Genomic DNA, 138,666 nt, shown 5'->3' on the forward strand with positions numbered 1-138,666 from the left:
TAAAACTCCTGTGGATTTCCAAGATTGCCACTCTTTACAAGAGGAGAAAACCTTGTCTTTCTCCAGAGGAGTGGCTGACTACAAGTTTCCAACTTCTGACCTTGCAGTTAGCCGGCAACAGGTAACCACTACACCAAGAGGGCTGTACGGGGCCACTAGGAGAGGGAATTTCTATTTTGAAGGAAGTGCAGACCTATGCTCTTCCTAATCAAGGAAGGTATGACTTTTGCCTCGAGTACTTTAGACACATCATCCAAAAGGCCAGTCTCTGGCACACCAAGGTGAATTGGCATGAGAGCCCACAAAGATTGATCTAGATCCTACTTTGGGGAGGAGCAACTAGGGTGGTAAAAGCTCGTGAGCAGACATCTCAGGTTCTAGTAGGGGGCCCTCCTTGTCTGAGGACAGAAGAGTGATGGAAAGGGAAGACAGCTGAAAACAAGTGGCCCAGCAGACAGACTCACGGCCCATGCCAACATCAACCTCCAAGACCTACAGACGAGAAGAACTAGGTGGTGTTGGGTTATCACTAGCAACCGCTCTGCGGTAAAGTTAGAGAAAACAGGGAACAAAATTCAAAATGGAAAAAGAGACCAGGTCTATCTAGATAAAATATGCGGGATAAACAATCTGGAGGAGAAAACACCAGACCCATGGTTCCAGGGGTACATGGGAGAGTGGAAGGTGGGGAAAAGGAAGTGGTATTGACCAACCCAGGGACAAGGGAACAACAAGTGATTCAAAATCAGTGAAGAGGGTGTAAGAGGCCTGGTAAGGCTTGATCAAGGGCAATGTAACCAAGAGGAATTACTGAAACCCAAATGAAGGCTGAGCTTGATAGTGGGACAAGAGGAAATTGAGGAAAGAACTAGGAGGCAAAGGGCATTTATAGAGGTCTAAATACAGGCATGTACATATGTAAATATATTTATGATGATGGGGAAATAGATTTATGTGCATATATTTATAGGTTAGTATTAAGGTAGCAGATTGACATTGGGCCTCCACTCAAGTACTCCCTAAATGCAAGAACCCTTTGTCCTTTTAAGCTGGCATTCCATGATGCGCACCTTCCCAACACAATCGCTAAAGACAAAGCAGGTACATAAGCAAATGTGGTGAAGAAAACTAATGGTGCCCGGCTATCAAAAGATATAGCTTCTGGGGTCTTAAAGGCTTGAAGGTAAACAAACGATCATCTAGCTGAGAAGCAACAAAGCCCACTTGAAAGAAGCACACCAGCCTGTGTGATCACAGGTGTCAATGGGATCCATTATCAGGCATCAAAGAACAAAAAATCATATCATTGTGAATGAGGAAGAGTGCAGAGTGGGGACCCAAAGTTGGGACCCATCTGTAGGCAACTGGACATCCCCTTACAGAAGGGTCACAGGAAGGAGATGAGCCAGTCAGTGTGCAGTGTAGCAATGATGAAACATACAACTCTCCTCTAGTTCTTTAATGCTTCCTCCCCCCATCATGATCTGATTTCTACCTAACAAACCCGATTAGATAAGAGGAGGCACACTGGTACAGATAGGAACTGGGAATCCAGGACAGATGAACCCTTCAAGACTGGTGGTGAGAGTAGTCATACTGGGAGGGTGTAGGGAAGGTGGGTAGAAAGGGGGAACCAATTACAAGGGCCTATGTATAAGCCCCTCCCTGGGGGATGGACAACAGAAAAGTGGGTAAAGGGAGACATTGGACAGTGTAAGACATGACAAAATAATAATAATTTATAAATTATCAAGGGTTCGTAAGGAAGAGGGGCGGGGAGGGAGGGAGGAAATGAGCTGATACCAAGGGCTCAAGTAAAATTAAAATATTTTGAGAATGATTATGGCAACAAATGTACAAATGTGCTTGACACAATGGATGGATATATGTATTGTGATGAGTTGTACTAGCCTTCAGTAAAATGCTTTAAAAAGAAAAGAGAGACCAGGTGTGTTCGTCTGGGTAGACTAGAGAAACAAATCCAGAGAGACACTCGTATGTTTATGAGAAAGAGCTTTATATAAAGAGTAATTGTACATTAAGAAATCATCCCAGCCCAGTCCACATCAAGTCCGTAAGTCTGATATCAGCCCATATGTCCGACACCAGTCTATAGAGTCCTCTCTAGACTCACGAAACACATGCAATGGCACCAAATGCAGGAAGATCACAGGCCAGTGGGTGGGAAGTTGTGGATCCAGTGGTGGTGGAAGCATCTCAGCGCTGGCAGGGGTCTCCACGTGGCTCCTTCAGCTCAGGGCACTAGTGTAGCTCCATGTGACTTGACAGCTGCAATGTTTCCCAGAGAGTGAACCTTATCAGTAGAGAGTCTCCAAGAAAGTGAGTTGAACTGAGCCCTCTGAACAGCTGTTTGGACTAATTAGCTGTTACATTCCTTCGTGCTGTGTATATCTATCCTCATATATATGTGTATATATACATACACACAACTATACATATGTCTATAAAATCATACATGATGTTTCCTGGTTTTGTTTCTCTAGAGAACCCTTGTCTAACACAATTGGTACCGGGAGTGGCTCTAGAGCAGTGGTTCTCAACCTTCCTAATGCCGCGACCCTTTAATACAGTTCCTCATGTTGTGGTGACACCCCCCACAATAAATTTTTTTTGCTACTTTATTACTGTCATTTTGCTACTGTTATGAATCGGGGGACTCCTGTGAGTCATTCAACCCCCAAAGGGGTGGCAACCCACAGGTTGAGAATGCTGTTCTAGAGAAACAAGATCAACAAGATCATCAATCTGGGCTTCTCAAATTGTCTCTCCAGTCTGATTAGGCTTCACAGCACTGAAAATGCTCTCTCTCCCCCTAAAGGCATGGATGAGTCTGACCCTCTTACTAGAGAGAGGGTGTCGATCCATGGTGTGAAGTTGCCAAGTTAGAATCCACAGAACCACCATCAATAGATGAAGTGCTGGTGAGAGCAGAGGCTCCGGGTGATGGTGTGTTTGCTATTTGCCAGCAGTTTTGTCAGGATGAGAAGTTCAGGGAAGCTGGTTGGCTGGTACTCCTCACAATAGAAAATGTGATCAAGGAAAGGGGTCATCTCAGAACCTCAGGAGCACGTCTCAAGTGCCGAATAACAGACCTAAAAGCTTCTGCAGGTGCTACAACGGGGACTCGTGTCACTTCTACTAATAGAACTGACATTGCCGAAAACCAAATCCAGAGTCTCATCATCCGAGTAGCTGAATTACAGCGTCAGCTGAATTGTAGGTCTAGAACAGTGTCTGATATTAAAGTAAAGGCATTAATTGGAAAGAATTGGGACTCTGAAACATGGGATGAGAACATATGGGCTGATGATACAGAAGAGGAGGATACTGACCCCCTAGAGTCCATTGAGCCACCCCAGTCAATAGACGCACCCCTCCCACCTGAGGGAATTAATCTGCTAACAGTAAAACAACTCACACCTGATCAGATTAACCAAACTGCTCAAGCTGAAATGCCAGGTGGGGCTGCATCTGTAGCATTGCCTTGGGCAGATGCCTTACAAGATATTGCTGAGGGCCCTCAGGAAACACCCCACTCCTGGTACCATAATGTTAGTCTGGGTAGTCTAGAGAAACAAATCCAGAGAGACACTCGTATGTTTACGAGAAAGAGCTTTATATAAAGAGTAATTGTACATTAAGAAAACATCCCAGCCCAGTCCAGACCAAGCCTGTAAGTCTGATATTAGCCCATATGTCCGATACCAGTCTATAGAGTCCTCTTTCGCTCTCTGGGGATGGGACCAGCATGCGGCTGCTTTAGCTGGTTCTCTGTCTCAACTTGTGAGCTACACTACTGGTGAGACAGCCAACCCGTGGATTGTGTTGCTAGAGCTTGAGGTTCCTTCGAGACCTGCTTCACTGCACTGCTGGTGCGAACATTGCTTGAGCTTGAAGCTGTCAGATCCTGTAGTCTTGCATTGCTTGAGTTCAGCATCCCATTGGGGTCTGCTTCAATAAGCTCCTGAGCTGCTGACTGTTGGTGACCCACCTGTTATTTACTGCCTGTGGGCAGACTGCCTGCATTGCTCTAGGGAGGACTCTGCTGTCTACTTCCTTGACCTGGACCTAGCAGCCCTTGTGAGTTGAAGGACTTCCAGTATATTAACTGTTCCATGGAAGTGAGTTGAACTGAACCCTCTGTATTGCTGTGTGGATGGATGAGTTGGGAAAAACAATATGTATGAATTGTCGATCTTGCATAGGGGCCATTGAGTCAGTAGCAACCCTACGTACAGTGGAATGAAACACTGCCGGGTCCAGCTCCATCTTCACAACTCTTGTTCTGATTGACCCACGGTGGCAGCAACTATGTCCATCCATCTTGTCAGAGGTCTTCTCTCTCTTTTACCGCCCCCCTCCCCCCACTTGACCAAGCATGATGTCCTTCTCCGGGGACTGGTCTCTCCTGACAACCTATCCAAAGTGTGTGAGATGAAATCTAACCGTCCTTGTCTCTAAGGAGCATTCTGGCTGATTCTTTTTTTTTTTTTTTCACACCAACAGCCTTACATCATTTATTGTTAAACTTGATTAGGAAGCAAAAAACCAAGGAATAAACCAGATTATTTGCCAATAGAAGTTCAAGTCATCAGATGGGGACAAAATTTGAGCCTGGGAAAATGCAGCCATGCGTGCCACCCTTCAGAGGGCTCCTTACAGCCCCAGCTTGGTTCTTCTCCAATGTCTTCTCTTGGAGTTGTACCTGATTTTATTACCGATTTTCATTCGAATCCATTGGGGAATGGGCCGGTTCTGCTTCTGTTTCTTGGCCAGGAATCTCTTGATCCTGAAAGTCTTATGAGACGACATGGTGAAGTCGGAGCACCACCGCACTCGGGGTAGCAGAGAAACGGAGAGAGGGAGGAGAGAGCCTGGCTGATTCTTTTGACGGCCCATGGCATTTTCAAGTCCTTGCCAGCACCGTCATTCAAATGAATAGATTCTCCTTTGGTCTTCCTTATTCAGTGTCCAACTTTCACATACAGATGAGAGCACTTTGGTCAGGCACACCTTACCCCTTAAAATAACATCCTTGTTTTTCAGCAATTTTAATGGAAATATTCAATGCAGTGCATTGTTTGATCTTGCCTGCTGCTTCCACGAGCACTGCTGGTGGATTCAACCAAGATGAAATCCTTGACAACTTCAATATTTTCTCCATGTATCATGCTGTTGCTTACCTATTTGCCCAGTTGGGAATATTTTGGTTTTGTGAATGTTTCGGTTTTAACCCACACTGAAGACTGCAATCCCTGATCTTCATCAGTAAATGTCTCAAGTCCTGCTCACTTTCACCAAGCAAAGTGTGTCCTCTGCAGATCGCAGATTGTTGATCAGGCTTCCTATGACCCTGATGCCGAATTCTTCTTCATCCAATCTACCTTCTCTGATGATTTGCTCACATACAGATCAAATAAGTATGGCGAGAGGATGCATACCTGACGCACACCTGTTCTGGTTGTAAACCATGTGGTGTTTCCTTGTTCTGTCCACACAACTGCCTCTTGATCTGTGTACGGGTTCTGCCAGAGCACAATGAAGTATTCTGGAATTGCCATTCTTCTCAAGGCTGTCCATAGTGTGTTATGATCCACACAGTTGGATGCTTTTGCATCATCAATAAAACACAAGTAAACATCTTTCTGGCATTCTCTACTTTCAGCCAAGTCCCCTCTGACATCAGCCATGATATTCTTTGATTAACATCTTCTGAATCTGGCCTGCACCTCTGGCAGCTTCCTGCCAATGTCCGGCTGCAGCTTTTTGTTGGATGATCTTGGGCGACACCCGACTTGCATGTGATGTCTGTGACACTGGTCTAAACGTTGAGCATTCTGTCGGGTCATCTTTCTTTGGGATGGGTACAATGTGGTCTCTCCTAGTCTCTCGGCCAAGTAGCTGTCTCCACAATGTCCTGGCACAGTCGAGTGGGGCTTCCAGTGCTTCATAGGCTGGGCGAACATTTCAATTGGCATTCGTTCAATTCCTAGAACCCCGGTTTTGGCTAAAGCTTGGACTTCTTCCTCCAGTACCATTAGCTCTTGCTCCTAGGCTACCTCTTGAAATGGTTTAGTGTTGACTAATTCTTTTTGGTTCTGTGACTGTGTATTCTTTGCGCCTTCTTTTGATGCCTCTTGCATCTGTCGGTGTTTTGCCAGAGGATCTTTCAATATTGCAACTCGATGCTTGCATTTATCTTCAGCTCTTTAGTTTCCGATATGGCAAGTGTGTCTAGCTTTAGGTCTTTTCACATGTCATTATCAGATTTTACTTTGTTTTCTCAAGCTGCCCTTTGAAATGTCTGTTCAGCTCTTTGACGTCATAATTTATACCCTTTGCTGTAGCTCGTCTGTGATTGAGGGCGAGTGTCCGAGTCTTTCCTGACATCCACTTTGATCTTGTCTTTCTTTCCTGTCTTTTTCCTGAACTCTGCTTTCTGCTTGATGCTCGTGATGTCTTCCCACCGCTCGCCAGGCTTCTGTCACGAGTGTCAGTGCATCAGTTCTGTTCTTGGAGTTCAGGTAGGATGAACTCGAGTCTCTTTTTGGCTCTTGTAGACATGCTTTCATTTTCTTCAGCTTCAACCCAAACTTACGTAATAGCGGTCCCACTACAGGAGTAGAAAGCCTTACCTTTCTCCCTCAGAGCGGCGAGGGCTTTGGAACTGCTGACCATGGACTCAGCAGTCCAGTATGTAACCTACTACGCCCCCAGTGTGCCAAAGGACACCTTTCACCTGTCTTTTGAACATAGTCTAAGGATCTCTGGTGGCATGGAGGTTAAGCACTGGGCTTCTAATGAAAGGGTTGGCTGTTCAAACCCACTGGCTGCACTGCAGAAGAAAGTCGAGGCTGTCTGTTCCCGTAGAGTTTTACGGTCACGGAACCTATGGAGCAGTTCTGCTTGGTCTTCCTGGGCGGCGATGAGTTGGGATGAGTCAGTGTGGCTGCAGGGAGGTGGGGAGAGGTTTGGGCACACCGTCTACACTAGCCCTTCTAGCCACAGTTGTGGTTTGGGTATGAGTCTCAGGTCTGGAGACTGGGAGGAGGGCAAAAATCCCCTCTGTACTCTGAGGCCTCCTTGGGGCCCTGAGGCTCCACCCCACCAAAAAAAAAAAGCCCACTCCAAGTGGAGGGGTGCTGTCAGGCACTTCCCCGTCTCTTCCAGGAGCCAGTTTGGGCCTCAGGGGGCATATGCCTCATGGAAGGATGTGTTGCTGAGCAGGGCCGGTTTCACCAGAACCCCACAGACAAGAACCACACCCCAACATGTGGCCCAGGACCAGAGTGGGTCAGCCTAGGCTGCTGTGGTGAACAGGGGCCTAGCTGGGCACCCATGGCACTGACAGACTGGGCGGAGTGAGGGACTGGGGCCACTCTGAATTGCCATTCCAACAGCCCCTCTGAGGAGTCTGGTAGAGACCTGCCTGACCCAGCCTTGCTGGGCCACCCACAGCGCCGAGTGTCCAGAGTAACCGGGACAAGGCTGCTGCCTGGCAGAGCCTCCCTGCTGGAAGGATGTCCCCAGGGAGAGCTGCGGGGTCTCACTTCTAGCCATGTGTGGCCTACGGGTTTTCTGCTGCAAACACCTGGAAACCTGACAGCAAGAACTAGGGGGAGCTCACAAGGATGAAGCCCCACGACCTACTTTGAGTTGGGTCTTCAGACCAACCCAAGAGGCGCACAGAAGGCTCTCCAGCGAGCAAGGGAGGAGCGTGGGGTGGACCTTAAATCACGATGGAGGCCAGGCTTCAGTCTCCCTTCGGGTTTGGGACTGAACTCACTTGGACACAGTTTTCAGCCCCAAACAGACAGGCCTGGTTGGGAGCACACCACCAAGGAATCTCGAAGGCCTGAGACTCATCACCCGCGGGCGGTCCAGGCAGTGCTGCTCCCAGGACACCATGCAGAGGGCTGGGGAGGCAGGAGGACCCGGAGACAAGACGTGCTGTACTGGTGCACAGAGGGGCCTCCAAGGACCCAGGCCTAGAGGAAACCAGATGTGCACACGTGCTTGCGTGTGAAACGGATGCATCTCTCCATCAACCTTCACCCAAGGATCATGGCATCCAGCGTGCACAGGGCTGAGGGACCTGGGCTGAATAACAAGCCCTGTCTGGCCCAGAGAGGCCTGGCAAGTCCCTGAGGTCCTGATCCCTCTCTAGGGCTGGAGGCCCAGGACTCTGCTGGCTGACAGCCTGAGGCCAGGCCATCCACCCACTTGGCATGGGGCTCCCACTTCTAGCTCATTTTCAACCCATTAGCTGGCCTGAGTAGAACGGGGGGATGGAGGCGCCAGGGAGAGTTTGCGTGTGTTTGTCCTACCTATGTATGTGTACATGTGTACAGTATATGAGTGTGTCCACATGTTTACATGCATGCCTACATCTGCATGTGTATGGTATGCTGTGTGTGATTATGTAAGTAGGTATCTACATGGGCATGCATGTATGGACCTAGAGGTACGTGCATGCAAGTTTATGGGCAAACATATATGCATCTGTGTGAGTTTGCATGTGGGTAATGCTGCTGGCTCAGGACTGGCCAGGCCCTCTGCCCTCTAGTCTCCAGCTGAACTGCCCCCAAGTGCTCACAGCCTCAGCTCCTGAACTCACTCCGGGGACATTGAGGATCCAGACCAGGTCATCCTGGTGTTCTAAGTGCGGGCTGGGTTGGGGACACGGCACACCTCAAAGACTGTGGCTGTCCCTTGGGAATATGGTGGTGGCAGCAGGAACAGAGTCTGAAGCGAGTGGGTTGAGGCGGGAAGGCCGGCACTGGTGGGGTTGAGGAGTGACCAGGATGTCCAGCCTGCCCTCCTGAGGGAGGCCGGCCGGTTTACACTTCAGTTCCGCAGTTAGAGCCCAGAAGAAGTGGCTGCTGGGCAGGGTGGGGCCTTTGGGCGTGAGTCAGCTGCAGGAAGTGAGGAGGCGTCTTGCACTCCCAGGGCCGGCTGCCACCACTATTACTCAGCTCGAGCAGAGGAGGGGAGGCGGTGGCCTGCTGGGAAGGCTTCCACCCCTGCCAAGTGGAGACCAGGGGCTGGAGAGCTTCTCAATTGGCTGGGCTTCACCATGGGAGAGGAACCGGCCTTCCCAGCACAGTCCCCAACGCTCTCACTGCGGTCCCAGGGGAAGAGAGAGATCCTGAGGGGCCCCAGAGGAGAGCAGGGAGGGCGCCATGAGGGGGAGAACGCCACTCAAGGAGCAACCCGGATGCAGAGGCGAGGCGGGGCCAGGGGCGAACAGCTTGGTGGACAGTGTGTGCGCCTTCAAAAGGCGGTCTCAGCACACAGCGGCCACCTGCCCTCTTCTTCGCGCCTCCCCCCTCCATCCAGATGAGTCAGTGGGGACCTGGCACCGGGTCGGGGTCCCCAGGGAGGAAGCCCTGGAGCTTGTCCGCACTATGGCAGGTCAGGCCCTTGACCCTCTAGGGTCACCTTCCCCCCACCCCCACCTGCCTTGCACCTTGACTTGCCTTCCCAGGCCTTGTCAGACTGCTGGATGCACTCCCCCTGCTCCACGACATCATCCCCCCCTCTTAGCTCTACCCAGGGCCCACACTGCTCCCTCTCGCCCCCCACTGGCCAACATCCTGAGTGCCTTCTGAGAGACTCCGCTTTTGAGCAATCCCTTCAGAAGCCGTGAAGTGCACCCAGGGACGCTAAACTTCTGAGCATTGGGGAGCTCAGCATTTACAGCGTTTGTAGTGTGTCAGGCCTGTAAAGGTGAAACTGAGGTACAGGGAAGAAGATGGACATAACTGACATGGTAGAGCAGAAACAGAAACAGCGTTATTAGGTGGGGGGAGTTTCCCAGACAAGGTTCCGCGACCTAGGCCAGCTCAGCAGCTGGGGGCGAGGGTTTTTAAAGGGGTGGTGAGGAATGTAGGTCAATTAGCTTATGGGGTCTGGAAACTGGGAGAGTTGCTTGTCCATTTCTTTGAACCCAGAACATCTGGTTTCACTGGTTATCTTATGTGGAGGTTATCTCATGTGGTGCAGGGAAGCATGTGCAGGTCCCAGACATGCTTCAGGTTCATCCAAACGGGGGTTGCCTAGTTCAGACCCGGCCCAAACATTCCAAACTTCTTAATATTAGTAATGGGGTGACGGTTTCTGTCTTAACTACTTCCTGCTGATAGAACGAAGAAGGGGATTAAGAGTTGGAAGGTTCGGGCCGGGCGGTCTGCAGTGGACTGTAAGGGTGAAGAAGCTGATTGAAGGTCAGGTTGGAGATATCTTTCATCTGTTACTGCAAGAATCTAAACACACAGAGAGCCAAAATCAGAAGCACACAGAGTATTATCAGAGGCCCGATGAGGGGCAGAACCCAGGCCACGGCAGGACTTTGAATCCATGAGAAGCTGGTGGTGCTCCATTGACGTTTCCTGATTTTATCGGCCATGGTGCGGAGTGCCTCAACATTTTGTTTAACTGTGCCCAATTCATTAATACAATAGCAACAGTCTTTATTTAGAAGCATGCATGTTCCTCTTTTATCTGCTGTTAATAAGGCAAGAGCTTGCCGATATTATAGGGTGACTCGTGCTAAGGATGCTGACTGCCTTTGGAGGGAGACGAGAGAGTTATCAGTTTGATGTTCTCTACAATGGATGATGGCTACTTCTGCTGGCGGCTGAAGAGTGTAAGGTTAACTTACCATTTACTATGGGGGACCCTTTGGTAGTCAGAAAATCCCCACTCCTTCAAGGTAGTGGCATGTCAGTGAGCTATAAGGAACGCATAATTAGAATCAGAATATATGTTAGCCGTTTTTTCCTTTAGCTAGGTGGAGAACTCAAGTGAGAGCAACAAATTTCGCTTGTTGAGAAGTAGTTTTTATTGGGAGGCATGCAGCTTTCCAGTCTTGGTTAAGGGAGAGGACAGCATATGCAGCCTGCCGTTGCCCCTGGGCATCTATGACAGAACTGTCATCAACAAACAAAGTTAGATCTGGGTTAGGATACAGTTGATCAGTCTGGGTGGGGCAGTGTTAAAGCCTCAACTGCCTGGGGGCAGGAGTGACCACTAAGTTCCAGGGAATCTAGGAGCTGAGGCAAGAGGGTTGCTGGGTTTAAAGAGGGAGCCTGGCGCAGAGTTATGTTAGGGTTTACCATAAACAGCGATGGATTTTCTGCAAGCGGCTTGGAGACAGCAAAGACAGGACTCAGTGTGAGAGGAGTTCCCGCAGCCTGTGGGGATAGGCTTTCCCCAGGTTAACTTTAGGGCTCGGAGGCAGGGTTGCCCGCCTGTCATATCTAGTTGCCTAGACAGACAAGCTATAGGGGATAGAGCGGGCCTCAGGGGCTGAGCCAGGACTCTGACTGCTGTACCTTGTTTTTTGCCTGTGGAGAGTAAAAAGGTTGGCAGGGTTTGGTAGACTTGGGGGTGGGGGTGAAGGCGGGCGTGTCGTGTCAGAGTTTGTTAAAGGCAGCTTTGACTTAGAGTTAAACTCTGAGTGGTGGGGATGGGGCACGGACTTAGATAGCAGCAGAATGAGATAGGTGTGTCTTGGAGGCAGAGAGAAGTTAAGGAAGTTGGGCTGTGTCTACTTTAGATCTGTTTTAGGAGGGGCTGCAGGTAAAGGCAAAGCAATGTTGACAAGCTGGTAAAGGGGGATGGTGAAAAGGGATAGTGGAAGGGGGAATGTGGGATAAAAGCGTATAGGGGTTGGGAGCTACCGGGTGTATGGGGATCACAGCTTCGTTAACGAGGCGCAGGTCCTGGACCAAGCGATCAGTACCACTTGGTTTTGTTAGGTCTCTCTCTCCGGCCTAAATCTCGGCCTCAGTCCTTAGCTCCACAAGAGAAAGATTTCATGCCGAAGCCGGGCTCATGATCCAAGTGAATTTAATGAAAGTTCAAAGAAGCATCAGGTTTTACGCGGCATCCATAGGATTCCTCTGACCATGCGGCCTGGCAGAGACTGCTCCGGGACACGCAAGGTACTCTCTCCTCACACGAAGACCACCAGACCACCCAAGCAAGACAAGACCAAGAGCCCCCCTCCCTTCCGGTCCCTGCCTTTTCAAGGATTTCCCGGGGGAGGTGTGGTGAACGACCCCAGGTCGATCCCATTGGCTGAATTGCAATCACCCGGCCCTGGTGGGCTGCTCCAGGTGTAACGCCCATCTGAGCCCACCAGCGGGAAAATCCAGCTTTTGTCCCTTGCTGGCTCTCCTGGGCATGCGTAAATGGACTTCCCAATTCCCTAGGCTAAGCTACCTAACAGTTTCTTCCTGGTAAGATTGGAGTGTTGCAGGGAGAGTGGGTGGGAGTAATGAGGTAGTTAGAAAGGAAGCATTGTATGAAGCAACGGGGTCTGTACAGCCATTTCTTCCAGGTCGGTGAAAAAAGGGGAAGGCGCAGAGATGCTGTGAGACCCAAAGTAAGGTGTAAGGAGGTTACTAACTAATTTAAAATGTCTCTTCCCAACAGAGGGACTGGGCACAAAGGGATTCTAAGGAGGAATGATTAAAGGGCCAGCACACCTGGGGCAGGTAGGTTTGTCTTCAATATCCATGACCGAGATTGAGGAAGGACTGCCTCGCCCTGAAAATGAGGGCAGGTCAGGAAAGAGAGCGTCTGTGTACGAAGGAAATTTACTCACCCGATACCTTGAGCAATACCCCAGGCTTGGCAGCGTGGCGGGGGTCCAGTCAGGGTCTCCTCAGACCTCGGCCAATCCCAGTAGGGCCAATGGCGGGTCAGGAATTGGAAGGACAGTACCCCTCATGTGGAGACACAAAGTTCCAAGGACAGTGGGACTTCCAGTGTCTGCTTTGACCGCACGCAGGGCAGGGTTTGGTTGGACCTTTAGGCCTGGGGCACTTCTGTGACCAGTGCCCTTCTCTACACTTGCAGCAGGCACCAGGTGGTGGTCCTTGTTCCCATACACCCTTGCCCCACGCTGCCCTTCTGGGGCCTCGGGGGGATCGCCAGACACAGGGCTGCTACTAAGGCTTGGGTTGAAAATTTACCTTCGGCCGGAACCAGGCATCACGGGCTGACTGCCTGCTCCCCATGGCTGTTAAAACCTTAAATGCCATATTCGTTCAATCTCGGACCAGGGTTTGAGGGCCTATGTTCCCGTATGAGTTTGCTGGTCCTCAGTGTCCAGAGCGACAAACAAGACAAGTGAGACAGAACGAACATACACAGAGAGATACTGACCAGAAGTCGCTCGTTCAGACAGGCTCCGGAGGCTCGAGAAGAGAGATAGGATGGGCTGCGTCCCAGCCGAAGCAGGGCCGGGACAGCACGGAGCCCATGTCCCTAACTCTCCTGGGTTTCCACGCACCAAATGTAAAGGTGAAACTGAGGTACAGGGAGGAAGATGGACATAACTGACAGGATGAAGGAGAGCAGAAACAGAAATAGCTTTATTCAGTGTGGGAGCTCCAGGACCAGGTTCCGTGACCTAGGCCAACAGGTCAGGGAAGTCTTACTCAGCAGCTGGGGGCAAGGGTTTTTAAAGGGGTGGTGAGGAATGTAGGTCAATTAGCATATGGGATCTTTCACTGAGCCTGGAACATCTGGTTTCACTGGTTATCTGGCGGCTATCTTATCTGGTGGCTGCTGCTGACCTTTGGGATGTGCAGGGAAGCAGGGGCAGGGCCCGGACCTGCTTCAGCTTAGTCCAAACGGGGGCTGCCTAGTTCAGACCCGGCCCAAACAAGGCTTTGCTGGAGTTTTGGGGGAAAGGAGAAACCAGTTGCTGTGGAGTGGACCCCACTCAGACAGACACCCCCCGCCCTCTCCTTTCAACCAGTCCCATGGGTGCTAAAGAGGGGTTGAGATGTGAGTGTTGGTGTTGTGGAGAATGTGCCAGGCACACAATCCTCTCCGCAGATGATGGGCATTGATGACAGGCTGAAGTTACACAGCCACCTCATGCCTCCTCATCTGGGTTCCTGGGCTGGACAGTAGGCACTCGGGGTACTGCCCAAATTGGTTTGAGCAAGTCCACGTGGCCAGCTTTTAGTTCTCAGGACAGTGTCACAGACTCAGGCGGCAAATCCACAAATCTAGCCCCTCAGTAAGGGGCTGTGTTTGCCAACCGCCCCCCGCCCCCCGCCGTCCCGCCATCCTTGTTCAGTAGCCCCAGGGAAAGAATGAGGAGCACAGAAGACAAGCTTCAGCCCTGGACCCAAATGTCAGCCAGGTTTTGCTGTGTAACATGTTGCCCCAAAAGACAGACACTGAATTCGATGCCAGGCGAAACAGGTAGCTCCCTCCCTCCTTCCAGGGAATGGATTCTCTGTGTTGACCTTGATTCCTGGGAGGTCTCAGGTAAATTTACTGGCAGACAGGTGTGAGAGCCTGTCCCCTGGATTTCGCCTGGCCACCCTGGGGATGGTGCTTCCGGAAAAGTCTGCTCTCAGCCTCATGCCTCACGGGAAGGGTCAAGCAGCATGTACCTGTGAGATGGTAGGCCCAGCTCACACCTGTTTGTACTTTAGCTCTGCAGTTAAAGGAAAGGAAATAAACCTGAACACCATTTGTCATCCTAAGCCCAAAACAAACCCAAAATCAAAGCATTTATTGCCAGGAGCAAACACACACACACAAAGTCACTTAAAACAGCATCCATAGATTTGCTGCTGATCAAGTGGGCTGGGATCTGCTGAGACATCTCATCTGGGCCCTGTGTGGTATTGTCTGGCCCCACTGACCTGTCTGGCAGCTGGCTGGCCAGAGGGATGCTCGGTGGATGGAAGCAGGTATGCGCTGCTTCTCTCCCAGCGGCTAGCCCCAGCGCATCCCAGGATGGTGGGTGAAGGCAAGCAGGCCTCAGCCAAGGTCCAACCAAGAGCATTCCAAGGCTCCTGGCTGCTCATGGCTGACTGGCCAAATCAAACTAGCCTATTTGCATTCCTCTCCCATGAACCACTGTCCCAGGCAGAAGCTTCTTTTCTCAAAAACGCAAGGTCTCTGCTGCTGCTGCTGTGGCATTGCCTGCACCGCCATGGAGTCATTTCTACTTTTAGACTGTTGTTAAGTGGGACTCTGGCTCCTGATGCTCATCCCTCCATCAAAGCCAGAACTGGGAGGGACTGTGGCTTCCACGTTCACTCTCTTCATACTGCCTTATGGTGCACAGGCTCTTTTAACGTTTTCGATGATTATTTTTTTTAACTAGTGCTTTTTTTGAGTGTCCTGTGTAAGAAATCTCTGCCAGAGGGAACCGATTACAAGGATCTACATGTGACCTCCTCCCTGGGGGGACGGACAACAGAAAAGGGGGTGAAGGGAGACGCCGGACAAGGCAAGATATGACAAAATAATAATTTATAAATTATCAAGGGCTCATGAGGGAGGGAGGAGTGGGGAGGGAGGGGAAAAAAAGAGGACTTGATGCAAAGGGCTTAAGTGGAGAGCAAATGCTTTGAAAATGATGAGGGCAAAGAATATACAGATGTGCTTTATACAATTGATGTATGTATGGATTGCGATAAGAGTTGTATGAGTCCCTAATAAAATGTTTAAAAAAATAAAAATAAAAAATGCCAAAAAACAAACAAAAAAAGAAATCTTTGCCTACTCAAATGTTGTGAAGCTATTTAATTTCTTTTAGGGGTTTTATGATGTGCAGCTTTTATGTTTAGGTCTTTGATCTATCATGGCACTCCATTTCATTTTGGGGGTTTCTTTGGAGGTAGAGATTGACAGTCCCTTTTCCTTGCCAAACGATGCTTAGTTACTTGCTCCAGAACCCCTTATTGAATAGACCAAGATTTCATCATTGCATCAGCGCAAATAATTCCTTTTTATTGTAATTCTCAACATCTTGACTTTTTGAGATGTTAAAAGATACAACAGAAATGTGTGGCCTATGGGAAGGAGGCAGGGGTACCTGGGAATGGATGGGGTGGATTACTTAATGCATTTAGAAAAACTCACCTTGCTAAGTGTCTTTATGGACTTCTCACTCGAATGCTCAGAAGCAAACGGGCTGGCCTGTATGTCTCCTGGAAGGACAGGAGAACACTGAGGGCTTATCTAATGTCTGACTGCTGATGAGCAAAAAGCCCGAATCCCTGTTATCTGGTGAGTTAAAAGGCTTTCTGAGACTTAGGTTTAGAAGAACCTTACTGCTGTTTGCCCAGGGTTAATAATTGTTACCCACAATTAGCTGAAATCTGAGTTAAAACAAAACATCATTTACACGACTCCCCAAAGTGTAAATCCCAAAGCAAAAGGTGTTAGTCTTCCAAGCACTCTGACTCAAACAGGACGCTGTTAAGACACCCTGTGTGCTGCTGGCTAATAAAGCTTCTTTCTTCCTTTATAACTTGTAGTGAATCAGCTTAGCAGCTCTGCCTTCTTTCTTCCTTTATAACTTGGAGCAGGGGCCCTCAAACATTTTAAACAGGGGCCCAGTTCACTGTCCCTCAGACCCGTTGGAGGGCCGGACTATAGCTTCAAACTATGAACAAATTCCTATGCACACTGCACATATCTTATTTTGAAGTAAAAAAAGCAAATGGGGCAAAAACACCTGGCGGGCTGGATAAATGGCCATAGTTTGAGGAGGCCTGACTTGGAGTTAGTGAATCAGCTCAGCTGCTCCAGGGCCAAGACCCTTGTTAGCTGTAAACAGTGGATAAGGCAAAACAGCAGTAACAGATGATAACAAGGCTACCTTCTAGGGAAAGACCACTAAAGAGCTAAAAACCAAACTCACTACCACCAAGTCGATTCTGACTCATAGTGGCTCTCAGGACAGGGTAGAACTGGCCCTGCGTTTGCAAGATGTAACTCTTTACGGTAGTAGCAAGCTTCATCTGCCTCCTGAGGATTGGCTAGCAGTTTCAAAGTGCTGACCATTACGCACCAGGGCTCCTGGGCATACCTTCATAAACAGCCCCGAGAGGTCATTTAGGGACTATTACTCCCTTTACAGGCAAGGATCTTGAAGCTCAGAGATCACGAACGTCTCTGAGATCTCGCAGTACGGCTGGGGCTTGAAACCAGGCGATTGGCCTTCCTCTCACTCTGGGACCCGGACTCAGTTCTAAGTCCTCTCCCTTGGAAGCCCCTCTCCCATCCAGTGTCCGCGTGGAGACGGTACGTAGCGGGGTGCAGTGGTCTAGCGAGCTCGGGCCTCCGACCCTCGTCCACGACCTCCAGAGGAACGTGAGCGGGGAAGGGCCGGTGGCCCCCGCGCGCCTCTCGACCGGGACCGGCGGTGGTCGACCTAGCCCGCTCACCAGCCCCCACCAGCGGACTCAAGACCAGCGGTCAGCCCTCTGGCGTTCCGCGGTGGCGACGTCTTCGCCTCTTGGCGCTCTGCGCGTGCGTGGCCCCGCCCCGGCGACCTCGGGGGCGTGGTCAGGGCGTTGCCAGGGAGACGCTCGCGGTCGAGGCGCAGTACGCAGTCTCCGCTCTCCCGGTCGGCTCACGGGCTTCCGGCTTCGTCCTCCCCGCCCCCCCGTGGGCCCCGCCCCGTCCGGAGGCAAACGGTCGCGGGGCGATGACGTTGCGGGGTCCTGGCTGGGCGTCGTGGTCTCCTGAGATGGAGGAAAAGGAGCAATTACGGCGACAGATCCGTCTCTTGCAGGGTAGGTGGGCCGCAGACCCGGGTCGCGCTTCTCGCCTCGGCCGCCCCGCGCGGCGAGCCTCTGCCCTCCCGGAAGGGCGTCGTCGCTCGGTCAGTCCTTGCTGAGGGAGCGCTGTCCGTGCTGAAGGCTGGGCTGGGCCGCCCAGGGGGACCCAGAGCCGCCTCGGGCCGGCCCGTCAGTCCCCGCCTGGTCGGGCCTGGTCCGCAGCCTAGTCCCTCAGGGGCTGCGGCAGCCGACCGTGGGCGAGTCGCTTAGTTACGGGGCGGCCGCCCCGCCACAGCGGGTGTGCCCCACTGCCCCCTCCCCACGCGCGCCAGGTCCAGCCTGCCCAGGCCTCGGCCGCCACCCTGTCCCAGTTTAGACCCGCGCTAGACTTCCCAAACCATTTTCTAAAAACCCCGTTGTAAACTTCTTGCCGCAAGGAGTAGGCGAACTCACTGCTACTGCGTGGACTCTGAGTCTTCGGGGCCTGTGGGCTTCCCCGGCCGTACACGCTGATGGAAGCAGAAAGCCTCATCTTTCCCTTAGGGTCGGCAGCCCAGCCCACAACCCCCTGGGCCACCAGCGCCCATGAAGAGAAGACCTGGAATTTGGGAAGTGTGTATGAGAGCCGGGGGCCCCCACCCTCTTGTGTCATCACTGTCCTCAGGTGGCACCAGGTTGGGACCAGGCTCTCAGCGTGGGGGATACTGGTACCTCCAGGCCCGATACCAGCTTGTTCCTTGAGTTGATGCCCTGGTTGTTCAAGGAAGGACCTCTTGGGGGATGGAGAGAGTGGAACACGTTTTGGGCTGCTAACCGCAAGGTCAGCAGTTCTAAACCACTAGTCACTTCACCGGAGACAGGTGAAGCCTTCCATTCCTGAACAGAGTGGCGGTCTAGGACACCCGCAGAGGCCGTTCTAGCCTGCCCTGTAGGGTCGCAGGGAGTCAGAATCCACTGAGTGGCATCGGGTTTTGTTTCTGGTTAGGCCTTTCTCAGGCAGGACAGTGTGGCACAGGGGAATGGTTGGCCGCTTGCTCAGGACAGTGTGACAGGGAAAACAAACAGCATGCGGCACATGAATTGTTGCCAGCTGGAGTTGGGGCGGGGTGTCCTGTGGCATTCATTGTACGTGGGTGGGCTGGGTAGAGGGGGTGATGAAAGTGCAGTCCTGCCCTCACGGGGCTCCATTTTGCCTCTGGCAGACCCCACCCTACTTGTGGAGCCTCAACTGCGGAGCTGCTTAGGCTTTTCATGTTGAGAGGAACGTCACCTGAAAGACCTGTGGGAAACGTCACACCACAGGGTGGGTGGCCTTGGGTTGGATCCCCCTCGGTGGTACCTTGTCTCACTGGCAGCCCCATTGGGCAGCCGGGCGGGGCAGACATAGCAAACAGACAGGACTCTCCTCTGAGGGAGGGTGGCGAGACTGACTCACGCCATCAGGAGACCAGACAAGCTGGGCCAGCACCTGCCTGCAGGGCCCGCAGGCTCTGAAGACGAGGCCACAGAATGGGCAGACGGTGGCTCACGGGGTTGCCATCGGGTTTCTTTCTGTTATACACACAGTCGCCAGAGGCCAAGTTAGCTTGATGGTCACTAACAAGATACAGGAAGCCCAAGCCAAACCCCGTTACAGGCGTACAGGGACCTGGAAGGGCTCCCCGGCTCTTGAGCTTTAATAGGAGCTTCCCCCCTCTGAACTGCCCAAGGCGAGCTGTGGGTCTGGGGGCGGGTGGATGAGGACTGGCCTTCCATTGGCTCCCCTCAATGACAACACTGTGACCCTGTTTTCTCAGGTCTGATCGATGACTATAAAAACCTTCACGGCAGTGCCCTGGCCCGGGGCCCCCCCATGCCCACAACCCGCTGGCAGCCGCCTGTGTACCACTGTGGCCGATCTTTCAGTGTCCGCTACCCTCGCCCCAGCCGCAGGGGCTTTGCGCCACCCCAGGGCCCTGAGTGGCGGAAGAAGTACTCCTTAGTGAACCGGCCTCCGGGCTCCATGGACCTGCCTGGTGACGGCACTGCACAACCTGCCCTCAGGGCTGGACCCAGCGTGGTGTCCAGCCCACAGCCCTGTGTCCTCCAGAGGCAGGTTCGGCTCAGCCCAGGCCAGAACATGGTCATCAGAGTCACACCTCCAGCAAGGCCCGGCCTGGCCATCGTCGTGGGAGCCCAGCAGGGTCTTTTGGAAGAACGTGAGGGCACTCCTTGGAGTGACCAGGGACCCCAAGAGGGCGAGGGCGAGCCCACTGGCACCAAGTTGCAGCCCTCAAGGGCAGGCAGAGTCAAGGACCGTGGCAGCGGTGGTGGGATTGCGAAGGAGTCCCTGCTGGTGTGCCAGAAGGAACCAGGCAAGCCCCGGGCTGTGAGGTCTGTCAGCAGGGTGAGCAGGAGCCCACCGGGCCCCCGGCGGACGGTCAGTGAGGGCGCCATCGCTGTCAAGGCTCGAGCCCCGCCTGCTCAGTCTCCACGCAGCGCGGGGGTCCCCGGCCGGAAGATGGGCTTGCACCCTGTAGCCAGCTGTGCCGCCCAGCTCCTTGTGGACAGCAGGGCAGATGCCGGCCACCCGGATCAACCTTCCCCTTTAGTGGCTGGCCCGGCTGGAGCAACCCCAGGGCCGCGGCAGGCCCCAGAAGCTTCACAGTTTCCATCCTGTCGGACCAGCAGGTTCCGGAAGAACAACTACAAATGGGTGGCCACCGCTGCCAAGAATCCCCGGGCCGTGCGGCGCACCCTGAACCCCAGAGTGGCTGCAGATAACTCAACCCGGGCCCCTGTGGGCGGGGTGGTGAGGCTGGTGAAGCCGCAGCTGAAAGCTGAGCCGGACGCCAAGACCAGGAAGGCCACTCCGTCTCCCATGGCTGGCAGCAAGTACAAGTGGAAAGCCGCAGCCAGCCCCTCGGCTGCTGTCCCCTTCCACTGGCAGCCAGAGGCCGGCTCCCGAGACCGCCCTGCCCCTCTCTCCCCAGTTCTTTCCCCATCATTTCCTGAGGACAGTGCGGCGGCTGCGGCGGCAGCAGGAGCGGGTCCCAGTGGCTCGGAGCCACTTTTCGGGGAGCCCTCGCTCTCAGGGTACAAAGTGCAGAGCCGCACCAAGATCATCCGGCGACGGAGTGGGGCCAGGTATGTGCCTGTGGCTAGTGGCCGGCCAGGGCAGTGAGCAGGTAGCCTCACCTGGGAGGGCAGTGGTAATTCTCGAAGGGCGCATCTGCCGTTACGGGGCTCCTGTGCTATGCTGGCCTCTGTGGGAAGCTTTCACATGCATGTGTGCGTGTGTGTTACAGCACTCATCAGGCGGGGACAGCAGTGGAGGTAGTGCATGGTCTTGGGTGGGGGAGACCCAGGCAGCCCTGGACAGCTCAGGCAGGGAGTCTGCTCAGGCAGGCTGTGGGGAGCAGTCATCTGTCTCCCACGGCTGCTCCTGGGCTGCCAGAACGATGAGCAGTGGGTGCAGCCTCCATGGGCTTCTGAATCAGCCTTCATAATCTGCACCCCCTGGGAACCAGGAGGCCTGGGAGGGGACAGCAGAGGGTCCCATGGGCTGGGTTGCCTTGGTGGCAGTCCTTCGGGAGGGGCCGGCTGGGCTTTGGGCAGAGCCCTTGGTCATCAGAATCTCAGTCCATGCTTGCTGCAGTGGGGAGCCATGTGGGGTGGGCGCACAGGGCAGGGAGAGCCCTTGAACCAATTAGGAGCTCCCTGCTGGTCTCCACAGCCTGCCCGGGGACAAGAAGAGCAGCCCCCCTGCCACTTCCGCTGCAACAAAGAGCCGCTTCAGCCTCCGGCGCAGACCACCCCCCCGGGGGAAGAGCAGCCCGGCTGCTCTGAAGAGGATGCCCAACAGGGGCCTGCTGCAGGTGTCCAGGCACCGGCTGTGCCGCCTGCCTGCCGCCCGGACCCCTGCCCCCACAAAGGAAGGTAGGAAGTGGGAGTAGGGCTGGGGTGGCAGGCACTGTAGGCCAGCAAGGGCGCTGGCCTAAGGTAAGGGTGGCGGTCCAGCGTGGTGACCTGCTGGCCCAGCCACTCCTCTTGGAGCTGACTCCAGGTGGGGATCTTCCTCCACAGTGTGTGGGCACTACCCCCTGGCAAAGCTCCTGGTCTCACCTGTCCCCACCACCACCTTAGGACACTGGGCCTGCCTCCCCTCTCCTGGTTCTCCCTGATTCAGGGGTACCTGGGTTCCTCTGTGCTTTAGCAGTGGGGCCCAGACCTATGTCCAACCAGGCCAGCTTTGAAGCTGCTCACGCTCATGGAGTCTGGACTGGGGCAGTGGGCCTAAAACCTGCCCTTTGACCTAGCCTTGAGGCCCTGCCCAAGCCTACAGGCTGGAAGGCTTCTTCAAGTGTGGGAGCTAGGGAGGTGCTTAGGCCCAGGGTCAGGCCAGTTTTAGATCGCATAGGCTGTTAGGCAGTGCCCAGTGGACCAAGGGGTGGCTGCCTGCAGTTGGTGGTCCAGCCAGCCTGTCTTCCTGTTCCTACCTCACTCACTAATCATTCCATCCATCCATTCTCCCCTTTACTCATTTTCTCCTCCCCTCCCTCCCTCTCTCCCTCCCTCAACCATCCATCCATTCTCCCCTTCACTCATTCCCTCTCTTAATATCCTCAGGAAGCACAGGGGCCTGGTCACCGCTCCAGATGCAGCTACTTGGGGCAGGCAGGTGACTGTGGGGGTGACAGGGCCTGGGTCAGAAGTTCTGCCCACAGATGGCAGGGGCCTGATAGGGTGGTTGGGATGCTGGATGGAGGCCTCCCTGGATTCTCATCAGCCTGCTCTGGGTTTAGGTCTGGAGTAATGTCAGCAAAGGCTCCACAGCACAGCTCCTGAGACCTTTTGTGCCAGGGGGCTCCCCCTGAACCCTGAGGGGAGCAAATGGGGGTCATAGATACGGGTGTGGGCTTGGGCTACCTAGCCTTTCTCCATTGGCCGAGGGGCAAACCCTGCTACGACTGGTCTCCACTTGGCACCATGCTGTGCCACATGCTGTTGTGTCCTGTGCGTGCCCACGTTCAGGAACCTCGGGCGGGGCAGACACACAGCCTTTCCCTGAGCTCGCTCACTCCAGTTTGGAGGGAGCAGACACCCAGCTCTTGACCATGTGGTGGGAGTGGGCCTTCACACTGCCTCATCCACCCGTCACCATCTCCCAACTACCCCTCCATCCCCTGCCCACCCAGCCACCCCTCCTTCCACTTAATTACCCATCGTCCATTTACTCCCCCACCCCCCTATCTCCTAGCTACCCCTCCTCCACCTGCTCACTCACTGTCATGTAGCTGTTGGCTATACATCCGCCCTCTCACCATCCACCAGGCACCCCCCATCCAGTTATCCAGCCACCATCTCCCCACAATCCACCCATCCTTCCCATACCCACCAACCTACAAGCTACCCAGCCACCTGTCATCCAGTTACCTGCCTATCTGCCATGTACCCACCTAATCCACCCAGCTCTGCCCTACCTCACTAGCCAGCATCAGCTCACTCATTCTATCCACCCATCCATTCACCCACCTGTTCATCATCTACTAACCACCCATCACCTACCCATCCAACCATCCACCTGTTCCCACCTGTTATCTATCCGCCTACTCACTCACCCATTGCGTGTTGGTCCCCTTTGTGATGGGAACATGGTGGGCCAGGGACACTGGTGAAAAGCTGGAGGTGCAGACAAAGTGCCTATCACAGGGTTAGCAGGGCTCAGGGAGGGGACACTCCTCATGTGAGTTGACAGCAACAGGATGGGGAGGTGGGTGGGCGTGGCTCTGCGTGACATGCTGGGGGCAGGAAGAGAAAGAGTGAAGTGTGGAGGGGACCAGAGAGGACTGGGGGGGGCCCAGGTCTGAGAAGGATCCAGAGTAGGCTGGTGGGCGATGTGCAGGCTTAGCATCCTTCAGAGTGGGCAGGACTGCAAAAAGGTGCTCAGGTGTGGGGTGCTGGGCTCCTGTCCTTGTGTGGTTACCAGGCAGCACAGCACGGGGACCATCATCAGGAGACCTCTTCTGAGATGGCTTTGCGAGGTGGTGGGATTCCCCAAGTCAGTGTGTGGGTACCAGGCACTTGTCTCTAGGAATCCCAGAGTGGGTGGGGACGTGTCCTTTAACCTGCCAGCCAGTGTGCCCTTGAGCCTGAGCAAGGAGATGCAACTGGCCAGTGTGCTCACAGAGGGGAAGAGCTCCCGTGGGACATGCTGGCCTGGTCACAGCACGACAGGGGCTGCGTCACAAAGGCAGGTTTCCTGCCTTGTCAGGTGTTCTGGGAAGGCTCTGTCCCTTCCCTCCAGCCCTGTGGGTTTGCTAGGCGGCCAGCAGAGGGCGCGCCTGCCCCTCCCATGCCCACAGTCCACCTTTTTCTGGTAATTGATTGCCTAATTTCCTCTTTATGTGAAAGAAAGCAGATATCAAGTAATTTGCAGCAATAACCTGCTAATGCTGGGCCAGTATCGAAACTCCCCTGTTCATTTTCAAGTGGCAGATAAAACACTAATACATAATTATCCTTGCAAATTGGATTGTTTTAAATAACCAAAAGGCTGCGGCTCTCCTGGCCGAGCCCATTCCCTTGAGTTACTATTGCAGCGTAATTGCTGCGTTCAATCAATTTCCCTGGCATTAGAAATTCCATCACAATCAACATTAAGCTTTATTCATCGTGATCGCTAAGAGCCGGGCCATTTCTCCTCTTTTTCTTAACTGGCAAAATTAATCAGGGAAAAGATTTTAAACATTTACCCGTGCGAAAGAGGTCAGCTCTGCCACTATATTGCTCAGCAGATAAGGGGGCTAATAAAAAGAAAATTGAATTACTAATGATCACCAGGAACCGAGTATATAAAACCTGACAATCGCCCGGTTCAGGAAAAGGGAGAATCAATTTCCCTCGGACAAGGTGCGCCCATTTTTTATTTTGGCGCATATTATCAGCAGTTTAATCTGTGGGCGCATAAACAGGAGGAAACAGTTAGGGAATAATGAGCCCGGAGGTGTGAGTGCCCGGGGAGAGACGCTCTACACAATTTATTTGGCACAACAGATAATCGCTTTAATTGAATTCAAAACTGCAGTGTTCAGCAGCTGTGTGGCCTCGCTGCCCGCCGCCCGTCTGCCTGCGGGGACGCAGCAGCTGGAGACTCTGGCCCCACTCTGTCCGCTGCCCCCCCCCACCTTCCTACTGTCCCCCCACCCTCCTGGTCATCTCCTGGACCTTGGCCTGAGGGGTAGCTAGCTAGAGCTGGCCCAAGCTGGACAGGGTGGGCACGTGTTACTGAGGACAGGCAGTCCTGGGTCTCCTGGATGGGCTGGGGCAGCTGGGGTGGGCAGGAAGGGCCTTGTGGCTGAAGGCCTGGGCCCCAGGGAGCAGGGGGAGGCTGTGTGTGGCTGCCAGAGGAATAGCTGGCCCCAGCTGTGGCTGCGGACTCTGGCAAGGCAATTAACTGGGCAGAAGAGGTGAAGCCTTTAGAGATCTCCAGCACGGCCCCCGACTTCCCACCATGTCTTGAGGGCAGTTAGTTGTCCAGCCTCAGTGTTCTGGGACTCGGGGCGGCCTCCCCCACTGTCTCCATGCTTCCAGTCAGCTTGAGGTGCCAGGCTTCTGTGAGGGCGCTAGCTCTCCTGCTGTGTGTGGGGATGTGGGGGTGTGTGTCACCTCAGCTACCTGGTCAGCCCTGCCCTCAGCCCTCAGCCTCCTGCCCCCACCCAAGCTGTTCAGGTCAGGGTGAGTGGTGGCAGGTGAGGAAAGGGGTCTTCACCACATGCCCCTGGCGCCAAGGGCAGCTGAGGCGCTCCTCTTGCCTGTGTCACCACCAGGCTATGTCCAGCTGTCACCCTGCCTGAGAGGGGCTGCCCACAACCCTTGCAGGAGGTGCTGGGAACTGGGATCAGCATGGGATCCCATGAGCTCACTTCTGAGTGTTAGCCTGGGCCCCTCCGAGCCCCTGGTACCCTGCCCTGGAGTGGGGCCCTCCCCGTACAGCCTGGGTGCTCTCAATGCCACCTACCTGCCTCTAAGTCCTACCTTACCCTCCCCCACCCCCCCAGCTGCCGACCAGGCTCCACCGGAGACAACTCCAGTCGCTAAATGGCCAGTGCCTGCCTAAATGGCCAGTGCCTGCCTTTGTTGCTGGCCTTGGCTCCAGGTGCCTTTGGACCCTGCACCCACTCTGGTTTCCTTTCATTCAGATGGGCCACGTCCCTTAGCAACCCCTGGCTCTTATAAGTTCTGCCCTGTGCTGGCCTTTTAGACTCTCTGGCAGCCCCTTCTTCCGCAAGTCCCGCCCCTCTGATCACCACCTGACCCCTGGGCGCTGCCCCTCAGGAGCAGAGCTGTGCACTCCATGCCTAAGCTGCCCAGAAGCCTGGGGGAAGGCCTGTCAGCAGCCTTTCCCCAGAGCGCCCCTGCCTGCTGAAAGCCCCAGCCTGCTGCGTGGTGGCTGCCAGGGGGGCATTTTGTGGAATGGACTGCCTGGCAGTGGCCAATCACTAAGAAAGGGGGTGTGGTTGCGGCCGTAGGGATGTGCTTCCTTAGGAGAAGAGCATGCTGGGAGAGCCTAGCATGCCTCATGGGCCAGAGCCTGCCCCCCTCTGTGCTCACTGCTCTACCAGCCTGTGCCTACACACCGTACTGCTGCCTCTCAACCCCAGGGGCGGCCTGGGCACCGATGGAGCCCCTGCAACCCGCCTGTCAGTGGCTGATGCTAGCAGGCCTGCATGCTGCCTGTCCCAGTCGAGCACACAGGAAAGGTCCCTGCACTGTGGCAGGCCACCCCTCCCCGGTCTGCACTGCACTGTCCTCTGGAGGGTCTCCTGGGGGCAGAGCTGGCTGCGGTGCTGCCACCCCAAGTCCAGGGTCGTGGGGCAGCACTGCCCATTCCCAGGGCGACGCCAAGGGACCTGAGGAGCTGGCTGTGGTCCTTGTGAGTGCTGGGTAGGTGGAGTTTGGAGCCCTGCCCAAGTTTGCCCCCACCCCCTTCTTGGTGGTTGTTGACCACAGCAGTGGACCCATTGGCACTTCAGAGGGAGACTGTGGCCCCTTCCTGTCCCTCAGCCCCACGGCCCTGTGCCCATTCTGGGTGTCCTGCATGAAGCCAGGCCAGCTTGCCCGCTGAGGGGGCAGGGTTGCTGGAGGCTAGACGGTGCCTGCTGGGTTTCTGGCAGGGCAAGGAGGTAGCTGGAGGGTAGCTGGCCCCTGAGGAGGCTTGCACTTGGGCTGGTAGCCCTGGCACTGCTGTGCTTTGCAAGTGCCCTCTGCCGGGTCAGCCTAGGCCAGCAGTTCTCAACCTGTGGGTCGCAACCCCTTTCAAAGGGTCATATGACCCTTTTCAAACAGCAGCAAAATGACTGCAACGAAAATAATTTTATGATTAGGGTGTCGCCACAACATGAGGAACTGTATTAAAGAGTTGTGGCATTAGGAAAGTTGAGAACCACTGTCCTTGGCTCTCCTCAGTGTGATGGGCAGCCGGGTGGGGGTACAGCTAGTGGGCAGGAACCTGAGCACTTGGGGAAGAGGGGCAGTGGCCCACCCTCCACAGGCTGATGCAGGCCCTAAGATTGGTGTCTTAGCGGATGGAGTGTGCACCCTCTCAGCCCTGGTCTCTGAGTTTTTAGCAGGGGGGCATGCCTAGGCCCTACTCAGGCTGCTCCCGCCTTCCCAGCCTGGCGGTGGTACTCACTGTGGCCTGGGCTATGGGCCACCATGGTCAGTGCCCTTTGAAGTGAGTATGTTCTTGGCATTGGGTCTAAGATGGTGTCAGTTGGGGGTGGGGGAGTGAGGCTGGGAGCGGGCTCCCCATTAGACAGGGCTACTGTGCCTGTGTTGGAGAAGGCATTGGGACCGTGGCCCCCCACCGTGGCAGGCCTTTAGGTACTCTTGGAGCTGTGCTCTGGGACTCTGGGCTGCTGTTGCTGCTGGCTGCTTTTGAGAGTCCCAAAGCCATGGCCAACTCTCTTGCTGTTGGGTCACCAGGCCAGGTGCCTGAGTGGGCTGTGGGCAGAGGATGTGGCTTGGTGCCCCAGGGGTCTGTGTCCAGGGCCAAGGGGGCTTGCTTGGCTGCACCGCTGGCCTGGGACCCTGGCTAGCGAGTACGGTGTCCCCACCTGTGAAAGGGGCAGAAGAGAGGACAAGAGCCAACTTCCTGGGGACCTAAAGAGGGGGTAGTGGCAGTGAGCAGAGGCCCAGGGCAGAGGGCTGAGAGGAGCCTGGTGGAGGAGGTGAGGGGAGCTGAGAAACACCCCAGTGAGATTGGGGCTCAGTGCCTAGAGTTGATGGGGGGCTCCGTGGGGGAACAAACGTGAGGATCTGCCTGTGAGTGCCCCCTGTCTGGCTGAAGGCTCATCTGGTGGGGGGCTTCTCTGAGTTTCCATCTCCCTCTGTGTCTCAGTCACCATGAAGTACTCTACTCCCCCTGCACCCCATCTGAGATGTCCCTCTGCTGAATTCCTGTCCACCACCATCCTGACCTGAGCCTCTGGGCTTGGGTTCCGCATCCTGGAACTGCTCTGGTAGCTCTTCTCCCTATTGCCCTCCTTGCTCTCCAGTTGGGTGCCTGTGTCTGGGGGCGGCCCATGTCAGCCTGACCTCCTGCAGCTAGTTTACTGAGACCTCATGGTATCTCCAAGTTCCCCGCCAAGAAGATGGGGGACAAACCAGGGACACTTGAGTGGTTGTAGGCTTTTGAGGGCCAGTGGATACAGCCCCCATTGTCTGTCACCTAGTCTCCTTCATGGCCGTGTGTGTGTGTGTGTGTGTGTGTGTGTGTGTGTGTGTGTGTGTACTGCTCTTCTCAGCTGAAGCCCCACTCACGAGGAGGGTCCTGACCCCAGAGCCCCGCTGCACTCAGTGCCTGGAGTCCTTTGTGGGTGTGGGTGTGGGCAGCAGGGCTTTGTAGGGGAGTGAGTACAGCTGCAGGATGGTGCTGTCCGCTGCCCCGCCCCACCCCATGTGGCTCCTCGGGTCAGGTACAGAGGCTGTCCAAGCGTTCTCTCTGCTCGCCTTCGTTGCCATCTGAGCCAGCTGCAGCGACCCATGCACAGGTGTTTGCTGTGTTCAGTGATTGGGTGCTGATGGAGAAGTTGGGGGCTAGAGGAAAGAGGGGGTGCCTGTGGGGTCCCCGGCAGAAACTGGGTCTTGCTGCAGCCTTGGGATTTATCTGCCTCCCTCTCTCCCCAGTCATGGGACATCCTGCCTCCTGAACTTGAAGTCCCGATTTCAGCGCCAGCATGTGTGTGGGGTGAGGTGGGGTTCAGCTCCAGGGCCAGCACCCTGCTCTGGCTCGAGGCCACAGCCGCTGAGACTGTGGGCCGAGCTCGCCCTTCTGCTGGGAGGACCCTGCGGGGCTGCCCTCAAGAGCCCAGTGGCGTGCAGGGTGGTTTAACAGGGTGGGAAGGCCTGCCTCGCGCCCCCTAAGCAGCTGTCAGAGAGCAGAGCCATGTCAGTGCGGATCGATGGCTGGTGCGCAGTAATTACAGGGCCTCACTGCGTGCCGCTCGAGCGAATCTGCTGAGAGGAGGGTCTCAATCTCCCCTCTAATAGGGCTCTGACAGGCCGCCATGACACGCGCCTCCGCTGACGGTGCTGTCATTAAGCACCAGGTAGTGGGACACGGGGACATGGGCCCCTCACAGGGGCGGCACTGACAGCGAGATTTGTCACAGCTGTGCCTGGACCCTCGTATTGAGCATGCACGCTGCTCCCTACTTGCCGGCTGGCCTGTGACTGAGAGGCCAGCAGCCTGGAAGTCCCAGCCACATGGAGGTGGGTATGCACACGTGACTGTGCCCTGTAGCCACCCCTTGAACACACACTCCATGTTGTCCGCTCAGCCACATGTGGTGCCACAGCCCCTGCCTGTGTGGCTGCCCTTGCTGCCGCAGAACGGGGCCTCCGCTGCTGCTTTGCCCCCAGGGCCTCTGAGGGGCTGCTGCGGGCACTGACCTCTGGTGGGAGGACTGGTGTGCCCCTGGGGTTCCACTGCCAATCCGAGACCCCCCCACCCCCCGCCCGTGCCTGTAAAGTGTGGGAGCTGGGAGCCGTCAGGGAGAGGAAAGTGCTGTGATTTATTAGTCTCATAAAAATGCAGCCGGGAATGCCAGTCATCCGATGCTGAAGCTTGTTAGAGCCCGTACCCTGGCAACTCCCACCATCACCCAACCCCCCCCCATCCCTCCTTGGCAGGGGGAGGGGTGGGGAGTGAGCAATGCACAGGTCCCCCTCCCGTTGCTGACAGACACCCAGACTATGTCCTCGGCCACCATCCCAGACCCCTGCTGCTCAGCTGTGTTGGCGCTCACTGTCTCCATTCCCTGGACGCATGCTCCTTAGGACCCACCTGCAGTGGGCAGGTGTTCCGACCCGGGGCCCATTTCTCAGTTTGGGGCCTTCTGCTCCTCAGAGCAGCCCGTCTGTTCATGCATGGCTGCCCCTCGGGCCAGCGGGCCAGCTTGGCTCATCGGCTCCAGTCGCACTCCTTGGCACCCATCAGCTGTGCTGTTATCGACCGACTGCCCAAGGGGTTGGGGGGCTGCAGGCTGGGCTGACGAGGGCTTCTCTGGACCCGACCAGGAGGGACTAGGAGAGGGGCTCCAGCAGTCCACCTCCCTACAGGTGGGCAGGAGGCCCAGATGAGACTGGAGAGACTTTGCAGGGTTTCGGTGGAGCATCGGGCTCCCCTTCTCGTCCTGGCAGCTCCTCGGATGGCGGTGGGGTATGAAAGCTGAGTGGCTAGTGTGAGTGATGGTGCTTGGGGGGTCGGGTGGGGTTAGGGGGCAGGCCCGTGGCCTGGGATAAGGTAGGAGAGGGCATTGCAGTGGATGTGCTGTGGCTGCCCCAGCAGCGTGCTTGAGTACAGGCTGGGGGTGGGGTGAGGGTGGGGAGAGAGACCTGAGCTGCCAGCCAGCCACCCTGGTTCTAGAGGTTTCCTGACAGCCCTTGGACCCCTCCTCTGGGCCTCAGTCCTTGTCTTTTCACTTCCCCAAGTCTGCCGGGTCAGTGACTGGCCTTGAGTCAGTATGGCCTGGCCAAGCACACCTCTGTCTGCCAGGGATGGCCAGCCGGCTTGGTACCTGCTGGCACTCAGGATACCACAGCGGGGAGCTGCCTGCTGACCAAGGCCCAGCCACCTTGGCCTTAGAGACAAACACACTGCACACTCCGTGTCTGGCCTCCAGCACAGTTCCGCAGGCCTACATGGCCCTGCAAGCCTCTCACAGCTCCTGGAGGCCAGCATGGCTGGACCCTGGGTTATGCCGCCCACCCCACAACTCTGAGCAGACTGTCCCCACTGGCTCCCCAGCACGATCTCCTCAGAATTGCACCTGATGCCCAGAGTCAGCCTCGGGTGGATTTACAGAGCTTTCACAGCCTGGCCTAGGTGCCCCCGGGCCGCCACCTCTGGCTCTTGTCTAGGGATTCTGCAGAGGCTGGGACATCAGGGGCTTCTCAGGCCTTGCCTTTGCTGGCCTTCACAGGCCTGAGGTGTGGTGGGCCTCTGTCCAGGCCCCCCAGGCTGCAGCCAGACTGTGGAGTGAACTTGTCGAGTTTCTGGAGCGGCCTCTGAGCTGGGGGGCTGCTTTGCACAAAGTAGTGATTCTGGTTTCATCGTATTCATTAGCCAATTGTGAAATCAGCAACTCATTCTCTTCTCCATTATTTCCCTTCCAAGGGCCATAAACAGCGAAATTCTCCTCCACTGCCCTGACCTCTGCCTGACTCAGCCGCTGAGCCCCAGCTGGCCCATCGGACTGCATCTCCAAGTTTCGGGGGCCCCTTGGGAGTCCATGCTAGCAGGGAAGCTGTTGGGGTGCATGGCTGTGGTCCAGGCCCGTCCCTGGCCCCTGCTCCTGCTGAGTGTGCTGGCCTGGTACAGGGCATCAGGCAGCGCAGGGTGGGGGCCGCGCCCGCGCCGCACCGCCTGACCGATGGGCTCATATCCCGTTCACGTGTGATGCCAGCAGTTTTTCTGCAGTTTGTCTTCCAGGGCGGTAGTAAAGTTTTTAATTAGGAGAGCTAATGAGATCGATTAGTCATTAGCTGTGACCTCGCATGGCAGGGCGAGGCTGCGTGTGCAGGCCTGATAACGCTCACTCCTTGGGGCTTCGCAGGCCGTAAAGGCACAGCCGGCCTGTGGGTGAGCCCTGCTGAGGGGAGCGCTGTGTGGGGGCCAAGCCGGAGCCTGCCTGTCTCTTCCTCTTGGCGGGGCCTGGCTGCCACCACTGCTGGCTGCCCAGTGGCCCTGGTGCAGGCCGCATGGCCCTGCGAACAGACGGTACCCTTGACCTCAGAGCCAGTCGGCTTCAACGCTGTCACACGCAGGAAGTTGGTGAGGAAAATGTGGCTGAGCAGGGCTTGCGTGGCATCAGCTGCCTGGGGACGTGTGCAGAGAAGGCCAGGCCCTGGCCAGTGGAGGCCACAGGCTGCCTGTGGGTGTTATGGTGTGGTGACCCAGATAGGGGATGCCGGGCCATGCAACCTATGCCTGTACCCTGAACCCATTTGTGTTGCCCACTGGGCACGCTGGAATCCAAAGAGACTCATGGTCGGGTTCGCAGCCCCAGCCTTGTGCAGGACCAGGCACTGGGCAGGGCCAGCCAATGGTGCGTGGCCCAAAGGCCACTGAGCCTCCCCTGGGGTACATCGGAGCTGGCAGGAGAGCCTGGGGATAGGCTGAGGCCATGGGGCCATAGTGAGCTGGTAACCTTCAGTGGGGGAAGCAGCTGCCTTAAGTTCTAGGCTCAACTCAGCAGACACTTGTCACGGCCTGCTGCCCACTGCCTGAGTGTGTGGGGCACAGCAGGGGTCCTGGTGGGTACAAGGGGTTCAGCAGGGTCCTGGGACAGTGCCCAGAATGGCTACACCTCAGCTCAGCCTAGCTCTTGTATCCTGGACACAGGCCACTGCTCTTAAGTCTGCGAGGCTGGAGACTTCCCTGGAGCCTGGGTGGCCTGCCCCTGATTCTGGTGACAGTGTAGAGCTATTGTCTGCCCAGCTGTAGCCAGCATTCCTGTGGTGCTGTGACCCTGCCCTGGCCTGAGAGGGTCCTGGATGCTGGGCAGGGTGGAGGGCTTGGGAGGTGGGGTGCAGGCCTGCATACCCCTGCTAGCTGTGCATGACCCCAGGCCTGCCTGTGCAGCCGTCCCGCCTATCTGAATGGAGCCCCTGACCCTGGTGGGCTTCTGCACAGCAGGGGACCTTGCTGTGTTCTGGGCCCCTTGGCAGGATCTTAGCTTTGTGTCAGGCAGCTCTGGGCTTCTGGGTTGAGTTGTGGGCCCCCTGCCGGCCATCCAGGGCAGCTGCCTGAGATTATTGCTAGCTGGAGCGGCTTCCAGGTGTGCTGAGTTGGTGGGTGCTGGAGGGCGAGGGCAGTGGGCCACAGCAGCCCCTCACCCCAGGCCCTCTCCAGCCTCTCATGCAGGGGGCCAGCCAAGGACACCTCAGCCTGTGTCCTCCCTCCCCGGGGTCCACCCGCCTGTCTGCCTAGTAGGTGGGCTACTGACCTTGCAGACAGGTTAATTATGGGGGCAGTTAGCGCCACATGCTGGGAAGCCCAGCAGTTAGATGGAGCTTCAGCATGCATGCTGAAGTATGTGGCTCTCAGTGCAGAGTCTGGGCAGGAGGGAGCCTGCTAATTGTGGGAGCGTTCAGCAAGCGTGCCCCGCTGGGCGTCTCAGTGCACTGATGAGATCCATCAGTCTGCAGGCAGAGCTGGGGTGCCGGGAAGGGGTCAGGCCAGGCATCCAAAGCCCTTTGCAGACCAGGTTCCCTGCTCCCTTGCTGGACCTTGTGCCTTGGAGGGACGGCCCAGCTGGTGAAGGCCCAGGTGGCTGTGTCTGTCAGATTGGCCCCTGAGACCCTGGGCTGGAGCCAAAGTCTAGGTCCTTGGGTGCTTGTAGGGGTTGGGGACTGGTGGGACCAAGCTTCAATGGCAGTTCCCTGGGCTCAGTGGCGGCCCCACCCTCTGGTTAAGCCCACGCTCTGGGTGCCCCTACTTACCTTGGCTCCATCTTTCTACAGCCTGCCTGCACCCCTTACGCACACCCCCCACCAGCAAAGTGATCAAGACGCGGTACCGCATCATCAAGAAGAGCCTGGCCTCCCTGCCCAGCCCCCAGCCTTTCTCCCAGGCACTGCCTGCCTGGCGTGCCCGGCGCCTCTCGCCCAGGTAAGGGGATAGGGACAGCTCCTCTATCAGGGAGGTGGACTCAAGGGTCAGGCTGCTGTGCATCATAGGGACTCTGCCTGAGCCCCTGGGCGTCAGCTGGGAAATTGCTTCATGTTTCTGTTTGTTGAGCATTTTCCATCCCAGAGACTGTCAGCCTGTGCCAGCCAGCTCCAGGGCCACGCAAGTGTGCACACACATGCCCACGTGCTGAGTGCAATCGCTCCCTGTCACTCATGGGTACTCACACCTGCAGACTCCCTCCTACACATGGGCGCACACAGCTACACACGGTAGGGCATGTGCACACACACACTCACACCCACACGAGTGCACACGCATGCATGCTCCCACCCAGGATGTGTGCACATACAACTCACTCACTTTTCGAGCCCACATGCAGCGTACCTTGCAGGTTATGTGCGGCTCCACAGCTGGCCTGACCTCTGTGCTGCCTGGCCAGCCCAGCCTCACTGAGCTTGGGGGAGGGGAAGGAGTGCCAGCATGCAGATGACAGGGTAGGTTGGGCCCAAGCCCTGGGGTTCCTCTCAGAAGTTTTGTGCTAAGGGGGCAGTCATGGGCAATGGCAGACCTGCTCCTATGCCCGTTGGGGCAGGTGACCCCGATATCCTGTGTAAAGACAATGTTGGTGGCCGGTCGGGCCTGTGGCAGAGGTGATGGGCAGTGCTGGGCATCACCACCGACTGCTCGGAGGCCAGAGCGGAGTCTCCCTTACATGAGCCTTACTGCACTTTTATATTATTTTTATTTTAAATAGATGTATAAGCATCTCGGGGACCATTTCTATAAATTTATGAAGATAATTTTGCGCTCTCGATCAGGTTAAATTTACACCTGCTCTTTCCATATTAATTCTTGCCACTAAGTGGGCCGTGTTCTTGCCCATCCGCTCTGTTAGCAGGCCTCTCCGAGTGCAATTTCCCCTCACTAAATCACCCAGATCGGGAGTCGTGATCGAGCTAAATTAACTTAAATTAATTTACTTAATAAGAGCCCCAGATCATGGCAACAAGGGCGGATTTATTGATCCTCTTGCGGCCTGCCCTCACTGTCGGCAGTTGGGTTGGGCTGGCGAAGGCTCCCTGAGGACTGCCTGTGGGGCTGGTGGGCAGCAGAAATGGGATGCCAGACCCAAAGCTTGAGGGCTATCAGTGACTCTTTCAGACATGGTGGGTGAGGGGCGGTGTTCTGGACCCGTCTTCTGCTCCTGACACCCCCTCTGTCCTGCCTATGTGTCATGCATGGAGGACATGTCCTGGGCTCAGAGGCTCTGTTCTTGACCCTTGGAGACTATCCCTGGGCATAAAGAGAAGGCATGGGTGTCCTGAGCACCCTTTAGTGGGTGAGGGTCTGAGGCCCTGGAAAGAGAGGTCTTGCCAAGGTCCCTGGGGGGCCTGGTGCTGCCTTCTCAGCAGAGTGGTCACCTGCCTACCTGGCCTTGCTGTTGACTTGCACCTGTCTTAGGGCTGAGGCAGCAGAAAGGGTGCCCCCCCCCACCTGCCATGGGTTCAGGGTGGGCTGGTTCCTGCTCCCCATAGCCCCATTGGCATCCGTCTGAACAGTCAGCAGATCCTAACTACAGTGGTATGGTGGGCAAAGGATGCAGGGCTGCCCAGCCAGGCTGGGCATAGGGAGTTCATGGGAGTGTGTGGAAGCATGTGTGAGTGTGAAGAGCTGTGGGTTTGCATAATTGTGTGAGTTGTGAGTATGAAGGTGGGTGGCTATGAGCATGAAAGGGTGCATTTGAGCAGGTGAGTGCACAAGTGGAAGCGTGAATGAGGGTGAGTAGGTGTGAATGGGTGAATGAGTGGGTGTGAGCAGGTGTGAGTGTACATCAATGTGAGTGTGAGCAGGTGTGTGAGGGGCATGAGTGTGGGAGCCGGTGTGGGTGTCCACTTTGGCACGTCTGACCCCAAGGGGCCTTCAGCTTCCCCCCAAACATGCGCGGCATCCCCCTCACAGCAGGCTGGTGTACGGGTACCTGTAGAGAAGCTGGGCCATCATGCTTCCAGAGACCCACACCCTTTTGGGGACTTGGCAGGGGGAGGGACATGCTGGTTTCTGTTGGGGACATGGACACTGGAGACTTCCTCAGGGGCAGGGGCACCCGTTGGAGTGAGTCCTTGAGCTGCTGCCCTCGGCACTGTCATCACGTCCTGGCCAGTCACATGGACAGCTGGGAGCTCTGATTGTGGGTTTGTGTGTGTGTTGGAATGACCCTGTGACGCACCTGTGCCTCTCTTCCTCAGCTGGTAGCCAGGCTGAGGGACACCAGGTTCAGCTCTGTGCTGAGACTGAGCTGGTGCCCATTGGCTGAGGGTGCCTGCCCAGGCTGCAGGAATGAGGCCACAGGTGCCTGCCCAGATCCCTCCTCAAGGCCTCCCCTCGCTGAATTCCTGCATGACCTTGCCCCTCATGCTGGGAAGGGCAACAGGGGTCCCCTTTTTGTGGTCCTGAGGTGGATGGGTTGGCTGTCCCTCTCCTGACTTCCAGCAGGCTCCTTTATCCGGAGAGAGGCAGAGACGTGACTTATGTCTCTACCTGCCTGCCTCGTTTCTGCTCTCTGGATTCATCGGATGCAAAAGTGCGGAATAAACAGAAGCACTGGGCTGAGCAGATAAATGGGCTCCCCACCCCGGCCCTGACGATAAATGGCCCTTCATGGAGCAGACACCCCTCCCCACTGTATTCCTGCATCTGCACGGTGATCTTCAGGCTTCTCTGCCTTGGTGCCAAGGTCTGAGGATGCCCTGTCACAAACAGAGGAGCCAGGCTGCTGATGGGCAGGGCACCCACTCCTCCAGCCCTGCCCCTAGTGGTGTACACCAAGGGTGTCCACAGACGCAGGTGTGGAGGGCCACCTCAGCAGGTCTGGCCAAAGATGGGGAGGAGTCCCCTCTCCCGGCCCTGTAGACCCAACAGTGGGTAAGAGGCAGGGCAGGCTCAGCCTGAGGCTCCCCAGAAACTGCTGGTAGGTGGGCTGGGATGGCCTGGGCTGAGGGTAGGTGTGCCTGAGTCGTGAGTGGCTAGGTGCAGGGACATATGTGCAGCCTAACTGGCTGCCAGCCTCCAGGCCATGCTGATGCAGCAGCTTGTCTGCTGGCTAGCTGGCCCTACACTGAGGCCACTGACCAGTCTTCTGTCAGCACACGGGGCAGGGCTCCAGCCTGCCCTGCAGGCTCTGCTCACCCCCCTGAACTCTACTCTTAGTTTCAGTGGAGGTGAGCGTGGGGTGGGGTGGGACAACTCGTGGAGCTCCTGGGTCATCATTGCCATTTACTTTGATCCTCAAATGGCCTAGACACCCCCCCTCCCCCGCAAGGCCTGGATGCAGAAGCCCCCCAGGCTGGCTGACTGCTCATCAGTTTGACTGTCACTGCCACAGAGGGCTCTGGCCCCTTTATTGCAGGAGCTGTGGCTGCTCTCAGCGCCACACAGGATGGACCCCCAAACAGGCTGCTCCAGGGGAGCCTGACTCTGCATGCTCCTGTGCATTCACACAGACATACATGTACATCATTGATGCACACAGATACACAACATGCTCACAGAGAGAAACACAACATGCTCATACATATAGACCCTTCCCCCTGCCCCAAGAGAGGGCTTCAAAAAGTCTGTGGAAAGATAACAAGAGGTAAGGGGGGTTTCCAGACTCAGAAGAAGCCCCTTGTAGTGCACAGGCAGACATGTGCACACACCTTGTACCCTATTGTCTTCCTGGCGGCAGCGGGCCCCTGCCCTGCTGGGAGCTCCTCAGGTTGCTGGCCCAGCCCAGTGCTGCAAACACTCTCCTGATAGTGTGTGTTCACCCAGCTTATGGCTTGGAGTCTCGACGCAGTATGTCCCCAGGTGACACTGTCTGCACTGCTCTTTCTGGGACTCAGAAAGGTTAGGTGCAGGAGGCAGCCTGCTCCGTGTGGCCTCATGAATGTCACCATAGAAGCCCTCATTTCCACTCAGGCTCACACCTGTGGGCCAGCAGCCAGGACCTCCATATGGATTCTGGGGATACCCGCGGCCAGCCAGCCCCAGGCTGTGTGTGCCCATCCTCGCCCCAAGCACAGCCCTCCCTCTCAGTTCAAGAAGTGCTCCTGCCATCCACCCACGGAGACCCACGAGGATCACCCCAGCCCCAAGAGGGAGTTCTCCTTCACAAGCAACCCGAGGACTGTGACCCTGTGCGCTGGGGCCTGGGCAGGCTCTGGGTGTGGGTACCCCCATCTCACTGGAGCTCAAGTGAGAGTTCGGCCCCTGACACTGCCCGGCGGGTGCTGAACCAGGTCTCTGTGGCAGGTTTTTTAGAGTTTTATTTTATGAGAACAGTCGGCTGCGGCTCCCCGAGTGCTCTGAAAGTTAATGTGATGGCCCCTCTGCGCCCGTGCTCATTTTTATAATTTTTTATTTTATGAAACAGGACAGGGAGCTTAGTGACTTATTACTATTCATTTCGTCTCAACGCAGTAAATATTGATTCAGTTGGGGGTTTTCAATTTAAACCACTCGGCGATTATATAAAATATTACTGGCCTCTGAAATTATGCTTACCGATCCCTTCGGCTGCTCATTAAGGAACAGTGCAATTTTAGATCCCTCTGCCTTCATCACTCTAACAGACGGCGTCCGGGTGGGCGCTCTCGGAGGTGCCCGGCAGCGGCTGGCGGGCTGACAGCGCCAGGCGGCTCTTCATTTGGAAGTCGGTTCAAAGCACGAGTGTTTATTTATTTCTCCGTCTGTCTGAGGCAGACCTCTCTGCACTAGGCTCCGCGCTGCGCTGGTGACAGTGGGCTGCTTGGGGCAAGTCCCCTGCCGGGCCCTGGGAGGCTGGGGATCCTGCTCATGATAGTTTAGGGGCAAGGATAGAACCCCTTTGCCAGGCCACCAGCTGGTCTAATGGGCACAGAGATGTGACTGGGTCTGGGCCCTCCCTTATCTTTCTGTGGAGCCTTGCCCAGTAGGGGCCAGGCTTTGGCAGGAGCCTGTGGGTCCAGCCCCTCTGTGACCTGGGCTGGAGACCGGCAGGGTCAGCAGTGGCCTCGTGGTCAAGGGAAAGAGCAGGTTGGCAGAACATGGTCAGGAGGTGGACCCTGCTCTCTCCCTCCTTGCTGTTCCATGCGTGAGCGCGGTGTGTGCTGTGTGAACATCTGTGGGTCTGTGTGTGGGCTGTTGTGGCTGTGTGAGGTGCTCCGGTGGTGGAGTGGTTACGTGGTAGACTGCTAACTGCAGAGCTAGCAGTTTGAAGGCCCAGCCACTTGGTGGGAGGAAGACAAGGCTTTCTACTCCTGGAAACAGTTCTGGCTTAGAAACCCACAGGGCACTTCTACCCTGCCCTGTGGGGTGGCTACGAGCTGGCATCTGCTCAGTGGCAGTGAGTTTGAGTTGTACTTGGGGTGTGTGCTATGTGTGAGGCCCGTGTGTGAGCATGTGTGTACACTGCCAATGTCCAAGCAGTGCCGGGGCGGGGGGTGGGGGGTGGGGGAGGCTGGAGCCACACAGAACCCTGAGCCAGCGCTGCCCAGCACGTGGTCTCCCTCCACAGCAGGTCAGTGCCCTGGGCCCTGGGGCAACCCTGCTGGGTGGCAAGGACATAGTGACCTGAGTGGCATGAGGGTTTGGCCCTGGTGGTCAGCCCCAGAGCTGGCAGGACCAGGATAGCTGCCCTCTGCATCCACCTGATGCCCCATCCTTGCTCACCAAGGCCCATGGTCTAGTGAGGGGTGCAGATGGGTGTGATCACCCAGTTGCCCTCCTTGGTGTCCTGAGGCAGAGTGGCCCACCTGTCCTCTGCATCTGCCACTGTGGGTAGGTGTGTGCCACACAGGTAATGGAGCCTGGCAGTGCCTAGGCGAGCCCTGGGCTGAGGGCCATGTAAGGGTGCAGATGAGGGACACTTCAGGAAGCAGGTTACAGTGACAGGAGCAGGATACCAAGTGCTGGGCAGTGTGCTTGTCTCTAGCTACTGACCTCAGGGGCTCGTGTCTGTGTACACGCCCGCTGTGCTGTGACTCTCCTCTCCTCCCCCCAAGCCTGCTCATCTTCCCGGTGGGTGCAGGACGATGTCAGGACACTGCTGGCCATGTGTCCGGGGCTGCCGTGTAGGTGGTTCCCCTGGAATGAGGTTCACTTGGGCTGTGTGCAGTTGTAACCAAAACTAAACCCCGCCATCTGTCAGCTGACTCTAAGCCACCCACCTGGAGTCTCGGAGGCTGTGGATTTTCACAGGCGTGGGCAACCTCACATGGCCTTCTCCAGCCAAGTGACATGGTGTGTTTGAACCGCCGACTCGGTGGTTCCCGGCGCAACTTGGCAGTAGTAAACCACGGAGTTTAGTCTCCTGGTTTAATCCTCCGTGTTAGACACCCCTGGGGCGCCTGAGCTTGTTTTGTTTCATTGGGCCCTGGGGGAGGGGGGGCGCAGCTCCGAGGGCTGGCTTGTGACCTCTGCCCTCCCTGCTAGCTGGGGGCGAGCCTGTGTGCTTTCCTGTTCCTCGAAGTCAGCAAGGTCTGGGCGGCGCCCCCGGGGCAGCGCGGTGTGATTTGCGGGAGATTGCCTCCACTCCCCAAGTCAGCACTTAATTGGCAAGGCGCTTGATTTAACAGCGTGGGAGCTTGCACCGGAAAAATGGCTGGGATAAATCACCGCCGACGCCGGAAAATAGATATAATCTCAACATTAACTACATTAATAGTAGCAGGAGCCGAATTAAGAAAGCCATCAAGTATCGGCAGGGGAGTCTGAATTACAGCGGCCCCCTCGGCTAGCACAGACCGGCCAGGGGCGGGGTCGGGGCCGTGCCGGCCACGCCTTCATCCCCACCCTCCCTGTCGGCCCCGCCTCCGCCCCGCCCCACCCCGCCCCACCCTACACTGTCCTGGGTGTTGGAGTCATGCTACCAGATCCCTCTATTGGGGTGGGGGGGGGGGGCGTACCCTCGGCCCTGCCTAGACCGGCCCACCCAGAGGTGCGGAGTGACGTCCAACCCCGACGAAGAGCCTGCATGGGCCGGGCTGCTTCTCGGAGGAGGGGGCCTCTGTTGTTCCAGCCTGGATTTAGAAAGCGCCCCTCCATCCGGGCCACTTTCCCTCCCTGCAGCTCTGGTCTTAGTGTGCTGCTGCTCTGGAGCTGTCAGCTTACCTGTTGTTGTTGACCTCGTGACCTCTGCGCTGGGTTCACAGCCCATGCCTGAGAGCCCAGGGTGTGGTTGTTGCCATCAGTGTCTGCCAGCGCCAGGTTTGCGGGTCTTTGCTTTGGGCTGGCTGCCCTGGTGAGAAAGCAGTGGGACACCGTTGTGGGGCTCTTTGTCATGTGCAGAACCCTGTTGGTATTTGAGCCTTGGTGATGTGGGCAGCCAGGTTGGCATGTCCAACCCACCAGCTGCCCTGCCAGAGAAAGATGAGGCTGGCTTGAAACCCCAGGGCTGTTGTGAGTCGGGGTACACTCGGGTGTGGGCCTGACCCACAGGGTGCCCCATGTCAGTGCCAGGTTGTGAGCCTGCACTGCTTGTTCAGGCAGGCTGGGGCCTGTACTGAGGGGTAGCTGGTGAGACATCCTGCCTGTGGGTTTGTCTGTCTAGCCCCTCTTCCCCAGCCACTATCCCCCATGATTTCTTATGCCCCTACCTACTCCCTCAGCCACCTCCACCCCGGGCCCCATTCTGACCTTTGCACAGCTTTCCCGAGGATCACATGGATGGGACCACCTCAGCTTGCTCTGGTGTGGTGGTGGCACCTCCCTCTCTGGTACCTGTGACGGTCCCTTAGGGGCAGGTGCAGGACTCCAGTTGGCACTGTCTCTAGCCATACCCCTGGGCATTTCCACGTGCAGTTCAGTGATACCAAATGTGTCCCTCCTTCTGTGGCCATCTAGTGCCCGAGGTCATCCTTTACCCCCCCCCCATGACTTCTAATGCTGTGGTTACCCCCCCCCCCACATATGCCTAGTTCCACTCCTTCACGGCCATGGAGCCACTGTGCAGCACTGGCCAGCAGGCCAGCAGCATCTACCATGTGACTGGGCGCCCAGCCACCTACCTTCGGCCCATGGTCCAAGTGCCTCTGGCCCCTGCTTGAGCCCTGAAGGAAAATTCCCGGTGCACGCTGGGAGCGGACTCATTTGTTAAGGACTGCTCAGCTGTGTGAGGTGACGCAGACCTGTGGACCTCGTGCTGTGGCCTGGCACCCTCTGGTCTTCATGGCTGGGGCTTGTGGTGCCGTTTCAGAGAGCCTGTGTTGCCTGATTTCTCTACTACCTGAGTCTGAACACCTGCTCTTGTTCACCCCCCCCCCCCCCCCCCCCGCAACCCTCCAGCAGGGCTGTGCCCACATTGGTGCCTTTTTTCTGTGGGGAAGTACAACCACCAATAGCTTCGGCTAAAATGGATTTTTAAAAGTGTCATTTTATGGAGAATTTTACATTCCATCTTGTTGTTTATTAGGCTTTTAAAGGGAAAGCTTGTAATACGTTCATTGATCGAAATACCGATCAGATGGATGTTCCCACATAAAACGCCAGCCCGAGGGGGGCAGCGGCAGGATACTGTACATTGCTGGACCAGTGTACCCTGGATACAGCCTCTCCCTCAGCCTCCCCAGTTTCTTGCCAGGACTTACCCCGTCACATGACTCGGCCCACCCCAGCTGGTACAGCTACTGATAGATAGGCAGGTGGCCCTATTGCATGTGCTCACTGACTGGTCCCTTGGCTTCTGGGCTCCTGCCCAGATGGGCGAGGAGCCTCAGACCCTGGACAGTTGTGGCCAGGGTGGCCCACAAGAGCAGGTACTCTCTGGTTGTGGAAGGGAGTGTGTGTGCCAGAGGCCCCCACAGTAGTAGGGTAGGGACACATACTCTTGGGGTATCATGGGCAGACTTGGGGGAGACCCCTCTTTGTGGTGCAGGCTCTGGGCTCAGGCAGGTGAGAAGGGACTCTGTGGAGTCACAGGGCCTCAATGTCCCCTGAGAGGGTCTTGTGCCCAAGGAGGACACACACATTGCTCCCAGAGGTGCTCCTATTTTCCCTTGGGTGGGGCCCTGGGCGGCAAGGGCATGCCTAACAGCCACCCACCAGGCCAGATGCCTCTGTTCTGGGGGCTGGGGCCAGCCCCGCAAGGGCATGCGTGCTCACTCGTACGTACGTGTTCTGCTGTGTAGCTTGATTGCATGTGAAGAGCAGCGGAAGACTGCTAAGAGTGGGCTGTGTGCACAAATGCATTAACTCAGCCTGCACACATGCCGCACGGTCCCACCCCCACGTCTGCACACCCGACACCGTGCACACACATGACCCTGCACACAGGCCGGCCTCACACAGCCCCGCCCCCAGCCCAGCCGCCCGGGGCCCCGTCAGCGTTTCCGGTGGAAAGGCCCACTTAAGCAGTTTGGGCGGCTGTCACGGTGAAGCGGCTCAGCGCCTGACCTACTTGGGGATTCGCAGCGCCTCCTCCCTCGGGCTGAGCCTCTTCTGCTGACGCCGCATCCCTGCCCTGCTCCGCTCGCAGCTTCACAAAATCTGCTCCATTTCCTGAAAAATGCCTCCCCGCCTGTTTTGCCTGCTCCTGCCTGCCGACTTGCTCCTGCCTGAGTAACTGTGGGCAGCCTGTCCTGTGCCAGGAGCCCCCCGCTCCCCTCGCCCTGCCCCCCACACCTGACGGCTAGCCTAGTGGTCCACCCTGCAGCTGCCCTGGGCTGCCACTAGACCTGCTCCTCACACCCACTCACCTCCCGCCCACCCTTGCCTGGGGGATGCTCCAGCCATTCCCACCCTGTCCCTGCTGCTACCCCTCTAGCCCTCTCCCACCTTAACTCCCTCCCACTCCCTTGGCCCCTCCCACCCCAGCTCAGTATTAAATGTTCAGCTCAGACCTAGGGATACGCAGCCCCAGCCTGGCCTGGGAACCCCCTCCTGCCCCTGCCACTGCTCCTGGCCCTCCCTACCAGCCTGGCCCTCTGCTGTGTGTCTGCACACCCAGCTCATGTGCTGCTCCTGGATGGTGGTTCTGAATGGGCAGCAGAATAAACCAGGCCTGCTCCCATCTCTGGATTCCCCTGCTGGCCCTCAGGGCACCGGTCACCAGTCACCAGTCAGCGCTCCAGCCCCGGACCATTGCTGTTCCAGGAGGGGGTTCCCAGCATCCCATGCCCACTGGTCCTGGGGGCTCCTTGAGGGTATGGCTGGGAGGAGCCTGTGCAAAGCCTGTAGGTAGAGGAACTAGTGGTCAGTGTGAGTCTCCAGGGAACCACTGGGGTGGCGGTACAGAGGGGGGTGAGTCTCCAGGTTACTGGGGTGGCGGAACCACTGGGGTGGCGGTACTGGGTGGCGGTGCCGGGGAGACATCTAAAATGACTTTTACACAAAGCCAATGGCATTGCTGTATTGGGGGCTGGGTAGGAAGTCCAAGCGGAACTTGGGTGAGGTGCAGAGAGCAGGTTCTCTGGGGACCCCACAGGATACTTGGGTGGGGCCTAGTGCGTAGTGTCCGATCTGCCCTTGCTCTAAAGAGTCTGTGCCAGGACCCCCAGGGTAGGAGTGGAACATTGAGGGGCCTGCATAAGACCCCAGGGGGTGGGGTGGAGGAAGCTCTGAGCCCTATGAGATACGACCTAACCTGTGCAGGAGTGTGAGGGGACATGAGTGTTCCATTTGTGCCTTGTCTGATGGATGAGACCTTACTGATACAATGCTGAGACTGTACACACACCTCACCTCACATGCACCGTGTGTGCACATGCAAATGGCATGTGGGATTTATGAGGTGCATGTGTGCACATGAACGGTGCATGTGGGATGATGTGTGAATATAAGTGATGTATGTATAGGGCTTACGTGTGCATATATGCGTGTTACATGTAGATACACACATGTGAATGAGGTACACTTGTATACATGTGGGATATGTCCATACATGAACTGTGTGTATGACTTATGGGTATGTACGAATGACGTGCATCTAGCATGTTTGCATATACCTGTATATGTACAGTATGTGCCATGTGCATACACGTTAGTATGGAGTGTGTGCATACACGTGAGGTACATGTGAAGCATATGTACATACCTGTGAGGTGAGGGTGGGGCACATATGTATACAGGTGATATGTGTGGGATATGTCTATGCACACAGGTGCATGTGGACTGTATGTGCATACACATGAGGTGCATGAGTGTGTGTGGCATGCATGTGCGTACAAGCAAGTTGCACTTGGGTGTGTGCCTGTGTGCTTGTGAGGGAGGTGGGGGTGGGTGCATACACATACATGGGATGCACATGTGTGCATGCATACGTTGGGCATTTGGGGCACATGTATGCATACACGGGTGCATATGTTGTGTGTGTATTAATACACTGGGCGCATGGTGTGTGTGCATATGTGGTATGTGTGGGGCATGAGTGTGTGCACACACGAGATGGATGTGTGTATATGTATATGTGTCCACTATGCGTGTGTGCGTTGTTTGCATGCATGTATGCTCAGGCAAGATGCAGGTATATGTATGCACATGTGTGAGCATATTCACACATGCATATAGCATGTGTAGAATAGTGCATGCAGTGTAGAAGTATATGTTAACCTGCATTGGCATGTTGTATGATGTGCACATGTTTGCATATGCTCACACATATCCAGGAAGGAGTTGTGAGTGAGGTTTTGAGCCCCCTGGAGGCTGAATGTGGGGTCCAGGGCCACCTCTCCCTCTTACCTCTAGGCCATGCCCTGGGGCACCCTCTGGTTAGAAGTCCCAATGTCCTGGGGATGCCCCTCTTTTCTGGGGATGCCCCTCTGTCTTGAGGCCCTGTGGGGTCCCTGCTGGCCAGGTTATGTGGACAGTTGAGCGTGCCTACGCGCTGGCCTTTCAGCCAACAGAGTGTCGTCGGTCCATGCGTCGGCGGCTCCCCACCCGTCCTTGGTGCCCCCACTGGGCTGAGGGGAGGACCAGCCCTCACCCCATGTAGTCAAGGTTATGGTGATAAATCCTGGTTCATTGTCACTTCTATTCGGAGTAAATTGGCTGGCCGCTTTCGGGCTGAGGGAGAGATAATTTGCTGTAGTATTTCAAATGGATTAGGAATGGATTTGAAGAGAGAGTTCACGGCACCCATTACAAAGGCGAGAAAGAAGACCATCTCAGAGTGCCAGTCCCTCCCTGCCCTTCATTATCCACGCTTAATACCTTTCCTATTTCCCCGCGCTAATGAAATTTCCTGGCGGCGCGGCCTGCGGACGGATGGGAGAAGTCTAGATCTGAGGCCCGTTGTAGAGAAGGAATTACAGCCTGCGCTGAGAGGGCAGGCGGGCGCATGGGTCCTTGGCCCAGCGATTATCTCATTAATTTCATCCTCTCTTCTCAATGCAGTTCGTTTCCAAAGGCCGTCCTTTCCATTAGGTGACAATTTACTGCAGTGCTGTGACACCGGGGCCGTGGAGAGCTACAAGGCGGCTGAGGGGGCAGTGCCCACCCGCCCCATGCGCCCCATGCTTGGCGCCTGTGTAGCTAAAGGTGCTGTTATTGGAGTAAGATAAGCACTAGGGACAGGTCAGTGGGGGTGGCGGGAGCGGGGGGCAGAGGATCCCCCTAATGCCACCGTAACCCCCCAGGTCCTCATGTGCCCGGCTCCTGGGCATGCTGGGTGTGGGTGGCTGGCACTGAGAGGGGAAGGCTGTGTCACCTGCTTACCCCACTCATCTCACTGTCTCAAGTTCAGGGGCTGTTGGGAGGGGCTGAGTGTCAGCCCCGAGGCCAGGTGTCTGGCACCAGGGTATGGGTAGGGCCAGCTCCTGCTCTCCCAGTCCCCACCCCCAAGTGTTGTTGGCACCTGGGGCTAGTGTCTGCCCCATTCCATTCTCTTGCCTGCATTGTCCCATGGCTGTCTCCCCACGGCAGGGCCCAAGCCATGTCTTTGTGTGAAGATACCAGTTGTTGGCCTCGGGCTCCATAATGATCTATCCAAAGTGATGGCAGGTGCTCGGGCTCAGGACTTCACCATGTGTTTTGAGGACACAGCCCAACCCACAGCAGAGAAGGGGGGTGGACACAATCACCACAGTAAGCAGAGAAACCTGAACCACACCCACTGCCTTCCAGTCCGTTCCGGTTGACAGCAGCCCTGTCGGGCCTCTGACGCTGAGTGTGTGCCCGAGCAGACAGCCTCATCCTGCTCTTGCGGAACAGCTGGTGGGTTGAACCGTCAGCCACGAGGTTAGCAGCCCAATGCCTAGCCCAGAGCAACCCAGGGCTCCTTCATTGGTTGTGCATTGGAAATTAATGGAGAGGCATGTCTGTAGGCTCAGGAGTGGAGTGTGGGGCTGCTAACTGCAAGCTCAGTGGTGGGAAACCACCTGCTGCTCCGTGCGCTCCATTCTCCTAGAGAGGTACAGTCTCAGAAACCCACAGGGTCACCTCAACTATTCAAGGGCAAGGGAGTTGAGTATTTTTTTGGGGGTGGGGTTTGGTTCTTGAGACATGCCTCCTAGCTGAGAGTGGACTAGTGGGGGTGGGTAGGGTGAGAGCAGAGCCACTGCGCCTGGAGTGGCAGCTGTGGCCTTGGTGGTGGCTCAGGCTGGTGACCGAGTACCTGCAGGCAGTGAAGTCAGGCCTCTATAGCTTCTCGTAGTTCTCTCATGTGGCTTTAGAAAACAGAGAAGGCTGGAGTCCAGCCCAGGAGATTGGTCCTTGTCTCCACTTCACACCTGTGGGCCTAGGGACCTTGGAGACTGGCATGTGCCATGGCATCAGCTGTCCCCTGGGTCTAGGAGGTTCTCAGTTCAGGGAGGCCTTGGTCTCTGATGGCGTGTGCAGGCCATGCACAGCACGGCGGCCAACATTTGATCAGGCGGTGCCTCGAGTGAGGGGGGCCAGGAGGAGCACCATGTCAGCTCACATCACCATGCCCACGGAACTTTCCAGCTGCTGAGAATGACTGTGCAGCCACATGGACACATGTGATGGGGACGCAATTCAGTCTGTGACACTACAGAGTGGGGCTGGGTCACTGCCACTGCCTCAGGGCCGGGCGAGCAGGAGCAGGACTCCCTTAGGCACCCCCCTGCCTGGCCCTCCCTCTGTGAGTCCTCAAGGGCCTGCAGAGGTTGCCCAGCTGACCCACAGATGGATCACACCTCTTGCTCTGTTTCTGGTGCTCACTGCAGGAGGGTCCCTACAGCCCAACACTGTCCTCCTGAGCTACATACATCCCTCCACGCCCAGCTGTGCTGACCAGCAGGTGGCATTGGGGATCCATGTGCCTCTGGAGGGGGACCTCAGCACAGTACCTGAACCAGAGTACTGTGGCCTGTGAGACCCCAGAGAAATGGCAACTGTAGCACTGATGTGGACACCCTCCCACATACCCCTTGACCCTCCCGGGGCAGGAAGGGACTCTGCCAGCACAAAGCCCGATTGCCCCGCCTCTGCCCAGGGACCCCTTGCCCAGCAGCAGCCCCTCAGGTGGTCAGAATGGGGCTTCCCACCAGCCCCGAGCTGACATCCACCCAAGGGTGTCCTCAGCCTGGTGGGTGGGCGTAGTAATACCTCCTGGGGCTGCAGCACCTGGCATGAGTTGCTGGCAGGGGTGGGCCGAGTTTATCCCCAGCTGACCACTGTCTCGTTCTGGCCTTTCCTGTTTTCCTGTCCTCTCAGGTCCCTGGTGCTGAATCGCCTGCGCCCAGCAAGCGCCGGGGCTGGGAAAGCCCCGCCCAGCACACCCCAGTGGCGGAACAGGTGCATCGGAGGGGTCCTCTACCGGGTGTCGGCTAACAAGCTCTCCAGGACCTCGGGCCTCCGTGCAGGTGAGGGCTGAGTAGTGGGGGTGGGGTGCTGCCCTGGCAGAGCAGCCATGTCAGGTCAGGGCTGGGTCTTGGGAAGGAGTGCCACCGGACATGTCTGTCTCCCCATCCCCCCGGGGTCCCTTACGCCTGCTGGCCAGGCTTGCCTGGTGCCCAAGGAGCCTTGTGGTCTCTCCAGAGGAGGCACAGCCCAGCCAGCCTGAAAGTCCTTCTGATCGCATGTGGCCCTGGGACTAACCCATTGGGTGGGCTTCTGGGTCCCCACGACCCAGCGGGTTCAGGAGGCCTTTGGGGCTGGGGGCACAGATGACCTGGGTCATCCCTCTCCCCATGCGAGGCCCTCGCTGTCTGCCGTGCCAAGGTCAGTAACAGCCCACCCTGTGCACCTGGCCCTGCACTGCCCTAATTGCCCACGTTGCCCCTGGCTGCCTATGCTGCTGCAGCTCAGGAGACAGGGCAGGGGAGGGGTGTTGCTGCGGTGACTGTACAAACTACTGGAAGAGGACGTATGGTTCTGTCCAGGCCCACCTTCCTTCATTGAGAGGCCTGCGGCTTTCCCAGACTGGTTGGGCTCCCAAGGAAGGTGGTGTCCTGGCCTTCTCTGCACAGATGCCATGTGAGCCCCCAGCGGCAGCACTGGCCAGTATCAGCTGGTGCCCACATGCCAGCACAGGGGAACCTGTGACCATTGTCCTCTGAGCCTTAGGCTGGGCAGTCCTGGAGGAGGAGCAGGGGCAGACTCACTCAAACCCTCTCAGCTGGTGCGTGTGGCAGCCCAGCTCCCCATGTCCTTCGTCAGCACTGTGGCTTGGCCACCCGAGCGGCCTCCCTGGGGAGCCTGGGGGAGGGGTGGGTAGGTCTATGACCGGGTAGGCCCTGTTGGGGAGGGGGAGAATGTCGGGCTGCTAGGGAGGGTAATGGGAGCATGTCCTGGGAGCAGGGGGGATGGCCCTGGCAGGGTGGGCATGAGGGTAGAGAAATGGACAGGGGCTGGGGAGGGGGTGAGCCCCAGGAGGAAAGGTGGATGTGGGGGGTGTCCTGGGAGGAGGGCCATAGGACCTGCTCTTGGTGTCTGTGATGGTGATTGAAGTCTGTGGGCGTGCAGGCTGGGAGTTGGATGCTGACCGAGCCTCCCTGTAACGGCCTCTGTTGTTCCAGGGCTCCCAGCCTGCTCCAGGTACGTGGGTTCCACTCCCTGCACACCAAGCTCCTCAGAGACCTGAGTGACATACTCACAGGACGTGATGCTTGGCAGGGGTGTGACATCGCCTTGGCTGTCATGTCCCCGTGTCCCCCACTGTCCGGCCTTCTCCATCTTGGCTAGGCAGTGGGTGAGACTGTGGTGGGGACACCTGCTGGCAGGATGTCTGAGGTCACCAAGGACCCTGAAAGCTGCCTTCTTTCTAGGCCAACTGTCCACATGGCTCTGGGGAGGGAGCCCTGGGCCCTGGATGCTGGTTCCCTCGAGCCCTTCCTGCAGGGCCCTCCCTTCCCGGGGCTCTAAGCTCATTGGTGGCCCCTGGAGACTCTTAGCCTCTCCAGTGGAGCAGAGCACCCAGGCCCCCTCTGAGCCCCCAGAGGCCCAGCCCTACATGTTCTGGGTGAGGTCTCCCCACCCAGCAACTGATTGCAGGGTCAATATGAGGGCCACACAAGATAGACCTCTGTCACCACCTTACCCTGCTCCTCAGGACAAGGACCTGCTGTCCCCCAAGGACAGGAGCCCTGTGGGCAGTGGTGGTGTTCAGGGCCTAGAAGGGTACTGTCCCAGCAGGCTCTGATCTGAGGGATAGCTCTTCCTTCAACCAACCAGCCCTGAGCTGGAGCTCTCGGCCCCAGTTGGGCTGAGCCAGTCTGTCTCTTCTGGCTCCCGTCATCGCCACCTCTTCTCAGCCATTCCACGTGCACATTGCCGCCTTCCAGCACTGCCCGGCGCCTGTCAACCCCCACTGCCACCTTCCTGTGTCCCATGCCTGTCAACCCGCTGCTCCTGCAATGCAGAGCAGAGAGGGAAGGACCACCCTCCCCCTGTGGGTTCTCACAGGGAGGTGGGCAGTACCTGGACTCCTGCCGGGAGCAGGTGGCGCCATGGTGCCCCAGGTGACAGCCTAGAAAAGCCATGCTGTCCACGCAGGCTGGCATACAGGTGTTCTCGGCCCTCCCCAGGAGCCTGGGACCTGCTCCCCCACTTGCAGCTCGCACTGCCCCTAGGGTGGTTGGCCTGAGGGTAAGGAGGTAGGTGGACACCACCTGCCACAGGCCTGGGGCTCAGAGATGCCGGGTACTACAGGTGTGCAGATGGAAGCGGATCCAGCTGGTCTGAGTGTGTGGGCTCAGTCTGTTGTGTGATGGGCTGGCCCTGAGGCACTTTGTGATCTAGGGTGGGGAGCCACCTGGGGACTCAAGCACCATGTCCCCTGAATCCTCAGGACTGCCCCAGGGCAGCTCGGTCGCCACCCATCTTACCAGCAGTGGCCTGCAGGGAATGGCATCTGGCTTGTATGAGGAAAGGGATGGGTGGGCCTTGCTGCAGCCTCATTCACCCACAGGGTGCTCACGCAGCCTGCCAGCCGGCCGGCCATGGACATCTGCTTGCCCCATGTGCTGTGCCCGCCCGGGATGAGGCTCCTTCTGTTGCATGGGCTTTGAGGGTTGTTCATGACCTTGGTATGGAAGCCCCGGCCTGGAGCACGTGGCCACCAGTGCAGGGCTCTGACCGGTTTCTACCCAAGTGCTCTAGCTTAAAGTGGGGCTTGGCACAAGGAGGCAGGCACAGCGGGGAGTGGCCAAATGCAAGGACTTATCACTTCCCAGTCTCTGGCAGCTGCCCTCTTGCCCTTGCCACGTGGCTGATGGGACCTACAAGACAGAGCTGGGCCTGATGCCTTTGGACCCACCAGCCACTCCCTGGGGGAAAGACAAGCACTCGTGTTGCAGCCCGGGAAGCCTGCAGGGGCAGTTCTGCCTACAGTGTCGTCAGAGGGCCGCCATGAGTGAAATCCACTCGAGGCAGTAGTGAGCCTTGAGGTTGAGCCCACGGGGTCTGGACACAGACTGAGGGCCCTGGAGAGGCAGCCAGAGGTCGTCAGGAAGGCCTTGGCCACTGGGCAGGATGACACGTGGAAGCTCAGGATCTGGGGAGCTAGGTGTCATGGGGTGGCAGCCTGGCCATGGGCTTGGCTTAACCAGATCCCTCCCTTCACAGGCCGCTGGGAGCCAGCCAGCACCTCCGGCCGCTCCCTAGCCAGGTAGGCAGGCACCCGGAATGGGGCCGAGGGTGGGAGGGTGCCCCTTTGCCCAGGCTCACTTGCCCCTCCGTGTGTGCAGCAGGGCCGTGCAGCGCAGCCTGGCCATCCTCCGCCAGGCTCGGCAGAAGAGGAGGGAGCCGCGGGCGGAGTACTGCACCTACTACAACCGCTTTGGCCGCTGCAGCCGAGGGGAGCGCTGTCCCTACATCCATGACCCCGAGAAGGTTGCTGTGTGCACCAGGTGCCTCCCTTCCCTGGCCTGCCCTCATCCCGCCCCTCCCTCCCCTCATTACCTGTCCCAACCTCTCATCCCCTGCCCCTCCCCACCACAGGTTCCTCCGGGGCACCTGCAAGAAGACAGATGGGACCTGCCCCTTCTCCCACCAAGTCTCCAAAGACAAGGTCAGCGTCTCGCCAGTCCCCCCACCCCCCACTCCCACCCTCTCCTGCAGCCTGCCTGCAGCCCATGGGGTCAGCGACTCCCCTGCACTTGCAGCAGGTGGGGTCATCCAGAGAGCTGAGCTTTGAACCTGGGCTCCCTGGTGAGGGGTGTGGGCCCCAGTGACTGCACCCTTGGCCATCTGATGACCCCTGCGGCCAGGGGGGCAGTCCCAGAGGGGCAGAGGCTGCTGCTGCTCCGACAAGCTTTTCCCCTTGAGGAGCTTGAGGAGAATCAGCATTTTTCTCTCTAATCGAGCGGCCGCTGAGCTCCGCTGCGAGCCATTTGGAGGCTCACGTCGAGTTCCGGGTTCATTAGCCGCGGCTCCAGCAGCACATCGCATGGGCTGACTGAATGTTATTGTTATTTGTGTGGCCGGGGTGGGTGCGAAGGAGGTTAATTGAAACGAGAGCCGGTTTCTTCTCCATAATGGTCCCGCTCCGACAGCAGGAGGGGCCCCGCAGGGAGGGGGGGCGGAGTTATTGCCCCTTTTTATTAGCGCTAATTTGGGCTCTATATCAAAAAGCGCATTAAGGGAACTGCCAGCAGGAGCCTGCCCGCTCCCCTCGTGGTCTCCTTTACCAGACAATTAAAACGTGGCCGCAGATCGCCTTTTGTGCCTTGGCCTCCCACCCACTCACACTGCCCCTCCTGAGCTGGGGTGGATGGGGACTACCGGACCAGGGCCCTGCCCTGCACTGCCCCGCCCCTCGGTGGTGATGCCAAGGGCCTTTTGGCTATGGAGGGGTGGGGCAGAGGCAAAGGCAGATACCCTCACACATCTGGCCCCTCCCTAGGGCCTGGGTCTGCGCGGGTTGGCGTATGGGGAACCCAGTGCTGGTAGGCTAGGCCCTTCTTCAGAGGTCAGGCCCAGAGAGGCGCCTGGGGGGACCTGACCCCTGTGGAAACTATCCAGGCTGGTTTTCCCCCTGAGCTGGCAGCAGCCTGGTCCTGGGGTGCAGGTTGTATGGGGTAGTGGCCTCACTCCCCCACATCAGTCTGTCCCGCATACTTGTGTGAGGGTCCCTCTCACCCCTGTGTAACACCCCAATGCCCTCCCCCTGTGTACACCTCTCCCCATGTAACAGCACCCCTCCCCCTGTGTAACTCCCTCCCTGTGTAACACCCCTCCCCCCTACTGTGTAACGCCCTTCCCCTGTGTAACACCCCTCCTTCCGTGTACCCCCCTCCCGCAGATGCCCGTCTGCTCCTACTTCCTGAAGGGGATCTGCAGCAACAGCAGCTGTCCGTACAGCCACGTCTACGTGTCCCGCAAGGCTGAGGTCTGCAAGGACTTCCTCCAGGGCTACTGCCCACTGGGCACTAAGGTGAGGGCCCTGACAGACCAGCCAGGCGGGGTAGGGGTAGGGAGCCAGTGGATGGACTTTGAGCTTGGCCCTCCATTCCCCACCCGCCACATGGATGGAGGGGCCTGGGAAGGGACAGGGTGCAGGAGAGGGACCCCAGGGCGGGGGATGGCAACTGGGGAGCATGAACAACCCTTGTTAACAAGCCGGGACCTGCCCCTTGGATTTCTAACCCCGGCTGCGGGCCAAGGGGCCAAGGGGCCAAGGGAAGAGGCCGCAGCCAGGGGGCAGACTGGATGCGTGTTGCAGGGAGGGCTTGCTTGGTCTGGCAGGGCAGGCGGACCTCCCAGCTGTGAGTGAGAGGAGCCTATGGGGCAGGGGTCTGCCACCCTGAGAGGCCTGCTGAAGAGTTGGAGAGGCTGTCTGTGTGCTGTCCAGCTGGCTGACCCTCCCACTGGAGGGCGGGGTGACCCCAGATCCCAGACCCCAGCCCAGGTGAGGGGCCCTGGGACTGAGGCCTCGGATCATCCCCATACAATATTCCCATTGAAACAAAAATGCCGTCTGAGGAAGTGCTTACTGCGTCCCTTTTTGGCGTGTCGGAGTGGCGTCCTCCCCGCGTGATGGGTAGCAGCAGCTTGTAATTATATATGGGAAAGCGCTGAGCGCACCAGATCCCTCCTGGGCTGGCGAGGGTTAACTGTGTTCTCTAAATAATAGGAGAAGTGCTGAGTCGTCGCTGGCGTGTGAAGTGGAAGTCCTCCGAGGGGCCCCAGAGAATTTAGAATATTCCACTGAATCAAGTGAAATGGGTAACCCTGCCTGCCAGAGCGGGCCTGTCACAGCGCCTGGCTGCTCCACCTCCCTGTGGAGGCCTCCTGGGCTGGCCACCCCCTACTGACACCTGTGCACACCATGCTGCAGACACTGCCCTGGAATTCCTGGGTGGCCAGCTGTGTCCATGGTCATTTTAAAAGAAAGGGAGGTATTTTCACGGTGAGAGGGAGAAGCCCTGTTCAGGGGCCCCTTGTCCTGCTGCATGCTCTGACAGATGTCTCTGCCCAAGGTCCTTGCTCCAGCCTGGGGCCAGTTCCCAGCTCCGAAGGAGGCAGGCAGGACTTCTCCCTGCTGCCAGCTTTGCCTGGGATCTCATTTTTGTCAGACAGCACACCCTGTGGGGTGTGCTCAGGAAGCCTCCCACTCCAGGTCCCAGGCATGGTCACACACCTGGTGTGGCCGCTTGGTAGGAACTTCCCATGGTGGGACCAGCCCTGATAAGTTAGTCTGTGCCTCAGTGTCCCCTTGAGGGAAAGGTGCTGTTTTAGAGACAGCTTCCTGGTAGGTAGCCGTGAGGATTCACAGGACAGCGCTGGGAACAGGTGCCTGGGGAGGCTCTTTCCTGGTATGAGGTAGGGCCTAATTTATCCCTGTCAGTGAATGCTTCCCCCTTTCCCCACCACGCTGCATATTAAGCCAGCTGTCCTCTGTTGATTGGCTTTGCTGCATAAAACTCAGAACTTTATTCAGGGTATGGTTACACGCCATTCGAGCATCATGCAGTATGAGGGGGGCTGGAAAGGGCTGACAGAGAGTGTCCTCTTCATTCGTCATTCCCGCCCTCATGGGTGGCCCGTCGGGACTGAGTCGCTTGCAGGCTGGCATTGCCATTCTCTGCTCCTGCATGCACCACGGGGCGCCCCCAGCCCTGGCAGTGGTGAGTAATGCTGCCGCTGGCATTCACTACACATGGACAGAGGCTTCCAGATCTCTGGGTACGTGTTTCTAGGGAGAGCTTGCTGGGTCCTGTGGTGACCAAGGTGGCACCATTTGGGGAGCTACTAGACTGTGCTTGAATGACCCAGCCTCAGCAGCTCTGCAGGGCTAAGGGCAACTGAAGACTTCCGTGGCCACACTGGTCACACTGGCCGTAGCTGCCTTTGGACTGTAGGGTAATCTTTCTGGTGGTGTGCAGCGGTCTTCCTGTGGCTTTATTTCATATGCACCCACCTGCTGACCAGAGGAGCCCTGGTGCTATGTTGGGCTGCCAACTCTCAGGTCCTAGGCTCAGACCCTGGTCACTCCACAGGACGGTGAAAAGTCTGCTTCTGCAAACACTTGGTCTGCAAACCCTTCTGTTAGCCTCACCGAAAGCTGGAGGTGACTGGATAGCAGTGGGGTCGGTTTGGACTGAATTGTTGTGCTCTGGCATGCTTCTGAACTATTTCTCTATTCTGTGTCACGCCTGTTCACATCCTGGTCCATTTTTAAATGGGAATATTTGTCCACTCATTGACTGGTAGGTGTTCTTCCTCTCTTATTTTTTAGAAGGAATTGGGTGGGGTGCGCATGCGGGCGAAGCCTGTCCTGTCAGCAGCCCTGCAGGCTGTGCTGGCCTCACAGTGGGCCAGTGTGAGCCCGTTCATCTGGTCAGGGGCGTCCTCTTCCTACAGATCCTCTACTCTGCGCCTCCACGATGTCCTTTTCCAGGGCAGCCATCTAACCAATCCTGGGCTTTCCTTTGTGAAAAGTTTCATTTTTGATTTTTGTTACAGTTTGATCGTTTGTATATGTCTACTTAGCTTTTCTCCTCCTTCTTGAGTCAGTGTCTGTATTTGGGGTCTTTCTGGGGGTTGTCCATTTCATCTCAGTCCTCTGACCTTTCGACACGCAGCTCTTCATGGTGTTCCCTTACTGCCGAGTTGGGAGTGTTGTCTCTTTCTGATTTCCTTTGTTTGAGGCTTCTCTGTCTCTCCACCCTTGGCTTAAGGTAGAAGTTTAGGTTGTTTGTGTAAGATCTTTTTTTTTTCCTATCGTTTTATTGGGGGCTCTTACAACTCTTGTTCTGATCCATATATCAGTTTTATCTGACATATTTGTACAAATGTTGCCATCGTTCTTTTCTATACATTTACTTTACATTGAGCCCTTGGGGTCAGCCCCCCCCAAGTTTAAGATCTTTTTAATGTCAGCATTTATAGGTATACATTTTCCTGCAGACACTGCCTTAGCTGCTTCCCATACATTTTGGTAGGTTGTATCTTCTCCATTCCGTTAAAATATTTGATAATCTTCTTTGTGATTCTTTTTTGGCCCATTATGTTATTTACTAGAATGTTGTTCCATTTCCCAATTTTATTATTGCTGTTACTCTGTATGTTTGTGATTTGATAATACCTTCTGCAAGATTTCAGTTGATTTAAATTTATTGAGACTTGTTTTGTCATAAAGTCTAGTTCCTAGCCTTTTCTGGAAAAGGTCCCACATGAATTTGAGAAAATGAAGTATGCTGCTAGCTTGTGTCACTCTTCTGGATCCTTGCTCTTTGTGAGAGAGAGATTTGAAGTCTTCAACTCTTGTGATTGAGTCTGCCCCTTTCGCTCTGTCTGCCTTCTGCTTCACCCACTTGGACCTCTGTTGTCAGGGACATGTATCACTGTCACAACCTCCCTGGGCCACTCCTGTTACTAAATACCTATCACTTTAAAAATTAAGGCTGTTTTGTCTGATACTAACATGGCTATTTCATCTTTGGTGTTTCTTTTTTTATTTTATTTTATTTTCATTGTTGTTTCTACAGTATATCTTTCCCCCCGCGTTTACTTTCAGACATCTGTATCTTAGTCCCCAAAGTAATGCCTTTGCTTTTCTGTGCTTTAAAGAGGGCCCCTGAACCACATTCACCCAGTGCCACGTGGCTTTGGATCTCCTTGACTGCAGCGTCTGTGCACATTGATCGTGGATCCCGTCTTGGACAACGTCAACCTTTTCTCCATCGATCATGATGTTACCTGTTGGTCCAGCTTATAGGGTTTTGGTTTTCTTGACATTGAGCATTAATCCGCGTGTTCCTGGCGGCTGCTGTGTAGCTCGTGATGTATAGCCATTACTCTTCCGTAGCTGTCCTTCCTCGCCCTGTCTCTGTGTTCGTACTGCTAGGTGCAGTAAATCTAAACGCCACACACCCTACCGTGCCTTCTGAGGATCGTGTGCATATCTGAGTATCCACTAAAGATGCCAGGAAACGAACTGCACACGACTGTGCTTGCTAAAAGTGAAGAAGATCCGAAGTACCTGCTGCCACAGTCTTGGGTCTGGATCACACCTCAGCATGAAGAAGCTTGTAGGCCACCCCAGGACAGACAGAGGAAACCAGGGAAACAGCGTTGAGGGATGGACGAGGGATGGGGCCAGGCTAGTCACCGTAAAGACACGGTGCACCGGACCCAGGCCATGGGAGTTTCAGTCACTTCCTATACATGGGGAAGCTGGACCGCGGAGAAGGAATTCTTTGAAAGACTTGATGATGTTGTGAAGAGTATTGGACACCACGGTCTCTCAGGAGACCAGAGCCCTGGTGGCTTCTAGAGCGAGCCACGCGTGGACATTGCGAGTCCTTGGGACACACATGAGCTCTCCTGCCCGTAGGGATGCTAGAGTAGAGCAAGAACGAGCGATGGGCCAGAAGAACAGGCAAACTCGTCTTGGCAAAAGTCCCGCGAGAATGCTCCCCAGGAGCTTGGGTGGTGACCCTCGGTCTCCTGTGTTCTGGACGTATTGTCAGGGGGACCAGTCTAGGAGAGGGTCAGCGAGAAAGAGGATGGCTCTCAGCAGGGCAGGACAGGCACAGCAGCTCCAGCGATAGGCCATCCATTGTGAGGTGGGCACGGGGCTGGGAGGAGCCCAGCTTAGTTTCTCTTGGGGTCACCGTGGGTGGGAGCCACCTGACCACTCCGGATGGCTGGAGAGCGGAAAGCTCCGTGTTTGTCTGCAGCGTTTGTCATGTTCGTCATTCTTGGTTCTCCTTGGTTCCTGGGGGTCTGGGTCACCATCAGCTGATCTTCCCATGCGCCAGCACAGCTCTGCGGCCCTCCCCACCTCGGCCCCATGGTCCCCAGACCTCGTCCACCATGGCAGTGCTCTGCATAATGTCTTGTGTCACGATGCTTCAGGTCCATTCAGCGATGAGGGAGAGAAACGTGCATTCACGCTGCCTTTTGAAATTGCATAGTGACCTTTCCCACGGACGTGTCTCCCATTAACTCCGTTGTCACCTGGGGCCACTGGCTTTCAGTCTGAAGGACCTGCTGTGCTCTTGGCCAGGTCGGTCTGAGAGCAAAAGGTTCCGGGTTTGTTTGTGTGGACACGCCTTTGCTCTCCCACTTCCTTTGGAAGGCGCCTCTGCTGCCTGTGAGTCTTTGTGGACTAGATGCCTCCCAGCACCTTGGCTTGTCACACCCCTGCTGCCATGCCTGTAACCCGAGACCACAGCTGTGCCCCATCGTGCCCACTTCACTGTTTTCCTTACTGCGTTCACCATGGTCTCCTTGTCTTTGGCATTCAGCATTTTTTTCTGAGATAGGTCTGGGCATAGATTTCTGCATCTATCCAACTTGGAGTTCATTAAACTTCTTGGAGCTGTAGTAAGATGAATGTTTTTCAGAAATTTTGGTCAAATTTCAGCCATTATCTTTAGTTTTTGTTTCCTTGCTCACGCCTGTGGGTTCAGGTTAGGGCGCCCTGTGCTCCTCTGAGGTGGTCACTGCCCTTTCTCAGTGTGGTGCAGACAGGTCGCGTCTCTACTGGTCTCTGCACTTATTATTCCTTATGCCAATTCAGATAAAATATTTTAATAAATCATTGTATCAAGCACATTTGTACATCTGTTGCCGTCATCTTTCCCAAAACATTCTTTCTACTTGAGCCCTTGGTATCAACTCTTCATTTTCCCCTTCCCTCCCATCCTTGTGAACCCTTGATAATTTATACATTATTTTTATTTTCATATATGACACCTGCTTTCTCCCTTCACCTGTGTTTCTGTTGTTCGCCCCCCCCTGGGCCGAGAGGCGGTACATTGATCACTGTGATCGGTTCCCCCTTTCTCCTTGTCCTCCACCCTTCCCTCTACAATTTAGATCTGTTATCAGGTCTCTCCAATGGACTGTTTTTCTTGGTAAGCAGCTGCCCTGGCCCATAACCCACACATCCTCCAGTTCCGTCTTTACTCCCATTGGGAAGACCGGCACAGTCACTACCCCAGTCTGTTTTGGAGCATGTCCCTCTTTCTTGCACTCCCTGTCCCCTCGCTTGCCACAGTCTCTGTTGGTTCTTGGTAATTATGCTGTCTGCCTTGATGAAACATTGCCTTCAGACTTTGTCTTTCTTTCTGTGGGTAAATATTAGATTTTATGTAGCCGGACAAGCTTTCGCTTGTTCTGAATAAGTATGCGGCAGTATCCAGTTCAACGTGTGCAACATAAGTAACATTTCCATATTGTCACAAGTTGGCAATGTGTGCACTCTATTACCTAGCTGATACAAATAATGTATGTATGAATAATACAGAAACGTTCACATGCAAGGATAGATTCCTTCCCATCCATGGTTTAGTGAAGCTTCCATATCCATGGGGTGCTAGCTGATGGGCTAGTTTCTTTTTTCTTTTTAAAATCATTTTATTGGGGGCTCATACAATTCTTATCACACTCTATACATCCATTCATTGTGTCAGGCACATTTGTACATTTGTTGTCATCATCATTCTCAAACCATTTCCTTTTTACTTGAGGTTTTGATATCAGCTCCTCATTTTTCCTGCTCCCCCCTATGAACCCTTGATAATTTATAAATTATTATTTTGTCATATCTTACATTGTCCGATGTCTCCCTTCATCCACTTTTCTGTTATCTTCCCCCCAGGGAGGAGGTTATATGTACATAGTACTGTAGACAGGATTTTTTTTTCCTGTAGAAACAATCCTATTGTTTCAAATAATGATAGCTTTATTTTTCCTTGGAGTCTGAATGCTTTTTAGTCTTTCTTTTTTCTTTTTGCTTCTTCCAGCACTGGTGCTGTATAATGGGGAGTACCAGGCAAAGTATGTGGCCATGCCTCCAGTCTTTCCCCTTGACCTGTTACGCTTTCTGGAAGGTTCTCTGGAGAACCTCTTTCTTCCAGGCCATGGAATCCCCTTCTATCACAAGTTTGCTCAGTGGTCTCATGGTTGGCTCGTGACTTTGGGTGGATGGTGAAGACACAAACACTTTCTTTCACATCTTCTGGGGTGGTGCCTTAGAAAGGCCCCTCTTTCCGCCAGGTAATGTTCTGATTTCTGTCCACTGATTTCATGACATTAAACCCACCTTGCCCTCCTGAGATGAACCGAGCCCCACCTGGTGTTCGAGACCTTCATAAAGCCCCTTGTCCTCTCAGTCCGTTTCCCCCTAGCTCCATGACGCTCCCTCCCACTGGTGGTCTTGGTGGCAGAGCTGGCTGGGCTGGGACCTCTGCCTCCCTGCGCACTGCAGAGACTGCCCTGGAGGCCTTATCGCGGTCTTGGCCAGGCTTTGGCTTTGGCTTTGGCGTCATGATGCTGCCGGCCTGTCAGCTGACACCAGAAGCGCTCGGTTTCTCTGTCTTAGGACAGTGTGGGATAGGGACTCTGCATTTGGGGACGGTAAACCCGAGGTGCTGGGGCTGCCTTTAATGTTTTGTCAATACTGATTACAGTTCCTCGGTGGTTATGAGAACGTTCCCGTTTATTTTTTGTCTTACCTGCTGTCCCCTCCCCTACATTTGGTCAAATTAACCAGTGTTTCCACATTTACTGACGTAATGCTTATCCTTTGTGTCATCTTGCTGGGCAGCGAGCTCTGGGCTGCTGGTGGCGAGGTCGGTGGCTCAGACACACAAGCTGCTGCTCAGGAGACAGAGGAGGTGGTCTGCTTCCTCCACCGTCTGCAGGCTGGGGGCCCTGTGGGGCAGTTGGGCTCTGTCCAGTCGGCTGGACGGCAGTGGGCTTGGTTTATTGTTTCCCTGTCTCCAGTGTGCCCCTCCTGCCGTGGTATGGGTTCCTCCCCTCTCGTTCTGGGCTGCAGTCTTCCCAGGCGAGTTTAGATTTATTAACATTTCCCAAGCACCAGTATTTGGCTCCCTTGATATGTACTGTATTTTTTCCTTTTCACTCATTTCTGCTTGGGTTTTACCCTCTCTGTCTTCTCTGGGTGTGTTCCACCGTTCCCCAAGTTCTTGAGAGAGGCTCTCCTTACCTCCTGTGACATCAGGGCTATGTCTTTCCCTCTAAACACTGCTTTGGCCACCTCCCACAGGTCTGGAAGTGCTCTCTGGTTGCACTAGGTGGTTTAGGCTTCTAGCTTAGTCTCCATCATTTCTTCTCAGACTATTCATTGCTGAGCTTCTGTGTATCCCCAGGGTTCTGGGGTTTCAGGTTGGTGGGCTTTGCTTTACTTTTTACTTTCTGAACCTCGTGAGGAAGGCTTGCTGAGGCCGGCCTGGTGCTGGCAATGTTCCTAATTCACGGCAGGAGCACAGGCAGCAGCTGGGGCCAGAGGGGACTGTACACACTCATTAAAGCAGTCTGTTCATTTGCATGCTGCTGGACGCAGCAGCTGCCACCTGTTGTCCAGGCTTGCTCTACCCTTGCTAGGGCTGGCCACCTTGATCCATCCATGGCTGGAAGAGCGGGGTCCCCATTTCCACAGTAGTAGCTCTGTGCCTGTTACCACACACATGTCTCCAGGTCCTGTCCTAGGCCATTCTGGCCCTGCGTTACACACTGCACGCCCCATGTCATGTGCTCTTGGCTCGCCGTCCACTCCCGCCCGCCCTCTGCTGTGGTCAGGCATTTCCTAGCACATTCTTGGCCTTGTGGCCTGTGGCCAGTAGAGTGAGGAAGCACTGTGTGCGCTTTGTCTGTGGCCTGGGTGGCTCTTAGGGGGAGGTAAGCCACAGCTGCAAACCACGCGTGTGCTGCTCACTCTCTGGCAGCCACATGACAAAGTAAGACTGGTGGGAGTTCAGCAACATGTTCTTGGATCCCAGAGGAGAGGGAGCTTGGTGGCCCCAGACTCGCCAGCTCGTCGAGGGAAGGAGGCAGAGTTGCCTGCCCAGGGAGCAGTTTCAGGCTCAGAAACCCTGTGGCGGGCTCTCTGAGTTAGCAGCGCCTCTAGGGTTTGACTGTGGTGGGTTAGCCCGTGCATGAAGGGTTCCAGGCGGAACAGAGGAGAGTACAGAGGTGATGCCACGCCTGCCTGCACCCACACCCCAGCCACACGTCCAAGCCACGCCTGCCTGCACCCACATCCCAGCCACACATCCAGGCCATACCTGCCTGCACCCACATCTGTACTCTCATCTGCACTACAGGTGCCTGCACCCACTTCTACATCCACGCCTGCGCTACACATACCTGCACTCATGGCTACACCCATGCCCACACTCACTGTCCTATGCAGCACTGGTGTCCTTCCCAGCTTCGCTCATCCCTGTGGCTTCACCCATAGCCATGCCATGTGCCCTGAGTCCCTCTGGGTGGCAGACTCCCTGAGAAGGGCTGGGGGAGGCTTCAGGACCCTGCCACACATGCACACGCACGTCAGGCCAGCCCCGTGTGGAAGGAAAGCATGGGTGGGTGAACACCAGCAGGGCTGCCTCAGGTGCAGAGGCCTGGCGAAGCTTCCTGTAGGGGACAGGACAGGGCCGTACATGAGCTGCCACAAGAGTGGGAGCCCTGTGCCTGCTTGGGGCTACAAGCAGGGTGCCTGCACTGCATGGGGGCTCTCCTTGCCCTGGGAGGGTGGGACAAGGTGCTCGCAGCTGTGAGTAATAGCCATACCTGGTGGCGCAGCGGTTAAAGCATGTGTGACTATGGACGGTCAGTGGCTCTAGGCCAGCAGCCACTCCGAGGGAAGAGCTCTGTTAGGCTCTGGAGGTGGCTGTGAGCCTCTTGCAGGGACCTGGAGCCTGTGAGTTTGAGTGTTGGGATGGACTTAGGCTTGGCCAGGAGCTGGGTATGCCCAGTGGGCTGTGTGGTCTATGTCCATGCAGCCCAGCTGGCCCTGTGGTCTCCCTCAGGGAGGCCTGGATGCTGGGTAGGCTTGGCCACAGACTCATGCCCTCCTTGACAAGGCAGTGCCCTCATTCCCAGAGCACCTGCCACAACCACCCCACCCCCGGGTATAATTAGCTGACAGACAGGTGCTGTGGATTGGGTGAGCAGGCAGCCGCTTCTGGCCCCCAGCTGTGCTGGCCTCGGCCGACCCATGTCACCCAGCCCAGGGGGAGCCCTGCCCCAGGGCCGCGAGCCTGCCAGGGACTAGCATAGCTGAGACTGTTGCCACCCACTCACTCCCTGCCTGGAGGGCACAGAACTGAGAGGGCTGCTACCAGCCTGAGTGGGTGCCCACTGCACTTATCCCAAAACTGGGAGCGGGGGGCAGGGTATGTGGGGCCTCTTGGCCGGGGTGGATGCCCTCCACACGTCTTCCAAGAACTTGGGGGCGCCTCCGGGGTGGGTGCCTACTGAATGTCTCCCGAGACTGGCGGTGGTGGTGGGGCTCCTGGCTGGGGTGGTGCCCACCACTCATCTCCCCAGACTGGTTGGGAGGGCCCTGGCCAGGGCCGGTGCCCACCACTCATCTCCCCAGACTGGTGGGGAGGGCCCTGGCCGGGGTGGTGCCCACTGCATGTCTCTCCACAGTGCAAGAAGAAGCACACGCTGCTCTGTCCAGACTTCGCCCGACGCGGCGTCTGCCCCCGTGGCGCCCAGTGCCAGCTGCTCCACCGGAGCCGGAAGCGCGCCAGCAGACGCAGCCCCTCAGCCTCTGTGCCCAGTGACGTGTCCCTCAGGGGCAGGGTCCTTGTCGGCCATGGGCCCAGGTGAGGACAGACCAGTGTCTGAGGCCTCTGCCCACAGCCCCACCCTCCAGCTCTGGGCCTCCACCCAGAAAGAGCCCCCTAATGCAAGGCTGAGGGTGTGCTCCTCGGAGGTCCCGCCCAAGCCCAGGCCCTTGACTGCTCAGAGCCTGGTGGGTTGGGGGCAGGCGGTGAAGGGGTGACCCTATGGGAGGGGTGGCCCTGGGTGGGCAGGTCAGGCCTGTGACCTGGGTGGGAGCCTCCAGTTCCCCAGGCCGTGACAGCTATGACCTGCCAGCCCTGAGGCCTTGGGCAGTGGGCACTGGGAGGGGGATGGGCAGGCCCTCTCACACGGCCTGTCTCCCACCTCTAGGAAGCCCGCTGCTGCCCATTGCCCCAGCAGGCTGCCTCCCAGTTCTCCACCTCCCAGAGCCCGGGAGGTCCTCGGCTCAGCTGAGGTCAGCTTTGCCCCCGTGGACTCTGAGGTGGCCTGTGCCCAGCAGCCTGCGTCGGCCAGAGCAGCCCCCAAGCTGCCCTCCTTCATCGCACTGGGAAGTTCCCCCAGCCCAGTCCGTGCCCAGGGGAGCCCCCCCAGCAAGGACTCAGGTAGGAGCCCAGCCGAGGGATGATTTAATTAGAAAGCACCCATTTTTGTTAATTTGTTGGCACCGATAGCTGCAGCTCCTGCCGGGAACAGATGTTGCTTTCCCCCAGTGGACATTCGGGGCTTGGTAAATGGCTCCACTCAGCCTTGTTTAGGAGAGAAAAGAGGGTTTTATGGCTGCAAACGACCCTGTCTGTAAACATTTTACAGCTCTCCGTGTGTTTGAGTGACGATAAACCCCAGGCAGCTCTGCGGGCTGCAAATTTGCGCCCATACGGCGATCATTTTATTGTCATATTTCACGGTCGTAACGTTAATGGAAGATGCTGGCTACAGCCTTCTCGAGCAGCTCCACTGCTCGCTCAGCGCCTGGCGCTGGGCCTGGGGGGAGGGCTGCTCCCCCCTCCCTGCACCATGGGGTGCTGCCTGGGACAACCCTGTAGTAAGCTGTCTCACCTGCCAGGACAGCGCCCCAGGTGGCAAGGCTCTCAGGGCCCCATCTGGGTCTGGCTTAGACCCTGGTGCTTTGGGACTTGGGAGAGACACGTGTGGCCCCCAGGGATGCCCCTGGACATCACCCACTGTCCCACTACCCTCTTACCTCCAGACTCCAGTGTCGCCTGCACAAGAGCCTCTCTCACCCTCCCACACACCCAGCCCGGGCAGCTTTACACATGCACATGTGCACAAGTATGCATGTGAGTGTGTAGTGTGTAAATGTTCCTGGGACGCATTGTCTGCATGCATGGATGTGTGCATGAGTGTGTACATATATGTACCCTAGTGATGTCTGCATGTGTGTGGGGGTGCATGTGGTATTTGCATGTGTTATAGATGTGCATAGATACATGCAGGAGTGTGTTTATGTGATGATATTGCACATTTGGTGAGTGCATGTGTGTGAGTGTGTGCATGTGTCCGAGTGTCAGCCAGGCCCCCTGTGTTGAGCGCTCCATCAAGGGGCTCCCTGGGACTCCCCCTCCGGGTGTGTTGTCTGCGACACCTGCCCCAGACTGGACCTGGCTCCCTGCTTGGCACTGGAGCCTCTTCTCTTGGGGCGTCCTGACCACTGCTTTGGAACACAGGGAGATCGCTGCACATCAAGCCCCGTCTGTGAGGCCTGGAGCTGCCCTGTCTCATCCTGGATGAAGGAAGCCTCCCAGCCACCCACATAGCCCAGCAGCAGCAGCAGCAGGGCAGGACCGGGCTCCCTGCCTCCTGGACCTGCTCACACCAGCCCCCCAACCCCTGCCCTCCCTGCCTCTTGAACCAGCATTCATTCACTGGCCCCCTTTCCTCCAGTCTGAGGGCCACTGGACTGGCTTGACCCGGCCTGGCAGACAGGATTGCGCCCCCCCGCTCCCCCCCCCCAGAAGAGGCTCCAGCCACTGGTAGCACTTGTCTTTGCCAATAAAGGTGGGTCCCTATCTGAGCCTCTCCTGACTGCTGCTCAGATGGACCTTCAGTGACCAGGTCTGCACCTGGCCTCTCTCCTTCCTCTCAGGAACGCTGGGCTGGATCAGAGGCCCAGGCAGCCTGGGACAACAGCTGGCTCCACCTTTCACCCCATATGTCCCCCTTGGGGACAAGACCCAGTCTTACAGAGTTCTGGGAAGGGCCAGCCTAGACTGCAGAGTGTAGAGGATGGGGGTGGGGACTGCCCATCCCTTCACCCTCCCTGGCCTGCACAGAGCTGTGAGGATGGAGCCTCAAGCCAGGCCCACAGTGCTGGGTTCACACGAGTGTGGGACAGGCCTCCCCTACCCGTCATACCCGACCCTAGTCTGTGATGGGTCATCCCACTACCCTTCACGAAAGTGGTGTGTGTCTGCCTGGAAGCAGATGGAGGCAAGAGATGGGACCCTCAGATCGAGAACAGAGACTGTGGGCCAGCAGCTAGCGGTGTGCAGCTGATGGGCGGCAGGGGATTTGGGGGGGGGGGCTCTCGGGAACTACTGCGGTCACAGTTTCCAGGCTCTGGCATGAGCTGACAGTAGACAGGCTGTTGGGGCTTGGTGACCATGGATGTGGGAGAGGAGACAGTCCCTGAGTAGCAGGGCGGAGGTGCAGCTGTGACACTCCACATGGGTATGAGCTCTTCGTGTGTGGTGATGTGGGGTGGGTGCAGTAGGTGCCAGGCCTGGGCTTGTGGGATTATGGGGGGAGGCGAGCCCCTCTTCTCCTCTTCTTCCTGACCTCTTCTGCTGGCTTCTACCCTCTCAGAGTATGTGCCCTCTGGACCAGCCACAGAGATGGGCCTGTTGCTCACACCACCTTCCCAGAGGGGTGGCCAGGGCCCCTGGAGAGCCATGCAGCAGGGAGGGCTTGCAAGTCTTGATTTAGGAGTGTACCAATGGGGGAGACGGGGTTGAGCACACGGCACATTGTATGGACAGCTCACCCAGGGTGTCAGCACCCAGATGTCAGCTCACATCTCTGGGCACATGATAAGGATACCCAGGCCATTCAGGGGGAAAGAAAAGCCTTTTCCTGAGGGGCTGGGAAAATGCGATCGCCCCATGCAGACAATAGGATGGGGTCCACACCTCCCACCAGACACACCCACAGTCCGAGGTGGACGTGGAAGCTGCCACCACGAAGGTCCCAGACACTCGCTCAGGCGACATTGTCTGGACGTTTCAAAGACAGTGCAGTGATGAAAGACAAACCCACGGGCCTCACACGGAAGGGACCCTTGTTCATCACGAGACCTCTGGGCGAGTACATCCTGCGCCCAGGAGAACCCGGGCTCCAGAGTGAGCCAGAGCTTCACAGCACGAAGGACACAGGGCCCGTCATGCAGGCCCTCGGGCCTGCCAGGACGGTGCTCACTGCCGTCACATCACATCACACAGGCCAGAGGCACTCCCGTGAAGTGGCTGACAGAACAGCTCTGTAGAGATTCATTCCGAGAGGCCCTGCAGGGCTGCCACCAGTCAGGAATCGACTCGATGATAGTGAGCTTGGGTTTTGGAAGTGACTAAGAGTGGGTCCTGGTGGCTTAATGGGCTAAGTGTTGGACTGCTAGCCAACTAGGTGTGCAGTTCAAACCCACCAGCTGTTCTTTAAAGGAAAATGAGGCTGTGTCTCTAAAGCAGTGGTTCTCAACCTAGGGGTCCAATGACCCTTTCACAGGGTTCGCCTGATTCATCACAGTAGCAAAATGACAGTGATGAAGTAGCAACAAAAAGAATTTGATGCTTGGGAGGGTCACCACACACGAGGAACTGTATGAAAGGGTCACGGCATTAGGAAGGTGAGAACCACTGCCCTAGAGAGTTAGCCTCAGAAACGCCCTGCGGTAGTTGTAGTATGTCCTGCAGCAGGCCACTGTGGCCTATCCTGCGGGTCACTATGACTCTGACCTCGATGGCAGTGGGGTTTGTGGGTGGGTGGCTAGAATTTTCTTTAAAATATATACTTAAAAATTCGCAAAGCTAACAGATCTTAGTGAGGATGTGGGGAAGGGAGACCCTTGGCCATGGCTGTGCGATGGAAGATGACACGTCCTTGATGGAAAACCGCAGCTGCACCTCCAGACACCCAGAGCAGGGTGGCCCCACGACACAGCCCTCCCCGCAGCTCCCTGCCCGGAGTCTTGAAAGCAGAGACCTGTGCCTCAGGGCCCCACTCACACTCCTCCCAGGTGCAACAGCCAAGGCACAGCTGGTGGGAGGAAGGGCCACAGCGTGGACCGAGCCCGAAGGCACAAGGCTGAGAGAAGTAAGCGACCACCAAAGGCCAGACACTGTTGGGCTCCCTGATAGGGACAGGGACAGGCCATTGTATAGAGACCACTGTATATTAGCGGTTACCTGGAAGCTGGGAGAAGGGTTCACAGTGATGGAAAGCGTTCGTTGATTGAGGGGGAGGTTCTGTAGCCAATATTGTAATCGCTTGTTAAGTTGTGCACTTGTCAAAAGTTTAATTGGCCAAGTGCGATAGACACAGTCACAACCCAACAGGAGCAGCCTTGCCAAAGCTGCTCAGCTCAGCCAAGTGCCGCAGGGGATGTGGCTCCCTGACAGGGAGGGTTGGGGTCATGGTTTCATGGGCCAGCTGAGCTCATTGGCCTAATGCCATGCTCAGTGTGTCTGTTCTACCCCATTTGATGGCTCGTGCCCGATGGTTTAAGAGTTTGCCAGCAGCCACCCAGAGGCACACCAATCGGTCTCTTTCCCTAGAGGGAACGGGGACGACATGGAACGTGTTGCTAATTGTCTCAATAAACAACTGCCCCTTTACCATGGGACTGAAAGAAACGGGTGGCATCTAGTTACAGTTATTTGAACAGTTGGATGAAAGACTCTAGAGGAATCCTGCTCAAAAGGGGGAAATGTAAAACAAAATCCTCCTGGAATCCAGTCTTTTGGGAGCCGTGGAGGTGGGACTGCACCAAGATCGTCTTTAAGCTTTAAACAAATACTCCCTGCAAAGGGAAATACTTCCTCGCAAAGGGAAACAGTCGTGTAACGAGGAGGTGTCTGCGCTGAGCACGGGACCTGCTGACAACAACCGCTCTGAAGATGGCAGGGGTCGGGAGTGGGTTCCTGCCTGCGGATGGAAGCGGGTGGTCGTGTAGCTCAGAGAACGTAATCAGCACTGCTCTGTGAGCCTCCATTGACCGGTCCTGCCCCATCCTGCAGTCACTGTGTCGCAGAACATGCGCCAATTCTGTGTCCATCACAATTAGAGACCGCGTGGGTTGGCTAGCGTCAGGAAGCTGTAGGGACCCCCATCCAGTCACTGCTGGTGGGGTGTAACATTGTGTGGGCAATTAGGGCGAATCTTGAAGAAGTTAAACAGAACCACAATACAAGCTCACTTCCCACTACCACCAAGTCAAAAGCAGGGCCACACCTGATGAGGATTCTGAGGCTACCAATCTCTAAGGGAGCACAGAGCCTCCTCTTTCGCTCAAGGAGTGGATGGTGGGTTTGAACTGTCCAGTCTGCTTAGCAGCCCAACATGTATCTCACCACCTCACCAGAGCTCCTAGAACCACGCATGCTGGGCACAGGGGAGATGTCTTGGACCAAGCCTGCTGGGGGAGCTGCCTGTGTCCGACGATGGCTGCCTGGGACCGTGCGCTGAAATATCAGCCGTGGTGTGTCCTCCCCATGGGTGAGCCCTGAAACGCTGTGCTGCCAGGGGCCTGTCACGCACAGAGGGCCGTGGCTGTGTGGCCCTGCTGGTGGGAAGGAGGGGAGCAAATGGGCAGGTGCACAGGAAGTTGGTCCCTGGGGTGGGCGGGGCGGGGCAGAGGTGGTGGTGGTGGTCGCCCCTCATATGCACCAACTTGTATCAGTGAACAGAGATCAGGGCACAGGGAGCCTTAAGTACATGCAACGGAGCCCCGCTTTGTTGGGCCTGCCGGCCCCCCTCTCTCAATGCATTGGGGAGGGTTATCTGGGCGGGGTCTCCAGAGCCCTGGGCCTGGCTCACCTTCCAGCACCCTCCAAGTGCTAGCTCCCAGGTACTGCAGGCACCGAGCGACCGGTTGGCTTCCCAGCCCTGTACTTAGTGGGAGGGTATTTTGGAGGACCCTCATATAACCCCTGGACATCCCTGGGCCTGGATGCCAGGTCCTGGGGCAGTTAGGTCCAATGTGAATGCCCAGTGGTTGGAGTCTGGCTCCCGGTACCCCAGTGGCACCTGCCCACGAGGTCCCTACCCTTGCCCTTTCCTCAGTCCCTCTTAGTCCACTTGAGCCCGGAGTGGCCTGTGGCCAGGGTGGCTTACCAGGGCGGGGGTTGTCCTGGACACGGGCTCTGTGGTCCCCAAGCATCAGAAGTCGCCACTCCAGGAGTGAATGCACTGAACACCATCATCCCTCCAGGGCCCCTGCAGTGGGCAGCCCTCTGATGTCCACAGAGCACCAAGAATCCCTGCACTGGGCGCCCCAAAGGGAAGGTGACCAGATGCCCCGCTTTTAGTGGGACAGTCCCGATTTTTAACAATTTTCCCATCGTACTGCAGCATTTTTTAAAAGCCCCGATTTTTGGAAAGAATGCACAACAAGCTAGGGTAGACGGTTTTTGGCTACCATGTGGCTATTTCGCCAGGATGTGAGTTTTATCAATGGTGTTACGCTGGTGTCCCGCTTTACCAATGTTAAAATCTGGTCACCTTACCCAAAGGACACCTCTCAGGGGGTCTTTCACAACTTAGGAGGCTAGGGATCCCAATCCAGGGCGCAGGCTCCAGAGCGAGCACCCTAGGGCCCATTAACAAAACGAAGACCACCATTCCCAGCTGGGCCAGGCCTGGCCTCTGCTGCTTGTCACACAGGAGCAGGACAGGGGTCCTCTGGTGACTCTTACCTCGATGGCCTCTTCCCTGACTTTTGACTCCTGCTTTGGCAAAACGCATCTTCCAGACCCAATGACAACTGTCTGGACATGTGATCTACAGTGTGGGTGGGTGTCCTTCCTGCCTGCCTTGGGCAGTAGGACATGGTGGGAGGGGCTGCTGAGTCAGAGGTGGCCCTGATGTGAGAGGACCCTGGGAGCTGCCACACATGAGCCTGACCCTCAGACCTCAGGATCAGAGACTCACTGCCCCAGAGCCCAATCCTGGACCCACAGAATACATTGGAAAGCTATTTGTGCCAGCGACTTCTCAGTCTTGGCCTCATCCCCGATGGGCCACCTGCTGTTGCCTGCCCCCATGGGTGCTGTCAGTGCCAGGTCTCCAGGGCAGGCTGGGTACTAGTGGATATGGGGTGCTTGCTGCTCGGGAGGGACATAGGGCTGGGACCAGGAGCCACCTTAGTTGGTTGGGCATGGGGGTGGCCATACTAGGGCTCTGGGCCTGCTCCAGTGCTTCTGGACTGCTTGAGCTGTTCCTGATCTCACTGACCACCTGGCCCCAAGGGCCCCCTGGGCTCTGCCCTGAGTGTCCACCTCCCTGGTGTCCTCCAGGCACCGATGGGATTTTCTCCCCCCTCCTGGGGGGCCAAGACATTCCCTGGGTGGGAGAGTCCACCCACCCTGACCACCAGCCTGTCAGGGACTCGAGGGAGAAGTGGGCTCCGTCCTGCTAAGGACAGAGTTGGGTCCTGAGGAGTCCGAGGTCCGCTGTGAACCTGACTTCTTTGCACCTGTCTTTGGCACGTGATGGAGGCAAGAGTGTGGTGGGCAGGGGCTTGAGTCAATCTCGCCCAAGAATCAGAGTAAACCTGGGCGGGAGGGCACCCCAGGGGAAGTGAAAGCACCAGACCACACACCTGAGCAGCCAGGGCCGCCCTCAGAGCCTTCCCTGGAGCTGGGTGCCCTACGTGGAGGCTGCTCAGCCTCTTTGTGCTATCGGTTGCTGGGACACAGAACTCAGCAAGGCCCAAAGCTCAGACACACACCTGAGGCCAGGGGGTTGGGGGTGGAAGACTTCAGGGCCCAAAAGTGTGTCATGAGTAGCCAGTGAGGGTCCTGGACCACCCATGAGCGTGTCTCCCAGAGCAGAGAGTCAGGCCTGCTGGCCTGAGAAGGCCTGAGCAAGCCCTGGGTGGGGTCCCCGCCTTCCTACAGGGAGAGCCTGAAGCTTCCTTTGCACCCCAACTCACCCCTGCACCCTTGGGGAGTCTTGTGGGGATGGAATTAATGAATGATGTGCAGGGATGAATGAGGTAGGGTGAGGGGGTGAGGGAAGGGCGGCTGGCCTCTCCCAACACTCAGATTCACACTCAGGCTGGGGACGGAGGCACAGTCCCCAAGTCTGGAGCCAGGATGGTCTGGTGGTGATCACCCACTTCAGCTACCTTGGCTTCCTACACCTCTGGGGACAGGGCAGGGGTGACCTGAGCCCAGCGTGGTGACCAGCTGTGAGTAGGGTCTGTGCTAAACCCTGGAGCCTCAGAGATGTCCCTTGTGCCAACCCGGGGACCTCGACTTGGTCCATGGGGTTCCCCTCTCCTGCTCTTACCCCTCTGTGTACTCCAGCCACCCAGCACCACCCACCAAACACTGGGGACTCTTAACAGGACCCCAAGCCCACAGCCCTGTGTGCAACCTGGGGTCCAGGTGTGGGTTGCTGGGTGAGGTGCCCTCTGTCCCCTCCCTGGTGGCTGTGGGGCACTGGGCTGTGCCTGGGCTGCATGCTGGGGTGGGCAGACCAGCCCACATGCTGGTCTTCAGGTCCTAATCCCAGGGCTTTCCAAACTGGTTCTGGACAGACCACTCTAAGGGATCACTGTGCAGACAGGGGATGGGCTGGGGGCTCTGTTCAGGGACCCAGATGCAGACAAGGCCTGAGGCTCTGATAGGTACCCTTCAGGGTCCTCTGTTTCCCATGGGTCTGCCCTGAAGGGGAAGTTCTGGACCCCCAAACTCCAGAGAGAGGTCTAGACCCTCAAATCAACAGCCTACAACAAGAGGCCTAAACCCCCAACCCCCCCTAAGGAAAGGTCTAGACCGCTAATCCCCTAAACCACAGAGGCTCAGATACCCAAGCCCCCAGGGAGAGGCCTGAATCTCCAACCTCAGAGAGGCCCAGACCCCAACCCCTAGGGATTAGCCTAGACCCTCAAACCAAGGTCTGTAACCCCAAGCCCCCAAACCCAAGATAGAGGGCCAGACCCTAACCCCAGAAACAGGCCCAACACCCCCCCCCCACTAACTCCAGAGATCTTCCCAGACCCCCAAACCACAGAGAGAGGCCTGGGCCCCTAGGGAGAGGCTCAAACTCCAAATCCCAGAGTGGTCCAAAAGCCCTGGCCCCAGAGAGGGTCCAATTCCCAAACACCTAGTCCCCCAAGGGGTGGGGGCCGAGGGAGCGGAGGCCACGTGCCCGCCAGCTCACTGGTGGGGTTTTAAGCCACAGCCTGGGCCTCTTCAGCCAGCGTCGCCAGTGGGATCTCCTTTTTAAATTACACAACAGCCGCTTTCTTGGGGAGGCGGTGATCAGGAGGCAAGGCAGCCAGGCAGGAAAGCAACACTGGATCCCCTTGGCTGGGCAGCTCGCAAACCTCTCCCTCCACCCCCCACCCCTGCCCCCTGGCCCAGCCGGGGTCCGGGTCAAGGTCTTGGCCAGCTCAGGGCTGCCTTGCCGGGTTCCCGCGTTCCCGCCCCGGACTGGAGGCTCCCTCCCAGCAGGTGGAAGGGCCCCACCTGTCACCCATGCCCTGCGCCCGACCACGCGGGGGACAGCTGTGGACCCAGGTTCCTAATTCGGGCCTGGTCTGGCAACCCACGTCCCTGTCCCTTGCGGCCATGCCTCCGTCCCGGACCTCTCCTTAAAGGGTTCCCCACCCATTTGTCGCCAGACTCCGCCCCTAAGGGTCCTTCCCTGGCCCTCCGTCCCCAGCCCGCCCCTCCCCGAACGGTCCTGGAAGCTGGCCCGGCCGCCGGTGACTCCCGCGCCTGGAGGTGCCAGCAACTCTGTTGACCAGACTTCTGAACCCGCCTGAACCACACTGTTAAAAATAGCCGGGGCTAGCGCGCCACGGTCCGTCCGGAGTGGCCCGAGTGTCATAAGTTCCGGACGCCAGACCCGGGCGCCGCGCTGGGCGGGAGGGAACGTTGGCAGGGAGGGGAGTTCCAGAGCATCCCCCAGCCCCGGAGACAGAAGGTTCGGGTTCACTCCTCTGCAGACTCTCCCCCCGCTCCGCTGCGGACACGGGGACTTAGGGGCCGCAGGCAGGTCGGGCCCCTTGCCCCGAGAGTGGCCCTGGGCGTGTGCAGTCCCCCGTAGTGGCCACCAGAGGGCCCTGCGCCCCCTCCGCGAACCGGCCGGTCACCACCCCTTCCCCACAGCTGTTTCCCATCAGAGATTGACAGCTGGGCCCCGCGGTTGCCATGGGGATAGTCAGATGAGGGAGGCGAGGCCAGGTCTCCGATTGGCTCGTGGGCGCGCGCCCCCACCCGGGGAGGCGGGCCCGGGCGCCCGGCTGTATAAAGGGGCGCGCGCGGCTAGCGCAGCGGTCGAGGAGGCGGGGCCGGGCCGGGCTCGGTGGAGCGGGCGGGCCCGGAGGAGGAGCCGGGCTAAGCCTGCGCCCCCGGACAGAGGGGTCGCGGGCCACCCGGAGGCCGCCGGACTTGGCTACGCAGAACTTTTCCCTGCGCGCCCGGGCGCGCGCCCCCGCCGGGCTCCGCCGCGCCCCGTCACGCGCGGGGAGCGAGGGGGGAGAGTCCCGCGGCTCACCCCCCCCCCCGCCACCCGTCGGGGCGCCGCCGGGCGGGGCCCCGGGCGATGGCCGCGGAGCTGGCGATGGGCGCCGAGCTGCCCAGCAGCCCGCTGGCCATCGAGTACGTCAACGATTTCGACCTGATGAAGTTCGAGGTGAAGAAGGAGCCGCCGGAGGCCGAGCGCTTCTGCCACCGCCTGCCGCCCGGCTCGCTGTCGTCGACGCCCCTCAGCACGCCCTGCTCCTCCGTACCCTCCTCGCCCAGCTTTTGTGCGCCCAGCCCGGGCACCGGCACCGGCGGCGGCGCGAGCGGCGGCGCCGGCGCGACGCAGGCCGGGGGTCCCCCCGGGTCACCAAGCGGGGGTCCCAGCGCCGTCGGGGGCGCCACAGGGAAGACGGCGCTGGAGGATCTGTACTGGATGAGCGGCTACCAACATCACATCAACCCCGAGGCGCTCAACCTGACGCCGGAGGACGCCGTGGAGGCGCTGATCGGCAGCGGCCACCACGGCACGCACCACGCCGCACACCACCCTGCGGGCGCGGCCTACGAGGCCTTCCGGAGCCAGGGCTTCGCGGGCGGCGGCGGCGCGGACGACATGGGCGCGGGCCACCACCACGCCGCGCACCACGCCGCACACCACCACCACGCCGCGCACCACCACCACCACCACCACCACCACCACGGCGGCGCGAGCCACGGCGGCGGCGGCTCAGGCCACCACGTGCGCCTGGAGGAGCGCTTCTCCGACGACCAGCTGGTGTCCATGTCGGTGCGGGAGCTCAACCGGCAGCTCCGCGGCTTCAGCAAAGAAGAGGTGATCCGGCTGAAGCAGAAGCGACGCACGCTCAAGAACCGCGGCTACGCGCAGTCGTGTCGCTTCAAGCGGGTGCAGCAGCGGCACATCCTGGAGAGCGAGAAGTGCCAGCTCCAGGGCCAGGTGGAGCAGCTGAAGCTAGAGCTGGGGCGCCTGGCCAAGGAGCGGGACCTGTACAAGGAGAAATACGAGAAGCTGGCGGGCCGGGGTGCGCCCGGGGGCGCGGGCGCGGGCGGCACCGGCTTCCCGCGGGAGTCCTCGCCGCCGCAGGCCGGCCCGGGCGGGGCCAAGGGCGCGCCGGACTTCTTCCTGTGAGCGACCCTGAGACACTCGCCCGAGACTCGTGCGCGCGCCGGCCCGGCCTGGGGCCCCTCGCCCACGTCGCGTTCTCCTTGCCCCGGGGCCGGGGCCCAGGGACAGCGCGTCGCCCGGACTCGTGGAGCTACGCACGGAGAACGGTGGCGCTCCCGTGCCGGGGCCGATTCGAAGGCGTCCGCTTGTACAGAAGCTGATGGGGGCCCCTCCACACACTCTTTGTCCCTGCTCGTGTACCTCCGCCCTCCCACTCCCCCTCTCCTTGCCCGTTTTTATACCCCCCCTATTTAAAGCGGTCTTATTTTCGAGGTATTTCTATTTATTTTGCTCGGTGATTAGAAAATCAGAGCCCCACTCCCCTGGCTGGGTCCCCCGAAGTCTGCCTGTCCCAGCATGTGTTGCTTGCTCTCCTGCTCAGAGGGCCCCTGCCCCCTGCCTGCCCGCCTGCCCCCCACCCTGTTATGGGCGTTTCTGAGCCGAGAGCCCAGACCCCCTTCTTGCCGTAACCGTAACCTCGCTGCCCGACTGTCCTAGCTGCGGAGGGTGGGGCGCGCGGCGTCGGCCGGACTCGGTAGATTCTCTGTGCACTAGGTCGCATCCGGGACTCCCGGGGAATATGTTAACCTTCGAGAGAACTGAGAGGGAAAAGTAACGCGCAGGAATTCTAGCAGGTTTTTATGTTTTTGTTTTATTTTTTTTTTTTGTAAAGATGAGGCTTTCGCTTAGAGCCGGGCCAAGGCGCAGGTTTATTTTCCCTGAAGTGGCATTTCCTTGTTTCCCCCCAGCCGGGTCGCTGCTGGAATGGCCTGGAGAGGCGGTGGGGAGCGGGCGCTGGGTGCGCACGTCCCCTGCGGACGCCTGGTCCCTTACCGCGCACAGCTGCGGGCCGCGCCAGCTCGCTGCGAGTTCGTGGTGGTTGGTTGTATTTTGTTGTTTTCATTTGCTATGAAACTGAGGAAGAGGGAGGAAGGTACAAACAAAATAAATCCGTTTAGATCCAAAAGTCCCAGCTCCTGGCTGCTCTGTCTGGCCTATCGGTGTCGGCATCCCCCGATGGCGGAGAGGACTAATCTTCACTCGGTGTGCGCCCCGGACAGGGAAGAACCGGGAAGAACAGAGGAAGTCTCGGAACCTGGAGACACGTCCACCCCCCGTCGGCATGCCCAGCCCAAGTCTAAACCAGCGTTGCCACCACTCTGGCGGGGCGAGTGCCCAGCGCAGGGCCGCGGTCAGAGCCTGGGTGCCCCGCCAAGGGTCGGCGGGTTGAACCTGCAGTAGGGGCTGTGCACCACTCTCCCTGGCTGGTGGCTTGCAAATTTTAGGCGACAGTGCCTGTTGCCACCTGGAAGCTCCCCCGGAAGACACTGGTGGCGCTCTCCCAGGACAGCATTCCTGGCTGGGCCTGGGCCGCTGGCTCCTCCGGAAAGGCTTTCCCAGCCTCCCAGGAGAAAGCCGGTTTACCCTCTGTCCCCACCACGCGCCCTCCTAGGTATCTCTTTTGGCCTGTGTCTTCCTTCTCTCTGTCTCTGTCTCACCCATCCCCAGACCTCGGACTCCCAGGAGGGCAGTGAACCTCTGGGTTGCTGGTGGAAGAGGGGTCTGGCAGCCACACCCCTCAGGCTGTGTAACCACTGGTGCAACTGTCTCTCGGCAGGTGGGAGCCCACACAATTGGAGGCCTCGGTGCCTTTTGGGGGAGGGTGGTGTCTCGGAGCAGGTCTGGAGAAGCCCAGCTCCAGGCTGGCCTCAAGCAGATGCAGGAGCTGCTGGGACTCTGAAGAAGGTTGCTGAGCCCTGCTGGCTCCTACATCCTATGGCGGGAAGCTCGCTACATTTCCTAGGACAAGACCTGGCAGGTCAAAGACGGAATGGGGACTCAGCCAGGACAGGAGCTGAGCTGAGCTTCCACTTGGCTTACAAACCTTGTGGAAAGACTTCAGCTGGCCCTCCCACCCTCCTGCCTGCAGCCTGCCCCCCATGCATGCTGGGTGCCTCCACAGCCCCAAGTCAGGATCCCCAAGAGGTTGGTGTCTCCACCAACAAGGCTGCCTAGTCAGTGGCCAACTCCTCTTGGTAACAGCAGCCAGGCCAGCCTGGGGAGAGGAAGTGGAGGTGGGGAGGGGGGCTGTGTTAACTCTCCTGGCTGGGTTCACAGGGGCAAGAATGTGAGACTTGAAGTCCTTATGTGCCCACCTTATCTGGGCCTAAGACTGTGGGTAGCAGCGTCGTGTGTGTGTGTGTGTGTGTGTGTGTGTGTGTGTGTGTCAGAGGCAGCTCAAAGTAGCCTGACAGCCACATTGACAACTTGGGGGCCTAGAGCAGGTTGACCACTGAGTGCCTGCAGCTTGGAGGTCTAGACCCTCCGTGGAGCCAGCCCCTCTCTGTCTGGGAGCTCGAGGGGCACAGCATGGGGGCCTCAGCCTCAGTGTTCCTTCAGGGATGGCCTCCCAGCACCTCACCCCCACAGGGCCCTCACACCTGCCTGCCTGCAGCCCTCCCTGGAGCCAGGTTGGAGGTTAAGGACCTGCTGTCCTGCTGGCCTCTTCTGGGCCAGCACCTGAGTCAGGGAGGAGGGTGAACTTGGGGGAGGGGTGTGAACTTCTTACCCAGCAGTGAAGTGCCTCACTGAGCAGATGGGGCAGGTTGGGAATGTGGGGACCTCACCTTCGGGCACCTTCTGCCAGCCTTACTCAGAGGGTGACCTGGAAGGTGGTAAGGCCTGGATGGGATCAGGGCTGTCTTGACCACACATGCAGACACTCCCTCTCACATAGCACCCATGTACAATCACACACAAACTGACACACACCTCACAGCTAACCTGCATGCACACTCACACTGACACACACACACATGCACTCACTCTTTCTCACTCATACCTTTGTAAGTTGGCCTCATCTGAGCGGACAGCCCACACTTGTCCACTGCATACCCACACCACCCCCTCCTCAATGGTACTGGGGCCTGGAGGGCACCCAGCCCCCAGAGGCTGCCTGCACTGCCCACGGCTGGGTGGCCCCTCTCAGCTTTGCGCAATTCTCTCAACCGCTGCCATTCCCGAGCAGGTGGTGGTAGGCTCAGTGGGGCCCCAACAGATCAGGCCCGGAGCCCTGCAACCCCGGTGGCTTGGGTTTCAGTGGCAACCACAAGAGAGGTGACCTGGCCACGGAGGTGTGACTCTCAGCCTGCCTTGTCCCTGAGAAGGGCCAGGGGCTACCTAGGGCAGGTGGGTTCAGTCAGGCCCCAGTGGGGGCTCCCGTGGAGACCCCTGGGCGCCATCTCTCTGTCTGGCATCAGAAGTGCCCCCGCTTTTATACAGTGGGCTCTGAGGTTGAGGCCAGGCTCAGCCACTGTCCTGATCTTCATGCGAGTACACGGATGTGGGTCTGCACATGGATGTGGTCACAGCCTCTCATGGGGCTCAGACAAATGCACTGAGCATCATGTACAGGACAGCCAGACCCCTCTACCCCACCAGACCTGGTGGACTCTGGGTGAGACCACCCAGAGGCATGCCCCAGGCCTCAGCCCCCCGCCACACACACACACACACACACACACACACACACACACACTTTGGGACCTGGGACAGAATGCATGTTGGGAAGAACCCAGCCTTCTTGGGGACTTTGGTATCCCACCTGTCAGCCCCCAGAGAAGGACACAAGTGGGGCTTTGAGTCCAGCCCCTGAGGGGACAATGAAGGCAGGAAGGGCCACCAGTAGGGGCTGCCTGAGTCCCTCTCTAGCACCAAGCCCAACTCCCCAGCCCCCACAGGTTTCCCCACGCTCCTAACCCTGAATCTTGAAAACATGACTAGGGAGGTGGGGGTTTAGGAGGAAGGGTGGGCAGAATTCAGGAATTTGGTCATTCCAAGCATGGATTTGGTACCTACTTTGAATTAGGGAGGGGGTCCCTGGTGGCACCGTGGGTTAAGCGCTGGGCTGTCTCTGCAGGACCTTCAGCTCCCACACAGCCACGGTCTCAGGAAGGAGCAGTTTGGGGGTCCCACAGGGTCACTGAGTTTGGGGCTCTTTCGCTGTGCTAGGGAGGTGGGGGCCAGGGCAGCCCTGCACAGGGCCCAGGGGCAGGGTGGGGTGGGGGCACTGGAAAGCAGGAATGGGAGTGGGCAGTACTATGGGGGTGGGGCAGAGCTAGTCCACCACAGGTGTGTTTCTCATCTCCTGGGAAGGGCAAGGGGGTGCAGGGTGGGGGGCCCTGCTGTGGCCCTGGAGGCTGGGCCTATGGGTGAATGGCTTCTGGGAGAGTGGGGGCATCAGGAGGCAGTCTAGGCGTGAGTGGACAGGAGTGGGGGTGGGTGAGGAGGGTGCCATCTGGTGGGGTCACAGAAGAGAGGGTGGTCAGTGCTTGCAGTTGGCTGGAGAGGGCACCGGCAGAGGGCCAGGGGTCGGCAGCTGGGCAGGACCTGGAAAAGGACACTGGGCTCCGTGCCTTGGGAGGCGGCCTTCTGCACCGCGTTCGAGCACGCCCTTGGCCCAGCTGCCCGCCCTCAGGCCTCGCCCCCGGGAGTGAGCGGGCTGCCCAGTCCGCAGTGACACGGCTCACCCACTGTGGGTAGGGGGTGGGAAGAAGCTGTCACAGGAGGACCCTCTCTCCAGGAAGCTCTAGAGGTCACTAGGGGAGGTGCGGGTGGGGCCGGCGGTGGGGGTGCGGGCAGTAGGTTCCCTGGGTGTCCCATCTTGGACGGAGCCCTGTTCAAATGCAGCCTTCAGCTCTGCAGGTCTGGGCCCCCACCCCACTCCTGAGGGTGAGATGATGGGGTCTGGGTGTCCTAGAGGTGGGGGAGGACAGGTGTGTGCCTGCCGTGGGGGCCGTGCCCATGGGGGCTGGCACTTGCAGATGCAGTGGCCTCTGCACCTGGGTGTGTCTCGGGTTTGTGGCACAGGCTGGGCTGGGCCGACCCTGGGAAGCACAGGAGCAGCTCTGCTGAGACTGTCAGGCCACAGGAGACCACCTGAAGGGCAAACAAGCATGAGGGGCTCCTGCCTCTGTGCTTCCCTCCCTTCCCCCCTCCCTCCCTCCTCTGCCTCTGCTCTGAGCCTTCTGTCTTCCCACCTGCACCATCCAGGAGCAAGGAGGCAGACCACACCCCGTGTAGAGGCCCCAGGACCCCCTCCTCTCAGAGCCTCTGGTCCCTGGGATGCTGTGTCCGGCCAGGCCAGTTGAGCCGACACCATGGCTACAAAGGAAGACCTAGGCATGTGTTTGGCTGTCCCTCTGTGGCCTGGGCACAGCATGCCTCCCCCATGGGGACTGATGAGGTGGACTGTGGTCAGAGCTTCTGCCTGCCAAAGTGACCAGGAACTGTCCTGCCATCTCTGCCACCCCCCCAGGCTGGGCAGGTCTAGTGCCTCCACAAGGAGAAGGAGGACTAGGATCTCCATGTGAAGGCCCAGCCATGCACATCCCCGTGCCCCCTTCTCTGGAGCAGGGGGGCCCTCTGGCGTGTGAGGTGCCAAGCACCCCACCCATCCAAGGCAGTAGATGGAGTGCTTTTCTGGGCTGGTGTTGGGCCATCCACCCCTAGTCCTGCCCTGACCAGCTGGCAGCCAGAGCAGGGTCAATGATTCAGTCTCTAAGAAAGGCCAGTAGAGCTTCCCTCCCTCCACCTCCCTCCAGGGGCAGGCACACATGCATTTAGGCACGCTCAGTACACACACACACACGCACACATACACTTAGGCACACTCAGTACACACACACACACACCGAGGTGAACACATATGCACAGACAGGCACACTGAGATACACACACAGGCGCACACACAGGTACAGAGGTGCACACAGGTACCCACACAGGTACAGAGGGACACACACAGGTGCACACACAGGTACTCACACAGGTACAGAGGGACACACACAGGTGCACATACAGGTACAGAGTCACACATAGGTGCGTACACAGGTATAGAGACACACAGGTGCACACACTGGTACACACACAGCTACAGAGGCACACACAGGTACACAGGCACACACAGGTACCCAGGCACACACACAGGCACACAGGCATACACAGGTGCACACACAGGTGCACACACAGGCACACACACAGGTGCACACACAGGCACACAGACACGCACACAGGTGCACATAGGCACACACACAGGTACACAGGCATACACAGGTGCACACACACAGGTACACAGGCATACACAGGTGCACACACACAGGTACACAGGCACACACAGGTGCATACACAGGCACACAGACACACACAGGTGCACACAGACACACACACAGGCGCACACATGAGCACACACATTGGCTTTGGGAGGATCAAATGCAACAACCCTTTCACATGTCCTTGTCCATTGGGAATGCTTCCTGGAAGAGGAGGCTCATCTGCTGTGGAGACATGGAAGAGGGAGTCTGGGGGACCACCCTCACTCCCCACCACAGCCATCTCAGCCAAGTCTGGTGTCCTGAGGGCCATGGGGGAGGACTTGGTGTCAGGGAGGCCCCAGGGTCCTTTAGGGCAGAGAGCAGTGGGTTTGGTCACTGGCAGTGGGAAAAGCCGGCTCCTGAGCTCTGCCCACACCCTGGAGCAGCCCTCACAGACCTCACCTCAGCAGAGCAGAACAAGGGATGAGGCTGCTCCCCCGGAAAGGCCTGGCCAGGAGGAGGGGAAGGCAGGGCGATCTGCCCGCTTTCTGTATGGCGCAGTGAAGGAGTGTGATGATGGAGTGCCCACCCACCTGCTCTCCCTCACCTTTGACCCTGAGCCTGAGACTCAGCAGTGGCCAGACCAAACCCAGCAACTCAGAGTGGCCAGCCACGTGGTCACTGGAGCTGAACTCTGAGCTAAGAGCCACCCACCTTGCAAACGTTCTCACCTCCAGGCCCAGGGCCTCCTGGTCCAAAGGGGCTGTTTCAGCCTCAGCCATCACCTGTGCATCTAGACTGTGGGAAATGCCGAAGACAGGGAGGATAAAGACCGTGCCCTGCTGTCTTTGAAGAAGGTTCTCCCACGAATACTGGGCCTGTCCAGCACCCCCAGACTCTGCAACCACAGGTCAGGACACTCTGGGGCTGTCTGGACAGGTGGAAACATGGATGGATAGACAGATGGGTGGATGGATGGATGGATGAATGGAGAGGGATGGGTGGGCAGGTGGATGGGCTGCACACAGGTGAGGGCACTTGGCTACGGCTGGCCCCTTGCCATGAGGGGTTCTCTGCTCCATTTGTGCCCCAGTCCCATGCCTGGCCTGGGCCAGTAGCCCTCTCTTGCCCGCCCCGCCTCCCACAGGGGCTTGGCTCAGGCCCTGGCCTCTGTGCTGACAGGCTACGGGCTCCTTTTAAGTCATTTTCACTTCTTTTTACTGCTTAACACTATTAATGATGATTGAGGACACACGTCCACTGGCCGCTTGGGCTCTGTGCGTTTCATCTTTGTTCTGTGAGTGGGCTCAGGGGTCAGAATATATCCAGGGTTCAGGCCCCATTCATGCTCTTGCGTCCCTGTCACCGAGAGCTGTCCCCACACCCCCTTGATCCTGTCCCCGCTGACTTCTTCTAAGGGACACGTGAAGTTTAAAGCCACATCAAGCCCAGGGGACTGCGCCTGACTCCCAGCGGGGCTAGTTGGACATTTGCCCGCATTTCCGGGCAAGCTGCTCACGTGCTGAGCTCTGTCTGCCTGCTTCAGGAGCTGTGTGCCAGGCTGTCCCACGAATACTCGCCTGCCTCCCGGTACACTGTGTCACCCTGTATTTACACAGCCCAGCAGGCGACCGGGCTGGGGCCCTCGAGGTATGTCCTCGCCTCAACAACTGGCTCCTGTGACTAAGCTCCCTCTCCCAAGAAGTACACTCACTTCTGGACTGCGCCCTCCCCTGCCATCCAGTGGGCACTGCTCACAGCCCCTGTGACCTTCAGAGGCGGTCACTCATTTTTCTCAAAAGCAGCTTTATATCATACAATTCCACAGTCCAATCATATTTTATTTAGTGTGTCACCCTTAGGCTGTAACTCTATGGGCACAAAAAACCTCGTCTTTCTCCCGCTGAGCAGCTGGTGGTTTCAAACTGCCCACCTTGCGGTGAGCAGCGGTGGGACCACGGTGCCACTAGGACCCTTCTTTGCCCATGACAGCCTCCTAGTACCCTCTGCCCGGCTTCCCGAGTGCTGTTCTGGCTTAAGCTGCCCCCCCACCAGAGAACCAACGCTCTGCGGTGTCTTGGCGCCTGCCCCGTGAGCACCTCAGAAGATGCCATCAGGGAAGTTGACTTGAGGTCACACTGAGGAGGGTGAGTTCTGGAGACATCCACCCTGTGATGACAGAGTTACCCCACAGCTGCAGGCCAGGGACTGCCTGGGGCCTCCAGAGGTGAGAGCCAGGGCCGGCTCTGCGCTGGGCCTAGGGGCTGAGAGGCCTACACCGCTCAGACCGCCCGCTGGGCGCAGGGGATTGGGATTTGCTCTCCATTGTCCTAAGGACTCTTGTCTTGCCTCCACCGCTTCACTTGTGGGATTCAGAATCCTCCTCCCTGAGCCGACCTGCTGCGTGGGAGGGTGGGGGGGCTTCACTGGGCCTGTCCCCCGAGAGCCTGTGATGTGGGTGCATATGTACACGCGTATGTGTAGGCTGTTGGGTGCCTGCCGGGCTCTGGCCCACAGGGGCTCCATGCACTCCGCTGCTCGGGGCCGCCCCCTTATCTTGGAGCCCGTTCAGGGACAGGTTTGTGTCTTCAAAGAACTGCTCGGAGCCATCGAGCGGTTCCCAGTCACGGCATCCCTACAGGACAGGGAACAACTGCCCCTGTGGGCTCCTGAGGCTGTCAGTCTTGACGCCAGTAGAAAGCCCCGTCTGTCTCCCACCTGGTGCTTTCACACTGCTGACCTTGCAGTTAATCACCCAACTCAAAACCACTCCGCCACCAGGGCTCCCCGCGCGTGCGCGTGTGTGCGTACATGAGGACTTATCGGGGCGCCGCGCGTGTCAGCCACGTCTGGTTCTCAGGCGCTCCCCCCGCGAGTGCGAAGCCATTATACTGCACTCTCTAAGGGGACCAGGGCCTCGGGCTGGACAGCAGAGCCAGCGCCGATCACGTGGCTGACGGACATCACGGGGGCAGCAGTGGGGTCTCCCCATGCCACCCATAGAGGAAGGACCCCTCTGAGAGACCGACCACCTATTTCCCGAGTCTAAGCCCTCGGTTGACCCCGGTGGCCCAGAGCTCCCTGCAAGCCTAGTCAATGGCCCAGGAGCCTTCCGTGCAGTGAATGTTGCGCTGTGTGTTTTGAACGTCGTATTGACGTACACATGTAGGACCAGATGGAATGCTGCCAATCCCCAAACGAAGGGCGATGACCATTTATGAAGACACCGGTGCTGCCCAGCCCTGTGGACGCACAGGACCCGGAAGCGGCACGCATGTCGCCCAGGGCCGCACCTGTCCGAGGCGGGTGGCAGCCACAGTGGCAGTCTCTCTTGTCGAGGGCCGTCCTCTTGCTCCCTGCACCCCCATGTCACCAAGCACGGTGTCCTTCCCCAGGGATGGGTCCCTTCTGACGTGTCCAAAGTCCGCGTGATCAGGCTTCGCCCTGCTGGTTTCTACCATGGAGCCACCTGGCTGCAGCTCTTCCAGACAGACAGGTGTGTCTGTCCTCCTGGCAGTCCACATGCAGTCAGTAGTCCTCACTAACACCACTGTGCAATTCTCTCATTGCGGTGAGACAAGCAGACCCGGCCACTGGCCCAGTGGGAGTCTGCTTGGGGCTGGGGGGCTGCAGGACAGTGCTGTGGGCTTGCTCCCCGCAGGGGCAGCTGGGCGTCTCCCCACCCATGTCTTATGTTGTTGTGGGCAGGGTGCTGATGACCCCAGGCAGGCGACAGCTGCTCGAGAGTGCACCCCAGTGGATCTTCCCTCATTCATTCCTCAAGGAGGAAGGGCCAGTTGGCCTGGTAGGGTCCCAGCCTTGTCCCCTACATGCTGACCTTGAGGAGGCCCCTGTGGCTGAGCTAAGCCTGGTCCCGAACTCACCTGGGTGTCTCTGGAGGGCCAGATCAGCGCCTGTGTGAGTGGGCCGGGCAGCATGGTCCAGTAGGGCCCAGTAGGGTCCTCCAGCCTGTGGCTGTCCGATCTGCCCACTTCCTGGTGGGTCTGGATGCCTGGTTCTGCTGGCTCCCGGGGGAGGGGAAGGGGCCAAGGGTCCTCAGTAGCCACTCTGGGCCACCCAGTTTAGGATAAGACCCCCCCCCAGTCTTGGGGCTTCAGGGTGGGGGTGGGGTGTACACACTGCTATTAAGGAGGGACTTGGATTTTGGATGGTCTCTTAGTGACCTATCAAAGTCCAGCCCCCGGCCATCCCAGCAAGTCCCCTGCCTTCCAAGCAGGTGGAACCCCCGGATCTGAGTCGCAGCCCCCCGCATCCCCCCAACCACCACTGTCAATGCTCCTCTGCCTGTTCCACCACTGAAGTCTTTTTCTCTCCGACACATTGCCAGCGTTTGGGGGACAGTGAGGGTCAGTGACATGGGTGCCCATCGCTGGCTGTGTCTTGGCAACACCCAGAGCCCTGAATCCGGGGGCAGGCTATGTGTCCAAGGAGGGGACAGGCCACTGAGACCCTTCCAGACCAGGGAATTTCCTGGCAGACAGAGAGGCAGAGCAGGGGCATCCGGAGCTGCAGGGGGTCTGGGGCCAGTTGGGAGGGGACAGAAAAAGCCCTTTCTCTGCTGGGGTTGGGGCTGCAGGAAGCAGCGAGGAGGTGGTCAGGGGACAGAGGGTGCCACTGCGGGCCCCATCTCTTGTCCCCATTAAGGGGACAACGGGCAGATAAGCACTTTTCTTTCTTCATTTCCCCGCCGTCTGCTAATATCATATTGATGATAATTTCTCTTTAATGGGCCATTTGCAGTAATTGTGATGTACTGGGAGTGTGATTGTATCTGACGCCCAGCACCCACCAGAACAGCTCTGCTCACTGGGCTCCATCCCATAGCTGGGCTCAGGGTCCTTGTGGGGACCCTCCCAGGGCAGGCTCTGGGGATAGCAGCTCCAGGTGCTCAACAGGGTCTGGCTTGGTCACTAAGATGCCCCATACGGGACTTTGTGTGTCCTGGTGGGTCTCCTGATCTGTGCTGGGTGTCCACCAGCCCCACTGGGACATGAGCCTTAGAACAAGGGCTTTCCTGGCCCGGGCCTGGGTGGTCCAGCCTGCACACAGTAGGACCACAGATTTGGACTCCCCAAGGGGACAACCCAAGGTGAGGAGCTTCTGCTGCAGCAGGAGTTCGGCAGGGCAGACCTGCTGAGGGACTTCCACCCACCTGCCTTTGGTTATGGAACTGTTCCCTTGTCTGTCTGCTCTCTGTCCCTCTGTCCCTTGGAATTTGGGTCCTCTCCTCCCCCTTGTGTGCCTCTACTCGCCTGCAACCCCAGTGTTTCCCCTCTGGCAGCTCACTGTCTGTGCCACTGCTTGCTGGGCAGAGGTCACTCAGGCCCCCAACAGTGCCCTGCTGTGTGTCTAGGATAGGCTGACCTAGGCAGAGGTCAGAGGTTGGAGATTGAAGGCCAGCTAGAGCTTTGCCCTGCAGGGTCTTCAACACAAAGGATGAGAGAAGGCCCAGGAAGGGGAGGGGACACAAGTGAAACCCACAGTCCCCTGAATCCCTCTGGTGAGGACCTGAAGCCCACAACCTGCCAGTCCTTGCCAGATCACGAGCCCTGCCTGTGACAGAGTCCTCCAGGTGTGATCCAGATAGGACCCCCCAGGCTGGTGGGCTGTACCCACCACCATCCCCCTGTCAGAAGAGTTATCTCTTCATCGCCTCCCCATCACAGCCACCACCACCATCACAGTTACCACACCACCGTCCCCACCATCACCTTGACCGCCGCCACCAGCACCACATCAGGGGCTCTGGTGACTGAGTCTGCTAACTGCAAGGTCAGCAGTTTGAAACTACCAGCCTCTCCTTGGGAGAAAAGCAGGGCTTTCTACTCCTGTAAAGAGTTACAATCAGAAAACCACGGGGGGGGGGGTGTTCTACCCTGACCTGCAAGGTCATCATGAGTCAGAATGGGCTCAATGGCAGCGAGGGAGCCAGGGTTGTCATGCCCATCTCCATCATCACACTCACCACCATCCCCATCTCCACCACCACACTCACCACCATCCCCATCCTCCACCACCACACTCACCACCACCTTCATCATCACCACCACCACCACCACCATCCCCATCTCCACCCCACACTCACCACCATCATCATCACCACCACCACCATCATCCCCATCCTCCACCACCACACTCACCACCACCACCATCATCTCCATCACCACCACCACCACCACCAGCACCACCACCACCACCACCATCCCCATCTCCACCATCACACTCACCACCATCATCATCTCCACCACCACCATCATCTCCATCACCACCACCACCACCTTCATCATCACCACCACCATCCCCATCTCCACCATCACACTCACCACCACCATCCCCATCTCCACCCCACACTTACCACCATCATCATCTCCACCACCACCACCATCATCCCCATCCTCCACCACCACACTCACCACCATTTGTGGGGGGAGGTCAGATGCTCTCAGCCATCCTTCCAGTTGCCAGACTGCAGGGGGCCCCACTCCCTGCTGTAAAATACAATGGATGCCTGCAGACATCTATTTGGTTCCAGTAGGTGGGGTTTACACCCTACTGATAATGGTTCCTATGGAGATCGAGGGAATAGGTCAAAGTTAAGCCACCATCCTAAACCTAGGATCTGCCCATCTTGTCACATGTATAACCCCAATCCCTCCCCTTCCTATTGTGTGTATGTCCCTAACCACCCCTCTCTCATTACTGTATTACCCATAGGACGGCACCTTCCAGTGATGTGGGTCCTCACCTGTATAGGGGGCTTGCACGTCCCCAAAGAATATAAAAGGCCTGGGCTAGCATTAAAGATCTCTCTCTCTCTCTCTCTCTCCCTCCATGTGGACCATCAGCGGGGCTGAGGTGAGCATGCTACCATGAATCGTGAATGACTCCATTCATTTCAATACTTCACTTCTATCTCTCATGCTCTCTATAACTTTACTATGATCTTTACTTATTATCGCTGTACAATTGCGCCTACTGGACCTGTAATGATGTGTTAGGGGCTGGCTTCCCCTGACAACCATCATCATCTCCACCACCACACTCACCACCACCATCATCATCTCCACCACCACACTCACCACCACCATCATCATCTCCACCACCACACTCACTACCACCTTCATCATCATCATCACCACCACCACCACCACCATCATCCCCATCCTCCACCACCACACTCACCACCTTCATCATCTCCACCACCACAACCACCACCACTACCATCATCCCCATCCTCCACCACCACCATCCCCATCTCCACCACCACACTCACCACCATCCCCATCTCCATCATCACACTCACCACAATCCCCATCTCCACCACCACCACCATCCCCATCTCCACCACCACACTCACCACCATCCCCACCATCGCCATCTCCACCACCACACTCACCACCACCATCCCCAACTCCACCACCACACTCACCACCATCCCCACCATCGCCATCTCCACCACCACACTCACCACCACCATCACCATCTCCACCACCACTACCATCCCCATCTCCACCCCACACTCACCACCATCCCCATCTCCACCCTACTGTCACCACTGTCACTGAATTCGCATCAGTGCCGACCATAGGCTGAGGTCCTTGCTACATTTATGATCTATTGGAGAGATAGACTTGACCTCTCAAGTCTCCGTGAGAAGGACCACTTTCAATCGACCACTTTGCCCAGGGAGCAGAACCGGGACAGTGGTTCTGGGAAGCCTTGAGCCTGGCATGCTGGGTGTGGGGAAGGTTTGCTAACAGGAACAGGGGGACTGGATGGGTCTGGGGCTGCGCCGGAGGAGGGACTCAGAGTCACAGTCAGCTCAGGACAGAGGCTGTCTGGAGAAGCAGGACACACCTTCTCCAGGGCCCAAGGCCAGGTGGGCCAGGGGTGTGGCCCCCACGCTGAGCGCTTGGCCATGGCTCCACCCCTCCCTGGGATAATTTAGGGCGGGAGCCAGAGGTGCAGGCCGGTGGCTGCGTTTGTGGGGACATCCTCCAGCACGGTGGGCTCCTTGCTGCCCACTTTCTGCCTCCACCCTCCCTGGGGAAGCAGGGCCACTGTGGCCCTGATCCTCATCTGTCTTTTCTGGTCAATAAATCCCCACTTCAGAGGGAGGCTGGGGGCTGACAGTGGCGCCCCACCCCTGTCGACACACTCTGTCATCATTAAGCTTGCGGCCTAATTAACGGAGTGGTCAGGATGCTAATTAGTGGCTTTATTGCAACTGGAGGAGGGTGAAGGACAACCTTGGCAAGGAGGGGCCCTCACTGCTCTGCTTGCTTGCCCCACACCCCACTGCGCCTGCCTGAGACCCCTGCAGATCCCAGACCTCACCTTCTGATCCCACCAGGCCGGGCTCTCCCTCCCCCAGGCTTCCGGCCTTGCCCAGTGTCCTCTCTTACCCTCTGTGACCTGGGACCCAGGCCAGTCACCCCAAGGACTGGCCACTCTGCCCGTGTCGTGTCTGCTACGTCACCCGACTCTCTGGTTGGACTCCTTGTCCCCTCTCACCTTCCTGCCCCATCAGTCCCCACCTCTCTGTAGCCAGCTGTTGCCCCAGGGCCTCCCTAGCTGGCTGGCTGCCCCATGTTAGGGGGACAGATGCCCGGGGCAGACACTCGTCCCCGGGGACTGCATGGTGTGTAAGATGCTGGCTGTCCCATGGAGGGCGGGGCACAGGGGCCTTTGAGGAGTGCGGGCCTGAGAGACTGGTCCCAGGGCCTTGCTGGAGGACAGTGCCTGGCGGCCTCATCCCTAAACCCGCATGGGCAGAGCAACTCGCACCTCCAGGAGGCCTGAGTGGCACCCAGGTTTCCAAGGCTCCCCGGGGCCAGTGCCCTCCCCCCCCAAGTCGCAAGGTCGGTGCCCCAAAGGCTGGCCAGCGCCGGACTCATGGGCTCCATCTCCCTGCCTGTGTGGGGCACCCCCACAAGAGGCGCACGAGGGGCTGGTGCTGCCCGGCCCTGGGGCCGTGACACAGAGCCGCTCCACCGGCGACAGATGGTGGGGGCGGAGGTGCGCGGCTGCGCGCATCAGATGGCGTCGCCCCAGGCCGCCCGCGCCAACCGCGCCCTGGAAGCTGTCGTGGCCCTGGGCCCTGCACATCTGGGGGCCGCGCGCCTGCTGTGCTGCGCGCATGGCTCGGGAGGTGACACGCGGAGTTGCCACCGCCGGTGCCCCGGGCGGCCGCCGCGCAGGCGGGCCAGGTGGGAGCAGGGAGGCGCAGCTATCTTCCTGCCGCACGCAGGAGCAGGCGCTCGCCCGCCACCTTCGGGGTCCTCACGGCCCTGGGCCTCGGAGCGCACTGGCCCCTGGCCTCCGGACTGGACCCTGACCTGCCTGCGGGCCCGAGCGCTCCTAGCAAGGCCCGCCCTGCACTGCCCCTTTGGTCCCATGGGCTCTCTGGCCTGCGCTGGCCTGGGTGACCACCACTTCCAGGAGTGGCCTGGAAGGACACCCTGCCACCAGGGAGGCTGAGCCCACTTTCCTCTGGGCTGCAGGCTTGGGAGGCTTCAGGGCAGGAGGCTGAGGGAGGGAGGGGGAGGGGGGAGCGGGAACGGAGCTGTCTCCTGAGTAGTTGAAGCACCCACCCCCCACCCTGGGGCACAGACAGGAAGTCGTGGCGGGTGTCCTCTCTAGTAGTCCCCAGAGGACACTTCTCTTCCTGCCCCAGCAGTGCAGGGGCAGCCCATTCTCTTGGGACCTGGGGTTAAGGGACCCTCCCTCACCACCCTGCCCTGTCTCACAAGTCGTGGGTCCTGTGCTGGGGGCGGGGGCAGGGCAGGCTCATCCCGGGCCAGCAGCTGGCCATCTCCAGGGCCCTTGGCAGCTTGCTGGCCACCCTGCTCTTGGCTTGGAGGGGCACTAGAACCTCTCCGGGTGCAGAGTGAGACAGAGTGAGGGCAGGGGGTGTAGCAGCCTTGTGGGTGGGGTGTAGCAGTGTTGGGGGGTTGGTAGGGTGAGGGGCGGGGTTGGCAGGGAGGGAGAGTGGGGTGGGTCAGAGTGGGGGAGAGGTGAGAAAATAGGGGTGCGTGGCAGAGTGGGACATTGTGGAGTGGCAGGGAGTTGACAGGGTAGGAGGGGATGGGGGTGAAGGAAGGTGGGGGTGTGGCAAGGCAGGGGGGTGAGGATGAGACAGCATGGGAAGGTGGGACGGGGTGTGGCAGGGCAGGGCCCCATGGGAGCTCTGGAAACCTCAGCTCCACGCACTTTCATCCAAGTGAACAGGCCCCCAGACCTCATCCAAGGTGTTTTCTCAATGCTAGATTCAGCTTGGCGTCCTCGCACTCAGGCCTGAGTCCCAGTGGATGGTCAGAGGGACAGACAGACAGACTGCACATTTAGGAGGGTGGGTTGATGCTAGGACTAAGGGGAGGGGCAGACAGGGAGCCCCCAGGGCCAAGGGGCCCACCAGCCACTCAGGCAAGCTCAAGCCAGCCTGGGGCTCTGACTCTGGGCCAGCAGGGACCCGGAACCCAACATGCCCGCCCCCAGGCTCATGGGAGGTTACAAATCCAGACTCCCAGGGCTGGGGTGGGGTGGGGGTGGGGCTTTATCTTCAGCAGCTCAGCAGGGGCCAGCACCAGGCTTCCTCAGGAGTGGGCTGACCACGTGGCAGGGTAGAGAGACTGGGCCTGAGAGGGAGGGGGCTCCTGGACATGCAGAGACCTGACAGTGGGCGTGGTCAGGGGGTCCCTTTGCCTGGGGGATGGCTTGACCTAGTGTCTTTTGGCCAAGTGGCTGTGGCTCGCCAGATTCCATCCATACCTGTCCCCTTGCTCAACTCTTGATGGGTGGTGCCTCTGGGTGGTGGGGCTGTGTGCTGGCTGGCAGGGTCCCTCAGGGTGGTGTGGACTGGTTGGCTGGCCCAGGGCTGGGAGAGGAACTGGGACCTCGGGTCAAGTTTCAGGAAGCCCTGCCAGGCCGTGAATAATGTTGCCACCACCAAGACTGGAAGGTGACCTCAGCTGGGGGGGGGAACCCCAGGCTTCTCTGCCTGCCTCACCACCTCCCCCGCACTCACCAGGACTCTGGGACTCCCCAGGACTCCCCTACCTCCTCTCACCACCAAGATCAGCAATTACGGAGGGTGGGGCCATGTCCCCACACAGACTCAGACTCCCAAGGACAGGTCATGTCCCCCCATAGACTTGTGCTCCCCAAGGACAGGCCATGGTTCCCACCCCAGAGACTTCCGGCTAGGACTCGGGGTGGGTAGGCTGGCATGGTGGCCTGGACCTCCATGTGCCTGTCTGTACAGTAGGCCCCTGCCTCCTCCTCTTCCCCAGGACCATGGGAAGTGGGGCTGAGGGGCAATGTGGGGGCTCTCCGTGCTGAGTAGCCAGGGCCAGGCTGGAGAATGTTCTTCAGAGAGCCCACCCCACAGCCCCTCAACCCCAGACACCTTTGTCCCCCCACTCACGGGGACACGCTGACCCCGAGGTCCACATACCCTTGAAGGCAATTTCAGTGGGAGGCAAAGGGGCCCCGGGGGAGGGCAGAGAGCCTGGCGGCCCCCTCAGGGGTGGGCAGGCCCACCGGCAGCCAGGCGCTTGGCATTTGTTAATAAAGGCACCTGTGACCGTTCGACACATGCTCGGTGCCCGGTGGCATTGCTGGGAAAGGGACCCCACAGACAGCGGGGGTCTGGTCGGAGGGAAGGTGGCTTGGACCATGGGGGAGCCAGAGGCATGAGTGCATGGGGTAGGGCTTGCCCCAGAACTGGCCTAGGAGGGAGGGAACAGCCCAAGGTCTGGGGGCCTGGGAAAGCCCTACGCCCTTGGAAGGGATTGGGGAGGGACCAGGATCCACTCACCCTGGGGGTGCCCAGCACCCCCCACCCTGCCATGCCTTGTGTCAGATTGGGGAAACCGAGGCAGAGGTTAGACCTGGAAGAGGCAGGGCCTACCCTGCCCCTCCTCCCTCCATCTCTTGTCCCTGTGTCTTTGACTCCCCCGCTCCCCCATTTCTGCTCTGCCCTCAGACTCCGTCTCTCCTTCTGTCCCACTCCCCCTTCTGGCTCTCTCTATCTCTGGCTCACTCCCACTTTCTGTCTGTCTCTGATTCCCCAACTCTCTATCTCTGTCTCTATCTCTGGCACCCCCTCCCACTCTGTCCATCTATGTCTCGGCTCTCCCCTCTCCAGCCCCTGACAAGCTGATCAATGGCTCATCACCTGGCAGGAGGTTCTAACTCAAGTGTGGCATCTTAATCAGCGTGTGGCTGTCCGGGCCCATCGACTGCCTGCCGGCCAACAAATGAGCCCATTGACCAGCCCTCTCTGTGGCCAGCCTGCTGGCATTCGCCTGCCGCCTAGTGGCCGCATGCGGCAGCATAGCAGGACGTGGAGGCCTGGGGCCAGAGGGCCGCCTGTGGATCTGAGCTCAGCACAGCCCCAAGCCCTGCCTTGGATACTGCTGGCAGGACAGCTCTGTGCCCCAGGCCACACTGGGCCCGCGGTCCACCAGGGCAGCTGACACCCCTGTAAGCCCTGCCTTTCCTACCCTGGGACCAGTGCCAGCCCACCCCGAGCCCAGCCTGCACCCCAGAGTGCACATGTGCAGGGGCTCAGCAAACAGTGAGCAGGAGCTGTGGGGCAGGGGGCCAGGGCGCAGAGCCCTTCCTGACCAAGTCCTGGTGGGTACTGTGCCCTCCAAGGGAAAGGTCCTTCCTGGACCAGGCGCCGAGCGGGGCCTGGAGGGGCCACTGGGTGTGACCTGGTGTAGCTGAGTGGAGTGTTGCTGACCCTGGGGCTCTCGCCTTGCTGCCCACCCGGCCAGCCTGATGGGCAGGGATCTGACCTGCTGCCCCACAGTCCATGGAGCCCACTGGTGCTAACACAGCCAGGTGGATGCAGGGCCCAGCTCCAAGACCTCTGGCTACCCCACTTCCTGTCACCTTCCTGCCTCAGATGCCCTGAGTAGCTCAGGTGGGGGACTGGTTCCAAGAGACGTCCAGCACATGCCGAGACCCCTCCCAGCTCTCCTTCCAGCTGCTAACCTTACTTACCAATACAGATCAATCCCTCTGCCTCCCAAGTCAGGCTGCACCCCCGTCAGCCCTGGGCTTGTGGACAGGTGAATGCAGCCCCTCCAGGCACTGTCTGGGGTGAGCCTCAGCTGGCTGCCCTCCCCATACCCTGCAGGCTGGGTGGGAGGGGCTATCCGCCCCAAGGTCAGCAGTCTTGGTATTGACAACGTCTGTCCAGGGAGTGGGGCCGTGTACCCAGCTCGATATAGCTCATCTCAGGAGACAATAAATTTGGCCATTGACCCAGCAAGCCAATGTCGATAAGTGAATGGTTAATATAAACATCGGCCTTCCCAAATTAATCCTGTGGGGGAGGGGTGGGAGCAGAGGGCAAGTGGGTGCTTGAAATACGGGGAGGAAGCCGGACGGGGACAGTTACGGCACCTGGGCAGCCTCCCGGGGGCAGTCATGGACCCTGCAGAGCCTCCTGGCCCACATGCCTGGAAAAGGCTTGTCCTGCAGCCCCAGCAGGCTGAGGCTCCGGGCACTGCCCAGAGAGGGTGGGCGATGGTACTGGATAGCCATAGATACCAGTCACACACATACATACATATATTTACTCACACACATACACACACACACACACACACAGAGACCTGAATACACATAAGCACACACACATACCTGAATACACATAAAAACACACACATACATACCTGAATACACACACATGCACCTACACACATGCACACGCACACAGATGCACATGCACATATATGCATGTACACATACACACACAGGCCTGCGCTCCCCTATGTGGTGGATATTCCAGAAAACCCAGCCCACTGCTGTCCAGCCCACGCTGACTCACAGCGACCCTCTAGCACAGGTAGGACACCCACTGTGTGTTTCTGAGGCTGAAATGCATCTTCCTCCCATGGAGCAGGTCGTGGGTTGAAATCACCAGCCTGTGGTGGCAGCTCACTGTGAAATAGCCCCTCACCGGGGCAAGGATGTGCTGGAAAACCAGACCCGCTGTGGGGTTGATCCCACTCAGAGACCTGCAAAGCAGGGGGCAGGGGCTGCCCAAGGGGGCCCTGAGCGGCACGTCTCAGTGGCAGCAGGCTGGGGTCTTTCTGTTAGCAGCCCAAGGGTCAGCCTGCTGCGCCTCTGGGGTTTCTTCCTTGGCCGCGGAGGCCGTTCCACTCCAGTCAGAGGGACCCTCCCTAGCTTTGGAGGCATTCAGTCCTCTCAGGAGCCTCACCTGGCTCCCACCGAGTGGTCAGTGGGTTTGAACCACTGACCTTGTGGTGAGCAGCTGGATGCTGACCCCGAGAGTGCCTCCCTCCATCCCCCCCAGGCTCTCAGCTGTGAATAAAGAGGCAGTCTGGCACCCCCTACTGCACGGAGCCAGGATACGTCCTCCCCATGGGTGAGGTCCCTGGACGCCTGGGGTCCCTGAGACGGAGGGGTGTGTGTGTATGTGTGTGTGTGTGTGTGTGTGTGTGTGTGTGTGTGTGTGAGGGCCGGACCCCTGTCGACTTCATTTGACTGTGTTCCAGGGGGCATCAAGGAGCCATGGGAGATGGGTTGGGAGATACTGGGTGGAGTCTCTCCAGTGGCTCTTTTGGGTGGGTGGAGACCATTGGGCATGCCCGGCCTGCTCCCATGACCTGGGTGGGGTCCTCCCTGGGGCCAAGGCTGAGGGCCAGCTGCCCCTCGCAATGGGAGTGGGGCCAGGGCTGTCTCTTCCCCCAAGCCTAGCATCCTTCCTGGGAGCATGTGGGAGTAACCCTCAGCTGACTGGGCCGGACCTAAAGGTGGGCTGTAGTTCCCATGCCAGGGCCAGTGATGGATGGGGGGGGGTGTTTGCCCCCACCCCTGTGGGTGGATGGGGAACAGCTGTCAAGGCCTAATGGGTCCCATGACAAACAGCTGTAGAGACGCCGGCCGGGATGTCCTTTCCTGTGGGTCCCTGTCTGAGCAGGTTCTGAGGGCAGGCAGCACGGGGGGGGGGGGTGTCGGGGGCGGTGAGGGCTGGGTGAACTCCCTCTCCCAGGCCCCCAGCCTCCGAGGAGATGGTGAGCTGGGCGAGCTGCGAGTGCTGACCCTCGGCACACTTACACGTCAGCCGTTAGCTGCTGGGGGTGGAGGTGCCCACTGGCTGCTTCTGCCCACGCCCAGTAGCCCCTGACCTCACTGCCCACCCAAGGGGATGGCCTGCCCAGCCTCCAAACCCCAGGTGGTTGGCTGTCCTTGCACCTGGAGTCCACTGGCCCTCTCCTCCGCCCCAGGTCCCGGTAAGCCGAGGGCCCCAAGGAGGGCACTGTTTGGGCAGCAGAGAGCCAGGTGGTCAGCTCAGCACACTTGAGGGGTGGATGGCTGGACGGCCTGGCCCCGGGGAGCCGGCTTACAGCTGTGTTGAGACCACAGCTGACCGTCGGTTCCTAGTCTAGTTGTTTTTAAACTCTCTGTGGTCAACACTCAGCTCCTGCCTGTGGCCAGGTGCCACCCCATCCTGGGGGTAAGCCAAGGCTGATGAGCCAGGACAAGGAAAGGGCAGTGCCCAGCAACCCAGCCTCAGGCCTTCCAGAACACAGGGCCCCCAGCCCAGGAGGACTCCAGACGGCTGCTGAGGGGCCGGCAGCCGGCCTTCTTGGAGAAGTGGGCTGCTGGCAGGCAGACGGCGCTCCTGCGGGGCCGGGCCCGCGGCCAGGCCCGGACAGGACAGGAGGGCAGCTCCCCTGCCATCGACCCTGGCAGCTTCCGAGGGGCTAAAACTGCTTGTTCTCCCAATTCGAAAATTGGTCTGGGATAATTGATCGCTTTGCCTTTTGAAGGATGTTCATAAACACCGGCTCTGAGCACAGATAAATCCTCTGCCCAGTCATCATCCCAAGGGGCCTGAGCAAGGGGCGGGAAGCCAGACGCAGCACCCCCCCCCCAGGCTCCCTACTGCCCTGCATAGGCAGGGGAGGGAAGATGGGCCAGGGCCCCTGGGGGCTGCCAGTCCCCCAACAAGCCTCGAAGGGAATTCCCCCAAATTCTGATGGACTCTGAAAGTCTCAGAGCCTCTCTGGGCAGGTGGGCTGGCTTATGTCCAGCTCTGAGCCTCCCCTAGGAACCTAGCCCACCCTGCCTCCTCTCACACCGCCCCTCTTCCTCTCCTCCCCACACCCTCAGTCTCCCCATGCCAGTTGACCCAGGGAACTTCTACTTACCCTTCAAAACCCTTTTCCGCTGGCCCTCCCGAGCGGAGCAGTTGGCTCTATGCTGTGCATTGTGCTGCCTGGGGGCCCACTTCTCAAACCCTGCCCCAAACACCGGAATGGATGGCTGGGGGAGGAAATGGGACGCTCTTGGAATCCTGAGCGTGGACCCCGAGCCTGAGGGCAGTTAGGACCATCTGCCCTGGCGGAGGTGGCACCAGAAGGGCATTAGCATGACTGTGACAGTCTGTCCCGTGGAGCAGACAGACCACCCGGTGGACAGACAAACAGCCAGTGCCAGCGGCTATGGGTGGTCCCCATTGCCCCCAGGGCCACACAGGTTAGACGCTCAGGCTTGAGGTCGAGTGGGACTGTGGGAAATCCCCAGAGCCCGGGAGGCAAGGTTGGGGGGTCACAGAGGAGCTCTGCCTCCCTGTCCTGTGCCTCTGTAGTTGAGGGTACTCTCAGCCAGAACCCCTAGGGCGGACCCAGGTCAAGGGCACAGCTCCCTCCACCTTGGGCCCCACCAGGCCCACTGTCGCATTGTTCTGTCTTTCCTCCATCTCGGCCATGAAGCCCCTTCTTGGGGAGCGGCCCACGGCCCCCCAGCCTTGGCTGAGACCAACAGGGTCCCCTGGAGGTGTCCTCCCCTCCTGGCCAGGCCTGCCGTCTGGGCCCTAGCTTCTCAGGATAGGGGCCCCATCCAGACTGCACCCCGACAGGCTGCCTGTCTCTGAGCCCAGCTCCTGCTGGACAGGCCCTGCCCTGCCAGGAAGTGGAGGTCAACAGGGGTGACGTGCTGGTGGGGGCTTTTCCTGGGGTCAGTCAGACCAGGTCCTTTGGCCTCTGACCTTGACATGGATGTCTTCTACAGCCCACAGTTTTGGGGAAAACCCCCCTACCAGGAAGTGCTTCCCCACCCCTAGCCTGCAAGCACCCTGTCCTTGCAGATCCTGCCTGAGAGACCAGACCCCGCCTGTCCTGGACATAGGGGCTGGGGAGGGAGGCCAAGAGGAAGGCTGGGTGTCCCCTGTAGGCCTGGGAGCCCTTGTGGGTGGCGAGGGATGAGCTGGGATTGCTCTCGCTGACCACACACCTTGGCCAGGTCCCCCTGCGTGGCTCCAGGCGGCCTCCCCAGGGGCTGAAGCGGCGGCACCCGGCTATCGATGGATGAGGCGGGATGGGAGGGCCGGACCTGGGTCAGCAGATTCGCCGCTCAGGATGGGCCTGGTCATCGATCAGACGGACGGGGCCTGGCCAGGGGGGCAGGGGAGCGCAGAGACAGTGGGCAAGCCATCCCCACCTCCACCTGCAGCGTGGCCTGACCGTTCACCGCAGACTGCCCGCCGAGAAGGGGGCAGAGGCCCCAGAGCCTCCCCCGGGGTCAGCTGGGTACTCTTGGGCCCTATTCTAGCCACGGTGGGCCACCCGACCCAGTACAACCTGAGCCCCTCCCCTGCCCAATGTTGGCTAAGTTGGACTGGGGGCCAGGCCCTCATCCCATGGGTGCCTGTGCAGCCTGAGGGACAAGAGGCGGCCTGACCAGGGAGCCCAGGCAGGTACATGGAGGCCTGGCCTTGGGCTCTGCTGGTCTCACTGTCCCTCCCTACCCACTCCCCGCCCCGAACATCCCAGACATCCTTGGGGCTAAGTAGGACACAGAGAAGAGACCCCACGATCAAGACAGGAGGGGTTGACTGAGATGGAGAGGCCACTGCAACCTGGAGACGGGGGGGGGGGGGACAGAGACAGGCAGAGGGAAAGAGACAGCGGGAGAGCCCTGAAATAGCCCCTGATCCATGGCAAAGCCGGGGGGACAGCAGGGTGAGGTGGGTGAGCAGACGGCTCCCGTAGGCCATGCTTTAGGCCCCCCGGCTGTCCTTTCTGCCCGGGGCACCTGGGAGGTAGCCCCAACCCTTGCCTTGCCCCATCTGGGGGCCCAGTGACTGAGGCTGCCCTCAGTGACAACCAGAAGTAGGTTCCTGGGCTCCAGGTGCCTTGGGGCAGCAGCCCCCCGGAACCACAGGTGAGCCGGGCCTGCCCAGCCTCACTGCTCATGAATCGGGATTGACCTACGAGACCAGGATGGCCTGGCTCCAGGGTACGGGCCAGCAACAGGATGGGGGGCTGCCCAGCTCCGGACAGTGGGGGGGGGACCTCAGCCGAGCTGTGGCCAGTCCACTAGGGCTTCCTGGGGGCTAGGATGCATTAAGGGCCAGGCCTGGGCAGGCCAGGCTCGGGTGGGAAGGGGTATGTATCCTCAACTACCAGCTCCAGGGCCAATTCCACCTTCCCCGACTCCAGTACTCTGCCCCACCCCAAGCTCTGGGACCCCTGGCCTCATTTCATGCCTGTGGGGTCAGGATAGTCCCCAACTCCTGGGAGCAGGGCCTAGGGCAGAGACCCTTGTGGGCTCGTGCAGGACTGATGTGTGAATGAGCAGGGAGGGGGCAGCACGTGGGCGGGGTTGTACCAGGCAGCCAGGGTCCTAGGGGGCTGTAGGGTGATGAGTGGGTGGGTGCTGGTCCTGCCGTCCTAGATGTCAGAGGGAGGTCCCGGGAAGAGGATTTCTGTCCATTTAACAAGAAGTCCCTGGCCTCCCACCCTAGCCAGCAGGACCTTCAGTGGTCAGTGAGCCCGGGGAGGCCTGCAGGGCAAGCCCTCTCTCTGAGGGAGGGAGACATTCCCTGGTCTGAAGTCTGGCCGGGCTCTGGTCCCAGCTGCCCCTGAGCGTGCTGCTGTCTGCTGCTGGAGGGAATCTGTCCTGAGGGGGCAGGGGTGGTGCCACACCTTCCACGCCCTGTGCTCACCCTTGTGGTCACCGTCCATACCTGTCGGTCACTGTAGCTACTGGTCTGTCACGGGGAACCCCTGCTCCACACACAGTCCTGGTCACTCACCCATGCCATTCACCCACGTCCACTCACCCACAGCCACTCACCCACGGTCACTCACCTACCCGGCAGCATCCCTCTCATCTCCCCATGGTCCCTGCACCCACATCTGTACCCTCATCTGCACGGCTCGTCCTCAGGCCCCAGGTCTCTGAGCCGGAGGACCTGGGGCTGGGCCTGGCTGTGGCTGTGGCGGGCCTGGAGGCCGGCTGGCCGGGGCAGGTGTCACGGGCAGCAGTAAGCACCGCGGGGTGATGGATAGCGGGCGGCGGTGTTTAACTGTGGTAGCAGGCTGTGCCGCTGCCTGTAACCGCTGCATTATGAAGCCTAATGGATTTTTGAGGCCAGATTGATTTTTCATTAATTTGGTAAAAATCTTTTTCCTCTCCCCTATAATTCTGTCTTAAAACGCTCCCCCTGACAGCTCGATAAGTCACTTTTGCCTTAATGCATGTCTGGCTCACTGTCTCAGGGGGTGGGGGATGAGGACGCCCAGGAGTCCAGCTGCCAATCAGCGCCCCCACCCCCCACCCCAGGTAAATACTGCATTATGTTCCAGGGGCAGGGACACCTGGGGTGCGGGCTGCAGGGGCTGTGTGTGGCCTATGTGGGAGTTGGGTGCAGGGTCCAGGCAAGGGGATACAGGGTGTGTGGGTGGGCAGTGGCTGTGTGCTGCAGGATGTGATGTGGGGTGCTGTAGATCATGTTTGTGGGGTACGGGTTCAGGCGTGGGTTGGGCTGGGGACACATGGTCAGGTTGCTGGGCCTGGGATGGGCCTTTGGGCCCCTGTGGAGACCAGCACCCTTTGGACAGAAACAATGGGAGAAACTGAGGTAGCACACTCCCCACCCTGCCTCCCAGAGGGTTGACCTACCGAGGCCTTAGAAGCCAAAGCCAGGTGATACCTCCGGACTCCCCAGGGGCTCACCTTGAGTGGGACATGCCCAGCTCTCAGTGGCTCCCCTGGTCCTGGGCCCGCAACCTCCCTAAATGCTCCTGGCCTGCACTCCTCCATGCTCCCCCTGCAGACCCTCCCTCGCCCGTTCACAAGCAGGCCCGCCTGGCCTCCCTGCTCAGAGCAGCAGACACACAGTGCTAGCGATGGGGTGGCAGAGCCAGTGTGGGGTGACAGGAGGGGCCTGAGACTATGCTGGCAAGATTGGGGGAGGCTCTACTCTGAAAATGACATCACCAAGACAGGGTGATATTCGCATCGCTGGTGGTGGTGCCAAAGCCAATGCTGTTGCTGACGTTGGAGACGGTGAGGATGCCGATGGTGCGGGTGGTGGTGGTGATGTCGACATTGCTCATGGCAGTGAGGCTGACTATACACATGGTGGGGGGACTGGCACTGACAGTGCTGCTGGAAGCATGGCGATGCTGACATCGTGATGATGGTGGATGTTGACGTGAGAGGCAGTGGGATGATGGTTGATGATGTGATGATGGTGGATGTTGACGTGGGAGGCAGTAGGATGGTCGACATGATGATGGTGGATGTTGACGTGGGAGGCAGTGGGATGATGGTTGATGATGTGATGATGGTGGATGTTGATGTGGGAGGCAGTAGGATGATGGTTGATGTGATGATGGTGGATGTTGACGTGGGAGGCAGTAGAATGGTCGACATGATGATGGTGGATGGTGATAGTAGGATGGTGGTTGATGTAATGAGATTGCTACTGACATTGAGGGGGTTGGCAGTATGGTGATGATGACATCGGAGATGATTGTATTATTTCCTCTGCTGACATCAGGAGTGGCAGTGTTAAAGGCCCAGGTGGAGGTGAGACTGCTTGTGAGAGCAGTAGAGAGGGGCCAATGTGTAGTAGCTCTCAGTCCTACTATATAGCCCACTAAGGGGCCAGCATGACCCTGCCCGTAGCTGTCACAGCACCTGGTTACTTCAAAGGCATCTTTCCTCCAGGGACCTGTGCTCCCCTCGGCCTGTCCACCTGCCCAGGCTGCTGCCCCCACTGACCCAGCCGGGCCTGGGGCTCTCCATGGGGCCTACGTGCGTCCTCTGGGCCGAGGCACACACACGGGCTTCAGACAGCAGGCACTCATCCCTCATCACCCTGGAGTCCCTAGTCTGGAGTCCTAAGCTTCTCAGGCCCTTGGAAAGGCCTTGCTGGGCTCTTCCAGTGCTGGTGGCTGAGGGCACTGTGGCATCCTTGGCTTGTGAACACGTCACTCCCCACTCTTCCTCCCTCTCCTGTGTGTCTGCTTGAAGGACACCAGCCCTGAGCTGAGGGCTGTCGCATGCCAGGACGGCCTCATCCGCACGGAAACACAGCTGCCCAGACCCACTTCCAAACAAGGGCTGCTTCTGGTGGCCACATCCTTGGGTTCACTGCCTAGACCAGCGGTTCTCAACCTGTGGGTCGTGACCCCTTTGGGGGTCAAACCACCCTTTCACAGGGGTCGCCCGATTCATCACAGTAGCAAAATGACAGTGATGAAGTAGCAATGGAAATAATTTTATGGTTGGGGGGGGTCACCATAAGATGAGGAACTGTATTAAAGGGTCGCGGCATGAGGAAGGTTGAGAACCACTGACACTAGATTCTAGACCAGCTGTTCCCAACCTGTGGGTCACAACCCCTTTGGGTGTCAAACCACCCTTTCACAGGGGTCACCCGATTCATAACAGTAGCAAAATTATAGTTATGGAGTAGCAATGAAAATCGCTTCACCACCACATGAGTAACCGTCTTAAAGGGTCGCAGCATGAGGAAGGTTGAGAGCCACTGCTCTAGACCCTACAGACCAAAGTTGATGCCAGAGCCCCTCCCTGGCACCCTGAGCTCAGCCTCTCTCTGGCCCCTGCTTGGCCCCTGTGGAACCTCCCAGTGCAGAAGCCAGATTCCTGGGCCTGCTGGTGCCCGCCGCTGCACACTGGGCTCGCAATCCTCCCCCTGCTGTCTGTGTCCGACTGCTGGGTCGCTTTTCCAGGTGCGACTGGCGGGCACCAGGCACCTCAGAGTGTGTCCCTGCTTGCCCAGCTGGACATGAGCCAAAGAAATTCCACATAGAAAGTCACCCACGAAGATCAACTGTTCGTCATGTTGCTTGTACAGACGCCCACTGGTAAAACTGATCAAAACCACCAGCAGGGGCTAGCGACCTAACAGAGCTGTATCCTTTAACGTATATAAGCCCTCCCGTGGGCAGAAGAATGCTAGAATTCCTGCTCTTCACTGGTCAGTAAGCCACCTGGGTGTATTGCCTGGTGTGTGTGTGTGTGTGTGTGTGTGCTTTGGGTTAAGGTAGCGCGTGTGAGCTACAAGGGTTGCTACCTCTCTGCTGAATAAATGCGTGAATTCAGCATGATCACATCTCTGGATGGTTTGCGTGCTCCAGACCCAGCTCCAGCAGGCTTGTAACCTGGACCCGCCCCACCTCTGGGGAGATTCCAGGTAGCCTCCTGTTGGGAGGGGGTGGGGAGTGGTGTCCTGGAGGCGCCAACTTCCAGCGCTCCTTCCCCCCATTCCCAGCCTCGCTTAGCTCCTGCTGACCCAGCGAAACAGAGCTGGCCTGCTTCTTCCTCGCTGGGTTTCTGTTGGCGAAGCAAAAAGCAGCACCGTGCGCACAGCCGACCTCTGCGCTGGGCCATGCCGCCAAACGGAGGCACAGCGCCCATGCACAAGCTCCAGCCTGGCAGGTGGGGAGCAGCATTGGGCTCTCCCAGAGGCACCAGCACTGTGAGTGAGCCCTTGAAGCCAATCCCCGGTGGCTGGCACTTGGTGGTGACCAAGGTGGTGTTGCCCGCGGCACCCCCCACCCCGCCCCTGCTGAGCAAGGGCAGAGCTGTTTCCAGGGAACCTGGAGCCAGGCTGGATAGGCCCGTGGAGCATTGGGGCATTGGAGAAACCATCCTTGAACATGTGCTCCTGCCAGGGCTCCCTGGGCACCCAGCTGGTCAGGTATTGCTGCCCCCCAGGCACAGAGCACTGTGGCCCCACTGAGTCACCTGAACCCAGAGAGCAAAGTGGAAGGTACGCCCATGGCACCCTGGGTGCAGCTGGCCAGTCTCGGCCCCCAGGGTGGCTGTGGGCTTGGGGGGGGCGCACTGAGGGGCTATGGAGCAGCAGGCACTTGGGGGAGGTAGGAGGCTGGACAGAGCATCTGGCCTGTGGGGGTGGGGGGTATCTAGTGACCCTCCAGTCCGTGTCCTTGTGGGAGTGGTCCCACCCCACTGGCCAAGAGGTGGTCCAGGGCAGGTGGTCTGCTGAGGGCAGTACCCAGCCCTTCCCTCTCACAAATGGGGCAGAGGAACAGTGCCTCTCAGGGACGGCCCTGCCACACTGTCACCCCTGATTAGCATGTAATGGTCTCTCTCACGTGCAATTTTATTCATCAAATTAATAAGAGCAGGAGCCTGTGACCTTGGCAGTTCTGCTGAGCCAGGGATACTCCCTAAGGGTGGGGAAGGGGTGCACCTGGCCCCCCACTCCCAGCCAAGCTCAGCCTGCCCTCAGCTGCACATGCTCCCCAACACACACAGTGCACCTGGGCATGCACACACCACACACACCAGGTACACTCCTGACCCACACATCACACACACACAGACTCTCTCACACACACACATGCCCCCACATACCCCACACTCAGACTGACACTCACATACTAGACACACACACACACACATACATACACACACACAAATGCTTGGGCACATTCACGCTCATGCAGTCCACACTCACACCTACATACCACAGCCCCTGCTCACACACAGGGACACACTCGAGCTGACATCCACCCCCCATTCTCATGCTAAGACCTGTACATGCAGTCACACAGCACCCTGTGCCCCAAACTTCCTGGGACTTTGTGGTCAGACTCCAGGAGCCTGGCCCATGACCCAGCTTGGTGACTGGGAGGCCCTGCTTGCAGGGGGAGGGGCTCTGACATTAGGATGTTTCCTGCTGTCCTGCCCCGCCCCTAACCCCCTGCAACCTGAAGAGCTGTCTCCTGGGATTGCCAAGTGGGCAGTGGCTGCCCTCTCGTGGCCACAGAGGAGTGGCACCTTGGTCTAGCACTGTCCCTGCCTCGTGCCTGGTCTGTCCCTGTGCCTGATCTGACCCTGCCTGTTCTTTGGGGTTCTCTGTTGAACACTCTCCCAAGGGGGGTTCCCCAATGCATCCCATCCCGACTCAGGCAGGGTGGGGGTTAGGGGTCTGCATTATGAGCTCCTTGCCTCGGTCTGGTGGGGGGCAGGGGTCGTGGTGGGCAGAATGGATGGGGGCAGGTAAATCCAGCAGGGCATTTCCCCACTGGGCTGGGCAGGAAGGTGGCCTAGTGGCCACTGGGCTGGCAGTGGAGGGAGGTGGCCGGGAGTTGCTGCAGTCAGGCAGGAGGAGATCTGGGCACCATGAGATGGAGTGGCCCGTGTGACACAGGCTCTCTGTTAGGGGAGCAAGGACCCAGGATGCAGGGAACCCCTGCCCCTTCACCTACCCCTCCCTGTTTCCTGGGAGCTACTGCCCACCTTGGTCAGAGCCTTTCGCACATGGGGACGGCCCCCTGGCCCCCAGGCCCAAGAGGATGCCTTGCTCCCCTAGGGGCGGGGTCGAGCTGCCTGCAGCACAGGACTGGGCAGACACTCCACTTCAGACACCTTTAATAGCAGGCAGACAGGTCAGCACTGGCCTGAAATCCCTTGGGAGGAAGCTGTCCCTCACGGCTAGCCTGGGCACTCACAGGGTGAGAGGGGGCACACAAGGGTCAGGGGCCCTCGTGGTGGTCCCAGAGGAGGGGTGGGGCTGGGGACCGCCTGTGGCCTTGGACCCCTTGGTTTTACGACTCCAGCCAAGGAGGGGCCTGGGGCTGGCCCAATGGGGCGCTGGCTTGGTGTGAGCACACTCCTTCTGGCTCCTCTGGAGGCCCCCCAGCCGGCGGTCCATCTGCAGGTGGACAGAGGCACCCGCTCAGCCCCTTGCCAGACGGGTTCCAGCAATTAGGACACAGGCCGTGCAGGATCTGCAGCCTCCCCCTGGGGCCAGGGTTGCCTGGCACTTCAGGTACTTCTGGGGATACAAGCCTGGTGGATGTCTATGGGGTGGGCTTGGGGCAGCCTTGAGGACAGGATAGTCATGGTGGGGGGGGTGCAGCAGGGTCTGGCCACCAGCCCACCTCAACGGGGCTCACCATGCTGGGGGGCTCCGAGCCGGGCAGCACTGTCACTACGCCCAGCTGCACGCCCTCGTCGCCTACACTCTGCAGCTGTGCCACCACCTCTGCGTGCTTCCACCACCGGCATGGCTGCCCGTTCAGAGACACCACATAGTCGCCCTCCTTCAGGCCAGCCGCCTACGAGGACTCGGGTGAGCAGAGTGGCTGCCGGGGAGCAGGGCTTGTCCGGATAGGGGCACAGGTGGGGGCTTACCGCAGCCTGGCCCCCAGGGACCACCGCGGCGATGAGCACAGGCGCGTCTCCTCGCAGGGTGAAGCCGAAGCCGCCGTCCCCTCGGGTCACGTGCACAGGCCCTACCAGGCGCCAGCGATTCTTGGCTGAGAAAACAGACAGGGGCCCCTGGGGCAGGGTAGTAGGGGGTTTGGGGGTGGAGGGTGGTTAGGAGCAGAGGCCCTAGTCTGACCAGCCTCTCTGTCCTGACAGTCACACCCCTACCCTGACCAGCACCCTACTCCCTACACTGCAAGGCAGCCCCTGGACCAGGCTGGCCTGCTCGATGGACAGGGTGGCCCTGGGGCACCTGTGTTGAGGGCTCAGGGTGTTGGAAGGGAACCCAGGTGAAGGCGCAAGTGGGGGTACAGGTGAGGGCACAGGTGGGGGTACAGGTGAGACCACAGGTGAGGCCTCAGGTGGGGGTTCAAATGGGGGCTCAGGTGGGGCTTCAGGTGGGGGCTCCCAGGGCGATGGCACTCACCAGCCTGTGGAAGATATCAAAGGCGTCCACCTGGGAGATGCTGGGGGCCTGGACCTGGGGCTTCTGAAGGGTTTTAGCTGGAGGGGAAGGAGGGGCAAGAGCACTGAGGCCCAGGACCAGTCTGGATGCCCTTCTAGGCTTCCTTGGAAGAAATGTCTCCGAAGCCTGGAGGCTGGGGGTCCTGGGGCTCAAGCTTTGCTGGGCAGCAGGGCTGTCCATGTCCCTCTCTGGAGCAGGACCAGCTGGGGGAAAAGGCACCTGAAGGCCCACCAGTGTTGGGGTTCTGCCTTCCTCAAGCCCTGGTCCCTCCCAGGTCCTCAGAAGCTCACGTCCATGGTGAGGCTGACCACGTGTGCCTGGCTGCCCGCCCTGGCCACATCCCCCCCAGGGCCTGGTGCTCACGCTGAACATCGGGGACCTCAGCCACCTCGAAGAAGTCGTCCTCGTGGTCCAGCTCAGAGTACTTGGCCAATGAGCGCCGTAGTGCCCGGGCCACCACGGCCTGCAGCAGGTCCACCTGGCGGGGCACTGGGCACAGGCCATGCAGCCGCAGTGCCTCCTCCTGAGCCAGGATGGCACGCCTCAGGTGGGCTTTGCCTGGGTCGGCAGTGCCCACCGCACGCGTGGGCAAGAGAGGTGAGGAGGACATCTGGGTCAGCCCAAGGGTCCCAGCAATGGCTGGCCATGGCGGGGAGGAGATGGCCTCAATTGTGGGTCCCTGGATGCTGTCTCTCCCCACCCTCAACCCTTCAGGTCCCGCTGGGCAGGGGCCATGGTGGGGTCTCTCTCCCCACTGCTCCCCAGGCTCACCGCGCCTTCGGCACTCCTCAGGCTGCAGTTGCACAGTCCAGGGTGGCCCCACAACCTGCCCTGTGGACGATGCTAGGGGAGGAGTCAGCATGAGTCCCGTCCAGAGGACTGCACACCCCTGCCCACACAGCCCTCAAAGTGGCAGCCAGGCACTCACCAGGGCTGTCGCAGAGAGCCACCGCCATGTGGAAGTGGGCCAGAGCCCTGAAATACTGGGCCTTGGTCTGCACCAGGGCGACCCAGGATCTGGGCACACAGTCCTGGGCAGGTGGATCCGCCAAGGCCTGGTGCACGAGGTCATACTCGGCCGCCACCTGCCGGCAGGCAGACACACGGAGAGTCCTGCCTGGACCTGGTCTCTGCCTGCCACAAGCCAGGTCCTGCAGTCTCCACACTCTGGTTCCTACTCCGACTGATGCCACCCCTCCCCAGCAGACAGATGGAAGCCATCAGGCTGGGCACAGTGGGACAGGGGACCCACATAAGCATCGAGAGGGGGACTGCAGGAGCCAGGATTAGGGCAGCTGCTGGGAGTCTGACATGCACCAGGAGAAAGCCACCCAGCCCTGTAAATCCCAGGCCTCCCACAGGCCGCTCTGTGCGTCCCAGCTGTACCCACCCACACCCAGCTCCTCTTGTCTACTGGGGTTGAGACCCTGGGCATGTGGGGGTGGTCCTAGGAGAGCAGTGTTGTGGGTGTGGGATCCTCACCTGGGCAGCCTCCTGGGCCAGGTGCAGCTGGGTCGGGCCATCATGAGGGGCAGCAGGGGCAGGCAGGGAGAGGCCCTCAAAGATGCACTCCTGGGCCTGCGCGGCCATGAGCCTCTGCAGCACTTGAAGGGAGGCCGGGCTCATGTCCAGGCTCGGCGCGTGTGAGAAGTTCTCCTGGAGGAGGCTGAAGGCCCCTGCAGAGGGGAGCACTCACCCCAGGCCTCAGGCCACCGCCCGCCGCAGCTGCTGCCCCAGGCACACCTGCCCCCTGTGTGGCACTTACCTGCAGCCTGCTGGAAGGCCTCCATGGCCCGGCGGGCGCCCTGGGCACAGGAGCGGTCTTGGCGGGCCCCAATCTGGGTGCAGAGGGCGCCAATGTTGAAGAGCACGCTGCCCTTCTCGAAGGCCAGGCTCCGCTGCTGGGCGGGGATGCCCGTTATTGAGTCGTACCTGGATGGTGGGAGAGGGCACGGGGAGGGGGCCTGAGTGTGAGCGGTGCTTGTGGGATGGGAGGAAGTGGTACCTGCCAGGTGGGGGTCTGGGTTGGTGGGGACCCACAAGGGAGGGCGGGTGAGGGTGGTGTCTTGGTGGGGGGATCAGTTGGTGGCCCAGCCCCCTACCAGTGGAAGAGCAGGCGGAGGCTGTGGGCCGGTGAGCAGAAGCGAGCCTCCAGAAAGCAGAGCTGCTGGTAGTAGGCCAGGAGAAGCTCCAGACCCGCCTGGTCCCTGCTGGGCATCCGAATAGCCTGTGGGGAGCAAGCAGCATGGGCCAGGGGTGAGGGGCTGTCCTTGGGGGTGTGGGGGCCCCAGTGCACCGAGAAGGACCCCAACTTCCCTAGTTGGTAGCGACCCCTCAGGTGGAGGTCTAGGTCAGGGGTCCTCAAACTTTTTAAACAGGGGGCCAGTTCATTGTTCCTCAGACCCATTGAAGGGCCAGACTATAGTTTAAAAAAAAAACTTTGAACAAATTCCTATGCACACTGCACACATCTTATTTTGAAGTAAAATAACAAAACGGGGTAAAAACACCCAGCAGGTTGGATAAATGTCCTTGGCGGGCCGCAAGTGACCCGCGGGCCGTAGTGTGAAGACACATGGTAGGGGGACGCCTGCTGCTTCCTGCCAGACTCTTGCTTGCTCCTCTGTGGCCAGTGGGCAGCAGGGGGCTCTGGGGGCAGGGAGGGTCGCACACCTGCCTCTGGGCCTCCAGCTCCTTCAGCTCGGCCTCATAGCTGGCTCCGTCCTCCCCAAAGTGGCTGGAGATCAGCTCCTGAGTAGATGGGGACAGGAATGCTGGGCCTGCAGAGCAAGTCCAGGGCACTGCCCCACCCCAACCCTGAAGGACTGTACAGGGCCTGGTGGGCATGGGTGTGCTGAGCTGGCCCCGTCAGCCTGGGACCCCTCACAGACCACTCCCAAACGTGGGCAGGGACAGCTGGCGGTGCTGTTTCTGTGGCATCTGCTGAGGCCTCCCAGTGACCCCTGGACCAGGTGTTAGCAGCCACTGGGCAGGAAGAAATGGCGGCACAAGGCAGGGGCTGGTCACAGCAGGGATTGGCTGGGCTGGGACCCCCAGCACTGGGCCTGTGATGGGTCTCAGAAAAGTTCTGATTCAAGGGACCCTGCAGCCCCCGGTCACCGGCCCTCTGAGCCTCAGAGCTTGCAGGGCTGTCAGCACAGTAGCCTGCCCAGGGCCCGGTGCCCCTCTCTCGCCCCAAGAAGGCCATCTCTGGAGGCCACACCAGTGGGCCCTTCATTGCCCACACAGTCCCCCAAGCAGGCATGATCCTTCAGATCCCAGGACCGTGAGTTCCCGGCCAAAGCTCCCATCCCAGGCGAGGCAATGCTCACCTTCAGGGGTGTAGACCAATCCAGTTCCTTGGTCTCCTTCAGGCCCAGAGGGATCATAGGAATGCTGATGCCATCCCTGGGAACAGAGTGCCCCCAAGTTGGACCCCTGATGCCCCTAGGACACCACCACTCCCACCCCACGGACACATCTCTCGACTCGACCCAGTTCACACGTGTTTCTCCCTGAGCCCCAGCACCACACGCATTCACATACACTCTGGCACCCTGTGGGGGTGCAGGCTGTGTCCACCCTGCCAGGCTGTGGCTCTCAGTGGTTTGGTGGACAGCACAGAACCTGGCTTCCTTCTGTGAGCTGACCCTCAGCTGGGAAGGCGGCTGCCAGGACATAGGGACGTTTGGGCAAAGCTCAAACTCCCTGTCCTCCACCCATGTTATAATCATCTGACCTCCTCCCTCAGGACCCAAGCCAGCAGCCTGATGCCTGACCTGCTGAATTTAGAAGTAGCCAGTTCCTGCAGTCACATGTTCAAAGTCTGACTTCTGACCCACAGACTTGGGATTTGCCAACTCCACACCCTGGGGAGCCACTTTCCTGAGACAAGTCTCTCCCCCTGCTTATGTGGACCCTCTAGTGACCGCTTCTCTGGAGAAACCAGCCTCCAGGCGGGCTGTCCACATGCACAGGTCAGGTGCCCCCGGTGTCCAGGCACAGAGCACACATGCATTGTTCTAGAATCTAGCCTCATATGTACATATGCAGGACATGCATGTGTGCGCGCGCACACACACACACACACACACACACACACACACACACACACACACACTCTCTCTCTCTCTCCCCCCTCTCTCTCTGTCCTGGAACCCAGCCCCCTGCTGGCACAGGTACCCCTCGAGCTGGGGTGCATCCACACAGCCGACATCCAGCTCCTCCAGCTCCTCCTTCAGCAGCTGCAGGCTGGCGTTGACGTAGCTCAGCTCCAGGGCGACTGTCTCCCTGACTTGGCTGTTGGTAGTGGCTCTGGTGGGGCCAGGGCAGGTCAGACCTATGCCTACCCCACCCCATTGCCCCAGCTGGTTTGTGTGCCTGACCCCCCCCCCCCCAGTCTCCTCCTGCCGTCATCAGCAGACCGCCACCCACATAGGTAGGTGGGTCCTAATTCTCCTCCCCCACCTCCCAGCCCAGCCCCAGATACAGGCCTACCCACGTGACTCAAGACGACCTTCCAGAGGGCTAGGGGGAGTCAGAGCCCTCTGTGTTTGGGGGGGATAGGACTGTGAGAAAGGCCAGTATGCACTGGGCAAAGTGGGGAGAGCAGGGAGCTGCAGTGCTGGGGGCCATGGCCCCCTGGGCCCCTGCAGGGCCCCCAGGCAGCCGGCGAGCACCCTGAGCCCCACTCTCCCTGCAGAGAGGGCTGTGTCGGTGCTAGGTCCCCTCTAAGCAGAGGTTGGAGAGATGTGGCTATAGAGAAAGACCAGGGAGCCCTGGCACCCCAAATCGGGGCACCTGCTTTCCACAACTGTGAGCGTGGACCTGCTGTGCTGTCAGTCCCTGGCCGTGACTTTTCATCCTAGGTCACAGTGCACCCCCCCACCCCCAACCAGTCTGGGCCTGGGCAGGGACCACCCAGGGCCGCCCAGCTCACCTGTACAGGTTCTCGGCGCCTGTCCGCATGCGGAGCTCCTTGTCAATCAGCTGGTGGACACGGGCCCGGCGGTACTGCAGGTGGCCATGCTGTGGTTCCGTGACCAGGTCACAACCCTGCCGGGAGGTCACAACTCGGGTCACGGATTTAGCCATGTCCCCTCCCCTCCTTCAGCTAGGATCCTTCTTGGGAACAGGGTGTCTTTGTGGGGTTCTTGAGGGGAGAGTGCTGAGCCAAGAGTTAAACTAGTCATCTGAGGAGAGGGGATTGGGAGGGGGTGGTGAGCCCCATGGTGACCTCAGGAGGGGAGCTCAAAGACATGGGCCCCTGCTTAGCTCAGAGAGCAGTGGTCCCTGGATGGGCGCTGGGCCCCCAGAGAGCGCCCCACCACGCTGCCTCACAGGCACCCAGCCCTCATGGGCAGTGTCCCCCAGGTCTCCTAGTGCAGCACTCTCGCCCCCCCTTGTTCCCAGGGCCCCTCCCCATTGGGTCCTCCCCAATCCCACCAGGGCCCAGGGTATGCCTTGCGCCCACCAACCACAAGACCCTGAGCTCACCGGCATGTCATACAGCCCCTCCCTCCCCTCACTCCTCCTCCTCTGCCCCACTCCCTTCACACTCTCTGCCCGCACCCCCATCCCTCACATTCCCTCTACCCTCTGCCACTGCTCTCCCATAATCCTTCCACACGGTCTCCTTCCCATGCCCCCTCCCCCGCAGGGCCTCAGCCCCCTATACACTCTCCCCTGGGGCATGCTGAGCAGGGAGACCCTGCTCCAGTCTCCTGTACCCCATCCTCCCTGTTGCCCCACCACGCCCAGCCCCTCCCTGGGTCTACCCCCACCTGCATGGACACTCATGCCCACTGACCTGCTGCCCCCTGGGGGACTGGGTGCAGGGGTCCCTGGGCTTTGAGTGGGTCCTCCCAAGGGCTATCACACTGCCCTGTGCAGTGGGAGGGTGGGGGTGGGGGACGAGGAGGAAGGAGGCAAAGGGTGCTTGCATGTGCCCCTGTCTTCTCCGTGAGGACAGAGCCTATGTCCCTCAGGACTGCCCTGTCCCTTAGGACTGCCCTGTGAACAGGCGCTGCCTACCAGGAGCTGAGGGGTTGGGGTGCAGCCTCCCTCCCAAGTCAGCCTACAGCTGCAGGCCTTGAGGGTGGGATGGGGGAGTCTTCCTGGGGGAACTGGCCTAGAATGGGGGGTCTGTGTGCTCTCAGGCTGCCTACACAGCTCAAGAGGCGGCCAGGAAAGGTGAGAACAGTGGACTTGGGGAGTCAGCCTCTTGCCCTGACCATGAAACTGGGCCTCAAGACCCTACCATGGGCCAGGGGCTTGGTTGCCAGACAGCCTGACCTCCCACTGCACCACACCCAGGGGCTGGCTCTGGACGGCTCCTGAGGCCCTGGTCTCTGCTGTCTTGTCTCCCCCCACCGTGAACCAGTGGGCACGTGGCCTCTGGGTATCCCTAGTATCTGCATGGAGAGGCAGGGCCTTGGTAGGGCTGGCAGAAAGGGAAACAAACCACCCACTGTGTAGGAGGGGTCGGGGTGCACCTGTGGCTGGGAATGCCATCCAGGGCCCCAGGGCAGGGTAGGGGAGGCCAGTGCCTAGGCCTGCTTCCCCCCATGGCCTTGCTAACCATGACAGCTACTCAAACCCAACCTGCAGGCTGGCTCAGCCCCAGTACATGCTCCCCAAGCTCCTGCAAAGCCAGGTCCCCACCCCATAGACTCCGTCCCCAACACAGGTGCACAGCCTGGCCACAGCACCCCCTCCCCAAAGGTGCACCTGCACTTCGATTCCCAAGCCCTCCACTGGCTCCTGCTCACCGGCGGTTGGGAGCCTGAGAGCCAGCCCTACAGGGACAGGAGGATCAGGTCGCCACACCTGGCCCATGGCCTGCCTCTCTCCCCCTCCTGCACAGCAGCACAGACTCAGACACAAGAGCTGGGCTCAGCCAGCCGGTATACGGCACAAGCTGACACTGGAGAAGGAGGTGGGACACCATGACACCATGATGGGGCTACCTGGGCCCTGCTCAGGCGCCACCCCTTCTGGGCAGCCTCAGACAGAGAGCTGGGGACAGGCGCCTGGCATGGAGCAGTCTCAGTCACCCCAGGATCCATGCCTGGATTGGTGCCCAGCTCCTGACCCCGCCCTGCTCAGCACCCCGGGCTTAGAGACTCCAGGAGGAAAGGAAAGTACACAAAGTGACGGAGGAGTGAGGGCATTGCCGGGCTGCAGGTCCTCCAGATAAGTCCACCAGCCATTGACGTCAGCAACGTCCACGCCCAGTGACCTAGCTGCCCCACGGCAGGAGGCACAGAGCTAGGAAGGGGTGGATCAAGCACAAACAAACACGTTGAGGGCATCTGCAGATAGAGCCAATGGAAAGAGCCTGCTGGAGTGTGGGGTCCGTGGCTTCACTACTCTCATTGTCCCCAGTCCTGTGAGGCCACTGTGACACCACACAGGGCAGCACGAGACCCAAGTCTGGCCTCCCCACCGGCATCCGTTTTCTCAGTGGCAAAGCTCTGCCTGCCTCTGTGGCCAGTGAGACTTGTGGGGAGTAGCAGCCACCAGAGACCAGAAAGCGGCCTAGCTGGGCGAGGCTGGCGAGACCATCCCTCTTGAACTGAGCTCAGCGGAGAACAGAGGGCTGCCCTGGACTTTCTGCCTGCACCCCTACAGTCTGCACCTCTACACCCTGGGAGTCCTACCATTGACATCCAGCACCCACAGACCTATGCTCTGCGTCCTGCTGTATTCCTGTGCCTTAAAGACCCCCAAAGCATGCCAGGCTCCGGCCTACACCCCTGTAGACACAAGCTCCTGTTCCTCACCCGGCAACACCCCTCATTCAGCCTCCCTCAGGGACTCCCGTGCCTTCGCCCTGCATCAGGGCACCCCGCAAGTCTCCTATCTCCCATCTCCAGCCTCGAACCCTCACTATCACCGGCCCCTGTCCGGCAGTGCCTCCCCGTAACCCACGCCTCCTCGCCCTGCGTCCCCACCTCGCTGTCGTTGCCAGCCACCTGCAGCCGGGCACTGTCTTCGCCTCCCGGGCTGTCCGCCCTCTCCTCGAGTATCATCGCTGCCACGGCGCGCCCGAGCGCGGGTCCGACAGTCGCTCGCGGAGCCCTGCGGGACGCGAGGGAGTCGGGGTCCCCGGTGGGGTGCCCAGGACCGGGGGCGTGGCGAAGGGTGCGGAGACTGAAAAACTTGTTGCGCCCAATGGGCGGCGGCAGCGAATTTGACGAACAGCAGGCGCTGCCAACCAGCGTGCGAAGAAGGCGGGCCCTAGGTGGGACCGGGGGCCGAGGGAGTGCGGTTACCCGGGCAACGGCGGGCTCGGAGCGCCTTGAGGGCCGGGCGCGCAGTGCGCCTGCGCCGGGGCCGACCGCGCTCGGAGTTCGGGGACAGGAACGCAAGAAGTGACAGCAAAGTGGGATCCGGGCCCGGGGTCGCCATTCCGACCCCTCCCGGCAGAGCTTTCAGTCCCTGAGGTCTGGGCCGCCCGCGTCTCCCCGGACCCCGTCACCCCGGCAACGAGACCCTCCGGGAGGGCTGCCCCGGTGTTCACAAAAGGTTTTCAGGCGATTTTGTTGTAGGCGAGCGCCTGTGGAGCCCCGTACAAAGGCGGCTTTCTTCTCGCGCCCCGCGGGAACGGCCTCCGAAACCCGCCTGCCTTCTAGAACCTTCTTGCGCCCATAGCTAGCCCACCGGGCATAGTGCCTCCTGCCACCCAGGTCCTCACAGCCTCCATGGAGCTCGCCTCACCAAGGGGCGGAGTATTCACCAAGACCCTCCTTTCCTGGGGGCGGAGCCTCCACCCAGGCCCTCCTTGCAGCCTCCACAGAGCCCACCTCACCAAGGGGCAGCTCCACCAGGACCCTCCTCTCAGGGGTGAAGCCTCTACCAGGGTCCTAGGACCTCACCAAGGGGCAGAGTCTCCACCAGGACCCTCCTCTCAGGGGCGGAGCCTCGACCAGGGCCCTCCTCTTGGGGGGCAGAGCCTCCACCAGGACCCTCCTCACTGGGGGCGGAGACTCTACCAGGACCCTCCTCACTGGGGCGGAGCCTCCACAAGGGCCCTCCTCACTGGGGCGGAGCCTCCACAAGGGCCCTCCTCACTGGGGGCGGAGCCTCCACCAGGACCCTCCTCTTGGGGGCGGAGCCTCCACCAGGGCCCTCCTCTCAGGGGCGGAGCCTCCACCAGGACCCTCCTCACTAGGGACAGAGCCAACAGACTAGAAGATACTCTTGGTAGTGTCCATTCCAAAGAAAGGTAAGCCCAACATAAATTCTTGAACAACAGCAAAAAATTCTTAAACAGTATTGTACACAAGTAAAGTTTTGCTGCAGATAATTACAAAACCACAGTAGTAGTACATCCACAGAGAGGTGCTGGACCTTGTAGCTGGATTCAGAGGAGGATGACATTGATGACATCCGATGAATCTTGGTGATTGAGAACAGATAGAGCCAGAACGATGCTTGTCTTACTGACAAGAAGACACATTTCACTGCATGGCTCACACAGATTAAGGGTGACATTTCAGAGAATGGGAAGGCCAGAACCGGTACATAGACCGAGAGATAGTCGTTTGAACAAAAGGGAGCACTGCATAGTTTAAAACCAGAAAAGATGTATCCTCTCGCCATACTTCTTCAGTATGATGTGGTAGTCACCTAATCTGGTGCCAATTTAAGGATTAAGAGTGTAGGAGTGGAGTCTAGTCTGTCAATCTGGAGATAGCCAATGGGACTTCTGTGTGGGCATGGCCTTCTCCTGAGAATTCTGGGAAATCTGGTACTTCCTCCTTGGAGCTGGAAGACATTCCTCTCTCTTTGCCACTCCCTGGGAGACATTGCAGAATACAAGTCACATGGACACGACCAGACCTCGGAAGCCGGAGAAGCCACAGAGAGACCGCAGCCAGTGCTGAGATGCTTACAACGCCACTGGACCCAAAGATTTTCTACCCACTGGCTTGTAATCATCCTGCGTTTGGCTTCATTGCAGGTGTTTCGTGAGTCTGAAGAGGACTTTATAGATTGATATTGCACATATGGGCTAATATCAGACTTATGGACTTGATCTGGACTGGGTTGGGATGTTTTCTCAATAGTCAACTGCTCTTGTATATTAATCTCTTTCTTATACACATATGTGTCCATGGATTTGTTTCTCTAGTCTAACCCAGACTAACCCAGATGGCCAGACTTCATCTCATGTCGTTTGGACATGTGGTCCCAGGGGACCAGTTCCTGGAGGCGGACATCATGCAGAGGGTCTGAAGCAGAGGAAGCGCCTCAGTGAGGGGGCGGCCGATTGGCTGGAACAGTGCGTGCCAACATCCCGCAGTGTAGAACCTTGTGGGACCCAGCGTGTGCCTCATTCGGTTGCACTCTGGGCCGCTGGGAGCCGGGGATCCCAGGGCCGCAGCACCATGTTGTTCATGCCTCCCTCATACACTCCTGTCAGGGCCCCAATTTAGGATTGGGAGTGCACAGGGGTGCTGAATGAGCACCTGGTAAGGTGGTAAAGTGATCCTCCCAGAGGTGCCCTGCAGGTCAGGACCACGGATCTGCCTCCCAAGGTCTGGGACAGCTCTGCCCTGCCCCATGGGGCCACCTCTCCCATTGCGCACCTCTGGCTCCCTGCACCCCCAGGTCTGGAGTCCTCGTGGCCAGCGGGGTGCTGACGCTGACATTCCTCTGGGCATGGCTGTTGACTTTTGCATTTTTCCAGAAAGGGGCAGGGTAGGGAGGACTGAATGAGACAGCGTTGTCCACTGTGTCCAGAATGAGCGGCCGGGAAGCAGGATGCAGGCACAGCTCGGGCAGGCCAGGGTGGGGCTGCGGGTGGGACGGGCAGCGGGCCTTTACAATGGCCTAATAGTGGCCAAAGCATCACCTGCCTAGGGGGTAGGAGAGGCAGCAGAGGCCCGGGACAATGAATTGTTTCTAAATACAACCCACTCCTCTATGGTCAGGTTGCCATGCATCATCAAGAAGCCACTGGGGTTGGGTAAAGGGCTCGGCTCTGGGGAGCAGGCTCCTCCATCCCGGGGCTGGGCCGGCTTGGAGCAGCGTGACACGGGGAATTCGTTCTAAAAAGAAGACAAGTTGAGAGCTATTTAAAAGGAGAAGGGCAACAGAGAGCATCTGCCTGTCACTGCTCAGCCGTTTGGGAGGGGGAAACCTGCAAAACCTGCTTCTCAGAAGATGCTTCACCCAGGCCCCTGCCCCCATTCTCCACTATTCCAGAACTTTCCAGGGCCTGCCTGCTTTAGCTGCTGCGCTGACAGGAGCTGTCCGCTGTCTGGACAGTGAAGGGAAGAGGCCTTGTACCCGGGGTGGATGCTTTTCGTCCTAAATGGGGCACAGTGGGAATTTCTCTGGCCACACCTCCTGCTAGACCTGCTCTTCAAGCAAAGGGAGGGTCAGGCGCCCACGAGACCTTGTCTGTACAGTGGGGGGCTGGGCACGACCACGAGGGGGCATGGGGCTATCCCCGAGGTGGGAGCTTCGGAGGCGCGGGTCAGGGAAATTCTTGACTGCAGCCACTGGGGGCTGGGGGCCAGCTCCATGGGCTTCTGAGCCTGGTGCTCAGGGGTGAGGGGACCTCTCTGGGTACCACTGAGAGGGCCGGAACTGGGTCACAAGCCTGGGCTATCCTAAGGTTGTGGTCAGGAAGAGGCAGAGCTGACCAGCAGCAGGGACCCTGGGAGGAGACTCCTGAAGCACACAGACCACCTTGCCCTGAAGGCAGCCAGGACGGATGGGCCAACCATGCGACTGACCTGCCAGCGAGATCAGCAGGGACTTTGAGAAGAATGGCTTCAGTGTAGACACAAGGCTGCTTTGTCGGGGAGGAGAGGAAGTGGATGCCAGAAGTGGACACCGGAAGTGATGTAGGAAGCAGATAGAGGAAGTGGTCATAGGATGGTGGCAGAGGCAGGAAGAGGGCCCAGGAAGTGGAGTGGAGTCTGACTAATTGGCGTGATACCTGCTCTTGGGCTCTGGGAAGCCTTTGGGGGGCTGGCCCTTCCTATGAGTATGACCCCTGTGACGGGGAGGCCCCTCTCTTGATCACTCTGGTCAGCTGGGAAGTTGATGGCTGAGCCCTAAGTGGAGACCCTGAGCGGATTGGAGGCCATGGAAACCTAGCAGAAAGGGCCAGGGGACAGCTCCTGGAGAGGAGGCAGGAGGGAGAGAGGGGGTGGACCCCTTGGGAAGCACCCTTAGACTCAGGGAAACTGAGGCACTTGTCCGTGCATTTGGCCAGCCTCCTCTGTCCTGGGCAACAGGGTCTAATCAGGACCTGGTCACGGACCCACTGGGTCACCCACTCAGGACGTCATGCTAGGGAGGGGGAGGGGTGTAGGGGGAAGAGAGGCTGCAGGACCTCAGACTGAACCAAGCCCACCCCTACCCTCCGCCTTTCTCTGCTCTCACATTGCGCAGGCCAGGGACCCCTTCCTCCCGACCTGTATCTGTCCAGCACACTGCCACCGCCCACGCAGAGCGCAGACCTGCTTCCCTGCAGTGCACGCTGCACATGGCCGGCTCCATCGCCCACTGTCAGGAGGAAATCAGGAGGGTCAGGTTCCAAATCCCGCCCGCCTACCCCCAGGACCCCCTCCAGCCTGAGGCGCTGCTGCCACTGGGCCGACGTCCATTGCCCACGGGAGAGGCACAACCTTTGTCGCCTCCCCCGCGGCCGGCCCGTGAGTCCTGTTCCCCTAACCGCTCCTCCGCGCCCCCTGACCCCACCTGGCAGGGCTCGCGCATCTGCCCTTCTGCTGGGTGCCCCGCTCTATTCTCACGGGGACTTCTTCAGGCGCCTGCTGCTCCTGCACCCTGGGGCTGGGTGGGTCCTCTTCCTGCCTCCCTAGTCGTCCAGATGGGTCCCTTTCCCAGGGTCTAGGGCCCCTCAGTCACCTGTTCCTCTGAGCTCTGACCTTCCAGAATCCTTCGACCTCCCCAGCTGCCCTGAGGCCCAAAGACTGACATTTGGTAGGGGGGTGGGCAACCACAGCAGGGGGCCCACAGCCTGGCCAGCCCTCCCTAGCACATGCACCCACACCTCCCTAGCACATGCAGGGCTGGCCAGCCAAGGGTAGGTGGCCTGTGGACACCAGGATGGGCGACTTTCAGAGTAGGTTCACTGGACATACGTAGCCCAGCTGCCCGAAGCCCTTTCTTGCCCTGCCCCCTCAAGCTGCAGCACTGGACAGACAGAGCAGACCCCTGCAGGGAGTAGCCACTCCCCCCACTTGTCCCCCCACAGCTCCTTCCTGCCTGCCCTCTGGGGTCAATATCTCAGCTTCCCAGACCTGGCTCTGCACCCCTCTCCTGACCTCAGGGGCTGACTAGCCCAGCACCCCACCCATGGTGGCACCAGGGCTCCTCACAGGAGGGTGGCAGAATTGAAGGTTTGTGCCAGGCTCAGCCCATGGGCAGTGGGCAGCTGAGGGACACTGCTGGCAGAGGGGCTGTACTTTCAGGGTTGGATGTTAAGCTCGGTCTTCAGCAGCTGTGATCCTCTCTCTGGGGAGGCCTGCGACTTACTGTGATCAGGGCACCTCTTGCGGAGCGGCCTCCTGCAGCTGTGGGCCCTGTGGGCGGGGACTCAGATCCTGTCCCAAGGGTCCGCCAGGCAGCGGGCATGGCCCTGGGAGTCTTTGTCATGCAGGGTTGGTGTCCCCGTGTGGCAGAGCTGGCCCAGAGCTGGCCAGGGTCTGTCTCGCAGTGGCTGGCTTGACGCCAAGCCGCTTGGCACAGACTTCCACCCTGCCTTTGCTGTTGGAAGCCCTGCTCCTCGCCCTCCTTGGTGCCCTCACCCAGGGTGGCCCTGTGGCACTGCTGGCAGTCTGGAAGAGCAGCCCCCGGGGGCCTCAGCCCTAGCGGACAGATGAGAGCAGGTGGGCTTAGCGCCTTCAGTCCGGGGCGGATGGGGCAGCGCCCTGAGGCCCCTGTGACCTGCTGGCTCCTGAGACCACCCTCTGACCTTTCACATGCACCCTGTGCACTCCGTCAGCATCCTACCTGCCCCCCAACCAAGAAAATGCAGCCTTTAATGTGCCTGTGGTCACATGAGGTTCACATGTCTCCCCTTGCTGGCGTGAGGTGGGGTCATACAGTAGGACACTGAGAGAAGGCCTTGGACCATCCAGGACTCTGCTCCATACCCAAGCCACCCTCCCCCACCTGACCCCAGGGCAGGTGGTCTCCATGGGGTCATGGTGCTGGGTCGCTGTCCTCCCTGGGGAGGAGCTGCAATCTTTCCCTTTTCTGATAACCCAGCAGCTGCTGCTTTGGGCTTGAATGGCAGGGGAGGGTCCGGGCATGGGGTCTGGTGAGGTTGGTCTGAGGTGGGACGACCCCACAGGCTGGGGTAGCACTTCGGACATGGTGACAGCCGAGAGAGACTATGCTGTGGCCCCTCTGAGGGGTTCAGGATGGCTGGTGTGGAGCAGGGTGGGGTCGCCACCGTCCCCTCCTTCTGGGTTCACGCTTTCACCATTGGGCTATCCATTTCCACAGGATACATGACAGGCTCAGTGTCCCTGGGCCAGGGCCTGCTGGCCCTCCAGGTTCCCGTGCCACTGGGCCCAGCCAGAGCCACCGAAAGCCCCCACTGATTGTCTCTAAGCATCGCCTTGCCCCTGAGACCACTGAGAGGTTGGTGGGTGTGACCCAAGCAGGGAAGACATGCAGGGCTTCACACAGCTGTGGACATAGGACTGGCCTGACGCCAGGCCTTCCCTAGCAGTCTGAGCCCCACGTGGGCCTGACTGGCGAGGTGCAGACACTCCTGGTGGCTCCATCTGCCGGCTGTCAGGGTGTGCTCCCATCTAGTCCATGCCTCTAACACGTCTCATATCCCTGTAGCGTTTACTCACTGCTGATGCTCAAATTAGCACAGGCCTTGTCTGTATTTTAATTTGGAACCGAGAAAAATCCTCCCTGCTAACTAACTCGACAGCCAGCCGTGCGGAGGTGTGATGGTGTCAGAGGTGAGGGCTCGTGATGACACCTCTCAGTGCTGCCTGGGGTCCCCAAGGGCCTCAGGCTCTCCAGGCCAGCCAACATCCCTCCCTGCTCCCTCTGGCCCTGTTTGGTACCCAGGACAGACCAGACAGCGGCCTGGAGGCAGGACAGGCACGTAGCACTGTGTGCATTGGGGTGGAGTGGGGATATCCTCCCATGAGGGGACAGGCATGTGGCACCGTGTGCATCAGGGTGGAGTGGAAGCAGAGTGGGAGACATCCCCCATGATGAGGACAGAACATTATGTACACTGGGTGGGGTGGGGGCAGAATAGGGGCCCATGGCAGGGACAGATCACAGTGTGGACAGGGCGAGGCAGGGGCCAAATTGGGGGGGGGCATGCTTAGGGTGGAGAGTCCTCAGGACTTGTCCTATCTGGGAATCTGGGGTGGTGTGTCCTGCCTGGGATCTGGATGGTGCGTCCTGTCTGGGATCTGGGTGGTGTGTTCAGGGTATTTGAAGAGTCTCTTCACTTGTTAGGGGTGCTGTGACGTTGATCCCTTTTCAAGGAACCCGTGTACAACAGAGTGAAGCCAGCCGTGACCTTGAGCAGCAGGCTGCAGAGGGCCTCTGTGGATCTGGGGGGCCTGCAGGCATGGCCCTCTACCCTGGTCCCATGCTGTTCTTGTTGGACCCCAGGGCATTGGGCTTGGTGGAAGGTCCACGTCCCCAGCCTGGATCACCAGGTTTCAGAATGCAGGGTCTGCTTGCCAGGTCCCCAGATGGTCAGAGAGCAGGTGTACAGAGCCTGCCAGCACTGGCACGTACATCCTCAGGGAACCCTGGGGCTCCTATGGGTTTAGGGCACCTCCTGTGAGCTTGGGGACATGCACTGCTCTTTGGGGGCACCCTGTGGATTTGAGGATTACTCCTGGTCTTTGGAGGCACCTCCAGGAAGCTTGTACTTTCTGTACTTTGGGGCACCTCCTGGCCTTTGGGGCACCGAGCCTGGAACTGGAGCAAGCAGGCAGCTTGCGGCCACTAGGTGTCAGCAGAGGATGCAGACATGGCATCTGCTGAGGCTGGCAGTGCAGTCGGTCTGCATTGCCCCCAGGCAGGCACGCAGCCCCGGGCAGAACCAGCCTCCGCCTCAGCCCTGCACACTCTGGACAAGCTGGCCAGCGGGCGGCCTGCCTCCCAGGCATTGGCAACCAACCCGCTCCCAGCCAGGACACCCAGTGGCCGTGGGCCCCTATACTCAGGCTAATCCAGCATCCCAGACAGGGATTTCAGGTCAGCCTCCAGGGCTGTCCCAGGTGCTGAGGACCACCCCAACATGAGGACATCGAGCAGGGTCATCCCGGGAACACTGGCCTCCCCACCATGCTGCTCCAGCACAGCCTGCACGGTCCTGAGGGGTATGGTTGGCCGGCTGCCCCACCCCCGATGGAAGAGGTCTGTGGAAAACATCAGGAGTGCCATCAAGTCGGCCTTTGGAGCCCCAGCTCGAGGTACCTGCAGCTGTGCTGGCCCTGAGGTGCCACGGCCTTGCTGTGTGACTCGGGCCTGGTGCCACAGCCATGTTGAGATCATGCCTACCCACTGGTCAACTCAAGAGGACGTGGCGTGGGGCCAGGCCTTCAAAGCAGCTACCAGCTGTGACCCCCATCCTTCCCCTCCTCAGGGGTCACACGATCAACCATCCTGTCACTAAGCATGATGTGGATGAGGCTCTCCGAAGTGCTAGTGTCAGCACTTCAGTTCACCTTAAGGCTGAATAGGGCTCTGTTGGTGGTGCAGTGGGCTACATGCTGGACTTAACTGTGATGTTCGAGCACAGCAGCTGCTCTTAGAACCACAGGGGCGGTTCACCTCTGCCCCCTCCGGTCCCTGAGACAGAACCAATGTGATCAAGAACAGTGTGGATTCTGGAAGGTTCCTTGTGTGAGCGGGCCTCGTTTCTCATGCCCACTCGTCTGTGGCTGGATGCCAGCGTTGTCTCCTGTGAGCAGCGCATCCTGTGCTCAGGCTCAGTGGGAGTCGGAGACAGCTGGACACACCATGGCCATTGTGTCACTCTGTTGGGAAGTGTCTGTTCAAGGATTCTGTCCACTTCCCGAGCCGGCTGTCCTGTCCACACTGAGCTGTAGGGCTCTGTACATATTTGGTGGTGCAGGGGCAAAGCACTGTGCTAACAGGTTGGAAGGCCCATGGAAGAATGTGGCAGCCTGATCCCAGTCAGCCAGGGAGACCCTGAGGCGGCTCTGCCCTGCCCACACGTTTCTATGAACCAGGGCTATGATTTGGGTTTGGTCATTTGTGAATGTTTTTGTTGATTTTATAGGGTTCTGCTTTATGTTCGCTTTATGATGTCCTTTCAAGCCCCAAAGTTTTCTGTTTGGATGAATTTCGATCTTCCCCTTTGTCATTTGACCCAAGGCCATGCGGGTGCCTGATTCCACATGGATGTGTTGGTGTGGGCGTGAGGTCAGGATCCAACCTTGTGCTTCTGTGTGGGGAGACCCAGGTGTCCTGGCACCACCGGCTGAGGTGCACTGAAAGACTTGGCCTGCCCCTTCCAGCCGGCCAGCCAGACTGAGGTGGGGGCAGCAGTGGTCGAAGACGCCTGACTGAGAGCTACTCACCAAAGCTCTTCTGACTCGGACTGTGGCCGGCAGGGGCTGCGGTGCCTTGTGGGTGATCTAGCCTTTCAGATGTGCCTTCCACTCCCAGGGTCTGAGAATCCACGTTACTTACTCCTCAGTCAAAAGCAGCAGCAACCAATCATGCCAAGTGCTGAGCTGTGTCATTGTGAAGAACCGTGTCCCTGTGGAGCCGAGTGGTGACCACACTGGTCCCACACAGGAGGCTCTCAAAGGCCGCGTGGCTGCCCGTCTCCTACTTGCTTAGCTTTCACTTACGGCTCAAGCCTCAAGGTTGAAAATGTCATATTATCTTCCTCCCCACTCTCGGGACTCCGATCTCAACCGTGCCAGGATCTTCATTTTTTCTAAAATCTCAAACACACCAGTTTCTTTGTCTTTTTTTCACCCCCTTGTCTCTTTCACATTCCAGATTTCTTTGGCTACAGTTCACGGATGAGCTCGGCAGCTGTCTAATCTGCTACCTGCCACATCCACCAAGTGCCACTGTTTCGATCCTACTTTTCCTGTGAAGAGACCGCATCTCCTCCACACGAGATGCCCCCACTGTGGGCTCTTCCGCAGTGCGTCCTTTAGTCTCAAAACCTAACAGCTCGCTTGCCTGCGTGACCCGGTGATGTCTTCACTTTCTGTGCCGGACACCTGTCACAGGCATGTACCTGGGGATCTGTGGCTGCAGGCCCACATAGCCTTGGTGGGGCCACTTCCCTCAGAGCAGTGGTGCTGGCCTTTCAGGCTACAAGTGTCTTCCACCAGCCCACCTCCCAATTGCTCAAGAGCTGCGGTGCCAGAGAAGCCAGTGAGGGCTACCCAGACCCTACAGGGTGTACCACCTGTCACCTTGGCTCACATGCTGGGGAAGGGCAGGAGGGTGGCCGCCTTAGGGGCTGCCCTCTGGTTCTGTGAGGCCAACCTTCTGAGAGGCCGAAGCAGTGGAGACCCTGGCACCCAGCAGCCCAGGCTTCCCTGCAACTAGGGTGGGGCTGAGTTACGGTGCACTGCGGTAATGTCCCCTTGGGTGGACCATGATAGGCAATGGGCGTCTGTCCCCACCCGGCCAGTTCTCGGGGCACCTCTGACTCTTCTCCTCAGAGCTGTCTCCACTCCGTCCTTCACAGGGGCCTCACCGTGTGATGGAGACAGACAGACAGACAGACTCACACAGCTCTGAAACCAGGTAGAAAGTGACTAGTGACTTTTACAATTTGCTAGGGGTCACACTGGGCTGGAAGCCAGGGGCATGGACGCCGGGTGGCTCTCAGACATAGTCACAGAGACAGAAGGCGGCAGTAAGAAGGCTCTGTCCACACAATACGATGGCAGGACCCCCCCTCCCCCCAGCACAGGCGCTCCTAGAGCGGGACCTCAGAGTCCGGCTCTCCAGTGTGGTGGCTACAGGGATCCACACAGGCGACATCTCTGCAAACTCACCGGAGGTGCAGGTAGTTTTGGGTGGTGTGCGCAGGAGCCTCGCTGTATCTCAGCCAGAGACCCCCCCAAGAGCAACAACGGGGAAGAAGTGGCCTGCAACGTGTGTGTAGGGGATTAGACGGTAGGTGTCTTCCCCAGGAATAGGGGGTGGGCAGACAGGTTCCACCTGGTTCAACGTGACCGGGGGCGCTGTCCACTCTCCTAAGGAAGGGCAGGGGCAGGCACAAGGCGCCCCTCTGGTTCTGGCGCCTGCAGCTGGCCTGCTGCCCACGGGGACATAGGCGCATGTGCGAGTGCCTGCCCGGGTCAGTCGGGGCCGTGTACCCGCTGGTGCTGGAGCAGGTGGAAACTCAAGCCGAAGGCCTTTCCGCACCGGGCGCAGCGGAAGGGCTTCTCGCCGGTGTGGACGCGCTGGTGGCGGATAAAGCCCGAGAGTGCACGGAAGGCGCGGCCGCAGATGGCGCACTCGAAGGGCTTCTCGCCGGTGTGGATGCGGCGGTGCTCACGGAGGAAGGAGCTGCGGTTGAAGGCGCGGCCGCACTCGGGGCAGGCGAAGGGCCGCTCCCCGCTGTGCACGCGCCGGTGCTGCGACAGGTTGGAGCTCTGGCTGAAGGCCAGGCCGCACTCGGGGCAGGCGAAGGGCTTCTCGCCGCGGTGGGCGCGCAGGTGCTGGGTGAAGTGCGAGCTGTCCACGAAGGCGCGGCCGCACTCCCCGCACACGTAGGGCTTCTCGCCCGTGTGCACACGCAGGTGCTTCAGGGCGTCAGACCTGCGCCCGAAGGTCTTCCCGCACTCCCGGCACGTGTGGGGCTTTGCCCCGCTTCCCGCCCGCGGGCTCCTGCGCTCTGAAGCCTTGCCAGGTGACCCACCAACTCCTGGCTCACCCGTGGCAGGGTCACCCTCCGCGGGGGGTCCCTGAAGGGCCTCCAGGGGTATCGCGGAACTGGCTTTGTTTCTGGGCCCATGTCGGCGGCTGCGCAGCTCCCCAGGGGTAGCCTGCCTCCGCCTCTGCGCCACCGTGTTGCAGGGCCTGGCTGGCTCCCCACCTGGTGGTGGGCCCTGGAGACCCCAGGGCTCTGCCTCTTCTGGGGGTTCTTGCTTCAGCGTCAGCCCGTCGCTCAGAGACGGGTCCTCGTGGTCTGAAACCAGAAAGGAGGACAGGTCTCAGGGCTCAAGAAGGCCATTCATCTCGATCCAAAGGACCAGAGAGCCGGGGTGGAGCTGGGCAGGCTGGGACCAGGACAGCACAGGGACAGCGAGGACTAGATGGGTGTCCAGATGGGGCAGGGGCCAGGCACAGGGCAGAGGATGGAGTTGTGGGTGGGGCGGAACAGAAGGGAGGGGATTGCTATGGAACAGGGAGCGGTAAGATGGGACAGGGCATTAGGGACCGGAGATGGGGAGGAGGTAGGCGGGTGGACTGGGCAGGGAGGCCCTGGCCATAACACAGGGTCACAGAGGTGCGCAGCTCCGAAAGGACATAGACAGGCCCCACAGGCTGCCTCCCTCAAGTGCTTCCGTGACGGGGAGGAGCGGCTTAGGGGGAGGACACTGGTTTCTGTGCTCTGTGAGAGCAAGGCCACGATGAGACTCAGGGAAAACATCTTGATGCCTTTACCCACCCACCCACCAACACACTGCCATCAAGTCGATTCTGGCTCACAGTGACCCTAAAGGGCAGGGTAGAACGGCGGCTTTCCTAGGCTGTGGCCCTCAGGGAGTGGAAGGTCTCGTCTCCTTCCCACAGGGCGGTTGGTGGTTTGGAACTACTGACCTTGCTATTCACGGCCCCCCACAGCACCACAAGGTTTCTCTCAAGACCGGTTGACAGCTGGGTTTCCTCCATGCACGCAAGAAGGGAGTCGCCTCGGGCGCTGCCCGCACTCCCCGGAGCACAATAGGTGGCTGTGCACGGCTTCTGTCTCTTCCCCCTGCTCGGGCGCCATCAGCACCCAGGTCACAAAACAAAGCCCTGGCCTTTTTTCTTTTTCTCATCCCTGGACGACGTTGTGCCACGTGGGCACCAGCAAAGCGCCTCAACTGGCTAGTCTGGGCCACAGTGCCACCCTGGGGTGTCACCTGTAAGAGGGTGACACCACAAGGACCCCCAAAATGATCCCCGTGTTCAGTACTGCAGGGAGGGAACTGTGGAGGTGGTAGTGCTACTGTGGTGTCACCTGTCAATCTATGTGGCCCTCACCCCCTACTCCACCAGTGGGTGCACGCCAGCACTGGCCAAGGCCGAGAGGCCGGGCTGCAGGGGATGGCTGGTCACTCCGCTCAGGCAGCCTCCCCTGCAGACTGGTTGGCCCACGCCCGGTGGACGAAGCGCCATGAATCATGGTGCTGGGTGGAACCAACCCCAGCGCTGCAGCTCCCAGCCTCCCGTTGTCGCAACACATCTCAGAGGGTGGCATGAGGAAGAGTGAAAGCCCCACTTTCCTTTGACCGGTTCCCAGGACCACTCACGGGTGCCCAGCAGAGCAGGCACAGAGGCCGCACCACAGCCCTCTGCTGCCGTAGCGCAGCAGCGCAGTCAGTTCCACACTACCTAATGGGCGAGGCTGGAGGGGAGTCACCTCCTAGGGAAGGAACCCAGCTGGGATGACACCTCTCCTCCTCCTCCACTACCACCACCACCACGGGGCCTGCCAGGGGTGAGGGAGGGTGGGCAGATACGGGGATAGCATGTCGTCCCCCCCTCCAGCAGCCACTGGACTGGACACAGCACACACTGAATTGGAGGCCAGATGCCCTGGGCCCTGCGGGTGGCCTCCCTGCAGCATGTGTCCACTTCAGCGACAGGAAGCGAGCGTGTGAGGTTGGCCATGGCCGGGGCCTGGGTCCACATCACCCTGTGGTGAGCCTGTAACAGGACGCTGGTGCCCCGCCCACCAGCTGAAGCCATCAAGGCCAAGCACCAGTAGTGTGCAGGGTGCTCTGGTCAGCGTGTGGCCGCCTGCCCGAACCTTGCCTTAAGGGTCACCAGGAGCCAGAGTCGCCTGGACAACAGTGGGCGTTTTCTGGTTTAGTGCTCTCTGCACAGGGCTTCAGGGAGAGGCTGGTGGTGCCAGGGGGCTGCACCAGGTACGTGCAGGACCGGGCGTGGAGGGGTTGTACCCTGCGGCTGGATCCTGGTCTCCAGAAGAGCAGTGTTGGGCTGTGCCTCGCCTGCAGCTGCCAGGGAGGCCATCAGCTGGCCAGGGCTCCTTGCTGCTTTGTAGGCTGGCCCTGGGGAAGGCAGAAAGCCATGCTGGGTGCGGTGGGATCCTGCTGGGCGCCCAGCTGGGCACCGCCCAGCACCTCCCTCCCCCAGCCCCGAGCTGGACCTGAGCAGGGGAGGACTCACCCTCGCCTGAGATTTCCAAGCCCTTTGGTCGCTGCGCAGCCAGTGCCGACGCCTGGTGACCCCACGTGTGTCAGAACCCGACTGGCCCCACGGGGCTCCCGATGACTTCCAGGCGTCTCTGGCCTCCAGGCTGCGGGTTAAGAGCCGCGGTCCCCAACTGTCTGCAGCACCAGCACCTCGGAACAGAAACTGCGGGCAAAGCTCGATCTTGTGGGGCGGACCTCCGGACAAAGGGCGCCCGGGGCTGGCGGTCTCGCAGAGGGCGGCCACCCAGGGCAGGAGCGCGCCGGCGGGGCCGGGCCGAGCTATGGCGCTGTCCCGACGCCCAGGGGAGGCCCAGCGAAAGGCTGGGGCCGGATCGGCTGGGGACAGCCCGGGGATCACTACGGCGGGGGCCACTCACCGCTGGGCTGGAACCGCGCGGCGCGGCGGACCGGATCCGGAAGCCTCGGCCCCGCCCCCCGCGTCCGGCCGCTCTAGGCTGCCGGAGGACCCTCGCGGTTGGTGGGCTCCCAGGCTCCCCTAGGTGGGAACGGCCCCTCCTAGGACTTCGGAGGTAGGGCTTCCTGCTCAGCCAGGACCCTCGGAGGTCGATCTGGAAAACTCTGTCAAGGCGACCCCAAGCACTGCCCCCTTCTCTCCCAGCTCGCGTTGGGGTGACTTCCCGTGAGTGTCTGGGGGTCTCCCTGACGTGAGCTCCAGAGAGCATATAGCAGCCCCCTCCTTCTGGACGAAGGTTCTGGAGGCTGCCTCCCGCGCGGGCCTCCTTGTGTGGCATCTCTAGCCACTACTAAGGCCTGTCCAGCGGCAGTGAGAGGGCCTGTGTACAGCGACGGGAGGGGGTTATCCTGGGTCGCTCCGCAGTGTGAATGCTCGGATCCCTCCCCCAACCCCTGGCCACCGCCCATTCCCCAGGGTGCGAGAAGCTGACATTGCACGTGCACCGCCTGGACTGTGCCAGGCGGTTTCTCTCCGTGCGCACCTCCGGTGTGGAGCGCAGCCTGGGTGCACTCCTAATGCCTTTCCGCGCCAGGCCGACGCTCTGACGGCGCGTCCCCGCGCCGGCCTGGCCCCATACATGCTCAACACCTCGCCCAGCAAGAGCTTCCACGACGTTCAGGGTTGCGCAGACCCCAGGGGGCTCCCTGTGTCGCGTGGGGACGGCGGCACCGCGGTCAGCGTAATGACGGCTGGGGATCAGCTCACCAGAGCAGCCTCCGCGCTCCCGAGCCAGGGGTTAGCTTTACGCGCCACCGGTGCCACCCCGGCTCCTACCTCTGGGGGAGCCCGAGGGACCCGCTCCTTTCGGTTCCTGCCATGACTTCCGGTCCTTGTGCCATTTCTGCAGCGGATAAGAGCCTCTTGTAGCTTTCCCAGCGTCTCCCGACCAGTTTCATTACCTCGCCCTCTGCACCAGCGTATCCCCGACCCTCCACCCGCAGGGTCAGACTGATATTAATCCCACTCCTTCCCTTGGTTCCCACGACCCTAGGGTGGTCGCTACTCCGGGGTGCCTTAGAATTCTAGCATCGTCGGAACAGCCCAGTCCTGCGCCATCCTCACGACGGCCACGTGGGCGAATCCATCATGGAGGCTGCTGGGTCAGGCCATCTCTTTGAAGGGCTTCTCTTTATCATGACTCTCTTTACCAAGCATGATGCCCTCCTTCAGAAACCGGTCCCTGCTAATGACGCGTGCCAAGTTGGTGCCATGGAGTCTGGCCATTGCCCTTCAAGGGAGACTTCCGGCTCAGCTTCTGCTAAGGCAGATCTGCACCCCTGGCAGTCTGGTGTACTTAATGTTCTCCACCACCACCACTTCTTCTGTCTTCCTGATTCCCTCCCCGCCCAGCTTTTGCATGCTACATGTGAAGTGACTGAACATCGCACGGCATGGGTCCTCAAAGCTGCTTCTTTGTCAACACTTTAACGAGGTCTTGTTGCAGGGAGTGGCCCAGTGCAATATGTCATGTGATCTTGAAGGCTGCCCCCATGGACATTAAATGTAGATGCAAGTAAACCTAAATCCTCCACAATTCCACCCTTTTCTTCATCATGATGCTGCCTGTTGGTATCTGAAGTTTCTCGTTTTCTTCATGTTGAGGTGCAATCCACACTGAAGGTTGTGGTCGCTAATCACCAAGGGCAAGAATTCCATTTGTGGAGCATATGCTGGTTGCTAACGTGTCTCCCTTTAATCCTGAGCTCCGAAGTCTCTGTTAGCCGTGGCTTCTTGGTTTAGTGCTCGCTCAGCAAACAGACTGCCTGAGTATGATGAGAGGACACAACCCTGGCACCACCTCAGTGTGTAGTGCCCACTTCATGCCCAGTCAACAAGTCATGGCACTAAATTCTCTGCTGAAATTACTGGAGAGTTGCCCGGTGACACACCCTGCCTGCTGATCCTCTGTGCTCCTCGCTGACCTACATGCACATGGCGCAGTGGCCATCTCTGCGGTTCAAAAATATTCTGAAAAGAGCAACAAAGTTGGAAAAGACCCTGGCTCTCAGGAACAGCCCACTGGGCCCTGTGCTGGGGCTGCAGTGACAGGGGCAGGCCTGGGCCTGTCCTTCCCCGTCAGCAAATGCCCACGTGTCTCAAGGAGAGCTGTGACACTGAGATCTAAGATATGTGAGTCAAGTAATCGACCTATCAAACTTTCAAAAACAAACAAAAGCGCGGAAAAATCAAAGTGAATTTGGCAAGTGTCCTGGCCAGGGCCCCTCCTAGGGGGTCTCCCCACTCTGTGGAGCACAGTGAGGGGCCAGCACCCCCAGGTCTGGAGAGGTCAGGTATGTGACTCAGATTGGCTGCCATGAGCCTGGAACAGGCCACCAAACCCACACAGCAGGCTATGAGCCAGCCCTCGAGAACAGCGGTGGCAGGCACTGTGGATGTGGCAGCACTCTTGGGGAGAGAATGACAGATCTGTGGGTGTGGGGGTTTCTGCACTTCCATGAAGACACTCCTGCTGAGGGCCAGAACCAACCGATGGTACCTAGCAGGGAGCAGTGGGACCTAGCAGAGAAGGTGTCTGCCCTGGGGTCTGAGGTCCAGCTCCACCTTGCATTCACGGAGTCCCAGTGCCCCTTCCACGCCATGGGCGGTGAGCTGCCTGCTGAGCTTGAGTCTTGTTAAAACCAGACCCAGGCCTGGGTGCTGACACCAGGGGGCCCTACGGCCACGGGTTCCATAGGACCCGACCTCTCCCCATCAGAGCCGCATGTGGGTTCAACACCATCTGAGCATGCTAATCATGTGCCCCTACGGACCCCTGGGCTTGGGATGGGGGCGTACAGTCAGGACTGAGGCCTATTGCAGCGGGGAGACCCTAGAGCCCAGGGGCAGCTGTGTCTCCCCGAGTCTGGCAGTACCAACAGTGATCAGGGGCTGCAAAGAACTGGCAGTGGGAGGCGGGATGGAGGGTTTGTGGGACCAGCCCTGGCTGATGGCAAAGCAGATACTTAATCTGAGCTGAGGAGCAGGCACCTGGTTCCCATTGGCCCATGGGGATGAGCAGGGAGCTTGTCCGCAGGTGATAGGACCTTGCATGGGGTACCTCAGAGGGGTTTTCACTAAGCCATTGGACAAACACAGGGTGTCTTAACCCTGTATTTCAGGGGGTCATTTCCCCGGGGAAAGCTTGCATTGTCAGAGAGGGGCCGCTGTCACCTCACAGCCTGAGCCTGGGTGACCAGTGAGCATGCAGCGGCCATCACTGGCAGAATTGACAGGGTCTAGGAAAAGCTGAGGGATGGCAGGCCTGCCCTTCCAGGGGACCACTTACAGGTCAGTCTAGTTGGCTGTTATAATTTCAAAGTCTCTGAGAGCTGGTCCTGCCCTGTGGCCAGCAGGCGAGGATGGCATGCTCTAGCTTCTGGGGTTAGAGGTGGCAGCAAGCATGTGGAGCCAGGCCCTCCACCTGTGACCAGCCCATGGGGTCCCACAGGAAGTGCCAACTCTGTTACATGCCATCTCCATCTTCTTGCAATGCTCCTGTCACTTAGAAAACCAGCCGTCCTCCACGCAGTAAGCCTGGGCCAGATCAAGGGTCCTGTCGGTAGTAGATCTTCTCTGACTTACCCGATGGTGATGGGCAGGGTCCCTACCCGGTTCTCCCAGCATTCAGCACAGCTGCCGCCCAAGCTCACATCCCCACGCTTCCTGAGAGGAGCATGCTTGTGGCTGTACTGTGGGCAATAGGGCACAGAGAGGTTAGGTCACTTGCTCAGGTGGACCAGTAGTTTGGGCACAGAGCATTCTGGCTACTCCACTTGGTGCCCCTCAGCTTGGGTCTGGGGAGGTGGCTGGTGTCTGGCCGTTTGTCAGGCACTGGTAAGAGGCCAATGCAGTGCCCAGTTGGGGACAGAGGGAGGAAGGGAAGTGCTGGGGGTAGGCCCCGGAGGGCAGGTGGGTGACCCCACTGAGGATAAGGCCTGACACCTCCACCTCGGGGACATGTCGGACTCTACAGATGAGCCCAGCCTGGGGCACGCAGCCTGAATGTGAGGCCTACCTCTTGGCCCTATGCAGGACCCAGCTCCAGACAGGTTCAAGGCATGGGGATGAGGTGGCAAGGTTTGTGGGCTTGCAGCCTTGAACTTGGCAAGCTGAGGGGCCCCAAATCTGTCCAGGACATTCAAAGGAGGGGGAACAGTGAACTGGCAGGGTACCCCGGTAGAGTGCTCCAGAGCCCTGTGTCTCAGGTCATCTGGCTCACCAGTGCTTCCAGGCCAGACCAGGCGGGAAGTGTACCTGGCAGCTGTGGGTGTCCAGGCTATGAGGGCCTGTGAGACCAGCAGGTCCCTCCCTAAGGCCCTGCCACGCCTCTCCTGTAAGGCCAGCAGCCAGCACCCTCCAACAACCAGACAGGCTTTATTGGAGACACTGGGCAGGCAGAGGGTGGCCGCCAGCCCTGGCCCTGGCCAGAGCCAGCTGACCTACTCCCGGAAGTGGACCCGCTGGTGCTGGATGAGCTGCGAACTCTGGCCAAAGGCCTTGCCGCACTGGCCGCAAGCAAAGGGCCTCTCGCCCGTGTGGGTCCGCAGGTGGCGAAAGAAGTGCGAGCGGCTGCGGAAGGCCTTGCCGCACTGGGCACAGGCGAAGGGCTTCTCGCCCGTGTGGATGCGCTGGTGCTCTGCGAGCACGGAGCTCCAGACGAAGGCCTTGCCGCACTGGCCGCACGAGTACGGCTTCTCGCCCGTGTGCAGCCGCTGGTGCCGCACCAGGTCGGAGCTCTGGCTGAAGGCCTGGCCACACTCGCCACACTCGTAGGGCTTCTCCCCGTTGTGCACGCGCAGGTGCTGCGTGAAGTGAGAGCTGTGGCAGAAGGCGCGGCCACACTCGACACACTCGTAGGGCTTCTCGCCCGTGTGCACACGGGGGTGCTGGATGAAGCCCGACCAGCCACGAAAGGCCTTGCCGCACTCGCGGCACGTGTACGGCTTCTCGCCCGTGTGCTCGTGGCGGTGCTTCAGCAGCAGCGAATGGTACTTGAAGGTCTTGCCGCAGGTCTCGCAGGGGTGCGGCTGCCCGCCCAGCGGACCAGCTGGTCGGCCCCCAAGGGCTGTGCCCCGGCGGCGGCCGTAGCTACTGCCCAGCTCGGTCAGCTCTGGGGTGGTCCCCAGGGTCCCCTGCTGCAAGAGCGCCAGGCACCACGTGTCCCTCTTCTGCATGCACCGTGCAGTATCTGGTGGTTCCAGACTGGCCTCAGGCCCACAGCTGTCCCCACACATGGATCGCCTGGGCAGGGTCCTCAGCACCCCCATATCCTGGCCCACGCCCCCCTCAGGAAGGCATGGTTTCTGGGGCCTCAGCTCTGGATCTGCAGTGAGGAAGGGAGTAGCCGCTGGCACCTGGGCACGTGGCTGTCAGCCACACCAATAGTGTGCCCTGGGGAGAGGGGTGGCCATGTCTTCATATGGGCATTCAGGAGCCCCTAGGGGGTGGAGTCAGGGGGACGAGTGCCTAGTGGAGGGGGCAGTAGGGTGCCTGGCATGCAAGGGGGTCTCCCCACTCACCTGGCCAGCAGGCGTCCCTCCTGCTCTCTGCCTGGAGGTTGTCCTGTGGACCCAGGTGCGATAGGTCCTGCTCTGGATGGGGCTTGGCCGTCACCTCAGCGTTGAAGATGGCAGTGCCTAAGCCAGGAGAAAGCTATGCCTGTGTCCCAACCAGGTGCTATCCATCCCCCTCCTGCCCATGAAACCAGCCCTGGACTCACAAGGTCCACCTGACCCCACCCGCCACCCACTGCAGCTTCCCTAATGTCCATGACAGGTGACCCTGCCCACCTGGCTCAGCCTCCTCAGAGCACCCCCTCAGGCCCAAACAGCTCGCTGCTCAGGGAGGGTTTCCTGCCTTGCTCACGGCCAGTGCTGAGGCTGGCCTCCCCGCCCGCTCACCCACGTGTCCATCTACATCACCAGCCTCCTCTCCCTCGGGTCTGGGTCTCTGGCTGGGCCGCAAGGCAGCAACTCTCAGCCAGAAGGCCAGCCGAGCCCTAGCCTGTGCAGACGGGGTGCTCTGGGTCCAGGGAGATGGGTGACCAGCATCATGAGGAGCCCTGCTGGCCCCTGGCTTCTCCTGGGTGAGGCCAGGCCACTCCTTTGGCCCCTCAGTGGGCCTGCCAACCGGTCCACACTCACCTTCTTCTTCCCGGTCCAGTGAAGGCTTGGGGTGGTAGGGAAGCAAGAAGGTGAGGACGCCCAGCGGGGGCCTTGTGGCCACAGCACAAAGGTTCTGTGAGTAAGCAGCTCGGGTACCACCAAGCCACTCCCCCCAGACCCTGCCAGGTGACAGGGTGTCAAGGGCGGGCGTGGTGCTTGTGCAAGCCCATGGGTCTTGGACAGAACCAGTCACATGCACCCTGGAGAGACTCCAGGAGGGGATGACTTGCTCCCAGGGTGAAGCACGGGGCAGGGGTGAGGGCGGGCACAGTCACAGTTGAGTACCGTGTTGGTCGTGGAGGTGAAGCCGGCTCCCGGGGCTGTGGCAGACTCTGAGTGTCTGCGGTGAAGAGGGTCTGACAGCGAGTGGGGCAGCGCAGGCCGCCATCCTCCCAAAGTCTCCAGAAGAGGTTGACACCTGGCACCTGGGGAGATAGAACAGGAGCAGGATGGGGGCGGGGCGTCTGCTCCCAGTGTCAGGTGGGCGGACTGGCTCTCCTGTGACTTAGCAGTGGCTGTGGTGAAGAATGAGACTTTGGGAGTCACAACCCCGCCCAGTCCACTACAGCTGGGACAGGGGTGTGAGCAGCAGGAGAGTGGGGCCAGGCAGCTTTCCAGAGCAGAGGGGCTGCTCCAGAGGCAAAGACCCTGCCTGGACCAGGCAGCCCCCAGCGCCTCCCCTGTGTCACACGCAGCCTCGGGCTCCTTTGGGGCCAGAAGCCAAAATTCAAATCAAACCCTCTGCCATGGTCCTTCCGACTCCCAGTGGCTGACCCTGCTGGGCAGAGCAGAGCTGCCTCCTAAGGGCTGCGGGGGCAGGTGGTCAGTCCTGGCCTAAGCAGCCAGCCAGTTTCCTCCCTGCAAGCTGCTGGACCCCGGGTCTTCCAGTGAGCCATTGGCATAGTGATAAACCCATGGCGCCACCAGCCAAGTGTACCGTGAGAAGCGTGCTTTCCTTTCACATTGAGCTGAAGTGTGTGTGTGATCGTCCCTTGAAGAAGGAAAAACCGCAGCCTGACCGGTGCACGAGGGGAGGGCTGAAGATCCCCAGGCCTCTAGGTCACCAGTTAGTTGACTAACTAGGGACTCAGGCCGGCCCCGGGGGCGGGGCCTCAGGGTGGACGCCCCTTCAGCTCGCAGGGGCGGGGCACACACTCCTCAGCCCTGTTCCATGGAGGGGCTCCATCGCAGGGCGCGGGGGAGGGAGGCGTTGCAGGCAGCCCCCCTCTGAGCCTGCTTCCCATCTGCAAAGTAGGGGTGTCGACGAACCCCCGGTGCTAGCGAGGCTGGCCGCGGGACCCCGCGGACGGAACCTCAAGGTCGGGATCGTGACGGGCCGGGGCGCGGACGGCTGCAAGATGGAGCGGCTCCCGAGACAAGGTCCCTCCTCTGGAGTCCGAGATCACGGCGAGGGCGGCCGCGGGGACTC

The 138,666-nt window shown here is 59.0% G+C and overlaps 4 protein-coding genes across 6 annotated transcripts in view; 2 read left to right on the plus strand and 2 right to left on the minus strand.

The window, feature by feature from the left end:
- Positions 1–17,427: 17,427 nt before the first annotated feature.
- On the plus strand, positions 17,428–66,252 carry ZC3H3 (zinc finger CCCH-type containing 3). Of its 2 annotated transcripts, none has more exons than XM_075549196.1 (12): positions 17,428–17,588; positions 19,370–20,699; positions 21,289–21,491; positions 33,582–33,729; positions 48,382–48,530; positions 51,733–51,775; positions 51,858–52,016; positions 52,108–52,177; positions 53,411–53,542; positions 64,021–64,199; positions 64,549–64,781; positions 65,865–66,252. In XM_075549196.1, exons 1-12 carry the CDS (start codon positions 17,501–17,503, stop codon positions 65,894–65,896), a joined length of 2,766 nt encoding a protein of 921 aa, XP_075405311.1. In that variant the 5' UTR covers positions 17,428–17,500; the 3' UTR covers positions 65,897–66,252. The 2 variants fall into 2 exon arrangements, with proteins under 2 accessions (XP_075405311.1, XP_075405310.1); XM_075549195.1 differs by having other exon boundaries at positions 17,429–17,588; positions 51,855–52,016.
- An 8,712-nt stretch (positions 66,253–74,964) lies between these two features.
- Positions 74,965–76,988, plus strand: MAFA (MAF bZIP transcription factor A). The gene has a single exon (XM_075550557.1). The coding sequence runs from the start codon at positions 74,965–74,967 to the stop codon at positions 76,030–76,032; it is 1,068 nt and encodes a 355-aa protein (XP_075406672.1). The 3' UTR covers positions 76,033–76,988.
- A 29,782-nt stretch (positions 76,989–106,770) lies between these two features.
- On the minus strand, positions 106,771–116,341 carry RHPN1 (rhophilin Rho GTPase binding protein 1). 2 transcript variants are annotated; one of them, XM_075550560.1, is made up of 15 exons: positions 116,142–116,341; positions 113,126–113,241; positions 112,369–112,500; positions 111,519–111,594; positions 110,860–110,937; positions 110,289–110,413; positions 109,952–110,118; positions 109,669–109,862; positions 109,115–109,271; positions 108,958–109,029; positions 108,550–108,744; positions 108,148–108,224; positions 107,646–107,792; positions 107,408–107,569; positions 106,771–107,163 (listed from the first exon to the last, which is right to left on the minus strand). In XM_075550560.1, exons 1-15 carry the CDS (start codon positions 116,217–116,219, stop codon positions 106,957–106,959), a joined length of 1,983 nt encoding a protein of 660 aa, XP_075406675.1. In that variant the 5' UTR covers positions 116,220–116,341; the 3' UTR covers positions 106,771–106,956. The 2 variants fall into 2 exon arrangements, with proteins under 2 accessions (XP_075406675.1, XP_075406673.1); XM_075550558.1 differs by having other exon boundaries at positions 108,550–109,029.
- A 10,629-nt stretch (positions 116,342–126,970) lies between these two features.
- Positions 126,971–138,666, minus strand: part of GLI4 (GLI family zinc finger 4) — an 11,812-nt gene continuing 116 nt past the window's right edge. Inside the window, exons 1-9 of the mRNA XM_075550514.1 lie at positions 138,175–138,666; positions 137,217–137,662; positions 136,593–136,709; positions 135,516–136,396; positions 134,656–134,762; positions 131,555–131,717; positions 130,573–130,624; positions 130,344–130,454; positions 126,971–128,362 (exon numbers count right to left, since the gene is read on the minus strand). The exon at positions 138,175–138,666 is cut by the window's right edge and continues 116 nt beyond it. Coding sequence (XP_075406629.1) covers positions 127,530–128,362; positions 130,344–130,454; positions 130,573–130,624; positions 131,555–131,717; positions 134,656–134,762; positions 135,516–136,340 — 2,091 coding nt within the window. The 5' untranslated portion in view covers positions 136,341–136,396; positions 136,593–136,709; positions 137,217–137,662; positions 138,175–138,666 and the 3' untranslated portion in view covers positions 126,971–127,529. The remainder of the gene's footprint in view (positions 128,363–130,343; positions 130,455–130,572; positions 130,625–131,554; positions 131,718–134,655; positions 134,763–135,515; positions 136,397–136,592; positions 136,710–137,216; positions 137,663–138,174) is intronic.

Source organism: Tenrec ecaudatus, chromosome 5, assembly GCF_050624435.1.
Source record: "Tenrec ecaudatus isolate mTenEca1 chromosome 5, mTenEca1.hap1, whole genome shotgun sequence".
Lineage (NCBI taxonomy): Eukaryota > Metazoa > Chordata > Mammalia > Afrosoricida > Tenrecidae > Tenrec > Tenrec ecaudatus.

Excerpts from the sequence above, each read along its gene's own strand:
- ZC3H3 (XM_075549195.1), top strand. The coding sequence starts at position 17,501 with ATGACGTTGCGGGGTCCTGGCTGGGCGTCGTGGTCTCCTGAGATGGAG. Across the intron at positions 21,492-33,581 it reads CCCTGCCCCCACAAAGGAAG|CCTGCCTGCACCCCTTACGC; the intron begins GTAGGAAGTGGG and ends ATCTTTCTACAG. Across the intron at positions 33,730-48,381 it reads GCCCGGCGCCTCTCGCCCAG|GTCCCTGGTGCTGAATCGCC; the intron begins GTAAGGGGATAG and ends CTGTCCTCTCAG.
- MAFA (XM_075550557.1), top strand. The coding sequence starts at position 74,965 with ATGGCCGCGGAGCTGGCGATGGGCGCCGAGCTGCCCAGCAGCCCGCTG.
- RHPN1 (XM_075550558.1), bottom strand. The coding sequence starts at position 116,219 with ATGATACTCGAGGAGAGGGCGGACAGCCCGGGAGGCGAAGACAGTGCC. Across the intron at positions 109,863-109,951 it reads GGCCTTCCAGCAGGCTGCAG|GGGCCTTCAGCCTCCTCCAG; the intron begins GTAAGTGCCACA and ends TCCCCTCTGCAG. Across the intron at positions 109,272-109,668 it reads TGGCCCAGGAGGCTGCCCAG|GTGGCGGCCGAGTATGACCT; the intron begins GTGAGGATCCCA and ends GCCTGCCGGCAG.